Source organism: Apis laboriosa, unplaced genomic scaffold (genome assembly GCF_014066325.1).
Source record: "Apis laboriosa isolate Shangri-la unplaced genomic scaffold, ASM1406632v1 scaffold170_cov151, whole genome shotgun sequence".
NCBI classification, from domain to species: domain Eukaryota; kingdom Metazoa; phylum Arthropoda; class Insecta; order Hymenoptera; family Apidae; genus Apis; species Apis laboriosa.
Window position 1 is genome coordinate 783,204 of NW_025222134.1, and position 104,742 is coordinate 887,945.

General features: G+C 24.7%; 18 protein-coding genes across 29 annotated transcripts; 9 read left to right on the forward strand and 9 right to left on the reverse strand.

Moving 5' to 3' along the window:
* Positions 1–8,615: 8,615 nt before the first annotated feature.
* Positions 8,616–46,769, reverse strand: LOC122711424 (probable cationic amino acid transporter). 4 transcript variants are annotated; one of them, XM_043930187.1, is made up of 14 exons: positions 46,655–46,769; positions 27,519–27,670; positions 25,728–25,881; positions 22,449–22,679; positions 16,310–16,518; positions 11,465–11,636; positions 10,831–11,014; positions 10,587–10,711; positions 10,259–10,512; positions 9,941–10,183; positions 9,711–9,855; positions 9,497–9,590; positions 9,276–9,403; positions 8,616–9,058 (listed from the first exon to the last, which is right to left on the reverse strand). In XM_043930187.1, exons 1-14 carry the CDS (start codon positions 46,761–46,763, stop codon positions 8,733–8,735), a joined length of 2,526 nt encoding a protein of 841 aa, XP_043786122.1. In that variant the 5' UTR covers positions 46,764–46,769; the 3' UTR covers positions 8,616–8,732. The 4 variants fall into 4 exon arrangements, with proteins under 4 accessions (XP_043786122.1, XP_043786123.1, XP_043786124.1 ...); XM_043930188.1 differs by lacking the exon at positions 46,655–46,769 and adding an exon at positions 43,102–43,760; XM_043930189.1 differs by lacking the exon at positions 46,655–46,769 and adding an exon at positions 29,970–30,057.
* A 920-nt stretch (positions 46,770–47,689) lies between these two features.
* LOC122711508 (RPII140-upstream gene protein) lies at positions 47,690–49,112 on the forward strand. Its single transcript, XM_043930332.1, has 4 exons — positions 47,690–47,983; positions 48,075–48,326; positions 48,424–48,672; positions 48,758–49,112. The coding sequence occupies exons 1-4, from the start codon at positions 47,835–47,837 to the stop codon at positions 48,885–48,887; spliced, it is 780 nt and encodes a 259-aa protein (XP_043786267.1). The 5' UTR covers positions 47,690–47,834; the 3' UTR covers positions 48,888–49,112.
* A 236-nt stretch (positions 49,113–49,348) lies between these two features.
* Positions 49,349–54,308, reverse strand: LOC122711413 (twinfilin). 4 transcript variants are annotated; one of them, XM_043930171.1, is made up of 6 exons: positions 54,212–54,308; positions 53,990–54,038; positions 53,770–53,847; positions 53,031–53,690; positions 52,846–52,964; positions 49,349–49,649 (listed from the first exon to the last, which is right to left on the reverse strand). In XM_043930171.1, exons 2-6 carry the CDS (start codon positions 54,012–54,014, stop codon positions 49,479–49,481), a joined length of 1,053 nt encoding a protein of 350 aa, XP_043786106.1. In that variant the 5' UTR covers positions 54,015–54,038; positions 54,212–54,308; the 3' UTR covers positions 49,349–49,478. The 4 variants fall into 4 exon arrangements, with proteins under 4 accessions (XP_043786106.1, XP_043786105.1, XP_043786103.1 ...); XM_043930170.1 differs by having other exon boundaries at positions 53,990–54,142; positions 54,212–54,285; XM_043930168.1 differs by lacking the exon at positions 54,212–54,308 and having other exon boundaries at positions 53,990–54,205.
* A 383-nt stretch (positions 54,309–54,691) lies between these two features.
* On the forward strand, positions 54,692–56,641 carry LOC122711491 (toll-interacting protein A-like). Its single transcript, XM_043930305.1, has 6 exons — positions 54,692–54,869; positions 55,240–55,413; positions 55,541–55,674; positions 55,760–55,964; positions 56,101–56,271; positions 56,339–56,641. Exons 1-6 carry the CDS (start codon positions 54,822–54,824, stop codon positions 56,447–56,449), a joined length of 843 nt encoding a protein of 280 aa, XP_043786240.1. The 5' UTR covers positions 54,692–54,821; the 3' UTR covers positions 56,450–56,641.
* Positions 56,642–57,189: 548 nt separating this feature from the next.
* On the reverse strand, positions 57,190–58,551 carry LOC122711422 (peroxisomal membrane protein PEX16). Its single transcript, XM_043930185.1, has 5 exons — positions 58,384–58,551; positions 58,068–58,314; positions 57,727–57,997; positions 57,558–57,661; positions 57,190–57,477 (listed from the first exon to the last, which is right to left on the reverse strand). Exons 1-5 carry the CDS (start codon positions 58,511–58,513, stop codon positions 57,222–57,224), a joined length of 1,008 nt encoding a protein of 335 aa, XP_043786120.1. The 5' UTR covers positions 58,514–58,551; the 3' UTR covers positions 57,190–57,221.
* Positions 58,552–59,533: 982 nt separating this feature from the next.
* Positions 59,534–61,052, forward strand: LOC122711423 (thymidylate synthase). Its single transcript, XM_043930186.1, has 4 exons — positions 59,534–59,721; positions 59,896–60,159; positions 60,242–60,504; positions 60,587–61,052. Exons 1-4 carry the CDS (start codon positions 59,541–59,543, stop codon positions 60,794–60,796), a joined length of 918 nt encoding a protein of 305 aa, XP_043786121.1. The 5' UTR covers positions 59,534–59,540; the 3' UTR covers positions 60,797–61,052.
* A 113-nt stretch (positions 61,053–61,165) lies between these two features.
* On the reverse strand, positions 61,166–62,932 carry LOC122711483 (protein ILRUN). Its single transcript, XM_043930288.1, has 3 exons — positions 62,640–62,932; positions 61,822–62,180; positions 61,166–61,668 (listed from the first exon to the last, which is right to left on the reverse strand). Exons 1-3 carry the CDS (start codon positions 62,792–62,794, stop codon positions 61,562–61,564), a joined length of 621 nt encoding a protein of 206 aa, XP_043786223.1. The 5' UTR covers positions 62,795–62,932; the 3' UTR covers positions 61,166–61,561.
* Positions 62,933–63,911: 979 nt separating this feature from the next.
* LOC122711405 lies at positions 63,912–70,472 on the forward strand. The gene is made up of 7 exons (XM_043930156.1): positions 63,912–64,034; positions 64,248–64,362; positions 66,168–66,823; positions 67,060–67,309; positions 69,275–69,523; positions 69,602–69,843; positions 69,913–70,472. The coding sequence occupies exons 3-7, from the start codon at positions 66,169–66,171 to the stop codon at positions 70,116–70,118; spliced, it is 1,602 nt and encodes a 533-aa protein (XP_043786091.1). The 5' UTR covers positions 63,912–64,034; positions 64,248–64,362; position 66,168; the 3' UTR covers positions 70,119–70,472.
* Positions 70,473–70,608: 136 nt separating this feature from the next.
* Positions 70,609–71,603, reverse strand: LOC122711407 (inner centromere protein). The gene is made up of 2 exons (XM_043930157.1): positions 71,116–71,603; positions 70,609–71,044 (listed from the first exon to the last, which is right to left on the reverse strand). Exons 1-2 carry the CDS (start codon positions 71,562–71,564, stop codon positions 70,699–70,701), a joined length of 795 nt encoding a protein of 264 aa, XP_043786092.1. The 5' UTR covers positions 71,565–71,603; the 3' UTR covers positions 70,609–70,698.
* Positions 71,604–71,945: 342 nt separating this feature from the next.
* LOC122711402 (probable DNA-directed RNA polymerases I and III subunit RPAC2) lies at positions 71,946–72,636 on the forward strand. Its single transcript, XM_043930152.1, has 3 exons — positions 71,946–72,112; positions 72,208–72,305; positions 72,381–72,636. Exons 1-3 carry the CDS (start codon positions 72,095–72,097, stop codon positions 72,589–72,591), a joined length of 327 nt encoding a protein of 108 aa, XP_043786087.1. The 5' UTR covers positions 71,946–72,094; the 3' UTR covers positions 72,592–72,636.
* Positions 72,637–72,758: 122 nt separating this feature from the next.
* On the reverse strand, positions 72,759–73,705 carry LOC122711403 (40S ribosomal protein S2). The gene is made up of 2 exons (XM_043930153.1): positions 73,352–73,705; positions 72,759–73,276 (listed from the first exon to the last, which is right to left on the reverse strand). Exons 1-2 carry the CDS (start codon positions 73,697–73,699, stop codon positions 72,782–72,784), a joined length of 843 nt encoding a protein of 280 aa, XP_043786088.1. The 5' UTR covers positions 73,700–73,705; the 3' UTR covers positions 72,759–72,781.
* A 1,016-nt stretch (positions 73,706–74,721) lies between these two features.
* Positions 74,722–76,600, forward strand: LOC122711553 (testis-specific serine/threonine-protein kinase 3-like). The gene is made up of 5 exons (XM_043930439.1): positions 74,722–74,817; positions 75,019–75,322; positions 75,620–76,179; positions 76,313–76,402; positions 76,505–76,600. Exons 1-5 carry the CDS (start codon positions 74,722–74,724, stop codon positions 76,598–76,600), a joined length of 1,146 nt encoding a protein of 381 aa, XP_043786374.1.
* A 251-nt stretch (positions 76,601–76,851) lies between these two features.
* LOC122711554 lies at positions 76,852–83,202 on the reverse strand (the record flags this gene model as incomplete). The annotated part of the gene is made up of 13 exons (XM_043930440.1): positions 76,852–77,401; positions 77,966–78,253; positions 78,339–78,712; positions 78,809–79,043; positions 79,142–79,394; positions 79,540–79,886; positions 79,990–80,238; positions 80,420–80,682; positions 80,765–80,907; positions 81,003–81,445; positions 81,550–81,961; positions 82,017–82,964; positions 83,065–83,202. Coding segments are annotated over 13 exons (4,452 nt in total), but the record flags the coding sequence as incomplete, so codon positions are not given.
* A 129-nt stretch (positions 83,203–83,331) lies between these two features.
* LOC122711408 (RWD domain-containing protein 2A) lies at positions 83,332–84,555 on the forward strand. Its single transcript, XM_043930158.1, has 3 exons — positions 83,332–83,678; positions 83,756–84,202; positions 84,266–84,555. Exons 1-3 carry the CDS (start codon positions 83,466–83,468, stop codon positions 84,491–84,493), a joined length of 888 nt encoding a protein of 295 aa, XP_043786093.1. The 5' UTR covers positions 83,332–83,465; the 3' UTR covers positions 84,494–84,555.
* A 590-nt stretch (positions 84,556–85,145) lies between these two features.
* On the reverse strand, positions 85,146–86,002 carry LOC122711444 (anaphase-promoting complex subunit 10). The gene is made up of 3 exons (XM_043930241.1): positions 85,943–86,002; positions 85,612–85,864; positions 85,146–85,522 (listed from the first exon to the last, which is right to left on the reverse strand). The coding sequence occupies exons 1-3, from the start codon at positions 85,956–85,958 to the stop codon at positions 85,231–85,233; spliced, it is 561 nt and encodes a 186-aa protein (XP_043786176.1). The 5' UTR covers positions 85,959–86,002; the 3' UTR covers positions 85,146–85,230.
* Positions 86,003–86,292: 290 nt separating this feature from the next.
* On the forward strand, positions 86,293–89,762 carry LOC122711442 (myotubularin-related protein 6). 2 transcript variants are annotated; one of them, XM_043930233.1, is made up of 13 exons: positions 86,293–86,410; positions 86,721–86,834; positions 86,953–87,115; positions 87,173–87,330; positions 87,445–87,570; positions 87,632–87,766; positions 87,932–88,064; positions 88,142–88,368; positions 88,461–88,711; positions 88,815–88,955; positions 89,030–89,156; positions 89,223–89,486; positions 89,570–89,720. In XM_043930233.1, the coding sequence occupies exons 1-13, from the start codon at positions 86,387–86,389 to the stop codon at positions 89,711–89,713; spliced, it is 2,007 nt and encodes a 668-aa protein (XP_043786168.1). In that variant the 5' UTR covers positions 86,293–86,386; the 3' UTR covers positions 89,714–89,720. The 2 variants fall into 2 exon arrangements, with proteins under 2 accessions (XP_043786168.1, XP_043786167.1); XM_043930232.1 differs by having other exon boundaries at positions 89,223–89,762.
* LOC122711443 (calnexin-like) lies at positions 89,600–94,571 on the reverse strand. 5 transcript variants are annotated; one of them, XM_043930238.1, is made up of 10 exons: positions 94,042–94,571; positions 93,707–93,959; positions 93,330–93,625; positions 92,609–93,268; positions 92,378–92,518; positions 92,115–92,240; positions 91,674–91,796; positions 91,345–91,494; positions 91,170–91,271; positions 89,600–89,721 (listed from the first exon to the last, which is right to left on the reverse strand). In XM_043930238.1, exons 2-9 carry the CDS (start codon positions 93,948–93,950, stop codon positions 91,215–91,217), a joined length of 1,797 nt encoding a protein of 598 aa, XP_043786173.1. In that variant the 5' UTR covers positions 93,951–93,959; positions 94,042–94,571; the 3' UTR covers positions 89,600–89,721; positions 91,170–91,214. The 5 variants fall into 5 exon arrangements, with proteins under 5 accessions (XP_043786173.1, XP_043786170.1, XP_043786174.1 ...); XM_043930235.1 differs by lacking the exon at positions 89,600–89,721 and adding an exon at positions 90,550–90,994; XM_043930234.1 differs by lacking the exon at positions 89,600–89,721 and having other exon boundaries at positions 90,553–91,271; positions 94,042–94,570.
* Positions 94,572–95,231: 660 nt separating this feature from the next.
* LOC122711462 (brain tumor protein-like) lies at positions 95,232–99,793 on the forward strand. Its single transcript, XM_043930262.1, has 9 exons — positions 95,232–96,672; positions 96,885–97,216; positions 97,296–97,500; positions 97,569–98,064; positions 98,147–98,314; positions 98,385–98,635; positions 98,739–99,096; positions 99,180–99,412; positions 99,555–99,793. Exons 1-9 carry the CDS (start codon positions 95,992–95,994, stop codon positions 99,657–99,659), a joined length of 2,829 nt encoding a protein of 942 aa, XP_043786197.1. The 5' UTR covers positions 95,232–95,991; the 3' UTR covers positions 99,660–99,793.
* The last annotated feature ends 4,949 nt before the right edge of the window (positions 99,794–104,742 follow it).

The window sequence follows — 104,742 nt, forward strand, 5'->3', positions numbered from 1 at the left end:
TTTTTTCTTTTTTTTTTTTTTAGCTTTTTTTTTTTAGCTTTTTTTTTTTTTGATGAAGAATTACATTGAAAATATAATGAAGCACTCTTCGCGTTTTCTTTTATGATATTAGTATATTAGTGTTGCGAAATAGAAAAAAATTCCACTCACGGTTTGTTCGGGTTTACATTGAGTGGATAATTATTTTGGTAATCCTTCTGATTACCTTTTCGTCGTTTTTCTCTTTTCAGCATCCCCCTTATGTTAAGAGCATTTATTAAAAAATGTTAAAAAATATATTTTATTTTTTTTATCGATAAATATTTTTCATTTAAAATCATGAATTGCTTAATAACATAATTTGATTTTTTTTGAATTAATATTTTTTTCTATATTTCCTAGATGTAAATTATTTTTTAATTAATAATATATTAATAATTGAGTTTGTTACAGGTATGAATTGAAGAAAATAAACAAGAAAAAAAAATAGATACAAAATAATATGTGATTTGCTACAAACTAATTATTTTTATTATTGAGTTTATTTCTGTTATTTAATTCTGTTTTAAAATAGTTTGTTTCAGGAATCCTCAGAAATCCTTTTCAACTTTCAACGGAATGAATTAGATCAATAAATAAATTTCAAATAAAATCATTTCTTTCTATTCCTAGATGTAAATTATTTTTTAATTAATAATCCAATAATTGAGTTTGTTACAGGTATGAATTGAAGAAAATAAACAAGAAAAAATTGAGATGCAAAATAATGTGTGATTTGCTACAAATTAATTATTTTTATTATTGAATTTATTTCTGCTATTTAATTCTGGTTTATACTTTGTTTCAGGAATCCTCTTCAACTTTCAACAGAATGGATTACATCAACAAATAAATTTCAAATAAAATCAATAAATTTTCATTGTTATATTAGGATATATATAGAGGATAGAGTTGTTTAGGATAGGGATTAGAAGAAACTCTTAGCTCTTTTGGTAGATGGGATTTATAAACATTATAGATAGGATGTTTTGTTCTTCCTATTATTAAAAAAGGCAGTCTCGCCTTCCCTACTCTGATTCGTTTTCCAAACCAATATTTCCTATTTTTCAAGACAATATCTTAAACTTTGCCTTAATTCCTCAATTTCCTCACTATAAACAAGTATTTGATACTTGATAGCTATGTGATTTTGTTCACTAGCCATCATTGATATACCCTTTGTGATTTTCCTCTTGCCACATGTGGTTTACGTCGTATCATAAATTTTGTGATAATTGTGTGTCAGTGTGAATGTGATGAATATAGATATGAAGAGAATTTGTTAGATTTTCAATAGACAAAGTTATAAACAAAATGTTTAAATTATTTATATAGGTAGGAAAGAAGGAAACAAAATTTTAAAATAAGTAGAATATTATATTTATACTTTTAAATTTGTTTCAGGATTTTTTACAGGAATAGAAGATTGTATGATATTGATTAAAGAAAATATTTAGAAAATATTTAGAATTAAGTGTATGCACAATCAAGGGTATTAAATAAAATAATGTAGAAATTGTAGAAAAGTAGATATTGTAGATTTGTAGATGGTTAAAATAATGTAGCGCTTTCTGGGATGCTTATTTTGCTTATTTTGCTTATTTTGCTTATTTTTTTTCTTTTTTTTTTAAGCTTTTTTACTATCAATCATTTTTCATTTTCACATCGATGGAAGTGTAAAACATTGATAGAAAGTGTTTTAATTTTAATTTTATTTTCAGCTTTAGTCTTCCGCGCCGGTTTTCTTTACAACTCCGTGCTTTGGTGCTCGAATTGCACAACGATCAAAAGTTTGAACGTTTTGCAAACATGTACCATACAAAGGAGAATTATTTGTGAATAAATAAATTTTCGTATTAAAGGAGGGTGGATGGGACGTCGTGGTCAGGGTGGGTCTCCAATTCGCAGCAACCTCCAAGCGGTGAGACCTGGGAAATCATATTATTTAATATACAATATATAATTATATCATTGTATAGCTAATATTCGTAATATAATTATACATTTTATAAGAAATAATATGAGCTAATTGGCTGCGATTATATTTTTATTATATTATATTAAGGTGACGGATAATATTTCATTTCATACAAATAATAGATTTTTATTGCATATTTTTGATTTAATTTTACGTAATGTAAATCATTAGCATGATAAATAAGAAACATTCTAGTTCTTGAGATTGATATTTTGGAACATTTTAGAAAGAAAAGAAGACATGTCTCTCTTCTAATAAATACAAGTTTTTACTTGTAGTTTCTTTATTTAAATAATTAAATTTTTGTGCAATAACTCGTAAATAGAACAAATTTAATCAATTTATTCATTTAATCAATAGTGTCAGAGATAGAAATTTAAATTAAAATATTTTTGAATAGATGAGAAATTAGAAAATATTAAAAAGAAAATGAATTTGTCTTTACCTGGAATAACGTGTTCTGATTTCAATCTTGCAATAGTTATCTAAGTATTATTATATCTAAATATATATATATTAGTTTCAGTTTTAATATATATTTCATTTAGTTTCAGTTTAAATATATATTAGTTTCAGTAATCAGAAATAAATATAATTTCTACGTAAAGATATTTAAGAGACTATTATGAATTATCTTTTTTTTTCAGGGCATTATATTTTACTCTTCGAAAATAATATTAAAAATGTTTACTTTCTGAATAATCATTTTTATTTTTTATCCTTATCAATATTAAACAACGTAGTTATGTAAGGATATATATATTACATGGAAAATTCTGTCCTCCTAGTGTGCATATATCTTCCCAAGATACCACAATTTTTTCCAAAAGAAGAAAAAAAAAATTAATTTAGTAATTACATCGATTCATTACATTTCTTTCTCCTTATCTCTCTCATACTCATTCTCTCACTCCCTTGTTTCATCTATTACATGTTCCTTACTTTTTGTTCCACACTATAACATGACATTTTGTTGATGATTTATTTTCAAAAAGATTTTACTTCAGGAAAAAGAAATAGAATTTCAATTTTTAATCAAATTAATTTTCGAAAAAGTTTTACAAATGATATTTAAGACAAGTTTAGTATTGATATGTATTTCTGTATTCTTTTATCTATTTTTTTTCTTTTTTTGTTATTTTCTTCGTTTCTATGATCTTCAAAATATTTGGTCAATGACCCTCTATCGAAACAAATACATATAAACATCACAATGATATCAATTTAAAATCAATAAATGAAATCTTTTTTTTTTTTACAAATTTTGTCGATACATTACACGATATCACATTCGATAGAGGATAACACTAGGATCAGAAATCTGAAAAACGAATTTCTTTTAAAATTTCTTTTAGATTTCATATGAAATTTTAATAATTTTTCCAGTTTTTTATTCGATAACAAAAAAAGAAAAAAATCAAAGAGACAAACATAATCTATATAAAATAATTCAATAAAGATTGAATTAAACATATTTGCAAAGAAGATATCTGATTAGAATTCTACCTGAAAGAAGAAACCAAATAAGAAATAAAAAAAAAAAAAGATTTCCTGGTAATAACATTAGTAGTAACAAAAAAAGAGAACGTTTATTTAAATACACATATGGTTCCTCTCACTCATCAAATACGTTGGAAGATAATTCTCGCCGTAAATTGTATCTTTGAACACGTGACTAGTATCTTCTAATCCTTTTTCGATTTCTTTTCGGTGTTCGGGAGCAAATTACCGTGATTTCGAAGTACGCTTGTTCGAGCATGGCGCTGGATGAGCCTGAATAACTCAACAGCAGTGTTAATTCTGCTCCAAAGATTGTTTTCTTTCTTTCTTTCTTTTTTTGTTCTCGTATAATATAACAGGAGGACTAGAAGAAAGTTTTGAACGATATATGATTTATTTCATAAGTTATACTTTTTATGTTGGCAATACTTGTGCAGGTACACAAGAAAATGGCTATTCGTTTAAAAATATTAAATTAATTTGATGAGAATTTTGATAATTTTACTTTATTGGTTATGTCCTCGAAAATATGAGATTTTCTTTCCTAAGGAATTTTTTCTTAGTTTTGTTCACATTGGTAGGAAGATGTTCGAGGTTCATCGAGCAGCCATACGCGTTGTAGGCCATTTCCTCCTAGTTAAAAATTTGAAAGACTATCTAAAAAAAGCATAGAGCAAAGTGCCGCGTCAAGATTCCGCTTTTTCTTATCGATTTTTGTAATAAAAAAATTTTTTCTTCTCGCAAAATAAGAAAAAAAGAAAATATTTGATATATATATATATATATACACACATATTTTTCTTTTAAGATTCAAAGAAATTATTTCTAAGTCATCATGATAATGATAATGATAAGAGATTGTTGAGTGGATATGCAGGCACAGTTCTTTGACAAAATAAAATCATTCGTTTTTAAGCAGCTTTTGCTCCTGGCTTTTCCTTAGATTTTTCTGAGATTCTAATTCCTTCAATGGCTCGACGATTATATCTAAACGAGTATTAATGATTATTATATTCTTTTTTTTTTATCTTCAAAATTTCATCTACAGTTATGCTAGTAATAATCCCATAGGATTATTCAACTCAAACTGAAAAAATAACTTATAAATAATGTGGATTGAATTTTAACTTAAATTTTAATAATATTTTAATAATTTTATTAATGAATAAACTTTTCTTAAATTTGAATTTCGAAACTGAAGATGATTCAAAATCATCAATACTCGTTTAGAAATTATCACGTTAAAGAGTTCGTGGATTAGTGTTGAATAAACGGATATCCAGAACAACGATCACCGCTCGACTTAAATCGAAGAATACAGAGAATGAAGAAGATAGAGGATATCTTTCCCTAACAATTTCATATTAAAAACTTCGTAAGTTTTGCGAAAATTTTCAATTATCGTTCACGCAATATATCATTTATCATTTTTGTTTTAAATAAATTTCCTTAAAGAATTTTTAACTTAATCAAAAAAATCACAAAATCGATAATTTTCATTTAAAATTATAATATAATTGAAAAATATTATATTCCTCTTCATTCTCAATAAACTTATAATGGCGACAGGTGTCGGGACTGAGAACTAATTAAAAAAAATTCTAAGAGAGCAACTTCGATGGTGGTTCGATCGATCCAGTAGATCAATCGGCGCTTATAGAAAGTATATCTCATCATACATATCCACCCACTCACCCACATAAACGCACGCGCGCACACATACACATACACATACACACACATGTATACAGGATATTACAAAACATACGAGACACTTTCGAAAAATCAATTTTGAACACCAAATGAAGCACAAAAGTTGATGTGTCAAAAAAATATTGATTGGAGTTTATTTTGTTATTAACTATTTAATTTTTCATTACATGAAATGAGCTAGAATAAAACTCAGCTGATTATTTGAAATCGTAATTTGAAAAATAAATTTCAATTGATACTTTTCATATCATTTTTTATATTAACATTTTTTTTTCGTCTATAATCGATTCTATAAATGTGTCTCACATATTTTTTAATACTTTGTATGATACACACACATGATACACACACGCATTTATATATATATATATAATATAATATAATATAATATAATATAATATAATATATATATATTAGAAAATTTTTTTTAACAGACGCATTAATACTTAAAGATAAATATTTAGATCAATCTCTCCCATTCTTCCGCAACATTCTCTCCCATTCTTGCGCTCTCTTCTTCGATCATTCTTTCTACTATTGGAGTTTCACGGGTTTTTTTTTTACCTTCCTGACTGATATGTGAAAAGATCACTGATTGATATGTAGATCCGAGAATAGAATAAATGGAAAGATGTGAATTTCCCAGGCTGCCCCCTGTATTTGTCTTTGCATTTCGATTTCTTTCCTCCCTTTTTATAACCTATGTGTTCCCAATTTGTTTCTTGATTTTCTAACATTTCCCTTACTTATTTCTTCAATTTTTATATTTCTTCATTTTTCTGTTATATTATATTTTTTCCCATTTCTCAGCTTTTCCATTCTTCAATTTTCCATATTCTATTTACCATATTTTTTTCAATTGTTATTATTTCATTGTTAAGTTTCTCAATTTTTTTCATTTTTCCAACTTCCTAAATTTATTATATTCAATAATTATTTATTATTCAATAAAATTATTATATTCAATAATTTATTTTTTCAAAATTCCAAAATTTTTTTTGATCTCCATTTTTTTTCTCAGTATTTTTTCTTGTATTTTATTTATATAATATGTATCTATTATATTCTCTTGCTTCTTCTTTATTTTGTGTTTAATTTTTATTTTTCATATTCTTTTCTTTGCTGTTTGAATCAAAGTATAAGAATATGATTCTTATGTGGATATTTAAGACATTAACTTCAAAAATTAATAAAATCAAGACTCTCGATAATACATATATTCACTAGTAATAATTACAATTATATTCTACAAAACATAAATCTTTCAATACAAATAATAACAATTGAGTGGTCAACAGTCGTTGTAGGAACTTGTCATTATTAGAACTGGACATTCACTATTGAACAACATTTACAATTAAATAACATTAAATAACCAGTTTTTTAAATGATATTCCACATTAAACACAACAGAGTTGAGAATTTTTGTCATTTCAAAGTTTTAATTGCATGCAATCTTTCATTCTTATTTTTTTTTTTTTCAAGTAGTTAAGTAATTCCTTTTTATTCGCGCCAATAATAACTGCAATAAAATCCATTAATGGCATCTCAGCAGGGGGCCAACAATCTGAATTCGAATACAAACATTCGAATGGAAACACAACTTTCTGTCGTATTATAATAATAAGATAAGCTTAATTTAAATTTCTTTTCTTAGGATCGTAATTCTATTATGATCGTAATTCTAAATTTTTTTTCAAGACTGGGAAAAATTTAGGCAAGATTCAATATTTTTCCATATTTTTCCCCTTTTCTGCAGCTTTCCTCCTTTTCTTTGGTTTTATCCTTTTTCCTATATACTTATTTTAAGAACAAAGTTTTTTTGTTACACGTCACATTCTAGTTAGTTAATTCTTCTCTTTCTTTCTTATTTTCTCATTCTTCTCTCATTCTTCTTTCTCTCTTTTTCTCTCAATAGCAATATACGTTTACAATATTATCTTGTAGCAATTAAAATGCTTTCTTGGAAAACACAAGTGTTGCCTTATACTTAAGAATAATAATGGTCACTCCTTTTAATCTTAATTTTTCATCTTTTTCTTTTTCTTTTTCCTTTTTTTTTTTTTTTCTTCCTCTTGTTGATTCCGTTTCTGACAACTCTGCTTCCTATTCTCTTGCTCTCTCAGATTCGCACATTCTCTCTCTCTCTTTCTCTCTCTCTCTCGCTCGCTTTTATTTAATTAGAATAATAAATATTGCCCCGAAAATTATTTGCTACATTCGTCCCAAACAGTAGTCAACAAGTTCGCCCATCGGAGACCGCGGTTCCGTCAAATTCGATTCTTTTTTTTTTTTTATATATATATTGTTTCACCTTCAATTCTGGGCTTTACTTCAAATGATTGTTAAAAAGTGAATTAATGCTCGACAATTGATTAGGATGGATCTGGAAATTGACGTTTTTCAGTGTAGAGAAGTGAAATTAATAAAGGAAGCTCAGAATTTCGAAGCAACACCTCTTCCTGCTTAATTGTCGAGCATTTGTCGAGAAAGTTTCTTAATTCTTCATAGAAGAAGAAAAATAATCAAGTTGCTAAAATCTATTTCAAGAATGAAATAAGGGAATACTTTCAAAGGAAATACTAATCTATCGAAATATAAAAAAATAAAAGTTATATTTATCGATCGTGTTAATCACAAGATAATCTAAAAGAAAACACCTTTTTTTTAAAAACACAACTATCCAATTTCCCTTGTTCGTAGTTTTTCAATTATTCTAAACTAAAAAAATTTTCTAAAAAAAAAAAAAAAAAAGAACATCAGTAAAACACACAACCATCAATTTTGCATTGAGCACAACACACAACTTAATCATAAAGGAATGTTCTCGATGAACAGCTATTCAACATATATCTGTTAAAGATCCTCAAAACTTAACAAACCTGTCCTGTTCACTATAATATGCGCGCATGTGAAAAATACAGCATCAAAAATATAAAACCATCATTTCTGTCTATCCAATCACAAAGAGATCTTGGAAAAAAAACTAGTTAACATATTTGTGCCAATTTCAATAACCAACAAAACTATAAACAAATAATATAAGAACAATATCAATTTTTCGCTAATTATAATATAATTTAATCAAGAAATAATATTTAGAAAACTTTTTATCCAATTTATCTATATCAACCATTCTAAATTTTTGTGTTCAAAATTAACACATTCAATATTATAAAACCAATGAAATATTATTGGATATAATGTCCGCAACAAAAACACCTGATATCGGTCTAATCTAACCAAAAATCACAAACGTACTTTCGAGTACGTAATTCCATTATCGTGCACACCTTTCGTTACGCTACATAACCTGAAAATCTCCCTACATTGTCCATAAAGGCCATTGTCCACCGCGAGCTCCGAAAAGGTCGGTTTTTTTTTCTTTTTTCTTCTTTTTTTTTTTTTTTTTTTTTTTTTTTTTTTTACGCTGGTGAACGCTCTCAACGCCGGTCAGGCTCGTATAATAATTTATCTTGATATCATCAAATATATATATATTTATATCGACGCTTGTAGCCGTTCAATCATCCCAGGTGGGAAAACTCTCCTGGTCAATGAACAGCGACGATTGGCCAGAAATTACTGGCCTTTGGCTCGGTGTACCACCGAAGTTTGTGCTGCCAAACACAGGCTGCCCAAACGCATCAAGCTGCTGGCTCTCGTAGATACTACGATCGGTCGTCGTGTAAGACGGATGCATCTGCTGTTGCTGTTGTTGCTGTTTTTGCGTATCTGTCACCGTCAGCTCTATATTCCCGGCTGAAACAGTCTCTTCCAAGTTCTCTGAAGCGTTTCTTTCCTCCAGAGTGCTGTGTTTGATACCGTAGTAGAAGTACATGATGAAACCTGTGATCGGATTGATACTAGGTTAGGTTGATTTTATCGATCGATGATAAAGATTGTTCAAAATTGGAAGAGAAAGAAACATCGATAATTATTGATAATCAAAGAACTTCGACAATTTTGATGATCCAACAATCATGGTTGATTATTTAATAGATAGAAAGTTAATGAATTTATTATATTTTTGAGAATAATCACGATACAATTGAGTATATTTTACCGAGAATCATCCAGACGGTGAATCTGACGAGAGTTAGGATGCTCAGCTTGAAGATGAGGTATATATTCACGGTGACGGCAATCGCAGGTACGAATGGCAAACCTGGTGTCATGAACATCACACTGTTCCTGAAACAGGCAATTGAAAAATAAACGAGTAGATAAAGTTGATTGAGAGAAGAGATATCATCATCAAAATTTATCATCGTCTTCTAAATTTACCTATTCTGTGGTTTTCTACTAATGGCAAGCAATATCCCAATAATGGCAAAGAGAAAAGCGAACATTAACAATGTGGTAAATGTCCCCATATGTCCTAAAGTGAAAAATATTCGATATTACTACATCATTGAGTAATATTTCATTCGAAAGAAGAGAAAGATAAAAGATAAAACGTATCTTCTTTTACTAATTGTATCTATCCTCTGCAACTTACCCATGCCGCAAACTACGATTAAGTCGAAGATGACGATTAGCAAGTATAGTATTCCTACTAATTTCATGACATAACGACCTGATGCCTCCGTTGCTGGGCCCCTGTCCACCCAAGGGAAGATGGCGGGACAAAGATACTGTGCCGCCTGAAATAGTAAAAAAAAAATTCAATTAATAAAAGGAAAAAAAAGTACACTACACTGGTAATTTAATTAAACACAACTATTAAACCTGTAATCGACGTTGGAGATAATTCAAAGGTGGCCCTATTATTGGTGTATTTCCTGGGTATTGATGCGTACTGCCACAGCTAGATGCAGCTGCAGCTGCATGCACACTACCGTAGAATTTGTTCTCAGTTCTATCACTGACCAAATATTGATCATCTTTACCCAAACCAACTTCATCCTCCTCTGCACCATATGTGTCATCAGAGTCTGGTGAAGAGCTGTTGCACCTTCTTACACGTCTTACCTGAAAAATGAGAATATATACTTTTAATATTATTTAATTTCATTATTGTTGTTAAATTGTTGAACATTATCTTACCATGATACGTTGGCCACTGTTTGCTGCAGCAAGATCAGATTGTGCAGCCTGGACAGAATTTAGAGCAGTAGTCAGTTGATCGGGTCTCAGCTCCTTCCCATAATTTACCTGGCCATTTCCTTGGTTCTCCTTTGTTGGTGATCGACATGGTGTTCTTAAACTTTGCGGTAGCAATTCTACCAGATTGGTAGAATGGGGTTGGTAACGCAGAATCAATACACAAGTAGACACTAGAGTATAAGCCAGTAGGGTACCTGAAAGTACCAATATGAAAATTATATTGTCTAAAGTTAACAAGAAGAGAGATTGATTTTTTTAAAAAATTTACCAATAGACATCATCTCTACCAGCACCTCTAATTGAATGAGCAGTGCAGCCATGGCTGCACACACGCCAGAAGTCAGTGTTGCTATGGCTGGTGTACCTGTTATGGGCCATACTTGGCTCAGACTCCTAAATAATCATACAGAAAATTCGTTACTAAATTGACAATAATTCTTAATATGTGTGAAAAGAAAATTGAATTAAAATTTTGAAGTTAATTCAAAAAAGTAATTAAAAAGAAAAATTACTTGAATATAAGACCATCCTGGGCCATAGCATAGACTATCCTAGGCATGGGGAACATGCTACCAAACATGGAGACTGTCAATCCAGCCAATGCACCAACTGCCACAATATACTTGCACTTGTAAGCTCCAACTTGACCAAACATTTCCACCAGTGCTGAATCTTGATCCACTTCATCATATGGGACTGAAAGGAAGAGAATTTTATTCGTTCTCTATCTATTTTTACGACGACTTTTGCCTTAAAAGACTGAATGGATTGATTATATAAAAATTTATTATTTAAAAACATAACGAGCCATGTCTACGACAAGGGTAAGGGAAAAATCATAAGTGGAAGGGTGATCAAAGATGCATGAAGGGAGATGAAGGATGGCCAAAGGCCATTTATTCAACAGATGAAGCGAATAATTAGAGGAAGTGTCATCAATTGTCTTTTAATAATTCAATCATTGTTAAGGATTGAACTTAAAATTCCTTCAAACTTTTGGGTAACCGTATTCTGAAACACTTCACGTTTAGTCTTATATATCTCTCAAATTGGAAATGGAAACAATGAATGAATAATTTTCTAATTCATTCATCAACGAATATTTTTCATTGACAAATGAATACGAAGAATTGATAAATTACTCACCAATTAACGTTAGCATCATACTACTAGTGACATAGGCGGTGAGTATTATGATCAACGAGGAGACTATAGCGAGAGGAATGCTCCTCTTTGGGTTTGTCGCCTCTTCGCCAGTGGTTGCTATTATATCGAAGCCGATGAACGCGTAAAAACACGTCGCTGCACCGGTGAACACCTGGAACAAATGAAGTTTGATAAATTAATCAATGTTTTCTATTAATAGTTTCGTGTCCTTGAACTAGAGAAGAGAAATTACCCGCAAAATATTCTTTAAAAATTGTATCTTTTTAAGTTTGGAAAATCAGAATGAGCTAGCAAAATGTAATGTTAATCTCTTTCTACGAGTCTTTATACAACACGAATTAAAACATCCTAACGTTGAAGAAAATTATTAGACTTTGAAATTTATTTTACAACGAGTTCTGAGAAAGAGAGAATAATTTTATTCTCGAGAAAAGAAAAGTTAGAAGAATGAAATTGGATGGCCAGAGTAAATAAATTAGTTGGGAAATATCTAATATTTAGTTATTTCTAAGTAGCATTAAAATCCTTAAAATCTCGACAGAGATGATAATCGGCAAATTAGATTCTCGCCTTAATAAAAATGTTCTTTGAGTACTCCACGGAGATGTCTTTACCACCATTTAATTTTTCAAGGTCCCTTAACGTCGTTACGAATTTCTGATGTCGACGGCTTCAACGAGACGAGATAAAATTGAAAACTTGATTCAATCCCATTGGAAACGGTTGACAATCTTCATTTTTAAAGAAGTTGTAAATTCAAACAACGTTACAACCAACAATATGAGATTAAATCTGATTAAAAATATATTACTATCAACCAAATCTACCAGGAATTCTTCCTATATTATATTGAATCAAAATTTTTAACGATTTTCTCGAATCTACTTTTCTCAAGAATAATAGATAAGGAAAGAACGAAAGTAGACGAGATTCTTTATATTTTTCTTCTCGAAGTTATTAATTATCTATAAAAAATATCAATTCTCCCAAACTCTTATTCCATCATTTAAATTTTAATAATTAGAATTACAAACATTATGATATTTTTTCTAAATATTGACTTACTTAAAAAAGAATTATTTATAATTTATTAAAAATTAATTAAAATCATTAAATGTTACATACAGATGATTAAAGTTAAGATAATTGCGAAAATAATTAGATATAATATAATTATCTAAATTAAAATTAATATACTAATTTTGTTAAAAACATTTGTACAATTTTAATAATTGCAAGAGCAAAAAATCTATAGCTCAATTTGGTTTTGTAATTTTAGGGTTTAAAGCCTTTAATATTATTAGAGATTGAAAAAAAAAAATGATTAACGCGTGAATTCTATCTGACCTTAGGAGCTCGCGTGGGTTTTCCGTGGGTGGGTTCTGAAATCTTTAGTGATCTCATCCCTTCTCATACCTAGTTTTCCACCCCTGTTCTATAGAAATTTGCTCGAAAGGTCATGGAACAGCTCTCTTATCAACTTCACGATTAATATTAATGCATGGATTAAATTACTTCTCCTCATTATTATTATTCTATCCTTAAAACGTTCTCGTGTAGGGTTACCACTCTCTCCGGGCAATTTTTGATTAATTATATTTATGAAACAAGAATTTTCTCGTTGTTTCTTGTTACAAATTGCGACTTCATCCAAAGTGACTTATAGGAATGAAAGGGTTCGTTTTGGGTCAACGACCACTTCCATGAACCCGAAATAATTCCGATCCATCGTTTTTTAACCAGATGAAATTTTTTCTTTCGAGAAATTGTAAATCTTCATGATTTGACTGAAAGAAGTTAAAATGAATTATAAAAGTAGTTAGCAAATATTGAAAATAATTTACTAGAATATAGAAAGGTATTTTTAATGAACGAATTTCTTTCAAAAATTTATTAAATTTTATGTAATTAAATATTCGAATTAAGTTAAATTCTTTTCATATCAAAAAGCGATTAACAATGAAAATAATTATTACATTATATAATATATTTACAGTTTTGCTTTTAATTTTTCGGACTAAATTCATTTATATCGCGATTTTTTTTAAATATTAATAAAATTCATTAAAAATTATGCATTATATTGTTCTTGTTATATTTTTCTCATTATTCTTTTTTATTTTTATCAAATAAAATTAGATTCTAATTCCTAGTATCACGATTGAAACGTGGTAATCGATCTAATCTTTCAACCATTCTTTGTATAACCTCAAAATTTTCGCGTTCAATCGAAGTAACAAATTTCCCAGATAAAACGAGAGGGGCGAAAAATGACAAAGGTTAGGGAAAAATTATTGGAATGTTACGTTCGTTTCGATCCAGTTATCCATGTCTTTTTAACGAGTGGATGCGTTTTATACTCGGTGGTTTTGACTGCGTGGGCGGGGTATGGAAACACGGGGGCGTTAGTGAACCGCGGAGGCGAAATATTACAGGGTCAAACGACAATTTCAAACATTCATGAGATTTTTTTCTTTACCGACATGTCTTACTTCCTCGAAACTCGAGTCTTATTATTCAAATTCCTCCAGAAACATTTCTCAAAACAGGTCTACGTGTCAAACGAGGGAGACACGTAATCATTTTTTAAAATTTTTCTGCATCAAATTTCAAAAATTCATCAGAAATTTATCAATTCAATAACAATTATTTATTTTAAAAAAAAATTATTTCTTTAATCAATATTTAATATGAAGTCAAAATGATAATTTTATAAGAATTTCTTTTTAATTTCCTTACTATTAATAAAAAACGAATTTGCACTGTATTCCTCATTATATATAGTTATAGATTTTCGAATCGTTGACAAAAATCTGTCTGAAAATTCTTTGAAAATGCACTTTCGCTTTCGTGAAACCTATCGTATGAAAAAATGTTGAATCAATGGAAATTTCTTCATCATTACATTTTTTTCGAAATTTTAAATAAACGAGAAACGAAACAAATCGGGAAATCTCGTTTCCACGTAAACTAGGGATAGATACTAGATAATTTTTCCACAAGAATACGAATAGGAATTTTTTCGAAGAAAAGTAACGCAGCTTGGAAATATAAGGATGAAAAATTCATGTTTTTCAAGGGATACACAGTCTCGAAGGCACGGAAATATTCATCGCGTATCATCGATAAACACGCGATGGGGATCGATGAGGGGGTTGAAAAGGGAAAGTATCGCGTGCAGATAAATTCCGGGACACCGACGGTGAACTTTTATATTTTAATTAATAATTTACATCGACACTTTGGACCTGTAACGATTAGGAATAAATACAACTCGAACGTGTTTGAGCAAAGGGGATAAGAATCTCTATTTTCTCGAAAAACGAAGACGAGGCTAGTGGTCCTAAAAATGATAAAATTGAGAGCGTTGCTCTCGTCGATTTTCTTTCGTTTATTCTTCTCTTAGAGAAGATCTAAGATGAATATTCCAATATTTGTCAACCCTCCGTTTGAACAAATGTTTGCAGCCCTTTGTTCCAAAGAAACCATAGTGCATATCCATGGAATATATTTAATATCCCGAATATTTTTACTCCAAGTTTGCGTATTCAATTTTGTTTCCTCTGCAAATATTACTATTATTTCTCATCACTTTATCTCATCATCGTACAATAATATCATCCAAAAATTTATATAAAAAATATATAAAAATATAAAATTTATATAAAAATTTATATATTTTTTTGAATAGCCATTTTTCTTGCATTTCGAATGAAATTTTTTTTTTTTACAGAGGAATGTTTACAGAGGAATTATATTTATACGAATTAAAAGAATCAGATAAGGGAATAGTAAATGGGTGATTTAAAAAAAGAAGGGATAAGGAAAAAGTTGTATCTCGTAATCCAATTTAAATTTGATATAACTTACATAATTGAAACGAATGATCAAAATTCTAATCTAAATAATCGCACATAATGTTTAATTTCTTCCAAAAAGGAATCGTTCTGTGAATGTAATATTTTTCCCCTATACCTTATTCGTTATTTCAAAAAAGGCAAACGTAATCCAGGAAAGAGATACAATCTCGTTCAACTATTTGAACATCTCGCGTGGAAACAAAGAGAAAACCTCGATGGAAGGGTTGAAAAAAACTCTGCAAGCATGTCTTTGCAAGGGAGTCGATCCATTTCCGGCGGCATTTCGCTTGCGGTTCCGGGAACAATGGCAAACTTGTTGCGTCGAGCAGGGTTTCAACGGCAAAACCAAGAAGTGCATCAGGTGGACAACAGAGAAAAAGAATTTACATTCGTCGAAAGATGTGTGTGAATCGAATTTGGATTATCGCAATTTTTTTTCTTTTTATTCAAAAAGACTCGTGATCATCCTGCTTGTCACGCAAGCAATATGCATAAAGCCACCAATTTTCTCATTTTTTTCCATTACGTAACGTTAATTGATGTAATAAATAAATTAAATAATTGTAAACATACATAATAGTGCTGTGTACCAACGGTTCTCAATCTCTAAATAAATGCGTATTATTAAAATTTAAAAATTCCAGCATCAAGGTATCTCGTAGAAGTTTATTCATTTTTTTTAATCTAGGGAAAGAAATTCTCGGTGAAAGATTAATTCATCATCCTCTATACCGGTTAATTAAAAAAAAAATATGAGGAGAAGAAGACTCGATTTTTTTTAGTGTAATTATTTAGTGTAATTAGTGTAATTATTCGTAATTCGATATAATAAAATCTTTGTTAAAATTTAAAAAAATGAACATGAGACAAGCATGTTCCAATTATTGAGAACCGCTGCTCCTATATCACAGCCATATTCTCAATTCAGGCACAAGAGACATCGAATTATGTTCAAAGTACTTACACCACTCCAGTCATAAGGAAAGAAGCCCCCATGCTCGTTCCAATTATCAATATCCACGTAGTACATTCCCGCCGTCATGACGAACACCCAAATGGCGAGATTGATAGCGTTTAACACGTTATTGAACACCAGGGATTTCTTCACGCCCGCGGCCATTAGCAGCATCATCAGTATAGTAATGACGAACGCGAGGAAATCGGGCGGTCGACCTTTATCACAATTATTTTATTAATCGTCACTATTATATCCTTTTATATATATATATATTTTCTATATATTTTTTTAAAGATAAATTATTTTTTATATATTTATTTATACAATTGATTTGTATAGCAGTATTTTTCAACCTTATTAAATATTTGTTTTACGGGAATTTACTGTATATTATATAAATTAATAAAAATTTCTAATTTTACCATTAATAAAATGTATAGCTTAATTTTTTTTGGTTTATATCAGCTTATGCATTTCGAGGAATTTTTAACAGTGAAGATCTATCGTTCGAAATTGATAATGTAATATAATGATCTATAAGTTGAGAAATACTGCTATCTGCAAAAGTGAAAATAATTATTATTAAAATGGAAATCGATGTAGGCGAAGATAGAATCTTGTTTTCTTTATCTTTTATTATTTTTATCGGGACATATTGAGCAATTGAAAGATGCCATCTTAATTAACGAAACCCAATTTTTGCTATCGACTAACGAGACCCCCCCTTGGTTTTGTCAGGGATGCCGAATTTATGCTTTCCAGTTCGCTTCTTTCTCGCTACCATTTTCAAGTATATTTCGAAATATCATCTATTCATTCTTAAATCTGTATAATTAGAATTTCACTTATTATAAAGATTCATTTATGATTTTTCATTTATAAAAAGGAAGGATAATAAATTTTAAATAAATCCTTTGGTGATAAACAGAAATCACGGATGAACGGATTTTTTGGTTAAAAAATTAAATTTTAATGATAACAAGAATTCAAAATTACATGGTATTATAAAGAACAATTAAATATTTAAAAAATTTCTTTGAGGATCTAGAATCAAATGTTAAAAGACGATAACAAAAAACTTCGTATATCTCTTTCTTTTTTAAAACATTTTAATTAAACTAATAATAATTCTTAGATCGTAAATTATTTCGATTCAAAATATACCGTATGAACAATTTTGATTAAGCTTTGCTTCAACGTTAGCTTGCTAGTTTAATCTTTAATAACACGTGAAAACGTAAAGGGATGTTAATAAAAATACAATGTTCTATAGAATCAAGATACGATATTACACGGTAGTGATGAATCGGTGGGACCTCAATTTCCGGCGTGGCGACGTTAATACGAAATTATTTCCTTTACATATTCCTCGGCCAACGATTTCTCCTCGGAAATCAATTTCTGCGTTTCAACGATTTTAATTTTTTCATTCCCTACGGCGATTAACTATCTTTTTTCCGATGACTGAGTTTTATTTATCCATGTACCACGCACACCATCTTCTCTTGTGTTAGTTCTGCATCAGGATAAGCAAAGTTTATAGCGTCCCATTTCGCGTTCGTAGACATTCATTTCGATTCTATTTTTTTTCTCTCCTACTTTTTCGTTGTTTTCATTCTTCTTCTTCTTTTTTTTTTTTTTTCTGTTCTCCAAGCGATTGAAATGTTGCAACGGTGTATGAAAGAATGTGGTGTACTCATTTCGGTAGAATCGAACTGAAAAAGAATTTTTCTTTCCTGTTTTTTCTTCTTTTTTCGAATAAATACAATGGGCTCTTTGTATACATCGAGGAATAAATTATTTTTCGAAATATTAATCGTTCATTCAATTTGATTTGTCGTAATTAATTTATAATTTATAATCAAAATTAATTTTTGAGTCAAAAAAAAGAAATAGTTAAATTTAAAAACTTAAATTTTCGAGACTATTATCAAATTATGTTATTAGAAAGATTAATGCAATTTAATTTAAGTAGAAATTTATTATTATGATATCGTTGTTTGAAGTTGATTTTGATGAAGTTCTTGAAATAAATATAAATAAGATTTTTCTAAATCAAATCTAAAATAGAAATTTCGAACGATACTTAGTCAAACCCTCATTCATATCAATGGTTCCCAATCTATGGATCACGAATTATTCTTTTAACTATTCTTATTCATTTTTAGTTACCACTTTCAACATTTATTTATCTCTACATCGTTATATTCTATATAATATTAAAATTATCTTTCTCTTATTTAAACTTTTTATTTGGATAATATATAATAATATATAAGGATAATATATAAAATAATTTTTCAAATTCTTCTCAACATGTGTGAAAAATGAGGAGATGCTTCGAATTACTTGAATATTACGAAGAAGATCTTATAGATTCAAATTTAAATTAGTATATAATTTAAAACTATTACATTCAAATTATAGTGAATGACGCCGAAAATAATTTTTTAAGAGATACAAAATTTTGATGGCCAAACCTTAACATGACCTTTAACGATTTTTAATTATTAACATTTTATGGGAAAATCGGCGGCGAGTTACTTAAAATATGAGAAAAGAGGATCACTCGAGAAAGATTATAAAAAACATTGGCTCGTGTTATTCCATCCTTATTCACCATTTCTTTAAGACGCGTTCTCACAAATATTAAGTTGAGACAGCTCTTTACAAGTTGAGTACGTGAATCACGAATCACCCTGTGTATACTTGGTTGGGAAACGAAGGGGAAAATGTTATGAAGGGGATCGAGGGAAGAAGGGATTCTGGCGGATAACAAAAGAGGGTGCGAGAGAAGCGCTTGCGCGGCTCAAGTCTAGCACCTGTGGACCTCATCGATCCAAAACGAAACCGAGCATTTCGATGCCCTTTAACCTGCTCACCTGAACCCCATTTCCTCTATTCTTATTCTCTTCCTATGCCGTATTATTCGTTTTTCGTCGTTTTATCCCAAACCGACCCTTTGATCCCTCCAACTTTTCCTTCATACTTGATACTTAAACTCATTATATCTTTTTCGACTTTAAATATAATGATGTTAGGTTTATTGGAAACATCGTATGATGTTTGAATTAAATTATCTTACTATATATAGGTTAGATTCATGAATTTCAACTTTGCGGAAATTATTTCGTTTGTAATTATTCTTCTGAGTTAATAAATTTTATTTTTTTAACACTATAATATATGGAAACAATTTGTTTAATATTTTATAAAAAATTCTATTAATAATATTTAAGGAAATAAAAATATATTATAACATTTCACTATTTCAAATTTTTTTTTTTTTTTCTAGATTAGAAAAAGTAGATTTTTAGTATATTATTTCGATATATTTATTTGAAATTTTAAATTAGATTAAAATATAAAAATGATTCAGAAAACGTTTTCTTTCTTACGCAATAAATTCAAGGGGAGAGAAGATTAAAATTCTAGACTATGATCTCATAAAACTAAACTTATAGAAATACTCTAAAATGGCGGACAAGAAAGGGGAAATAAGTTGTCGCTTCTCCTTTTGTTTCCCAGTTGGTCTCTTGAGTAAAACTCAACTGCAAAGTGCATAGGAAGCAAAGTGTGCGTAGAACATTCGAATAATGGCACGCTTCACTGGAAAGAATGAAAAAAGGTTAGAAAACCCAACTGAGTCGTTATCATTTATTACGACGATGGAATGGCAAAGATAATGATGTTAACGAAAAATTTTCAAGGATCATCGAGTTAGAAAACTTTCACTATCCAAATGGAAAAGATATGTAAAAATGTTATGTTTCATATTTTTACTCCATTTTTATTCTATTTTTCTTTGCTTTGGTTAAAATAATTTTTTTTATCTTCAGAATTCAATATATGTTTGGTAATATTTGAGGAGAAGAAGTTGTAGAAAAATAAAATGATATTATTTTGGACAAACATAACCTAAAAATAAGATAGGTAATTTTAATTGATAAAAGATATTTTGAAAATATTTGGATATCAAGGAAAAAAGTTTCGATAAGAAATTGTGGAAAAGTTATAAAATAAGCTTATAAATAAATAAGCTTAAGATATAATCTAAAAGTTGAAATATTTGGAAATAAAGAAAGAATAAGATAAATATAGAAAAGAGAAAACAAAAAATTTGAAGAAACTCTTATTTTTAAATATATTTTTAAATTTTTCTTATTCTTATATTTTAATATTTTTAATTATAGATTAATTCTATAATTAAAAATATATCTTCAATTCAATTTTAAATTTCAATTTTTTGTTATTATAATTAATCTAACCTAACTTTTCGTCAAATTTTCCAATGCTCTTGTGATTTGACTAATAAAATTATTTTAATATTTTAACATAAAATTCAATTGAAAATTTACAACGATATACAAAATTTTACTAAGATTTGTATGTCTTCGACAATGAAAGCGAACTTTAACGATTAAAATGCAGCAGAGCGTGCTCTATCTGCAAATCGTATGTTCTCATAACTCGTTAAGCTTTTTGCATTGAAATGATGCAGGATAGCAAGGAAGAATTTTAATGTTTGCTACCTATTTTCAAGAATTAAAACTTTAATAATTATGAATAATATTTAAGAAGCGGCGTTACTTTTTTTTTGACTCTTTTTAATGAAATTATTTCATTATTATATTTATTAGAAAAATGTAATTTAAAAAATATAAAAGAATTATTAATTTTTTTTTTTTTACTTTTCAACATTGCAAGTAATATGATATATAATAGGTAGTTGTGAAAACAGAAAAAATAAATAAATTAATAAAATCAATTGAGAAAAGTTATTTTATCAGATTATTCTTCAAGAAAACTCGTGGTCGAAGAAACAATGAAAGTTATATGATTGATCGATATTGAAAATCGATTATTAATAATGTTTTATATTTAATAAAGAAAAGCATTAAAGCAATGATATAAAAACGGAAATTAAATATCGGATAAATACAATGATTAAGATATAAAACATAAAATAAAAAAATAAATAAATTAATCGAAGAAAATGGAAGAATGTTTATATATAAATATTTTGATCATTTCCACTATCTATACTACTATAAATAAATATTTAATAGAATATTTAATGAATTTTAACAATTTTACGAATATTTTTTGCTAATTTGTTGTTTCTTTTTTATTTTCTTTTCTTTTTTAATAAAATATGATTTATGAAAATTGATTTTTATAAATATATCATTAAAACTTTTTTCATAGTATTTAAATTTTTTATTCTGATTTTTTCTTTTTTTTTTTTTAATTTTTCTTTTCTTAAAATTCTTTTGTCATCTCGCAAGTAGAATAATCCGTTATTCATACATTCAAGTAGAATGATCCTTGCATACGATCGATACACCGTGAATAGAATGTTCCACTTTCATGCCTCGACAGTGGAATCATCGCGTGCATGATCAGACGTTAAGAACTTTAACTCACCAGCAGCGCAGAGATCGAATATCCGATTGTCCGGTTTATCTCGGTTACTTAATCAGCTCGTGAAATGAATCTCGTGTTTATACGGCGTAATAATCGGATGCAATTGAATAATCATTTCAGTACCAAAACTGAGTGATACGAGATGATACAACGATTCATTGTCCCATAATGGAGAGAAAATCTTTTTTATTATCTGATAATATTAATAAATTGGCAAGTAACGGATACAATAGTAATTTCAATATTATTTTAACATTCACAATTAACTTACAATTGTGTTTCCTCTCCTAAGATAAAAAATTTTAAAAATTAATGCAGTTTACCATGAAATGATCAGTGATTAAGAAGCGAGAGCATTAAGTTAAATATTAAAATTTCATCAATTAAAAATGATTCCTTTGTGATCATATATTGGAAACTATTGATATAGAACATGGAATCTCACCTAACTTGCAGATCTCGAAAGAATTAAAAAAATTACAAAGTGATTTTTGAGGATCATAGCGGGATCACAGATAAAAACGTACAGTTGTAATAATTACTTTCGTGATGGCACTTTCGTGATTATAATTATATTAAAATAAATCATTAATTATGAAAATAATTCCTAAGAAACATTTCACGATCTGTAGATTGGAAAACTAACGTGTTTTAGAAATTATAAGTAAACAATGGTATCGATAGATGGCATAATCAAAGCGTAACAAAAATGGCTTACCAAAAATGGTTCCCACGCTGTTTGCTATCGCCCCGGAAACAGCACCGTCTGTAAGGGCGTCCAAGCAGGCGCTAAGGGCGCAGGCACACGCGCTCGTACCTATAAGGTACTCCAATATCATGTTCCATCCTATAATGAATGCTATTAATTCGCCTACGGTCACGTAACTATACATGTAAGCGCTGCCAGTCGTGTGAGGCACTCGTACTCCAAACTCGGCGTAACATGCTCCTATAACATCAATGCGAAACGCCAATTTTTAGAAATTAAAGTTGAGACGCGAAATAAAGTAAAAGAAATAGTAAAAGAGTGTAAACTCGACTCAATAAATTTATCTTCAGAGATAAAAATTGATTTTTATGATCAATATCTGCTTTATCCAATAAAAATGTATAGCTGCGATAAAAAAATCGATACAAGAGGAATTTATATATAAGAGCAAGATTAATTGGAACGGAGAAATATTCGATCATCTGGAATCAAATTCCAGAGAATTTGATCAATATTTATCCTGATGATCCTATAAAAGATTTAAAGAAAATATAAATTGGAAAAATACTTTGAGGAAACATAAAAATTTCATTCGGATAGAAATAAGTGTTTGAATAATTTTTTCAAAAAAAAAATCGACGCGAATGATATGCGAATGAAGGGCAAGAAAGAAAAAGAGGAAGGGAGAGAGTAACATCAACTGGAATAATGAGGCAGCGGTGGCGATTAATGAAATGACGTGATAAATTAGCAATCAGCCCCAACCTACATCCGTTATCGACATTTTAATCCGTTCGTTGATTCGCCTCGACAATTGGCCACGTTCTGATGTAACTGATTAAAGCTTCACACGTTTAGAGATTGTTAATTGGCATCAAACACACAACCAAAGATTTAAATTAATTAACTTGGCGGCATTGACTTTCTTCCGATTTTTTTCTTTTTATTCCTCCTTCTTTCTTTTTTTTTTTTTTTTTTTTTTTTTTGCTTATATTTTATCGACCATGGCACATACTACATTGGAACAAATGACCAATTTGAATTTTATCATCAATAATCCGACGATGCATCGATGATGAATATATTTTGAAACACGTTAATTAATTATGCTTGTATTTATTTAGTTGTATATTTATGGAGAAGGATATTTGGTATCAATATAAAGTTTTTGAATTTTTTTTCTCGTAATTTTAATATTGAAAGTATTATAATATTGTTAAATTTATTATTTAAATATTATAGGAATTTAGGATTATGGAGAAAATTTCACATCGTAAATTATAATAAGATGATAAATAATAATACTTAATCTATCATAGTATCTTTATTTTTTTTTATTAACATTGTTCTTGGATTTTCATTTCTTCCATTTTCATCTTTTCAATGTTCTAAATATTCGAAAATTCTGAGAAAATTTAGAATTATTTATTTATTATCAAAATTTTGCTTTATTTTAGTTTATACACTTTATTTTAGTTTATACACTTTATTTAATTGATACACAATTGGAACATTCTATAGATTCATTTTTTGCTTTCTATAATGTGTATAATAACAATTTCAATGAATTTATTCGAGCAAGCATCTCAATAACACGGTACAAAAGAAAACGCCACATCTTTGTAATTTTCATAATCTCACGGATTTCCAGTTCTTTAATTCCTTCGATCCAATGGCCATCTAAAGTCTCTTTTTGCCTTTGCTTTGTATCATGAAAAAGAAATATCATATGACAAAGAAACATGACGCAAAGATCATGGTTCATCTATCTTTATAAAAATGGAAATTTGATTCTAATAGCAAGGTTACATTGTGTTTCGAATGTATATTAGAATAGGCTAAGCAATTGAATGCACGAAAAAAGAGTATGAAATAGAATTTTCATTAATACTGGATCTATATCTATCTTAACTCATTCAAATGAAATATAATTTTTATTTATTTAAATTTCATGATTAAAATTTTATTTATTGGAATTATAATAAAAATTATGGTACCTAAATTCCAGTTACAATTACTAAAATTCTATTTATCTAAACTTACTTTAAAGTATATTTATCCAAAGTATCCTTCCATGAGTTTAGCTAAAATGGAATTCTATTGTATGCTTCGTTGATGACTTGACCAAATGTGTCCTAGGAATATCTGCATAATTATACCTAGATAGAATAAAAGAGAACTAAAATATACCAATAAATCTATTGATTTTTAATAAATTATCAAAATCTTTTCAGAAATATTTCAAAGAACTTCGATAACATTCAATCGAAGTTGCAAAAAAATAATAATAATAAAATTTTTAAATGTATGTATCGAAATAGAATATTAATCGAGAATGATCGTATGAAAAATCGAAAATCGAGCGCACGGGGTCACTATGTAAATATTCAGGGAAATCTACAGGGTCTACGCGTCTTGGAACACGGAAGTATGGGTGACAGTGTAGCCTGTAAATCTGATCCAACGTTATTTTCCACTCGCCACATCGAACTATGACGCGTATCCTCTCCTATATCTGTCATCGGGCAAAAATATATTGGAAGGACGTGCATGGTGATCATGATCCGTACTCGTGACCAGTAGACTGATACGGGGAAAATAGGAAAATGCGCGTTTCGAATGCAGGAAAGGATATCGTGAGAAATTTGATGCTACAAGTGAAACGAGGAAAAGTGGAAAGTATAATTATGTGTTCCACATAATACTGAGAAATTTTAGTAGAAATTTTCGGAACGGTTGAAACATTTTAAAAATAAATTTTACGAGATAGAAAATTAAATGGTGTGTTAAAATGGTAATTGGCAAACTGGAATAAATTAATTTTAATATAACTTTTAATATATCTGTGCATTCTATTTTACTTTTAAATCGCGTCAAACTTTTTTTTTATTCTTTATTTCAAAAGTGAAAATTTAATTTTTCATTAATCCAACGATTATTATTTATAAATATATTCTACTCGATAAAACCTAGAGGTCAGATCAGGAAAGGTATATATGAAACTATATTCGTCCAGACGTTCTATAAGTAGAATCAGATTATATATGCTCAGATATAGGCAGATTTCATAAAATCTGACACAATTCCTAGGGAGAATATCTATAACCACCAACTGGAATAAAATTATTTCACGTGGTATTTAATTTCTAAGAAGTACATACATACTTCATATATGGATAAAATTCTGCATAAAACGATGAATCACCATTTTGTTAACTTTATATACGTTATATACGTTGTCAATAACGTTCTTTTTCTTTTTTTCTTTTTTTTTTTTTTTCCACTTACCGGAAAAAATGGAAGCAATAGCCGCAATTATGAACGAGATGACGACACCTGGACCGGCGACGCTGCGCGCCACCATCCCCGCGACTAGGTACATTCCTGTCCCAACGCAGGAGCCAACTCCCAAGGATGTCAAGTCCAGAGTCGTCAGGCACTTCTATAAAACAAAAAACTTCATTTTCATTCAAACTTTTATCATCAATCTATAATCATTATTATTTTCTTCCGCAATTTAATAGAAGAATGATGTTATGATTTCTAAAACGAAGGAAATTTGAATTAAATGTGTATATTATTTCATATTATTAATACACAAAGAAAAAAAAGAAAATTAAAATGAGAATCATTGATATATATTGGAAGTTTGTAAACAAAAGTTTATAGTCAATAGGAAAAATGAATCTCGTCTGCTCATCCGTGGCCTAGTTCCCGATAAAGTTATTCAAATATTGTACTGTGTTTCACAATGTCTTGTTGAAGCGCGAATTCTTCCGTGAAATTTCCACTAAACTTCCGAGAAACAATAGTGGCTGCCTAAGGAAAATGTTTCGAAATTAACTTTCTCGATAAATGAGTGATCAACATCGGTTGAAAACTTTACCCGTCTATTCTACTTTTAGAAGAAAAAATTCGTGGGAAATGCTTTAAGTCTGTACATTATGCAGAAAAGAAATAAAAAAAAAAAAAAAAAAAGAGAGAAATAACTTGTATATATTCCGAATTTTTATGTGGATATATAATAAAAAATTTCATAACACCAATTTTTCTATATTGTTATATTTGTAGAAAAAAAAATTATGAAAAGTTACTTGTTTCGTTACATCACGAAAATTTTTTTGAACGATTCTCTATCAAATTATTAAATTAATCAAAAATGAAACTATGAAGAACAACTTATTCGAATATTAAAAAGACGAATCAAAATTTAAAAAAAAAAAAGTTGAGAATCAAAATTGATTTAGGGAAAGGAAATTTTTAAGAAATTTTTAGAAATAAATTAAAAATCGATGTTGACTGTTAAAATTCATCAATATTCTCAAATAAAAACAATTTCGGAAAACGAGGAATATATTATTTTCTCTATTTTTATTTTCAAATTAAAAAAAATGAAATGTAAGAGGGAAAGTGTTTCATCTTGCAAAAAAAGAAATTAAGTCCCTATTGCCTGCGATGATTGATGGGCCAGGATAAGGGAATCTGAAGGGACGTAGGAGTTGAACGCAAGGGGTTGTAAAATCTTGTTAAAAATAGACGGAAATCGATACGCGCAGGTGGATACTATATACACATGGGACGTTTCTTTTCCTTAAAAATTTAGAATCTTAATGTCATTCTTCGTGGAAAGAAACTGTTCTGATAGATACGAGAAAACGATTTAAATTTGCTCGTGAGTCTATTGTATCGACTTGTTTATTGTCGAAACGTTCCATTTATGCAAAAACGATATTTATAATGTTTATAGACATAAATAAAGTTTCTAAATTATCAGGAAATTGTATCGAATTGCAAAAATGAGAATATTTATGAGAAATTGTAAATTTTTTGTACACAGATTTTTTGTAAACCATTCGAATTAGGTGTGAAAAGAATTTTATGGAGTAGAATTTTCAGTAAGATAAATTAATTGATTGATTATTTTTTCTTAAATTTTTAATGCAAATAATGTATTTACAAAAAATTAAAATTTATTCTTGTATTTTTTTTCTATATCCAATTATATATTATGTTTCTTTCAGTCTTTTGAGATCACATATGGATCGAAAAAAAATAATAAATTGTTAAGATAAAACTCACCTGTAATTTCTGCTTGGAATCGGTCGGATGCAGTGGCTCAGGTCCAGTTTTTTCTTGGTCATCCTGAAGACTCTCCACATTTTTCGTTCGTATAAATTTCCCAAAGAGCTCCAGGCCTTTCTCCTTATCCATCAGTTCGAGCTTCATTGTTCCTGAAAGCAGATAATATCAATTTTGGCATTGCCTAAAATTAAACTTGAAATAAGAATAATTTTTATTTTCGAAATAATCTTTTTTTCAAGAAATTAAAAATTTCTTCGAAATAATCCCTTAGATAGATTAATTTTAATTCAATCTACTTAGTTTCCGAGATAATTAAAATTTAGCTTATTTTCATAGTGACTAGTACTCTTTCATCTAGTAACATTTTGATGATATCTTTTTTAACCTTTGTCTGATCGATACATACTTGTATATTGATGTTTCTTTTTTATTTTTTGTTTTGAATTACAAAATCAGATTTATAATAAAAATGTAGAAAAAAAAGAAAAAAGAAGAAAGAAAAATTTCTAAAATTAAATAATTTGACGAATGAAAATTAAGTGAAAATTCGATATGGAAGTTCACAAGTGAACAAGTTTTTGAGAATCTTGGAAGATGCATTCTTAAATTATTGATTTATTATTAGTGACTTGGCATTAGTAATTTGGCAGATTATCTGCGCAATTTATGTTCTTTGTTCTTTTGAGCAGTATTTTCAAGTGGAAAAAACGAAATTAAAAAAGAAAATTACGTCTCGACATCTCAATCATTTTGATGAATCAATAATAATTTCTAGTAACTTTTTCCTTCACAAAATTTCTCTTCATATATAGAATATCTCTCTTTGATTTTTTTTAAACAAAAGAATATTATTTTCTTTCCAGAATAATAAAAAAAATTAATTGAAAAAATGACAAAAAATTTCGTGATATTTTGAAGAAGTAATAATTAAAGATTTAAAAGTCCAAAGTACAATTTTTGAAAAAGAAAATGTCAGTAAAAATATGTTGAAAGATATTGATATAATCCTAAAAAAAGAGAACGGATGCAGAAGAGAAAAAAAGGATTGTGTAAGGATGTCAACAGGAAGAATAATCGTTCAAAAAAAAAAGCGATGCATTCTATGAAAGGTACTCGCAGATAAATTATTCAAGTCACGCTTCAAAAATAACATCAACATCTATGAAACTGCCGCTTGAGTTTCATCGTACTAATGGAATTCCTGAACGTTGACCGATAGCTCAAAGAACTATATTGCTATCCAAATCTGGTTCATTTCGTTTCATTTTAAATTTTGCAACCATAAACCTTTTTCGTTTCCAGAATTATTTTAATTTATTTATTCGAAATAAATTACAATTGAATTGCTAAATCATGATCCAACTTATCCTAAAACCTAATGATAATCAGAGAAAATATATAATTGATTTACAGTGATTATTCTTAATTCTTGATAAATTGATAAATTTTCTTCGAGGGAAAAAAAAAGATGTCTTTCATTGAAATTTCTGAAAATCTTCAAATAAGTCAAAATAAAATTAAAATAAAAAATTCATTATTTAAAAAAATTTCGACCACATAAAAAAATAATTTAGATTAAATTTATGTCAGATTGACATAAATGAGGTTTAACTTTATATTTGAATTAAATTTGAATCAAGGTCAAGTTTAGATTGGGTTTCAATCTGACAATGAATCACAATCTCCAATAGTTATGTTAATAATTGCGAATAATATAAATACATATTCAATTTCTTGTCAAAAGGATTACGATCAAAAGCTCAAAATTACTTTAATGCTGATTTTATGATATTATAATGCTGAAAATTCATAATTTGTACTCTATTTCCTTTTGAAGGATACAAAAAATATATAAAGATCGCATAAAAAGAATATGTTATAAATATTTATCGCACAAAATATTAAATAAAGAATAAAATTACGAAATTTAATCTAAATAGATGTAGTAACTTTTAACAATACTAGTTATGAATTAATAAACTCTAAAATTGTGGCAAAATATATATTGCATAGGTTGACGTCATAAGAATACCTAACCTACTTAGTTAAGCAACAAAGATGGCGGCTACAATTAACAAGTGTTCATTATAGATTGATTCCCTTTGAAATTTCAGAAGTAAATAGACAATGGAAAAAGAAGAGGAACCATTAGCGTACACGTCAGTCTGCAATAAATAATCTTTCAAACAATCGTCAAAAAGACATGCAGGATTTAGATTACGTATTCCGGAAAAGAAATATGTCACGTCTCTGTCCGATATTTTTAGCTGAAATTACATTAATGAATATTTTAAAAGTTATTTTAAAACAAATATTTCCTAATCTATCATTTAAATACAGAAATAAAAATCAAATTTTTTTAAAAGAAAAATTGAAAAAAAGCCTTCAAAACACTTATCAAAACTTGACTCGAAACCTACATGTTTGTTATTGCGGAAAATAACTTACTTTATAGCAAATCATTTTTGAAACTTATTATCACGTAATCGGAAAATCGATTCATATTTGAACTGGTTAAAAGCCCGCAATGATTTCTTGCACGCTCGTGTGCATACTAGAACATCACCTGTGATATTACAAAACTTTCGCTATTCTATCATGGCGTCATCTGTTCAATTAGTATGTTCGTTTTGTTCACATTCATGGATACTTGCCAAAAATGAAAAGAAAACAATATTGAAAAAAGAGAAATAAGTATTTGATTCATATAAGAAATATTTATATAGAAATTTATGAAGCACAATACATTTATTTATTTATAGTTGTGCATTCATTTATAATAGTGCATTCACAATAAATGATAAATAACTGTTGACTATTAAAATGTTTCCTGCATAAAGAAATACAATATAACTTATATAACTTAGACATAGGCAAAATCTTGTCAAATTTTTCGTTTTTCCAAAGAAGCATAAATATCGTTCAAGGAACTGAAAGATTTTTTAATATAACATGACTTGTAATAAAAATTAACAAAGATATAACCAAATAAATGTAATCGATAAAGTTTTTATATTATTTTATATTATATCCAAGTTTTTATATTAATTCCTAACAAAGATCCAAGTACTTTCATACAAGAACAGATGTTCCCCAAGGAAGCTTCCAGAAAATTGCATCTCCTACCTTTTTTCCACTACTTTTTAATTCATAACTAAAGAAAAATTGCAATAATTTATCAAAAACTATATCCAACTATATATATATATAACTATATATATATAACCATATCCAACTATTTTTTTCCATTTCCAATTTCAGTGCAACAAAAATAGTTTAACCATAACTTTTAAATTTTCAAAATTAGAACAAAATTAGTCTCATAAAATTACTTTCAATTACATAGAGTAATTCAACAATGGTGATCTTATTTTCAAATTTCGAATTAGTTTTAATAAAAAATCGCCTACATAATTAAATTAATCATGATTAACCCTAACTTCAAACAATAATAGTTTAATTAATAAATAATCAAATGCAAAAATTACAAAGAGAAATAAAAGAGTTTGAAATTTATTATATAATGTCCTATGATCTGATGTAGGAATGAATCTCAATCAGAATCTATTTTTTAATTTCCTTTTTTGTTTTTTTTTTTTTAACTATATCCTTTTAATAACATCCTCTCAATTTTATTTTCTTATAATTTTTTATAAGAACAAAGACCTGAGGATTTCGTGAAACTCTTATTTCAGTACATTTAATACTCGTGAATACGTTCATTCAACATTTGTGAATAAAATTCTTTAGTAGAAAGTCTAGATCAATCAAAAGAAATGCTAACAATAGCATATGGTATTTCTTCGAGAAATTGAGCCATGTAGTGGCACTAATGCCAACCAATGGCGTAGAGAAGTTGCTCAGAGACAATTAACCAAGCAACACAGAAAAATATGAAAATTTTTTTTAAAGAAAGCAAGTACTTAGTTATCCGTGACCAATCCTAGCTTTCGCCTTCAAACACAACCGGGACAAAAGAAATTCGCTATTCGAATCTTTTCTCATAGCACCCATAAATCAGAATAATAGTGATTGTTGTTCCACTTCAGTTTCTTCCCTTTGTATGTTTAAGTAAATCGTAGCTCTTTCTTAAAGACAAATTTATGAAAGAGTCCTTAAAAGAATCCACAAAAAACTAGAAAAAACTAGTTCTAGAAATAACTAGAAAAAAATAAATAAGTAACTTTGTTTTGCATCCCTCTATTTATTCAATTATAAATTTCTCTAATAGATAAAAGTATATTAGTTATAGAAAATTAAATTTCATAATCAAATAGATCAATCAATGATACAATTTTATGTTTTCTTGCTAAATATGAATGAAATTTTATTCAATATTTAAATTTTCAATTTATAATATATATTTTCAAAATTCACAACATCCAATATGCATATAAATAATTTATAATCATATTTTATTCATAATCATATGAATTTTTATACAGATTTCTAATCCCAACGTTTGTATTAATTATTAATTATGTCAATGTATTATAAGAAGCTTAGTGAAAGAGTATTACAAATGCATTTCATCCAAAATGGTATAAACACAAGAAATTATATATAAAATCATAAATTTTAAAATTTATTAATACATAAAAATATTATTAAAATTTATAGAAACATTTGGATACAATTATTGTAAGAAAATAAAGTTTATATTACAGTATTTATCTTATATAATATTTGATAAATAATCCAAAATCTTTTTTAAATTTGTTGTAGTTTTCTTCAAATTAATAATTTATTTTAATATCACATTCAACAAAATATTTAAACTATCAATTTTTTTTAATCAAACAATTTAAAAAAAAATATAATACATTGGTAATAATCTTGAAAAAATTTTTTTTTTGCAGTTAAATTTTTTGATAACTGTTCAGTCAATTTTAAGATATTATTAATGATATTTCGAAAAAATCAGAACGTTTTTTTTTTTATTCGAAATATTTCTCATATATTGTTATTTGCGAAGTTGATCAACAAAAGTTGATCAAAACAGAATTTTGATTCAGTCCTTTAATCCGATGGCTATTATTTATTATCCATTACTGACTTAACGTCATCATCACGCAAAAATGATATTATACTGGTAATATATTATTATTTATTTACAATATATACTGATGTCTATTGCATTTTTTTTTTTTTTGATCTTCATTCCCTTGAATATGCAAAAAAAAACACAACTCTCTTTTTATTTATTAATTTTCTTTTTTCGAAAAATTTTTACTCAGTTCTTTTAAAAAAATATGTTTACATTGAAAAAGATTTGAAAGTCTTATAAAGATTGTAATTTATCATTTTGCATACATATATAATGCATACATATTAATATTTTGTTTCTAATTTTATAATAATAATAGTAAATATATTATTTACTATTATTAAATTAATAAACATATAAGAATAAAAAGAAGAATATACATAGAGGATCTTATTCGATTATATCAGACAGGGAATAAAAGAGACATGTATAGTGCACGGTTCATTTTGATGTCAGGAACAACTGAAAACGAAGCATTCTTGCCCGTGAATTTATTTCCCCTATGAAGATAGCTAGCATGCCGCTTGTTGGCTATTGGCCAACTCTTCTAGGGTCGACCTTCGCACAGAGACGACCAAAACCCAGGGACGTACTTATTGAGAGCGTTACCCAATTCTCTATTCACTTATTTCATCTTTACTACATTATTATTCATTGAATCTTACAAATATGGATTTATATGAGTACACAATATATTTATTATAAATATTTTTATAAACATTTTTACATATTATAAATTTTTACATAGATAAAAAATTTTATTAAATTTAATTTTACTAAAAAGTAAAAAGATTGAAGTAATATTTTTGTATTCGATAAAAAGAAATTGTTTTAGAAATTATAGATTCAAAATCGTGATTCAGACGGTAAGCAGTGAGAATCAATTTCGCTATTTCCGGGTCAAACATTCGCGAAAGAGCCTTTTTGCTTCTGCTTCTGACGCAGAAGCTCGTACGACCGTAAAATTTTGCATAAATTTATCAAAAATGGAACAGGGAATTTCTTAGTTAAAAAACTTTCTACTTCAAACTTCTGAAATGAAAAAAAAAATATTTATATATAAATAAAAAAATTTATATTTATTGGATTAATATTAAATATTTTAAATTTATTTATTGATCTTATTACATGTATTTTTTATTTACAAAAAATAATTGCAATCCTTAATTAAAATTTTAAAAAACATAGAACATAAAATAATTTATTAGAGACGAAAATTTTAACTTTAAACAATTTGATATGTTGAATAAATGAAATAACACATTTTTCATATGGCATATATATATATATATATATATTAAAGTTATACATTATATTTAAATATTTTTCATGCCAAGGATCAAGCATTACATGACCTAATTTTGTTACATCCTTTGATCTGATTTTTCTACATTTCGAGATATTTGATTCAACGAAAATAGTCTATCTTTAAACTATTTGATAAATAAATACATGTGTATATAAAGTAAAAAATTTGTTTTTTTATATCTAAATAGATCATATATTCGTTAAATAAAATAAAAAAAATTCTCTGTAATATAATAATTTAAAAAAACAACTGAAATGGAAGAAAAATGAAATCGATTATTTTTAATAAATTTCCAAATTGACAATATTATATTGAACATTATATATGTAATTCGATATTGGGAATTGTAAATTCAATGATTACGTTTATTAATACATTTAATACATGTAACCAATTTAATACATTTATAATACATTAATTCTTATTATATGAAAAGATAAAAAATTAATAATAGAATCAATTTTATCCATCGCAAGAAAGATCACTCAGTCGAAACAATTGAATTATATCATGCTACTAACCTTAATTCATTGATGTATTCCATGACCGAATCCTTCCTTCAACATACTACTTGTTTTTTTAATCGACCATGAATGTACAGAAAAAATAAAGGAAAAATATTGAAATGATATATCATCGATTTTAAATATGCATTTTGTGATAATAAGTAAAGTATAAGATTTAGATATATATCATCCACAATGCAATTAACAAGAAAATTATTTTATTAATCTAAACAAAAATATCAAAAAAATAATAATAGTAAATAATTATATAATAATTATATGAATATAGTAAATAATTATATGATCATTAACTTAAAAATTACCAAAAATTCATAATCTCATTCTATTTAATTTCATTAAATAATTAAATTCAATAATCTCATTCTATTTAACTTCTCAACAAGAGAAAAACTATAATGATCAAATTAATCATATCAATAATTAAGAATTTAAATTTTAAATTTTATTAAATTATATTTTTGAATAGTTTTATTTTTAATTTTATTTTGAATTATAATTAAAATAGTTTGAGATTAAAATTATAATTTATAATTATATATTTATAATTTATAATTATATATTTATAATTTATAATTAAAATTATAATTTATAATTATATATTTAATATTTATTAAAATGATTTAAAAAATTTTAATATTAAATTTGATAAATTTGATGATTAAGATAGTTTAAAAAAAATTAGTTTTGTCTTTGATTAAGATCCTCTTACAGATTTTAATTTCAATTATATTTATTTTTAAAATAATATCAATATAATTTTAATTGATTGAATTAAAAAATAATATATTAATGACATATTAATTAATTTTATCTTTTCAGTTGTACAACTTGGTAAAGGAAACAGATTGTTATATTCATGTTATATTCAACAATGAAACCAACAAGCTATCAATGCTATGAGTAATATTTCACTTGTCTGATTAAAATTGATTCATACCATTAGAATGATCACCATGATTTCTAGGAAACCAGTAAATAGAATTCAGTTATTAATTAAAAATTACTAAAGACAATAAAAATATATCGATATATCATAAATCAAAATGTAATCGAAAATAATGAACATTATAGGTTTTTAGTTAATTAATTTAATCCTTTCTAAAAAAAAATTCTTTTTTAACATTAACATTTTTTTAAAATAAAATTACAATTCATATAGACAAATATTATTATATATATTTATACAGAGAATTTTTACGATTATTAATTTAAAAAAATATTAAATTTCATGCATATAAATATATTTATTTTCGATGATAATTAACATTGACTTATTAATTGCCATTTATAAAACTAAAGGAACTAAAATAGAAAAATTAAATTCTGTATGAGCAATTGTATCATATAAAAAATTTTAAATGATTAATAAAGTTAAAACAGAATAAAGGTAATTAACAATTGATACTATAATTGACATAAAAGCTAAAAGATTCATTGTTATTTAATATGCATGTAAAATTATGTGATGTGATCGAAAATAACATTGTTCTTTACTAAGAAAAATTTAAAGAAAACTAGTTGCATTTTTCTTATTTATTATAAATACCAATGAAGCTTTAGGTGAATATTCTAGAATGAATATTATTGGACAATCAATCATGTTCCGCAGAAGAACATCAGATATTGAGAAAGGAAATTAAAAAAAAAGATGGAAACTGGTTTTGTTTCATAATTGAGTTATTAAGAAATAAAGATGAAAAATAAAGCTTTGAAATGAAATGAAGAATAAAAATTAATTCAATATATGGATATTAATAATATTACGTAATCTTTTACTTTTTATGCAATCAATTTATAATTATGAAATATAATTTAAAAGAATTGTTTCATTTTTTTTTTTCACTATTTCCTACAATTAAGAATTTTACAATTTCATGAAATTTAAACAAATGAAATGTTTTATAAGTACATAATATTTAAAATTAATTATTTTCCACATAAATATTATAGATATTATTATAGTTTCATTCATTCAATATTACGATATCGTATAGATAATTACGTATCACGATGAATTTCATTGTCTTAATATTCTTTAAATACAGATTTTATGAATTAATTTTTTCAAAGCACATAAAATAAGTATATAGAGAATCATTATATATATAAGAATAAAAAATATATAATATATATAGAAAATAATTTTACATTAAACATAATTCAGTAACTTTCAACATAAGCATTTTCTCTTTAAAAAAATTAAATTTTTATATATAATACATTGTATGTTGGAAGTCACCTAAAGTAAAACTACAGATAATTAGATCGTGGAAATTTTACAAAACTGTAAAATACAAAACTGTAGAAAAATTGCTTTACAACTTCTGGCTAGAATTTAAGCCACGCAAAAATTAATTCAATTGATAAATATTTTATTCAAATTGTTGGAAAAATTTTGTTCATTTTATTCATTCAATTAAAAAAGGAATTTAATATTCTAAAAATTACTAGATATTGATTTTTTAAAAATCCCTAGGAATTGTAATAAACCCAAAATTGAATAAAAAGAATTTTAATGCAAAAAGAAAATTCTAATAATATTGATCTCATAATATCGATGATGGAAAGAGAATAAAGAAACAATATATTTTTTATTGAATAAATAATTATATATATATATCGTTATAAATTGAGAATTCTTAAAAATGTAAAATAGAGTCCAATAAACAGTAAAGATCAATTTCGTAGGTATTTCTAATTTTCATGGGAAGAAATTAATGAATTAAAATAATAGTTTTTGATGAAATATCACTTCTCGTTGTTGATTAACGCGGCGCACGTGCGACTGCAGATTTGGTCGGCAACGAGGAGGCCTTACAACGTAACCCTGAACTCTGGTACATCGATCTACCGCAATGCAACGAACAGAAACAGCAAGAAACCTCCTCGTGCGAAAGAAGAATCTGGGAAAAAGAAATCTCTCTAGTGATTCAAATTAATGAAGATTTAAAAAGAAATATAAAATACAATTATCCCTCTATAGTGCCATGTCACTAGAGATTAGAAATTTATAATTTTATTATCTACTTATTGCTTTCTGGTTTTTTATTATTTTATCATTATTCTGATGAGAAATAGGTAATAATTAATAATTATTGTTAATTTTTATTTTAATCATTTTATTTTTATTTAAATCAAAAAAAAAATTATAGTCAATATAACTTTCAGTCTTATAAATATTGAAAATTTCACTTATTAAAATTATCTCGAAATATAAGAATCAATACTATATATATATATTAAGAATTTTAATATTCCTGATATGGAAATAAATATAAATATGTTAAAATAACATAAAAATAAATAAAAAAAGTAAAAGATTGAAACAAAACTTAAAAAATTAGATTTTAAGTTTTAAAAAAATAAGTTTTAAAAATGAGATAATGTAACGATTAAAAAAGTTTCATTCATTACAAGAAAAATAGCTTTTTTTACTTTTTTTTTTTTTTTTTTTTTTTTCCTCTGAACAAACTAATACCGAATCTAAAAAACTTCTATGCCCTGGTTTGGAACATGTTACGCGACGTTTTAATGGATTTATTCTTGAATACAAGAAAATTCAATTTTTCATTCAACTTCCGGTAAACTAGAGAAGAATTTTTGCAAGGAAATTGCTTCTTAATAATTCGGAAATAGCATAAATTCCTATTAAAAATATCTATGAGATAGATATCTAAACGATTGAAAATAATCAACTATATAATCTGATAATATAAATCTGTTCTATAATTCGTTATAAAAATATTCGTTAATTAATTGTAAGAAAAATAATAAATATTATAATTTTGCTAATAATTTAAAATATTGATTGATCATTTTTATCAAAAATTTTTCTACAAGAAATTGAAAAAATTACAATCGTCGATTCCTGAAACACTGAATTAATTATTAAGAATAAAAATCAAATTATTTATAATTATAATTTAGATTCTTTGAAATATATTATCATTTTGAACATTTCTTTTTTAATTTTATTTATCGTATTTAAATACCAAGATTTTAATTCAAATTAAATTTAAATTCATTGCTGATTGCTGCTAAAACTTAATTCATTATTAAACCTTATTTTCATGTATATCTAACATATATCAAACTAAATTTAATCTAAACATATCTCGAGCACAGTTCAAATCTAATTTAAACTTAATTCAAATCTATTTCAAATCTTTAATTTTCAAAAAAACAATACATTAGGATTCGCTTAGAATAATTTGCAAGTTAGCAAGAAAATAATTAGAAATTGTATCAAGAAATGAAAAAAGTATCAGCTGATATAGAAAATGGAAAGCACGTTTTTGCTTCATTGAGATAATGGTTATGCAATGTAGTGATGCAAAAGGAAAAATCCAATTGGAAGACAATTTCAAGAAGGTTATCCTTCCTACAATTTCGCAATCATCTGAACAATTGAAAAAAAAAAAAGAGAGTGAAACAATCAGGGAAAAAAAAAACGATTAAGCATTCTTCAACTTCTTATTATTTTAAAAATTCTTATTTTTAACAAGTTACCAAATATATTACAGCAAAAATAACAGCGAAAAAACGGTTTATTATATGTTTTTTTACTCTTATAAAAGGTGCTTCCTTTTCAAAATGAATTGCAAAGATGAAAATTGCTCCAGAGTACCCCAGATCTTATCAAACGCAAAACCACCCCTATATTCCTGTTAATTGGCTCGACTTCACAAGTTCCTATGATTATTCCCGCCGCTTCTTCGTTTCTTGTAATCCGTATCTGTCTTGTTTTCTTGAAAACTGAAGCTCTTCTCTCTTGTTAATTAATTATATTCACTATAATTATTATTTTACATTCTATGAATCGTTTATCTACTAAAAGGATAATCGTTAATTCTCTGCTATATCCAGAGAATTAATAGTAACAAACTATAAATTATATTATAATAAAATATTTGATAAATTTAAAACAATATAATATTTGAAAATGATTAATTGCATTCATTAATATTACAAAACAATATTTACTGAAAATATAAATGAAAATAATATTGTATTCAACACAAAAAATAGAAAAATAATGATATTTTTATTTTCGAATATACATTGGATTAAAGAACATATTTATTTATAAATTGAAAATAGCTCCAAATAAGTTTCAACATTTAATTTAAGAAGATTATTTAATTTAAAAATTGAAGATTAAAATAATAAATTTTAAGATTAAATGTTTAAAATATTGCAATATAATAAGTGATAATGATAAAAATCGAAAAAAGTTTTGAAACATGAAAATTAAAATAATTAAAATAAATATTTTCTAATTACAGATTAAGTGCAAAAATATATTAAAATTAATGTGGTAAAACATTATATATAAATGAGAAAGCAATTGAATAAGCGAAATTAAAAGATACGTTATTAGTCACTTGAATAAAATCACATCGAAATGGAATAAAACTTTTTCGTAAAACTCATTAAAATCTTTTAACGAGATTGTAGTGTATCTACGTGACTCTTTCAAATCGAACTTGTTACACGATTACGTAATTCGCGTGAATAAATTGTCCTTATAACGAGAAGAATGTGGAATAACTATATAAATAAATCCATATTGACTATAAATTCAAAAGATATTTGAATATATATATATACAATCTATATTATATATATATATATATATATATATATATAGCATAGAATGCACAAGGTATGTGTTGTTTATCATTATATTGAATAAATAGTATAGAATACATCGATCGACATATTGCATAGGACACAAACGGCGCATTGTTCTTTTAAACTACAGCATAACAATGAGATTACAAAAATTATTACACAAAATAAGAGAAATATATTTGGAATATTTGTATATGCATATTTCGAATACTGCTCTGAAAAATACATATGTTTCTTTTATTATTAATTTTATTTTTTATTATCGGTACAAATATCTTTTTTTTATTATTGAATAATTTCATGTTTCCAGTGTGTAACAAGTCAATTGATAAAAGGGAGCATCTTGTATAATCAATGGCAGCGTTTAAAAGCATGGAAAGAAAAAAAATAGCGAAACGTTCTTAGCAAAGAAACATGAATACCAATAAACGTATTGCGTGTCACATACTATTGGATAAAAATATGAGAGTGGAACTTATCAATAGTATGAGCATTAAAAATCAATTTACAAAATGGTAACAAAGCTATTTGAAATCATTTGCGATAAAATATATATTTTAATCATACCAATCAATTTTACATCTAAATAATTTAATATATTTTATTTTTAAGTTATGTTTTTTACATGTAAAATTGATTAAAGTATTTAAAAATAAAAAAATGGACTAAATATAATATAATAAAATAATATAATATTGAATATTGAATATTGATAAAATTGACATCATGTTTTTTGTAAATATTATAATATAATACAAGAAATAAAAATATAATTATATATATATATATATATATAACGATATTTTTTATATTAAAAAATATAACATAATTTTGAATCTGGGAACAATTTAATCGTATTCATTTTCTTATAAATCCACTTTGTTACTTCTAAGAACTTTAAAAATCATTCATCAGAAAATTATTTATTATTTATTTATTATTATATAATTATATATTTATTATCGTTTTATTTTTTTCATATGACATATTATATATTTGAAAAATTTTCGAATACATATAAATATAATGATATAACAGAAATATGGTTTAATCAAACAATTTTCATATTTTTTCTACTTTATTCTTTTTTTAATTTACTGTTTTAATTTATTCTTAATAAATCTTCTTATTTAGCTTTTACAAATTCGTATAAAAAAAATGAATTAGATATTCGTGAAAGATTTTCAATATAACATTTATCTTTTCAACTTAATATTTTTATTTATTCTCATATTTTCATGTTTTAAATTTTCCTTGCATTGCTTTCTATCTTTTTTTCTTCTAGAAATGGAAAAAAGAAAAACTTTAAAAATTTGAAATTTCATACGCATCTAAAATAAGTACACTTTAAATATTCAGAAGTTAAAATGTATCTAATTTATCTTTGATTTTATATTCCATATTATTTAAAAATCTTAATCCATATCAGCAAAACATTGAAGAATTTCAAATCACAGAAGATCAATAAATTAAACATCACAAAAATTATAATATATATATCTTATTTCTAACAATTTAAAAGAAAGAAAACTCTTTAAAAAATTTGTATTAAAAGTATCATATTTAAATCTTTAAAATCTTTCGACTACTATCTCTAACCTAACCTAACCTCAAATGAGTCATCATGAAAATTTCTATTGATAAGCATTATTTTTATATTCATGGAATGTTAAAAAGAAAAATTTTAAACTTAAAAACAGATCAGTTAATCATGTTGAAAAAGAGAAAATATAAAAAGAAAGCTACTTATGTACAGAAAATTATTTTTATCACAAATATACAAATGTTTATAATGAATGGATTAATTATTTGATTAATTGGCCATAAAAGTATGATAATCTGGACAGAACCATTTAATGTCACTGCAAAATATTATTGAAAACGAAAAAAACTTTTGCTGATATGAATACCAGGAAAATAAAAAAGAAAAAAATGCATCAATACATTAGTTATTTTGTTAGAATTAATATCAATTGAAATAATTATAACATTAATTCATATTGAAAATGTTAAAAGTCTTTTTAAAAGAAAGAATAAAATAATAGAATAAAATGGAAATCTTTTTAATTAAATAAAAATAAGATTAAAAGGTTTATTTTGACATTATAGAGACAAAAAAAAAATTATTAAATCTCAAATATTTTAATAATCTAACTATTTTAATAATCAGTACTAAATATTTTTACAAAAATAATTTCATCATTCAAATCATTTAAGAATTTATCAATAATAAATGTTCAAAATAAAAAAAATAATTATAATTATAATATATTAATTTCAATCATTTTTCATTTCAATCAATTTTCAGTATCAAATGCAAATATCTAATAAATAAATTATGATGACATTATTTTTACTTTCTTTTGAAAAAAAATTAAAAAATTTTTTTATTTTTAGGAGAGAAAAATGTGTGAATCTGATTTTTCAAATTCCTCCCTTTATCTATACTCTCTTTTCTTGAAAAAACTCTCAGTCTATTGCAATATGCTTTATTCTCTCGATGTTAAATAAAAAAAAAAAGGATCTCATCAACTGACCAAATGAACTTCGAAACGAACTTCTCTTAAATTATTCTTTTATTCTTTTTTATGAATCATGCAATCTGTGCAAACTATCAGAGCTTATTTTGTTTCGAAAACAATATATACTTTTTATTCTTTTGAAAGATAAGAAAGGTAAAGAAACATAAGCAAGAGAAATAGCTCTTTTCCAACTATTTATTGTTCTAAAATTAAATATTACCAAAAAAATCATAAATTGTCTTTTTTCTTAAAGTATGACGTCTATTGTTAATGTATCTTTAACAATTGATTGAATATTTTATATTTTTGTAAAAAATTAATAACAAACATTGAATAGAAATCCAAATATTCGATTTATCACGTTTTTTCTCAATTAATTTACGTTAAATTATTCTAAATTAGTCTAATTAGATAAAGATTTATAGAGCCTGTACATGTTTTTTTTTTCAGATAAATCTATTCCAAACTTAAGAGCTAATTTCGATTAACGCAAAATATAATATATCAATACGAGTAACAAAATGAACGATGCTTATCTTACCTCGTTTATCCCGTCACGATTACCCTGCTTTTCGTCCACGACACAAGGAATCACAATTCACAGTGGAGTGATGCGAAAGTACACTAATCCAGGATGGTCATCGGAGCTGACTGGGTGATCCCGTGTAACTTGCAGTTTTGTTTTTCACGTAACAAGGGAACGCGAATAAACGATTGTAACGATGGAATGACAAGGTACACTTTTTTTACTTCTACGCATACATATATACTCGATACGTCAGTCTACAATTCACATGACATGACTCGTTCTTCTGTTCGTTCACTAGATCCGCTGGCTCTTCTTTTTCTTCACCATTCAATCGAACATGCTCTAATCTAAACAAGTTTGGATCAGGTGATCCTCGATTATAAGAAAATGATATGTTTTTTTTTTTTTTTATAGTTCTTGCGAATCGCTCAAGAAGATATCCTCCCTTTTTTATAGAATGTTCCTACTCTTTCACTTTCTCTCCCTTTGATTTTTTTAAAATATCCGATAAACAGTATTGACTTATTGGCTTAGCTACAAAGTGAGAAAAAACGCAATTGCTTCCTAAACTAACGAAAATTCCGGCACACACAACTCTCTCTCGCTCTCGCGCTCGCGCTCACACGGCTCCCGGTGCTGCTAGCCAGAGTCACATTTTAGTGCGATACACACGGGTGGCGATGCTCCGTGGGGCTCGGCTTGATTCCCTCTCTGTTCGCCTTAGCTCTCTGTCCCACCCCTATACTCCTGATCCCACTATCTATCTCCCCACCCTTGAGTAACCCCTCGATGAAATACCCTGATCAGGGTGGTGGTGGTGAAGGTGATGTTGATAGTGATGGGTATGAGTTACATTAGTTTCTCTGGATTCATTGATCTATTGATAAGGATATTGATTCTAATGATCTTGATTTCAATCTGCTCCATTGATTTTAATTTTAATTTTTAATTTTGCTATTTTATTGTTTATTTAACTATTGGATTAATACAACAAGTTCCATTTATTGTGTTAATTTAACTGATTTGGCTGATTCAATTTCATGAATTTTTGAATCTTATTTCATTCAAAATTTTTTAATTTGAATTTAATTTGAATTAAATTGAATTTATCATTATTATAATTAAATATTTAATAAAATAAATATCATTATTATAATTAAATACTTAATAAAACAATACTTTAATATTTTAGTAGATTTAAGTTCTTCAAATTGGAAATAATTGTTTCGTAGCATTTTTTATTTAATTCCATTAGTAGTACCTTATAAAAACACCCTGTCAAATGTTACATCACTGATGCTTTACCATGTTTCTCCTTAGACCAATAAAGTCTGGTAGTGTACTATATGCGGGAGTGCCCTGTACCCTAAAATATTCTATAAATCTTTTCCATAAATAAATAGCAATCTGTGAAGATTAGAAATTATTCTTTTATCTTTCTAAGAAAATCAAAAATAAAGTTTATTCTATTATTCGTTCATAATAATATCTTTTAATTATCACTATTATTTATTATATAAAATTATTTATTATTAAATTTTCAATTACTTCATAACATAATACATAATTAATTCATAACATAACAAAACATAACAAAACATAATATTTTGCAACTTATAAATCATTTTATAAATAATTAATTAATAAACCTATTTTAGTAGAGAATCTTTGAAAGAAATAATTCCAAAAAAGTTTACAAAATTACTAAAATTAAAAAAAAATATTTTCATCATTTTAAAAAAATATATAATTAAGAACTAGCAAACAAATTAATATTTGTAATTTTCATTTTTTGAAAAAAAAATTTTAATTTAATTTTAAATATTAATACATATTATACATATATATAATTATATAATATAATTATTATATAATTATACATATATATATTATATAATATATATTATACATATATATTAATACAATATTATAAAAATATATTATAAAAATATATTATAAAAATCAATTATTCTGAACTATTTCATTAAAAATAATTTATACAAAATACAAGTAATATAATGATAACACAAAATTCAAAATACGACATGTTTTCGCTATATCCAAAAGAGGACAATTTATTCTTATTGAATAAGTTTCTCCTGTTATATCGTGGCTTCGAAAATATTTAATTTCATATAATATATACAATATAGAATACATACGTATAATCTAGATACTAATTACATATTTAAATTTATAAATTTATATATCTTTATTTAAATGTGTGTGTATAATTTTTTGATTTGATTTATTTTCGTAAAATTAATTAAAATTAATCGATACCACAAGAACTTTATAAAAGGATACCATGATTTTTTGGTAAAATTAGATATTTTTAAAATAAAACTGAAAACAAAAATATGAAACCATCTTGCAGCTTAAACAAATTCTATATTATCTAATTATACTTCGAAATATGTAATTTAAATGAATAAATAAAAAAAATTTTGACCACATTTTGAAACCAAATATTTCCTAAATATTTTGGATATCTTTATTTAGTTGCTTCGAATGAAAATATAAAAAGATTTTAAATTAATTTTTTCAAGATTCAGATTAAAATTTGTATTAATGAAATAACTAGAATTAAAATAACTATAATATAAAAATTACATTTTATTATTTTATTACGTTTTTGTAAAATTTTTTTTTCAAATGAAATTACATCAAAAGTTAAAATTGGATATAGTTGAGCTTAATTTTTATTAAATATATTCTTGTAAGTTTTTATAAAAAATTCTATTAAAAAAATTCTTCTAAAAATCCCTAGAAAACAGAATATGAAAGGAAAATGAAACATTACTTATCGATAGTTTTTAACGTAATAAATAAATTTATTTATTAAATTATTAAATTATTAGATTCCGAAATCGAATATTCTGAAAACTATACAAAATAAAACCAATTCATCTTTCATCTTTTAGCGTAACATTCTCAACAGTGTTGTAAAGAACAATAAATAAAATAAATAAAATAAAAAAATCATCTATTTTTAAAAAATTTTTTTATAAAATTAAAAAAAAAGAATATTATTCATAACTAATAAATTCATATTAAAAATTAAAAAAAAAATTAAATTTTTAAATATTTAAGAATATAAATTATTTAAATTCATTTTACTTCTAATAATAAATTTTTAATAAAAAATCAAAAAATATATTTAGAAATAAAAAAAATTTAATAATTGATTCTTATAGATTCATTTGAAAAATTTTTTTTTATTTTATACAAAATTATCCAAATTAATATATATCATGATACAATGATAGTGAATTAGAATAGAGTGCGAGCAATCGAATAAAAGAATTTTAAAGAAATAAATAATACTTATTAATTAGGAGATTTAGATTATAATAAAAGTAAATTTGCATAATTGCAAGTCGAACAAAAAAATTCTTATGAACATGATTATTGTTTATAAGTCATTTATGCGAATTTACATTCGTAGTAATTATAATTTCAAATGATATAAAAATAAAAAAGAAGTCGAAAAAATCTTATTAAATTATTCATAACTACGTCCCTGATTTTATCCCTAATACCCCTACGATTGTAATACCCCTACCTTCATCCATTCTCCCCACTACACAGCTAAAGGATTCTCCTATTGACGTTCCACCTCCTCCATGGCTTCCCTTCCACTCCTTGCGATCCTTTCCAACACACCCACGCATACTATCCCTTTTGCGTATTGTAAACCATGTTCTGACGTAATATTGTTACGTCAAAACGATATTGTACGCCGGCGCATGTAAGTAAATCTACCAATGTATTTGTCATATCATCTATTTTAAACACAAAATGTTTAAACACAAAAATGATTTTAAAAATTTTGTAATAAAAGCTTTATTGCTAATCAATATGAATAAAAGAATTCTTATTTGCATAATGACATTTGAAAATGTACTTCTTTGCGAACAATATCGATTTTACTGTCAAATCTGAAATTCAACATTCAATATTTTGCGAATTATAAAAAGGCGCGAAAAATGTTACTCATATGACGTGAATTTCATTGACTTGGAGGCGCCACTATCATCCATTTAAAAAAAGATTATTCTAATTTTCATGATATAAAAATAATTAAATTAATGATCGTACTTGATACAAACATTATATATTTATATTCATTTTTTTTAAATATATTTTCTATTATATTTATTCACAATGATATTTTATTTAATTATTATCTAATTATTATCTGAATTTATTTATTATGGTAAAAAATCTTTTTATTTTTTGTTTAATAATTGTTAAAAAGAAAAATTAATTATTATATAATAATTTATGAAAATATGAAATTTTAAATAATATATAATAATAAAATTTTTTTAAAATATGATACAAAATATGATAAGAAAAAATAAATATTGAAAAATATTTTTTAAAAACTAAAAAAATGTTATTTATATAAAACAGTAATTTAAAAAAATTTGAATACATTACTAATATCGATTTTTAAAAATGATGCGATGTCGTATACATCTCCGATCATTGATTCTCAAATTCTTAGAAATCGAATTTCTAAGTTCTTTATATTCTCAGTGTAAAATAATCATAATCATAATCCTGTTACATGTTATTTAAATGTATAATTTAATTTATAAAAATATTAATTTTATGAAGAATAAAATGAAAATATAGATTAATAATATATCTTAATAATATATTTATTAATTACATTTTTATTATTACAATTCATAAACAACATATAACAAAAATAGCAGTGAATATATATAAATAACATGTTACGTGCAATAATAAACAGAAGATTGATCTGCTCTGCGTTTTTTCCATTTAATTCTTCATCCAATAATGATTCTAATGAAAAATTAACAGAATTATTTAAAAGAAAAGCATTTATAGACAAATATAAAGGTTATTTTTTTGATGAGTAAGAATAATCATTTAATTCATATTTATTATTTCTTACTACTCTTATTTATTTTTTTTAATCAAATTACTATATTGTTTATTCTAAACAGAAAAGGATATCCAACCAAAGAACTACAATCTGTCTATAATGCAACATCCTTAGGTTTTATAACAGGATTCTTATTAGGTGGAATAAATAAAACAAAAGATATATCAGAAATTCACAAAAAAGAAAATCAAGCTACCTTATATAAACACAAATTTTATGCCTATCGAGATATACAAAATAAAATAAATTCTGCTTTAACAAAAGGGGGTATTTCGTTTGGCATAAAACTTGGATTCTTTTGTTTCTTGTTCTCGTAAGAATTATATTTACAATTTTTTCTACCTAAAATTTTTTCTTTTTAGTAATATTATAGATTTATAAATATAAATTAATATAATGTTCTTCATTAGGAGTGTATCAGCATTTTTATTTGTATATAGAGAAAGATTTGATGTGTTAAATACTATGTTTAGTGGTGCTGTAGCAGGTTTTATATATAAAATGAATATGGGTTTGAAAGGAGCATTTGCAGGAATACTATTAGGAACAATACTGGGTGCTATATATGGTTGTATCACATCATTCATTTTATTTGTAACTCAAACTGATATGAATAATCTTTATGAAGCAGGAACAAAACTGATGAATGCAAGACGAGAGTAAGTCTGCAATATAATAAATTTTAAATTAAAAAATTCTATTTGTTTCAAATATTAATAAATAAAATTAATTTCTATATTTTAGTAAAATAAAAGAAAATGCAAGGAATATAATACAGGAAGAAGAATTAAAACTAAAAGAACTGCATGAATATAATCAGAAAACACATATACTTGAAAAAGAACAACAAAAAGAGTCATTATTTCAAAAATAGAAATTTAGTAACAAATTAATATATTAGATTAATATATATATAAAATCTACTGATTACATCATAAATTATTATTTAATAATTCTTTATAATTCTAGACAATGATAAATAAACTCAAATTAGAATGATAAGAATAATTCTTTTTCATGAAAAAGAACAAACTTTTTAATTGCATTTCATATTGATAATATAAATTTATCTATTTTATCTAACTTATTATCTTGTAAAAAATATATAAAAATATCCTATAATATAATCAGTTATAATCATAAATAATTTTTTATTTACATTCTAATAATACTCTCAATTAAATTATAAGTGAATGAAATATTGAGTTACAGAATAGGCCTGATTAAATAAAGTAAATAAAATCTATTTGTTTTCTTTTAAAATTAAAAAAATTATATATAAATTTTTTAAATTATAAAACAAATAATACTATTTAATGAAAGAAAAAAGCAAGATAAAACACAACACATTCATTTTTTAATATATAAGAACACAATTTGTGTTTGCATTTATCTCTATATGTGTAATGCATATATGTTTTTAGCATAACTCAACAAATTTGAAATAATTTGAATATAATTTTTTTTAAATTTCTTGTTCTGAAGTTCCTAAATCTTGAACCTTGGTTAAACGTTTTGCGCCTCTGTTTGGTGGACCCTTAGGTTTCGCGAATTTTGGCTGATGTAAATTGATTTTTGGATGTAATTCCTCTTGTAAAAATCCTTCAGTTAGGTCTCTTCCATCATCTATTTCAAGCTATATAATCAAAATATTTTAAAACAATTATTATAACGTATTAAAAAATAAAAACATAATTCATTTTTTAATAAAAAAAAATGATAAAAAAAAATATGAAATAATGAAAAATAATAGTAGAAATAGAACTTTATAGGCCTATTCTGTAAGCTGAATGCCTTACATATATCATAAAATCTTAATTATAATTACATACCCATCCAATGACTGATTCACTGTGCACTCCTTAGAAACCTATTAAATTCTGTGCAAATAAATCATGATATATAAAAAAATATTGTTACTTTGTTAAAAATTAAAACACAACAAACTGTAAGATTAGATTGCATAATGCTTTATTATTTAGCGTGTTTAATATTGGCAAGATATACAATTTATTTCATCATAATGAATCTACAATTAAGCTAACAGTTGAAAATAAAATTATACTAAGAACTTACAGAATAGGCCTGGTACAATATTATAAATTGAAATATTCCCAGGCAATAATATGCATTATTTCTTAATATAGAACACGTGATTTATTAATAATTTTTTGAGCATTTTGCAAATTTTTCTTCTTTTTTTTTTTGTAAAACATAGAAATTATGCCAAATTCTGTATTTTTTTCTTCAACATGTAATAATAAAAAAATATTGAGAATAAATTTAAGTTGAAAAAATTTTTACATAGCTGTAAAAAACAATAATAAATTGTAGACATATCGATTTCGAGAACTTACTATTTCTAAAAAATTTTAATTTTTATATTAATGTAAATATATATATATCATTAATATAATATCAAATAAAAAAAAATTTAGTTTTTGAATTTAAGTATCAAAAATTTGATGTATTTTTGTATCATTATTCTCATTAAAATTAGGCCAAAATTTTTTGATAAGTTATACATTTGTATTTTGGACGAAAATTTTTATAAAATTTATAAAAAGCTACAAGAGTTAAAAAAATACAGATCACAAAAAATAGAATGCCTCTTGAATATTTTGTCTGTTTGCTATTAGTTTATAGTCCCATTTGCTATACATATATATTAAATTAAAGGAATGTTTTATAGAAAGAAATCTAAAAATATTTTAAAAGATAATAATAACTAATGTAAATCATATATACACATAATATTCATTAATTGATTTAAATTATTAATTTGAAAGTTACAAATAATATATATTTTTTTATTTTGAATATATTTTATTACACCTTACATCTTTTGTTTAAAATAAAAAATTAAAAATAATTTCAAGGTGTATATAAGATGTTTTAAAATATTTATCTATATAAACATTATCATTTTTTGTGATTGTACAACCAATGGGACATACCAAGATCAGTCTTTATACATATATTTGTGAAATCTAATATTTTGTATCATTTACAGTAGTATAGAACATGATATAATATATAATATGTGTATGTCTGTGTGTATATATATAATTATATATATATAATTTAATATGTATATAAAGTAATTAGTATTATCACTAGCTTGTGTTCAAAAATGATAATCATGTGCAAAGAAAATATATCCACAAGTTAATGCGGTAATTTGCACATTTATCATCTACTATACTCTCTCTCATCTACTATATCTTCTTATTTATATTTCACAGAGAAGTTAGGTGAGTGGCATCGGCTAACTAGAGCACATGGAATTTTCCCTAACTCTCTAATAATCACATAGTTATGCAAGTTTTACCACAGACATTTGTTTTAAACACTCTACCTCTATTATCACTAATTCTCATATGAGTTTGAATGAATTTGAAAGTCAAGCCTTCGAGTTTCACTTAATAAAATTAGTAATATATGAAAAATGACTTACTTAAAAATACAATATATCACTTTTTATTAGACTAGGAACTAATTTATACAGTCAACTCACTGGGTTTATTTTTCATATTTGTAATAGATATTAAAAATAGTATAAAAATTATATAAACTATAAAACAAGTAAATTAAAGGAACTATATGAAGAAAAAAAATAACTTTTCGAGACTTTTCATTAAATATTAGAATATAATTATAATAAAATATTGGGAAAAAATGTAAAAGTACAATAGAAGGCTTCACTTTCAATGTCAAGCAATTAAATCCTCACTTTATGATTTTTTTTCTTATGGTATTTTTTGTATGAATGAACAATTATCTATTATTCATTAACATTATTACAGTATTGGATCAACAAGAATTGCATTTCATGGAATCATATGCATTGCAAATTTTTCAGTTATCAAAAAGATATTTTGTTAAAATTTTAACATGACAATTTTGTTCTTTAAAATTTAGAAAAATACATTGTTTGGTCTACTCTGAATTGCTACATAAATATATGTATCACTTTGACCAATTATTACTAAATATTAATAAATATATCACTAATTAATAAAAGATTTATCTTTATAAAAATGCACACATTAAACTTCAGAATAATTATACTATATAACTATGTTGTGCTAATATTGAAGTTATTAGAAATCAATTACATCATTTTACATAATATATTCAATTAATTAATATCATATTATCACAAATTCAGAATTTATGAAGGAAAGTATTCAATGTTTAAAACATTTGAAATATTTCATAAACATTTAAGAAACATTAAAAAATGGCAAGCAAAGAATGTAGAATCGGTTAACTCAAGATACAAGATCTCTTCTGTTTTGACTTTTTCTCTGGTATAGATTGAGGAGAAGCATAGAGCGTTGATGGAGTTGCAGAAGTTATTGCAGCTGTTTCTTTTATGATTGGAGGGTCTTCCAACATGTCTGCCAATTCCTCACCACTATTTACTTCCAACTAGGATTCATTAAATTATTACAAAAAAAAAAAAAAAAAGAAAAGAAAATAAAAAAAAGAAAAAGAAAAATTTTAATCTTAACATTAATCCATATAAAAAGAGATAAAATCTAAAAGTAAAATAAATTATACAATGCAATTAAAAGAATAAAATATTTGTTAAAATTGATAGATATATATATATTTTTTAATTTAAGATAAAATATATTTTTTAATAATAATAAAAATGTAATATACAATTAAAAATTTATTTATTTAAAAAGCACAGATTCAGATTCTAATATAAATTACCAGTTTTAAATGATCCTGTTAAGACATTCATGCAAAAAAGAAACCAATAGAAAGAAAATAAATTGAAAGATATTATCTTTATTATGAAATTTTATCTATCTACTTACCTTTTTTGTTATAATCACTCCAAGTGATTGAATAAGTTCTAGAAGTGGTGCTTTACATGACGAATATAACATTCTTTCTTTAATACTGCAACTATATCCAGGCATGCTATATATAAATACTGTAACATCATAAATAAAAATATATTATTGATTGAGACACAAGTACTTTTATTTTTAAAACATACCTATACATTCCATGTAATCTCCTTCATGTGTGTGCTTAAAATTATAAAGATGATATCTAGCAGAATCAGATGGAACTTTGGTTGGTAGTTTATCCAATGAAACTTCACAAGCCATTACTAAATGTATCTTTTCCTCTTCTAAATCAATTTTTAACTGAACATATTCATGTATACCTTTACCAAGTTCTGTAATTGCTTGTTTTGCCTCATCTGTCACAGGGAAAGCAACTCCACTTAATGTTTGATGTCTTGTTTCTACACTGTAATCTGTAGTAACTGTATTTTTTCTAAGTTCTGCTAATTCTTCTTCTGCTGTAGTTAATGGTGCTGGTGCAGCATTATTTCTTTTATATTTATGATAACCTTCTAATGTTATATCTTCTGGTACTGTACCATGTAATTCTTCTTTTATAGAAGCAGTTCCAAATTCTTGTTTCAGAGTTGCTTTAGTTGATGCATATAACATCTTTTGTCTAACTGGTGCAGTATCAGGTGACCAAGAAATAAATAACCAATCATAACCAGAATCCGAAGACTTAGTATCTAGTCGATAAAGAATATATGCAGGTTGATTTTCAATGATTAGTGGCTTGATCATCTTATCATAATCATCTTGCCATTTGTTTATTGATTTCGAAAAAGCAGCAGGTATTAGTTCCTCTATGAAACAAAAAAATTTTTTTCATTTATTTTGTTCATATAATATCATATACTTTATGAATCTATACAAAAAACTTACCATTTTCGATAGAAACTTTCAAAACTCGTATTTTTCCATCTCGACATTTGGTAAATAACTTTTTAAGTGCATCGTTCGCTGAAATAGGCAAAGTTAATATATAAAAATAATATTTAAAAATATTGAGGTTAAAAACCTAAATTTATTTAACCTAATTATAAAAATTCCTATATTTCTTCCTATTTGCTATATAAAAATAATATTATATTACAATAAATACCTCTGATTCCTGTTTGATGTGACATGGTTTGTGGAAAAATCAATTTTCACTAAAAATATGGTAAAAAATTAGTTGTACTTCCTCTGAAATTAATTCCTTTTGAGATTAATTGCGAATGAAAATAGTACTAGCACAAACAGAGCGTATAAATGACTAGAATACGAAAAAAAAAAATTATATGATATCCGAAATCAAGAAAAATCACCAGCAAAATCTATTTACAGAAAAATTTTTCGGGAGGATCCTAGCAACAGACGATCGAATGTCACGCCAGTCCCAGTGGATGCTGACGAACGATCTGTCAAGAATGTTCTAAATGGAATTTTAGTTTATGATTCCCTTAAAAAAAAAAACCACAAATAATTACGTTTTAATTGTAAAATAATATTTATTATAATTATTAAAATAAACAAAAATTATCAGAATTACATAAATTTTTTATTCTTTATTTGCATAAATCTACTATATTCATTCCTTAATTCTATTTTCTAATTTTTCAATTTTAATTATATTAATTATTTATATCCAATTTATTTTGATTATTTCATTATTTTAAATATTCTAGCTAATAAAAAATATTTGTTTTAATTTTTCATATTATTTAATTTATTTTAAAATTGTTATTTTTATATATAATATCATTTATGTTTGAAATGTATATGTAATTCGTATGTTTCATGAGTAACTTAAGATGGCGTGCTATTACTGTATCAAATGTGTTGTGATTTTCCAAATGTATTAAAAAATACGTGTAGTTTGACAGGTTTCACTTATATCGAAGTTTATTACATTAAGAAAAAAATTTTAATACAGTGAAATTCTGATTATTGTTATGGAAACTGAAAGACGATCAGATTTATACGAAGAATGGAAAAGACGAGTAAATAATACAAATTTTAGCACAAATATTGCAATTCATTTTGAATAAAATAAAATTATATTATAATTATTATATATAATAATTATATAATATTAAAATTATATATTATATTATAATAATTAAATTTATTTCTTCCATTTAAAAAAATTCAATATAAAAATCAATATTTACAATATTAAAAATATTAAAAATAATTTTTTTTAATTATTATTAATTAAAATAAATAAAAAAAAAAGTAACTCATATTAATATTAATTTTCAATGATCCATTTATTAATTCCTTAAATAATATTAAATTTTTTCATTGTAATTCAATCTTAATAATTTAAATTTTTATAAGAATTTGAAATAATAATAAATAATGTTTTAGGCTTTTCTTGGTCCACTCCCTCAAGGATTTTTAAGATTGGAAGAGCGTAATGTACAATTACAACAAGAAGCAGCAGACCAGCAAGCTGCACTTGCACTTCATCAATTACAAATGCAGAATATGCCTACTATGCATGAACCTCATGTTGGCAGACTTAGTATAACAATTGTTCAGGTAATTTTATAATTTTCATGTACATTTTTAAGTTAATTTTTAATGTACATCTTTAAGTTTTACAAAGTAGTGATATATGTTTTATAATAACATTTTATTCGTAATTTCAAAAAGATACTTCCTATAGGCTAAACTTGTAAAAAATTATGGAATGACAAGAATGGATCCTTATGTGAGATTAAGAGTAGGTCATGCTGTATATGAAACACATACATGTTCAAATGGAGCAAAAAATCCACATTGGAACAAAGTTATTCAATGGTATTTCAAATAATTTATATATTAAAATTTATTATTATTAAAACTATTTACAAATAATTTATATCTATTTGTTATTATTATTTAGCTATTTGCCACCAGGAGTTTTACAAATCTATATAGAAATTTATGATGAATGTTCTTTTGTAATGGATGAATTAATTGCATGGGGTCACATAGATATTCCATCACAAGTTCTTCAAAAAGGAGAGACACATGAAGATTGGTATATGCTTAGTGGAAAGCAAGGAGACAATCAAGAGGGAATGATAAATTTAGTTTTTAGTTATACGGTAAAATGTTTTTAATTAATTAATTAAAAATGTAGTTTTTAGTTATACAGTGAATAATATATTAAAAAATATATTTTAATCATAATTAATATTTTTGATTAAAATTTTATTTTAATTTTTTAAAATATTTTAATAGACTAAGTGTCAGTCTTACATGAGTGCACCTCCGATTATGATGGTTCCTTCTTCAACAATGTTTGGTATGACACGATATGCACCAGTAAATGTTTACACAACACCAACTACAGCTACTGTATCACCTGTTATTCCCAGTTCTATGCCAAATGCTGAAGTTGAATTAAAACAGGTAATGTAAAAAAATTATTATTTACTTATTTCTTGCAATATAACAAATTAGTAATCATATAATATAGATTTCAGAGATGTTCCCAAATGTGGATAAAGAAGTAATTAAATCAGTCTATGATGCAAATAATGGAAAAAAGGATGTAACTATAAATTCATTACTTCAAATGTGTGAATAAGTAATTTTATATACAAATTGCTATTTAATTCCAAAAGTCATGTTTATATTTTCTGCTATGTTGTATTTCTTTTAAATTGTAATATATTTGCAAGTTATTTCCATGCATTTTATTGGTATATTAATGTTTAATATAAGAAAATCCATATGATATATTGGATAAGGAAATATATTTTTTAAAAATCTTTTAATCTTTTATACATTTATTGATTTTGTTTACATTTGTTGTTTTTGTTATACATAAAATTATTTTTTTGTATTTTATATACATAATATAGAAAAATTATATATATAGATATTTTTATTTTTATTAAAAAATTTATATTCATATCATATGACAATATGAATAAATAAAAACATGTAAATTTATATATTTTTATGTTTAGAAACATAAAAATATTATATTCATGCACATTTAAGCAGAATATATCGACAAATATAATCTAATTTTTATTAAAATGCAATATTCGCAAAAATGGAATGTCGATTTTCGGTTCTGCAATTAAAAATTTGTAATTTTTTTATAAAATGTAAAATATAATAATAAATCTATAAATTGTTATATGCTTCAATAAATTATTAAAATTACTTTATCCTCATATATAAAAATTTTATTTATATGATATATAATGATATAATTATATTATATTTGTAATAAAAATCATTTTCAACTTATGAAAATATTCATTTTTTTTTTTTATAATTCTTTTATCTTTGTTTTATAATAATATTATACACCAATAATTTTTTAAAATATTTATTAATTCTACAAATTAATTCGTCCATAAATAAAAATATGTACTTTGCCAATATGGTAAATACTTTTTTACTGGCTCTGTTACAAATCTTGCCAGAAGTATTTTATTAGAAAGTGCAGTTAAGATTGTATATATTCTAGTACGACTATATTTATCATAAAATGGAGATTTTAATATATAAAGAAGTAAAGCAAGTCTTCGCCTGAAGAATTCTTTTTCTTCTTCTTTACTAAATGATATATTTTTCATCTGATTATTAATTATTTTTAGACTGTAAAAAAAAATGAATTTTTATATTATAAAACAAATAAATTATTTTTAATAAATTTGATAATAAATATTACTTTGTACCTGATTAAATCAATAGCAAATGATAACAACCATGGAGGCCAATGTTTTTTTCCAGTAAAAGATATACATCCCAAATGTAATAATGGTTTAATAATATAAAGAGTCTAAAACAAAATACAAAACAGTCAATAAATATATTTTAAAGATTATATTTACTTGATATTTTTACCTCAGCTAACATTAAATTTTTTTCTGATGTAGAACATTTATTTAAATTATTATTGTTAACATTAGAAGATAAAGGCTCCCATGTACATATATGTAAAGAATTAGTACTTCTTATACTTCTAACAACAGTACCAGATCGTTTTAATACAAAGCTTTCTCTTGACTTTTCATTATATGAATCATTTATTTTTTCTCTATTAAGTGGCTGTATTGGAGGACTTTTTGTTATTCGTTCTTTATATAAATGAACTAATAGAAGTCTTAATACAGTTCTATAAATATTCATAATATGAATACAAATTTTCATAAAAATATTAATATATAAAATTTTAAATAACTTACTTAAATATTTGAATGATAGTTATTATAAACCATTTTCCAATTTGTCCCCATAACTTTTTCGCAGAAATTTCAAAAAGAGCTTCTGTGTATTCTACTACAGTCAGCCAAATTTTTATTTTCGATTCGAACTTAGAAAATTTTAAATGTATACATTTCTCACTACTCATTAATAAATCATTGAAAAATACTATTAAATTCGAAACTGAATACAGTAATTCCGATATAAAAGAAGAATTATTAAATTGACCTAGAAATAATTTATTTTATGAATAAATTCAGAGGAAAAACAATTGCTTTTTTATAAAATCTTTCTTACCAGCTGTGAAATAAGGCAAATATTGAATCGTATTTTCCATGTCAGATAGTAATTGAGGATTTTCTATAATCCATTTTCTGTATGGTTTAATGATTTTTAATGCAGAAGAATGTACAGTGTTTAACACCATTTTGATCTATTAAATAATGTAATAAAACATTTGCAAGTAATCACGATAATAATTTTCTACTATTAACATAGTCTATAGTTTATAATCTATAGTCAATAGTATATATCTATAGTATATATAATTTATAGTTTATCATTCATAATTTAAATTTTTTTTTCAATATAAATATCATTTTTTCAATGAATTTATTTTCCTTAATTTATTTTCTTATGATTTATTATTATAAATCTGTTTTTAAAAGAATATTCAAATGATCGATATATATTATCAATATTTTAAGATTCTTAACATTATGTAAAAGTGATCAATATATATTAACAATATAATCAATATTATTAATATTACTGAATATTTATGGAACAAATTGATGTATTATTAATGTTGAGAACTTTGAAATATTGATAATATATATTGCTTATTTGGACACTCTATTAAATATACAATATATAATATATAAAATATATTTATTAGAAATGTAAATATTTTATAGAGAATTATTAAAATTTATTTTTTATGTTAATAATAATAATTTTTATGTTAAAATTAATAATATAAAATTCTATAAAATTATTAGTATTCTTTCATATTTTAATAATTTTTAATCTATATTAAGTTCATTTATCATATAAAATATATGATCTATATGAAGTTCATTTATCATATAAAATAATAATTTTAATTTAATAATAATTTTACAAATAATTAAAAAAGTAATTTTTATTTTCAAAAAATTATAAAATTAATTTTTATTTTTATATATATTTACGAATTATTGATGAAGATAAAAAAAAATAAAACAAAATTTTTTATTTTTAATTAAATATTTAATTATAATATATAATATTCTTTAATAGTTTTTGAATTTGTTTTCTTTATAATGAATATAATTTGTTTAATTTAAGTTTAACTTATAATTTAATACTATAACTATAAATTACGTAGTCTAATTCCATTCTATAATAATTGTAGTTCATTAACTTTTTCATTCTACTAACATTGTATTTATATTTTAATATTTTTTTGAAACATGAATGAAAATGAAATAATTACAACACAAGAATGCTTTCAAAATGAAAAAAAACATGAAGAATATCAATATTTAAATTTGATCGAAAAAATCATTAAAGACGGAGCAAGAAAAGATGATCGTACTGGTGTGGGAACGTTATCCATTTTCGGAACCCAGATGAGATTTAATTTACGAAATAGTAAGAAAATTAAATCATTTAAAAATTTATAGCATACATAATTTTTTTCATATATTTTCTTTTATATTTTATAATTTTTATATATTTTTTCTTTTAATTTTTTTAAATTTTTCACAAAATAAATATCTAGAAATTAAATTAAACAACAATAAAATATTAATATAATTATTATAGATATATTTCCATTATTAACTACAAAACGCGTATTTTGGAAAGGTGTAGTGGAGGAATTGTTATGGTTTATTAAAGGATCCACAAATGCAAAGAAACTAAGCGAAAAAGATGTTCATATTTGGGATGCAAATAGTTCACGTGAGTTCTTAGATTCTTGTGGTTTTACAGATAGGGAAGAAGGAGATTTAGGTCCTATTTATGGATTTCAATGGAGACATTTTGGTGCAACATATAAAGATATGTACAAAGATTATAATGGAGAAGGTAAAATAATAATCTAATATTCCTAAATTTAATTATATAAATTTAATTATCTACAAATACATTGAAAGATTTATTTATACAGGTATTGATCAATTAAAAGAAGTTATAGATAAGATACGATATTCTCCCAATGATAGAAGAATTATAATGACAGCATGGAATCCAATCGATATTCCAAAAATGGCTTTACCTCCTTGTCATTGTTTCGTTCAATTTTATGTAAGCAATGAAGAATTATCATGCCAACTTTATCAAAGAAGTGCGGATATGGGTCTTGGTGTACCATTTAATATTGCATCTTATTCTTTGTTAATTTATATACTAGCACATATTACAAACTTGAAGGTAAATTTATAAGAAAAAAGTTACAAAATTTTTAACTTTTTTTTTTAAATTTTTAAGAAAATTGTATTTTTTTTTTTTTTAGCCAGGTGAATTTATACATACAATGGGCGATTGTCATGTATACCTTAATCATATATCCGCACTTGAGGAACAAATCAAACGTATACCAAAACCATTTCCATATTTAAAAATCATTAGAAACATTGAAGATATAAACGATTTTACAGCAAATGATTTTGAATTGATTGGATATGACCCACATGCAAAAATCTCTATGCCAATGGCCGTTTAAAAATGAAATTAATAAACAAAACGAATAACAAAACTGAATGATCTACTGACACAAATCTATATCTATAAACTTTTCATCTAGAAGTATTATTTCATCATTAAGAAAATACATGTTCAACTGACATTTAATCAGTGAATGAATATATAATTCATATACTATTATAATATATATTTTTTTTAATCATATATTTTATTTTCTAATAAAAAATTTTATTTCTTTTTTCTTTTTTAATAAACTTGTATCTTAATAATTATACTTAGACACACACGCACGCGCATGCACACACACACACACACACACACACACACACACACACACACGTGTATATGTATATGTATATATATTTATATATATATTTTTAATTATTTATATCAATTTTTTTCAGTACCAGTTTTAAAAATAGTCCATATATGTCTGTTACAATTTTAACAATTAAATTTTAGCACACTTTGAATTGCAAAAACAATTGAATAAAAGAAATTTTTTAATGTAACTGACAAATATGGACGGTAAAAGGCCTTATATAAGCAACTTTCAAAATTTAATAAAAGTATCTATACAATATATTAGTCCAGTACTTTCTTAAATCATGTATGTAAATATTGAAAATATTTTCTCGCGTAATTATAGCGGGAAATAAGAACATTTTTATGTATTTTAAAGTATTTAAAACAAATATGTTATTTTCAATTTACTTCATTAAAAATAATCGAAGACGTTTAAAAAAAGGAAAAATAATTAAGGAAAGTTTCTGGACATTAGGGGCTAGCACATCTTTGTATCATTAGATGATGAAGTACTTAATTGATGTAATTGCTGAGTAATGGCCAGAGTACCACTTTCACTTACTGTAATAGTTACCCAAATAACATCTAAATAAAAAAATAATTAATAATATTAAAAATTAATTTATAATTAAAATAATAATAATAATATATATTATTATACTATATTAATAAAATTATAATTAAAGTAATAATAATAATATCATAAATATGCAATAATAATAATATAAATGAATTCACCTCCAAAAAAGGTTTCTGTAGATTTTACCATCATCCTCCATTTACTTTTAAATGTACCACAATATGGAGGACTTTGAAGGTCCACACTTATTACTGTTATTTCTGCAGGACCTAAAGATGAAACTGGTACCCTTGTACATGCACCCATTTGTACTCCTCCAATATATTGTAAGCAAACTCCTTCAGGCCATGTTTCTGTACCACTATTTTGTATATGCCAAGATTTTTGAAAATTAGTGAGTGGTGGTATTGATTCTCCTTCACCAATAGTGCTATCACATATCAGTGTCATACAAGGAAATTTATTTTGAACTGGAGATTCAAAGTCAAAATAACTACATATAGCTGCTTGGAGATTCCTGTAATTGTATGTTATATATATGTAAATTTGTAACAATTATTTTATCTTAACAAAATATCTTCAGTAGTTTAACAAATATTCAAAACTCATTGCTTTTTCCTATTTTATTATTTAAAATTTATTATTATAATATATATATAATATATATTATATATTATATATTGTTATATATGATTTATATATTTTATTATAATTTTCCTAAATAAATAACATTCTAATTAAATAATTTTATTATAAAATACGCAGTTTCTACATCAATAATATATATACAATAATTTAAAAAAATCAAACAAAATATTATATCTGTAATATTATATCTGTAATTATGAGACATCAAGATAAATAAGTAACTTTCGACAAGATAGTACTACCTAGATTATAAATATGGCGATGGTAGGGTTAGGTTGCAAAATTAAATTTGATTAACACAAAACGAGTACGCGATAGTGTATCTCACCAATTATTCATATCCAGAAAGAACGCAGCAGTAGTTTCATTTAGCTGGCTACCAGCCAGCAACTTCTGCAGCTGTTTCACCAGATCGTCCTTGTCGGTGGTGCCTAGACAACTAAACTGGTGAATCAAATGCTGGTCCACGTTGTCCATGTTCATGATGCGTTTTCTCCCTCGTTCAATACTCCATGTAACACAACTGTCACACGTACGGAACCGTGAGACGCGTTCTGTTATCGTTTGATCTTTAACAGCAAATTTTAAATGTCATTCTTTATGACGTTCATCCGTGCGCAGTAGGTGCATGCATCTATACTGTACACTCTATACAAAAAATATAATAATTATGAATATATACACTTCGTAGATGGTAGAATTCGCGTCTAATAATTTTCGTCCCTTTATAATGCGATATTACCTTGACCTTGAACGCTACTAGTCAGCGAGTTTTTATAATAGATAAATAAATATGCAAAACGATTCTATTTTTCACGAAATCAGTCGTTCGTTATATAAATGCAATCTAGATTGCACGAATTTTAATTATTATTAATTTTTGATAATATATTTTAATTAAAATATAAAATATATTTTCTGTTTTTTCTAAAAAATGCATTCTACGCAATAAAATTATAGAATTATTTTAAATTAGAAGATTTAAAATTTTAATTTTTGTGAATAATTATATCAATAATTATCAGGAATTAAAATTTCGATAAATAATTATTGATTATTAACAGTTTAATATTTAAAAATAAAATAGATACGAAATAAAAAAATTTTTATCTTCTATGTTACACATACATATAGTAATTATAAAATAGAAACAAAAAATGCGGGAATTTTAAATTATATTTTCTTATTAAACAAATAATTTTCATAACACATTGAAAAAAAATAAAAACAAATTTATTATCAAAAAAAATTTTAAAAATAAATTTTATTGATTTTTAATATATTTATATTATCACTTCTATATTTATTAATATTATATTTCTATGTATTCAATATTTTTTTAATTTTATATTTTTTTAATTTACATATATATTCTTCACTGTTATGAATAATGAATAATAAAATCAAATTTATATTTTCTATATATATAAATAATCCTATTTCCTATATATAAGTAATCCTAATTGATATATAAATTATTTGAGATATTGCCACAGAATGATATAAAAATTTAATGTATAATAGAAATTTTCTGTTTCTTTTATGCAAGTGCTCTTGAGTACTTTTCTATTATCGCATCACGCATGCGTCCATGTCCCTTCCATTCCGATCAAAACTTGGAGATGCGCACGCATTACACCGCGTAACAGTTGAAATACGAAAGAGAAGACAGTCGTGGTCCGAAGTTGATCATGTAGATATTCCAAAAACGTCCGATCGCAAGGTGAATTTACGTACAAAGTGAACGAAAAGAAATCGGTGTCGATTGAAAACGAGAATGTGGTCTGCAATGAAACATCTTTGAATTGCGTAAACCAGTGGCTACATTCTTTAGTCGCGAGTTCTTTTACTAATAATCCAAAGTTCTTTTTTAAAGAAAAGCGAACTCAGACATCGATGAAACGTTCAAAATTCTTGAGAAATTATTTTTTTGTAGACATTAGGGCATCGTGATGAAAGTTGGAACTTATTGTACGATTAATAGTTCCGTTTCGGCGATCGTGGAATAATCGGTTTGAACTCGACGAAATCGAAACACTGAGAGAATTGAGGTATGTATATGAATTCTTATATATGACATTACAATCAATTGGAGCAAATTGATATTTGATATATTTGATATATTTCATATTATTTTTATATTTTCATAAATATTTATGAATATTGAAAAATAAAAATAAAAAAAATTTTTTAAAATTCATTATTCGAGTTTGAAATTATTTTCATTTATTTTATTATCGATTTATATTTTTTACTTTTTTTTTATTTGTATTTTTTCTTTATATTCTTTATATTTCATTTCTATTTTAGAAAATTTTAATTATATATTTTATGGTATTATTAATTATTTAATCTAAATGATAATTTACAACATTTTGAAAAAGATATTTTTTTATTTATTTCATTAAAATGTCTTTTTATTATTAATTATATTATTTTATTTATATTATTATATTATTGAAAAAAAATTATAAATTAAATATAAAAGAAATTAAAATAAAACAAAAATCTTAAGAATGAAATTTCACAATGAAATTTTAATATAGTTAATAAAATGGAAAATAAAATAAAATTGGGATTTATTATTTGCTAGTAGTTTATATTTATAATAATCTAGTAGTTTATATTTATATAAATATTCAAAATAAAAAGAAAAATGCAAACAAATAATTTTAAATACCCTTAGAATTTTAATAATATTATTTTATATAATTAATTATTTATATGATAATTATTTTATATAAAATGATTTTTCTCCATAATATGAATAAAAATGATCAAAATATTATTTTTAAAATTTATTAATTTTATAGATGTATTTATTAATAGAGAATATTGTTCTGTTAATTATTTTGTAAATTTTCATAGTATATATCTTGACGAATGCAATGAATCGATTTTAATTCGATCTTGTCTATGTGATTTTATAAATTCTTAAATGAATAAAAATTAGATCAAAGTTAAAAAATTATAAAATAATATAACTTTAAACGCATTTATATTATAATTAATTTTTTGTTATGAAATGAAATAAGAATGACGATATATATAGTATTGCATATGACAATGCTAAACAATTTTGAACCGATATAAAAACATATTCGATATCTTCCAAGTATTCAATTTTATAAAGATTTTCTTTATTGACTTTTGAAAAAAAAACTTGAAATGTATATAGTATATATATATGTAAATTAGGAAAAGAACAGTTTATATAATAGAAATTTTCTAATTTTTTCTTTGAGTATATATGATTTCTTGTTCTAATAATAAAAGTTTAGAGTTAAGTAGATTTAATTGACAAGATTTCAATTAATCGATCATTTTATTTCAATAGAATGAAGAAAAAGAACCTGTCGAGAGATAACCAGGTTCATAAACTGAAGTTGCTTATATAATAAAAGTCCTTTAATTTTTTCTTTTTGTTTATGATTTTTCGTTTTATTAATAAAATTTCGCATTAAGATTCCATTAAATATTTGTTCATAAATATATAGTAATATTTGAAACTATAGAAATTTAGTGGCTATAATAATTTTTAATATTCAATAAATAAATTATTTTATATCGAAGAAATGAATTTAAACAATCAATTTGTATTTCTAATTATATATATACATATATTACATTTTAAAAATATTAAGCAATATATTTAGATAATAGAAATACAACTTGAAAAAAATTAAATTTATAAAATCAAATTTTATTATAAATAAAGTTCAAATTAATTAAATTTTATAATACAAATATTAATATAACTTCTATGTTTTAATTAATATAATTAAATTAAATATTTAATTAATATTTAATTTATTTATATTTAATTATTAATAAAATAAAACTTCTTTTTTAATAGCATGATCGGGCCATCTGCTGGCATCGGTGATGTCCCAGAACACGAGTTATCAGATAATCAATCCCGTGGCGGAAAGAAGCGTATTTTCGAGGATTTGGATATCGAGAATTTTTGCGAAGAGGTTCAAAACGGTCATAAACGATATCAATATCAAGAAATCGAGACTCCAATGGAAATGGTTGCCTCCAATCAAGTGATAAACGACACTGCATCCTTATTCTCACCGTTATCGGCTCAAGAAGCTGTAGATGAGTGTTCAGTCGGTCGATTGGAAGTCCTTCTCGTGGATGGCACTAATTGTACCTGGACAACCGTCTCAGAATTGGAATCGCAGCAAAATATCGCTGATATTACGGCTTCACCATCTACATCTACTTCATCGTCGGAAAATAGACAAGAACAGGTGATACAGGAGGTTCAAATCGAAGAAACGAGTTATCCCATTGATTGTGATTATTGGGAACCAGTTGTCACAGTCCAATCATCCAATATACAACAAAATAAGCCCATGATGCCTTCTGGTAGTAATCAGCAGCAACAGTTTGATGATCAAGAAACTGGAAATCTTTCCTGGTTACTGGATTTTAAGTTGGATCCTTTTATCGAAGCCGCAGACGAGAAGTCCACTGTATCTTTATCCAAAGATATTCACAATGGTGCGAAGATGTTCAACAAGCTTTTTTAATGAGTCCTTTAATCATATTATTTTATTTTTTACAAAATTCTTAACAAAATAAAATTGATTCTTGATTTGAATTATTATAAAATATAGAATAAAGATATATGAACATTGAGAAAAAATGATATATGAACATTGAACACAAAAGATTAATTCTATTTCTAGAATTATTTACTATATGATTTTAAGAAATTGTTTACTTTTCTTATTTAGGAAACAAAGCAAGGATGAATGGACGTTCTTATGGATCTGCCTACATTAACGATGCTAAAAGAAGTTGCAACGAGAATGGATCGTTGCATCAGGAATCAAATCATAATTATTCTAGCCTCGACAATAGAAATTTCGCGTCTTCCCGGTGTAATGGCCCAAAGAAACCGCCTTTCACATATACAGAACTGATTGAACACGCTCTGCGAGAAAGGGGAGAGCTTACGGTATCAGCTATTTACCAGTGGATCTCGTAAGTACTTTAAAACAATGTTATGACGTGATTGTAGTACTTTATATTACAAATTTTTAAAATTTAATATGAGATTAAATTATATATTATGACATAAAAAAATATTAAGTTGATCATTGATATTTATTATTATCGAAATTTTTTTTTGATATCATGAATTTATTAAATTAATTATAAAATTCATTTAATTAATTTCGTTAGATTTTAAATGATACATTATATTAAATTTATGTTATACGTCAATTTATTATATATATACATTATATATACATTATTTTATATTAATATATATATTATATTATATTATTATATTATATTATAATAAATTCGTTGATGTAAAACACAAAATTCATTGGTAAAAAATTAAAAGACAGACATTCACATACTTGTCTAGCTTCAAAATAAAATTTAAAATAAGAAATTCATTTTCCAAATATTATCACTTTTTTTTTTATTTTATCCAATACAATAATTTGAAAAAATAATTTAAATATTTGAAAAATTGTAATCAATCACTATTTCGTTTTTAGCTAAATGAAATTCAACTCTAGAATATATTATAAAATATACTATAAAATATAAAGAATTGATTAATTAAAATAATAAATATTATTTAATTAAGTTAATTAAATTAAGAAAATAAATTAAAATGAAATGAAATGAAATGAATTAATAAATATTGTACTGCAAAATATCTGCAGAACTTAAATAACGATCTATTATAAATTTTAACTTTTTCTATAAATAATAAATTTTATAAATATTTTATTAAAACTAGATAGGGAATGGTACATATGATATATAGAAATTTCAAATAATTTTATAGATTCTATCGATATAATATAGAAAAAAATAAAATTTATTTAAAATATTTTAAGAAAAGCATTAAAAATAAGTTCAATTTCATTATCTGTATTTTATCTATATATATTTCACGAACCCACGATCGAACAGGTGAAAGCATGGAGGTAGTAAAGTGCGCACGTCGTGTTATTGGGAGAGGGAGAGGGTTGGAACAAATGAAAGAACCGGTACCAACTGGTACCATCATGTAGCGAGGGCAGCGGTGCCAAGGGGTACCATCTAAGAACACGAGTCTCCCCAATAGACCACCCCCGCATCAACATAAAATACAGTTCTCGTAAATTTATAGAAACGTTTCGTTTCGTACATTTTTTACGATTCTGAGAAAAACGATGTACAAAATATACGTTCCGATTAATTATTAAAAATTAGAATATTTAAATATTATTAATTCGCAAAGGAATTCGTATAAATTAAATATAATATAATATATAAAGTTCGCAAAATACGAATTTATTTGATTATTTTTGATATTTGAGCATATGTTTAGTAGTAATAGTATTTATTTATATAATTAAATATTTAATAATAATAGAAATAGAACATAAAAAAAAATTTAATATTTTCTCCTTTCTCTTTTCTCATCTTTTCTTTATATTATAATATATATCAAACAATTTATATTTATATAATTAAAAAAAATATTTGTCAACTATTATATTTTTTTAATTCCAAACTGAACAGTAATAAAAATGAATTAAAATTATGGAATTGAATGAATTATTTTTGTTACATGATTATTAGAACAGTTATTAGAACAGATAAAACTATTATTAAATTTATAAAGCGTTCCATTAATCTTTTTTTTTCCAAAAGCTGGAAAATTAATTAGAGGAGTAATACTTATGACGAATATATACAATGTTGTGATATCGCCGTAAATCGCAGGAAAAAAAAATTATTCTCGTGGGGATATAGACTTACCGATATTGAATAGATAGGAATTATTTAAACATTTTTTATTATTTAAATTTATTTATTATTCTAAGAGTAACTAATAAAATTATACTTTTTTTATAATCCATTAGCTTTCCCTGTCAATTTTTTTGTCTACTTATATCATAAAAAATTAATTAAATATAAATTTAAATATATTTTTAGAGAACATTTTCCGTACTACAAAAGTAATGACGATCGTTGGAAAAACTCTGTTCGACACAATCTATCCATAAATCCACACTTCAGGAAAGGATCAAAAGCACCACATGGAGCTGGACACTTATGGGCTATTGCAAACCGCTCTGGAGATTCCAGACCCAGACAAACCATTAATAATTCTATCATTAATTCTTCTACGAAACAAATAAGCAAGAACAATATAGAGATTGAAAATCTGAGGAAAAATGTCAGGTAGTCAATTGCTACTCTTATATTATTTGAAAAATTATTTTGTTATGTATGTTGTTATTTATATGAATATATTTTCAGTCAAATGAATCCAATAGATGAAGTAGAAGCAGCAACTGCTAGCATTACACAACAGTCTAATGAAGAAGAGACTGAGAACATAGTAAATTCTGTAACATTAGAGCATTGTGCTGAAGAAATTCTTAGTGGTATTAAAAAAGAAGTAGAAGTACAATATCTTGTTCCCATGATGGTGTCCAATAACGAATCAACCCATCCTAATCAACAAACGCAAGAGCTTCATTATCCTGTGAAAGAGAGTGGTAATCTAATTAATTAAATAAAAGATTAAAATTATATAACTAAATTCAACTTTTAATACATATTTTTAGATTTTCTCAATCCAGTATCAAAAGAAGTAGTCGCAGAAGAATGCGGACTAATAAGTGAAGGATATCTAGTTACAGACTTAAATCCTACTGCTTTAGGTCTAAACATGATTGAGCCAGAAATTATCACACCTGAAAATCTTTTTGGAGAGGAATTAAGTTTTCAGTTTTATGAATTATCATCTCCATCACAAATTCAATCTGCCTGACATATAGAGAAAAATAAACTGCGATTTATTGTTATTGACGAACTGCATGTGCAAAATATTCAGGATTGCAATCAAGTGGAAAACGAAGAAGACATTTACAGTGTTATTGATAAAAAAGAATTTCAAGAAGAATTTCAAGAGTCAATGGTCGAAAGCTGACTTTTCTAATAATGTTATGACAAGATTTATATAGAAACCAAAATAAAAAGGTTATTAAACTTTTTCAAGATTCTCAAAACATATACGTGAATAAAGCTGAATGAAAAGCTACATATTATTACTTCATTGTGCCTGGATATGTTTTAAGGAGTCATTTAATACTACGCATTAGTATAGTTTTCTTTTAGCCCTTACAAAATAATATGTACCGTTTTTTGTATTAGCAAAAGTAAATACAATATTTACTCTATGAGCTGTAAATATTATTATTCTTTTAAATTCCGATTACTTTGGAAGTTTTATATACTGAGAAGATTTAACTAACAATGAATGTTTGTAAAGCGTTCATTTTACTATGTAGAAATTATTTTACAATACAATACGTTTTCATCAAACTGTCTATTTCGTAAATTTTTAATTATTATTTTTTAGAATCAGCTTCATTTTTATTTTCAGCTTCAAGATCTTCATTTTGCTGTTGTGCTTGAATTAATTGTTCTGCTAATCTTTTTTGTCTTTCCAACATCTTTGCTTTCTTAAGTTCCTTCTTTTTCTTTTTCTCATCTTTCTCTGCTAAAGTTATTGCCTCTGTTAGTGAATGTTTGGAAATAGTTCCTTCAGCTATCAACTGACGTCTGATTTCTTCAATTTTACGTTCTTTTCGTTCTTTAGATTCTAATTCTGCTGCTTCTTTTTCAGCAATTTTTGTTTTTATTTGTGCTATCAATTTTTCCATACCTGACATTTTATTAGCTATTTGTATTTGTCTACAAACATATAAAATATAAATATACATTTAAATCTTTTATCAATCAATCTAACTATTTTATTAACATACCTAGCTTTTAAAATCTCTTCTTTCTTTTTCTTTTCCTCTTTAATCTTTTGTAATCTTTCTTGGATACTTAAAGGAAAAGCAATTTTTTCATATTCTTTTTGTTCTTCTACTTCTTCAAGTGTAGGCCATGCCAATCCTGCAGGTATTCCTAAAGCTGCCATTCCATATCTTCCTAATATTCGTTTCTTGTATTTAATTGTATTATGATACCATTCTATAGGTTCATTGTAAGGTTTTTGTTCAAACAATCTATTTCTATCAGCAAATGATAATCTTGATTTATTTCTTTTTTTTTCTAGCTCAGAATTATCTTTTGTTTCTTCTAAATAGATTGGCTTTTCTTCAGCGGATTCAAGAATCTTATTTGAACAATAATATCTTATATTCATATTTTGAAATTTTAAACTCGATATATTGAAGATTATTTTTTTTAAAGACATTTTCTGCATTTCCTTCTATTTATTCACAATATTTATATTTTTTTATAATTTTATATTTTTTTACAATAATGCAGAATTATTATTAGCTATTAAAAGTAAAAAGATGAAATATTAGGTTAATTATTATTTCACTAAATATTATATTATGCAAAATATAAAATATTTTTTCAATTTATTTAAATTATAAATTATAATATTTTTTTGAGAGATAATTAAAGACATTTCTATTTAATATTTTTTATTAAAATAAATAAGCCTACCTTAAATATAATTTACTACTAACTATATATAACATATAAATATAAAGTAAGGTTATGTATATACAATAATTACAATAGATTATAGTGTGACAAACGACATAAACATGTACACATGAGAACAAATTTAATAATTTGACATTATATAACGTAATAATAAATAAACATTTTAAATATTAAATAATAATAGTTTCTCTTAATATTAAATAATATTAAATAAAAAAAATTAATAAAATTTAATATTTTACTTTATAATAATTTGTTTAAAAAATAAACGATAAAATGGGTCGGTTAGCAGAGGTACAATATAATTCATTAATATAATTAATATAATAAAATTAAATCTTATATTTTGCAATGTAAGAAATAAAAGTTAAATAGAATTTTATTTACAGGTAGCTAGCGAACAATCATCCGAAAAATGTAAAACTTTTGTATTTATGGGTGAAGGTTATACTTTAGGAAATTCATTAGTCTCCGTAATTTCACAAAAGTATATTTATATATTAATTAAAACATAACTTTAGCAATATAAATTTTATATAATTACTAATTATTTTGTATATAGTCCTAATGTAGAATTTTGTGCTTGTTTCGTTAATCATCCAGCAGAAGGAAACATATACTTAAGAATTCAAGCAAAAAGAGGAAAAGCAATAGACATATTAAAGAAAGGATTAGAAGATTTTGAAAAAATTTGTGATCACACTTTAGAAAGTTTTAATAATGCTTATGATCAGTTTAAGACTTCCAAAAATACATCTATAGATAGCATATAGATAAATTATTTTGTTTAAATAAAAATAAAATAAATTATAGTACAATTGTGTTCGATTTATTACCTACAAAATACCTATTACCTATATGATATAATATCTAAATATACCTAAAATATTAATTAAAAAATGAGGAATAGGAAATAAAAGGGAAAATAATTACAATTAGATACTTTGCATGGAGGTTTATTGTTTAAACAACCTCAGCAGGTCTCTGTCCACCCACAACTCTGTGATTCTTAGATAAATAATCCGCAAATTCTTGATATGGCGCTTTTCTTAATGCTTGATCATGCCAGAGATCTGGTGTTAAATATGCATAAGTTTTGGCAATAGCTGCATAAGTAGCTTTAGCAAAATTGCCAAGAGTACATGTGGATCCTCTAGCCGAAGTATAACAATCCTCAATACCAGCCATTTGTAATAGTTTTTTAGGCACAGGAGCTGAAACAATACCTGTACCTCTTGGTGCTGGAATTAGACGCACCTGAACTGATCCACACTTGCCAGTAACTTTACAGGGCACTGTATGAGGATCACCAATTTTATTTCCCCAATAACCACGGCGTACTGGCACAACTGAAAGTTTAGCCAAAATGATAGCACCACGGATAGCAGTGGCTACTTCCTTAGAACATTTTACGCCTAAACCAATGTGACCTTTGTAGTCACCAATAGCTACAAAAGCCTATAAAATAAAAGTGAATTATTAGTTAAATTTTTATTTGATTAATAGTTTTATTAATCAAATATATAATGTTACTTTGAAACGTGTACGTTGACCAGCTCTAGTCTGTTTTTGTACAGGCATGATTTTTAATACTTCATCTTTCAATTCAACACCAAGAAATTTATCAATAATTTCATATTCTTTGATTGGTAAAGAAAAAAGATAAATATGTTCCAAGGATTCAATTTTTCCATCTCTAACAAGACGTCCAAGTTTAGTCACTGGAATCCATTCTTTACTGTCTTCTTTGCCACGTCCACGACCACGACCTCGTCCTCGACCTCCACGACCTCTACCTCTTGGACCTCCACGGTCACCTCCTCCACGAGAACCAAATCCTCCACGAAAACCTCCACGCGCGGCTGGAGCAGTGTCCGCCATTCTGATCAAAAGTAACAGAAAAAATTTCATATTTATTAAACAAAAAATTATAAAAAATTATAAAATTGTATTTAATAAAATTATTTTTCATTAATTTAATGTTTAAAAATACAATTTTTTTAAAGAAATAATTAATTATTTGATAGAAAAAAATATCTAACAGATATTTTTTAACCTCAAAACACGTGCCTTTGATATTTATTAGACATATTTAAACATTAAATAAAAAAATATAATTTTTATATATTTATTCAATAGATAAAATCTTAAATAATCATAAGAGCATATCAAATATACTTTATGAACATTTTAATAATGAAATTTTAAGAAATGACCATACTATACTTACGTTATTTCTTTCTTCTGATTATGATTACGGAAGAAAGATTGATCAATTCTCTCGAAGTTGGCATGTTAAATATGTCGATATATCTCGATTTAGTTTCACATCCGTTATTTAAACTTCAATTACATATTAATAAAACACGAACTATTAGTTTTTATTCAACTTATTCCCTAATTAACGTTTTACTTTCTTTTGCTCCTTTTTAATTCCTTAACAAATTATTTCACAAATGTTTAAAATAATATAAAGTAGGAATGGACATAAATTTTGTTATCATGCTTTATATTTAATGATATTTAATTAGATAAAATGATTAAATAATTGGTATTTTCATTGTCAAAACTCTATTTTATTACAATCTTGCTTGGTAAATAAAAGTAAGTGAAAAAAATAATTCTAAATTATGACAAAATATAACAATAGTTATAAAATATATTAATAATTTGAAAAAATTTTTTAATATTAATGTAATATTAATTTTTATTAATTTTAATCAGCAATTACCTAACCATTATGATATATATTATTAAATAATAAGATAAAATTATAGAAACGAAATAAGAAACATAAATTTAATAATAAAATAATAATATATTTTTTTTATGACAAAAAATGAAATAATTATAAGTTATGATAATAGAACCAGTAGGATGTCACTTGTGGATTGTGAAATCTCATGACGAGTTTGAGTCAGACTTCATCCGAGGAGGCAGTTTTATTCGCTCGCGGTTATAAATTCTTAAAAAAGCTGGGTGAAGGTGCTTACGCAAAGGTTAATTAACCATCTCATAAATCATATTATAAAATGATACGGTAACCAATTCATAAAAAAGATGATAAAATTCAAATTCTTTTTCATCTCAGTCGGTAAAGTCATTTTCTATATTTAAATTTGAATCCTATAATCAAATAAAATTCTTCAATTTTTCTTCAATTAATATTACATAAAATTCATCACGTTATTTAATCGTAGGTATATCTGGCAGAGTATAAACCGGAATCTGATCCAGACAAAAATAGTACCTTGGCATGTAAAGTTATAGATACAGGAGTAGCACCTAAGGATTTTGTACGAAAATTTCTTCCTCGAGAACTTGATATCTTAGTGAAATTGAATCACCCTCATGTAGTGCATGTTCATAGCATATTTCAAAGACGTACTAAATATTATATATTTATGCGTTATGCTGAAAACGGTGATCTCCTAGAATTCATTTTGAAGAATGGTGCGGTTGCAGAAGGACAAGCGCGCGTATGGTTTCGTCAACTTGCGCTTGGTACCATAATATATGACAATGAAAACTAAAATATATTTTTAAATATATTATAATGAAAATTATATTTATCAAATTTTATAATAATTTGATAAATATAAATATTTTCATGAAATTTTAATGATTCTTTATTTAAAAATATAATAATTTATTTCAATAAAAATAAATATGTAATATTATTTTATATACTGTTAGAAAATGTTATACTTCGAATTATATAAAATTATATATAATTTAATATTTTAATTTAATATAATTTAATAATAAAATTTTTACTGATGATTTTATTATTTTTTTCAGGTCTTCAATATTTACATGAAATGGAAATCGCTCACAGAGATATGAAATGCGAAAATGTTCTTCTAACATCGAATCTTAATGTAAAACTTGCTGATTTCGGATTTGCTCGTTACGTAATAGATAATCGAGGTAAGCGTGTTATGAGCGATACCTATTGCGGTTCTTTATCCTATGCCGCCCCGGAGATTCTTCGTGCATCTCCATATAATCCCAAGATCGCAGATCTTTGGTCTCTCGGAGTCATCTTGTATATTCTATTAAATAAATCGATGCCATTCGATGATACTGATATCAAACGATTATATGAGCAACAAACAAACCGTAAATGGAAGTTTCGCAGTAAGATTGCAGAAACTTTGAGCGATCAAGTGAAGAAATTAGTAGCTCGTCTCCTAGAACCTGATGTCTCAAAACGATGGAAGATGGATCAGGTCATCAACAGCGAGTGGATCGCTATGGATCCTAGACTTTTGATTCTTACACCCGCTGAACAAGCAGCTCTTAATAATGCAATACAAGAGAAGAAAAAGTTCGAAGAGAAATTTTCTGCGAAAGATCCAGTGAGAATATTAATAATAATAATATAAATATGAATTTGCACAAATTTCTAGTTTTAAATCAATAATTTTTAATCTTGTTTTTTTACTTAAAAAATTAAATTATGTAATATATTAAAAAATATTTATTTTATAGAAACTATTTAAAGTGGAAGAAAAGAAAAAGACAAATGCAGATCCCAAGGCAAAACCTGAAGATGTCACCGTAATTAAGAAAGCGGCAAGAGTTTGTATTTTAATTTAATGCTTTATTAATGCTTTTTAATTATTAATGCTTTTTTTTTAATATAAAAAATTATTTTAAAAATAATTTTTTTACTTTTCTCAGATGACGATATCTACCACTGTTGCTACTGGACCGTATTTTACTAATAAACGTAATAATAATAATAATAATAATAATAATAATAATACTAATAATTAGTTGAAGAATGTTTGAAAAACTATTTGGATTCTTTTATAAGCTTTTATAAAATTGAAATTATTGAAAATTTACTACAGTCAATATCTGATAAGTTAAAACAACATGTTACTGTTGTAAAAATTTTTCTACAATTACGGGATTTAATACTTTTATACAATTTTGAAAAATTCTATTTTATTACATTCTAGGCTAAATAATGATAATTATACATTAATTACTAAATATTAAACTTCCAAATTATTATTAAAATATCAAGAATTAACGAAATAACTTATCATATAACTTCTTTATATCACATAACGATAATTATACATCATTTACTATAGATATATTAAATATCAAAATCATCATTGAAACATTTAATAATTAACAATAAGTTTTCATTAAAATTTTTCAACTGTGTTTACAAAGTTATAATGAATTAATTTAACAATCTTTAATTTCATACATATCGAGCTTTCATCAAAGATGTTTCATTTTTTGAAATACACTTTACATAATAATTGAATCTATCAACAACAGTTTCTATTCTTCCTTTGAGGGGAATCTCAATGATATTACGAGGACTAGCTAATCCTTCAAGATCCCATATACCATTTGATAGTAGTAATAAAAGTTGATCATTCGGAGATTTATTTATTAAAAATACGTCCGTAACAGGCAAAATATATTGTTGTATATTCCCCCTTGGTTGATAAAGTAATACTAGAGTCTGTGAAGTCAATCGCAAGATAATCCATAATCCAAATCCATGCCACTTTTGTTCCACAAACGCATCCATTATGTTGGGAAAATATAAATCTGAAATTTTAATTAAATATATTACATTGTTATAATTTTTCATTATTTTTATTATTTTTAGATTATTAACAGCAATCTGTAAAGCATTTATATACTATGCACGTATTCAATTGTAATTTAAAATAATGTTATATTTATTTAGAGAGAATATTTTAAATTGTACATTTTTTGTATGTAAATGAATAAATTACACAATTTTCTTCTTTTTCTAAAAAACTAGTATTAATTTTAATGCAGTATTATTTGTGATATTTTACAACATTATTTTATTTTAAAAAATAAAAGCCTAAAATTTAAAGAAATTCAAATAAAAAACAATATTTATTTATTACCTATTGATTATATAAATTATTCTTTATATTTTTAAGAGTACTGATATAAAAATTAAATCAATATATTTTTCAATAATAAATCAAAAATTATAAATATTCAAAGATAATTCGGAGATAAAATTGATATTTAAATAATGATTCAATAATTCGATAATGATTCGAGTAAGAGTTAAAATTATTTTGACAAGATACACATTTTAAAGATAAATTAAAATTAAATAAGTATACAAACCTTTTAAATGAACAAAATTATTTCCTACGTTAATAAATGAATATATGGATATGGAATTAAATTTTACAAGGACAATGAATTCTTTTTCGTCTATCATTATTGATTGTAGCAATATAAAATTGCCGATATTTGTTTGAAAAATAAATTCTTTCGCATATTTACTGATACAATATGAAGAAAACTTTTTAGAATTACATTGTACTGCATTATAGTGAATAATCATAGATTTATTAAAAACATTGATAGTGTCATTTATAATCTCCAATTTATTTATATAAATTGCTCGATCTGTAATGACAACCAAATATTAAAATATTTATTTCAAAGATTTTTTTTTAATAAAAAAAAAAAAATAATGAAAATGAAAAAATACTTTGTAAAGCTATATTAATTATTTCTGCAGTCCTTATAAATTTTTTCATCCTTTTAATAATAGTTTGGGCATTTGAGTAATTTCTATCAAAAATTTTCATTTCTGATTTTTCATAAGCACCTTTGATTGTAAGATTTCCAATAATATTTAAGTTATTATGTAACTCAATTCCTGTTCTTATTGTTTGAAGAGAATTATTTTTTTTTAATTGATGATGTACTAGTTTAGTCAAATTTACATCATTTATTAAGCCATTAATAATAAACTCAGATGCACTGATAAAACCTTGAATTGTTTTTTGGCTATAGATTATTTGATTTGTAGATTTTCTTAATACCTTTTCTATAGCATAGCCCATTATAGTTCTAGACATTCTATATAATCAATATTAATTTTTATTAAATTAATTATTTTTTTTATTAAATTAATAATTAATGATAAGTTAATGATAAATTAAATTTATTCATTACTTTATATTGTTGAATGTAACGATACTAAATTTTTTTCGTCCTTCGATGATTATATCTTTTTTTGTTTGCATTAAAGCATTAGTTGTCCATTTATTAAAATTGTAACCATTTAAATTCTCAACTATCAAAGCTAAAACTTTTTTTTTTCCAGTTACAATATTTTCTTTGGAATTATATTTCATAATATCACTTTTAAGATATAGATTATTAATTGTTTGCTTTATATGCAAGTTTCCTGTATCTTATAAATATAAGATTTATTATAATTATTTAAAAATCAATAAAAGAAAGATATTTAATTTTTCTTTTATATAATTATATAATTATTATTACCTGAAATTTTTAATTTATTGAATATCCATTTTGTCTTCACTTCTTGATCTTTATTTTTTAGCAAAGAATTTTTAAGTATATTATTGAAATCTGATAATGAAGATATTATAGTTGAAATATTTGAACTTACAATGTTAGAAATTTTGATATCATTAAAAGATGCAGGAAATTCTATTTCCTGTAATTTTGTTTTACTTAAAATAGATTTCAAAATATTGTTCCACATTTTGAAGCTTAATGTATTTGTTAAATTCTAAAAATTGATCATTATTTTATTAATTTAATTTTATTATATTAAATTTAATAATTTAATATAAAATTATTAATTATATTAAATTTAAATATTTTATATTATTGTATTATTAAGATAAAATATACATATTAATTTTATTGCTTACATTTAAAGCAACATATTTTTTTATCATTATATCATGAAAATGCATATTTTTTCCATGAAGTATTGTTATAGTATTTGTTACCATCCAAATTTCTGAAGATAATTTTTTTAATTTGATATCATTTATATTTTTTATGATTGGTTCATAACAAAATTTTACAGATCCCATAATGCAAATATCAACTAGAGTTTTGTTTTCAATGATTTTAAAAACATATGGTAAATTTATTGCATTTACTTCTATGTTTCCAGAAATTCTTTTTTTATAAAGATTAAAATCTTTTTTTATATTTATTAAATTGAATGGAGGATGAGAAACATATATATCATTTGTACTGATACCATTACCTAAAATAGAATTATAATAACTAAATAACTAAAACAATAATAAATAATAAATATATAAAAATGAATATGAAATAATGAATAAAAAAGAAAGTTTATAACTTACGAAATGTTATATTTTGCATAGATACCATATCATTAAATTTTATAGTATTCAACAAGAAATTGCTGAAATTTATTCCATTAATGTTATTTACAAGAACATTTTGTTGAAATATTATATTTTTTATTATTTTAGGCATTTCTATATAAAATTGAAGAGGTGGTCGAAGAATATTTGTTATCAAGTTTATAGTATTTATTGAAGTATTAAGAAAATTAGGCTCAATCCATATATTTACAAGTCTTTTCAAATCTGTATAATTAAAAAATAAATTATTAGTATAAAAATATAATATATAATATTATAATAATAATCTATTGAATGATAATATTAAATTATAATATTGAACATAAAATATAATATTATATTTTATGTTTAATATATTTAATATAATAGTATATAAAAAATTATTTTTATTTTTTTTATTATTTACCTGTTAAATTTAAATTATTCAGCTGTAACGCAAATATATTTTTTGCAATGACATTATGACAGTATTTCTTTTCAGATAAAACAGGGTTGAAAGAAATTGTTGAATTATTAGTAGAATATAGACCTATATTTCCAAAAACGTGCGAACTGATTAATTTTTGTACAGTAATATTATTCCCTGTTAAAAATAAAGTTCTAATTTTTGGTGCAAAAATAAAAGTGGCACATAATTTTGAGTCCTTTAAGAATAAATAATTCTTATTCCTTTAAATAAGAGAATGTTACTTAAGTATATTTATTTTATATTATTAAATTTTTAATTATCATAAATATTAAATAAACATACAATGAAAATTTTAAATTGTCATAAGAAAACTTTGTTATCTGTATATTATGAAAAATATGCTTTTTTCCTGATATAATACTAATATTTTGAAAATTCACAGTAATCCATTTTTTAGGACTATGTAATGTAATATTGCTCCATTTCTAAATTAAAATTCAAATTATTTTTAATTATTATTATAAAAATATATTATAAAAATTATTAATAAAAATTTATATTATTTTTTTTTTTTTTTTACCATTTTTTCACTTGAAAGAATTAAAGATATTGGTACATTATCATATAAAGTTATTGCATTTGATAAAGTATTTTTGATTGATCCTGTTTTGGTAATTAAATCTATAGATTTCAAATTCTCAATTTTAACATTTTCTAAACTGAAATTATTATACAAATTCATGGATTTAGTAATATCTATTACAGGTCCTAATCTTATTGATCCTTTCCCAGTTTGTTTTCCTTTTAAAGAAATGTTATTCTTTATTTTTAATTGAGGTGTTTTGATGAAATTAATAACTGTTGTGGATAAACTATTTAATGGTAATAAAATTCCACCAGTTATTAAGTTTAATTGTTTAACTTTTATCTCTTTTAATCTTATTTCTTGATTTGTAAAATAAGTAGCAATATTTAATGGCATAGAAACATTTATTGCCTTCATATTAATAAAAATATGTTTTCCTAAAACATATATATCATAAATTATTTTTAACATATATCTCTTATTTTATAATTATTATAAAATATTTATAGTATTTTTTTAATTATTAAAAAAAATGTATTACCAAAGATTTCTTGATCATTAATTATTTTCAGAGCATTTTTTTGTAAATAATTTAAAGATATTCCATTAATCAACTTGTGAATAATAATATCTTTTATTGCAAAACTTAAAAGTGGACATTTCCAATTTTTTATTTCTTTGATATTTAATTCTTTAAAATCCGATAGTTGATTTTTATTTTTTGATATTATTAACTTGAATAGAAAATTATAATTTTCTTTTACATACAATCGATTGAATTTACAATTTGTTTTACATTTTATTTGAATTTTTTTTGCATGCAATGAAGAAACAATTAAATTTTTAGACTGCCACTTATTATTGATAATAATCTTTTGTGCTTGAAATTTATTGATCAATCTATTGTATAGTTTTGATGCATTTTTCAATATTTGTAAGTTATAATCATTTATCTGTAAATGAAAATATTAGATTGGCATTATTTTATTTAAGTTTAAATGATCTTACATTGCAAACTTGAAGTTGATCAATATGACCCTTCAAAATTTTAAAATTTAACTTAAAATTTGGAATTTCTTCTGTTATTTTTTGAAGTTTATTCTTGATATTGATATTCCATATTTTTATTTCTTCTCGTAAATTTTTGTAAGATTTTTTTTTAATCCAAAGTAATTGTTTTAATGTCCATTTATTATTTTTATTTTTAATTAATAATAATTCTTTTCCATATAATGTTACTAGATTATATTGAATAATTCCAAATAATTTTGTATTTATTTTTATAAATTTCCAACCATCATATTGATAAGCTATTATGGTGTTTTTATGTAAAGTTAAGATTATAATAGCTTTATTTGAAATAATTGGTACAATAATCTTGCTAAAAGAAATTTGTTGAAATGGTACAAAACGATTGTGTAATTCCTTATAAATAATAATGGAAGATTTCATTGATAAAATTAAAAAATATTCCATGAAATGTTGTTTATTTAATTGAAAATAAGAGACATCCTGACTTGGTGGTAATCTTTGTATGATTAAAAATTTATTAGATTTTAAAAAATATTTAAAAATCAATGTAATAGACCCAGTTACTGCTAAATACATGAATCCTTTATTTTGAAAAGGAATTATTTTTTTTGTACTAATATTAATGATCTGTATTAGATCAAAGTAATTATTAAACCAAGTATAAATTGAAATATTTGAATGAGAAACAATGGCTAAGTGTAATTGATTAATTCCATTCCATATCGATAAATGCGTTGTATTATTTAATTCAAAATCCTGAATTTGTTGCAGATAATATTTGTCTAAAATTTTAGTGAAACTTAAGATAAGTATTGGTCCATTTTGATTTTGAATTATAAAAAGGGCTCCATAAGTACAACTGTTTACAATTATTTGTGTTCCATTTTGTACAAAATAATCACTAATGTTGTAAAAACTTCCATTCTAAAATTAATTTAAATAATTTAAATAAGAATATTCGATATTTTCATTTTGATTTTATAAAAATAATAAAATTAATATATAATAATAATATAATAATTACATTTATTTGGTATAAAGATAATTTGGAAGTATCCAAAATTACAACAAACCATATTGTTTCAAATTCATATTGAAAAGAAAAAAAATTTATATCTTGAACATCTTCAAAATTTAATTTATTGATGTTTTGAAATCCATTAAATATATTAATACCATCTGTAAAGTTAATAATTTAAAATTAAATTCGATTTAATACAAATGATTATTATCGATTTAACAATTTAATAATCGATTTATTTGTTTACATACATGTGTTTGGTATCAGCTGATACCAATAACTTTAACCTTTTGAACCTATTTCATTTTTATTTTATTTTATTGTCGTAATAACACTAAATATTATGGTCAATTACTGTTCTTATTATTATTAATTTTTCTTTTAGATTATAAACTTCTACATATATGTTTCAACGTGCAATAATGTCCACGTATGAAGAAATAAGTGAAAATTTAACAGCTCAAGTTTACGAATTGGAAGCATTACAATCTGTTTATCCAAAAGAATTAGTAATTGGCGATCATGGAGTATTAGCTCATATTAATGAGTTCATTAAAAATCCTATGAACGAAGTGCCTCAAAAATTGGAATATTCAATTGAAATTTCATTAAATGATGTAAGATTAAAAAAATATTGTAATCAATGTAATATATCAATATCTGTATTAGAAATGAAGAATTTGCTCATTCATAGGGATCAATAGAATTATTAATTAGTTTATCATCTAACTATCCTAAAGAAAAACCAGAGATTTATGCAAGAAGTTCCTTTCTCAATCGAAGTCAACAGTTGCTTTTGAATCAATCATTAAACGATATTCTTAAGCAGCAAAAGGAGAATGAACCTTGCATTTATATGTTAATATCATGGCTGCAGGATAATGGTGAAAATTATCTTACAGAATCTAATAAAAATAAAGATAAAAAACTTAATAATAAAAACAAGAACAAAGAATATGAGAAACCTACAAATTTTTCCAGATATTGGATTTATAGTCATCATATATATAGTAAATTTAAAAGAAAGAAAGTAATTGATTTAGCACAAGAAAATTGCCTTACAGGTTTTTGTTTGGCAGGAAAACCTGGAGTAATTTGTTTGGAAGGTGCTCTAGAAGATTGTGTTTATTGTTGGCAAAAGGTATCAATTTTTTTAATTTAATAAATTTTTCATTTCATATTTTCATAATTTCAAAAATTTTAGATAAAATCAATGAATTGGCAGAAAATATTATTACAATTAGAAGAGAGAGAGGAAGATTGTAAAAATATTGATGAAATGCGTAAATTCAGCAATTTTCAAGAGATATCATTTAATAGTTCAGGACGTCATAATGATATGGGTCAATTATTAAAATATTTAATGGAACATACATTGCAATATGCATTTAAAGAATTGTTTGGTATTAGTGGTAAATCTACTCAACTATAAGATTAATAAATAAATATTATCATGTAAATAAATATTTATAAAAGAAAATACACATACTTGTTATTTCTAAAACTAAAATTATTTTTAAATGTATATGCTTACCTCTTTCAGAATTTTCATATAATTCTCTTTTATGACGAAAAGAAATTTTTGATGCATTTTTAATGTATTCCATAATTTTTTTATTAATTTTAGACAATGTATTATTATTAAAATCTTTTGATGCTAAAAATGAAATTTTTAAATATAATAGAATAACATTTATAGAAATAACATTTTAACTTTATATTATTATTAAAAAATTTATACCATAGTTTAACTTCAATTTTTCAAAGAAATTAGAAGTATATTTAAATGCAGTATTTACAAAATAATTTTTTTTTGTATATATATCACATGTTGTAATATTAATTAATATTAAAATAAACAAAAATTTCAACATCATATTCAAATTCTTATTACTTAGAGTATTGATTCATAACTAGAAATCATGGATAAAAGGAAAGTCTTTAAGTATACATAAAGATAAACATTGTATGTTTATATTTTTTTCATTCTTGATAATAGAATTTGAATTTAAATATATGTATAGATATATAATATACAATTTTATATAGATTTTTACTCATCTAATTTTTAATGAATATTTTATTAATATTCAAGAAATAAAATAACAATATGAGATGATAATTAAAAATCAAATTTGTAATAGTAAGAAATTAATAATATTTATTTTTTTATCTAACTGTAGCATAACGCAAAAATTCATTTGTAAGAAATTGACCTGCAATATAGGAAGCAGGTGGTCCAAGAATATCTTGTGTTGGACTATAAACATTAATTTGCCTCATATGTGTATCTCGCCCGTTTTGATGGTTACTTATTACAGCTATTTGTATCATAAATGTTCTAATAGGTCTGTCATTTATATCTTTTATAGGAATAATAACCCAGCCACTTGGTTCATTTAGATCCATGACTTCTATTTCTTGAAGATCATTGAAGTTTGTGCCTGCTCTGATGCTTATTCTAAAAATATAATATATATTTTACTGATAACAGTAATAATTAAGTAAAAATTTATTATTTCCAGCTAATAAGAGATATAAATTTCCTACCTACTAGGAGTATAACTTTCATCTAGCTTGTAATCTGTATATATACATATATCACAAATTGTTGTTTTTCTTTTGAACTGAATGTTTACCAAATGTGGAAGTTGTCCATCAGATTGCCAATAAGTTTCTGTGATATCATCGCGTAATTGATCTACACCAAAACCAGGTTTACAACTAGATAAACTCCAAATTGCATGATTTCCAACTTCACGTACACGACCTGCTAATTCTTTTTGTATAGGATCTATTTCTCCTATAAAAATAAAATTATTACAACAAATAGTTTTTTTAAAGATAATTATATTATATGAAAATCATTAATTTATATTACCAGTTTTGTTGCTCATTATTAATTTTAAAATTTAGATAATTAATTATAAAAAGTTTTAATCTAAAATTAAATTAAATAATTTTTTATTAAAGTAAATATTAAAATACATAAATATATTAATATTTATTTCGAAACTTATAAAATAATCTTTAAAAATATAATGTTTTTTCCTTTGCTGCCATCTATGATCAATACATAAAAAATTTTAAATATAAAAAAATGTTAATAATATAATTAATATTAATATTAATATTATTTTTTTATATAAAACATATAATAACTTTCATAATCTTTGACTAAATTGTATTAATGTCAAAAGAAGTATTTTGTTTTATATTGTCTAATGAAAACGCATTGAGAAACACTGCAATAATAGATCAGTGGTACCCAATTTATAATTCATCAAATGGTTAGGAATAAACAATTGAAAAAGAACGAAACGAAATGGATCAAATAAAGATTCCAAAGGTATCAAAATAAATATCTGTCTTATGTATAGCAAAGTTGTTTCATGAATAAATTTTAAATCATAATTTCGAACATCTATTAATATATTATTCACCAATATGTTTTATTAGCCGCTACATTGATATCAATGAAAAAAAAATTGTTTATATAATTATATAAAAATAATTAAAAAATTTTTTATATTTATTTCTAATAAATAAAATTCATAAAATATATATTTATTGATAGCTTTGAAAGATAATTAATATTATAACAATATATAATGCTATTATGACATCTGTCATTATAAGTGCAAATTTTATGATTTTAGGTAGAAAACGTCAGAATTTTAGATAAATATAGTAACAATCATTCTATTGGTACTCTTTACTTAACAGTAACACATCTTATATTTACAGAACGAAATGGGAAGAAAAAAATTTGGGTATGATAATAAATAAGTTATATTAAATTTTAACTATATTTAATATAATTACATATTTATTTTTTTTTTCATTTTCATTTTCAATTAATGTAAATATTCTTAACATTTTTTATTTTAGATATTATATACTCATATTGCAAATATAGAAAAACAACCATTAACTACAACAGGTTGTCCATTGTGCATTAAATGCAAACATTTTTATATTGTAACATTTGTCATTCCAAAAGAACGAGATTGCCATGATATATATCTTACCTTATCAAAATTATCTTGTCCAGGTAATATATATTTTTATAGTTAAAAAATTTATTTAATATCATATGTTTTTTTTTCAGTAAGTATAGAAGATCTTTATTGTTTTCATTATCAGCCAATTAAGGACACCTTACCACAGCACGCAGGATGGAATTTTTTTAATGTGCAAAGTGAATTTCAAAGACAAGGTGTTCCAAATGAAGAATGGTCTCTAACATATTTAAATATAAATTATGAGGTATTAATGTCTATAGTTAATTATATATATTTAATATATAATATAATGTTATATATTTAATATATATATAAGATTTATAAATATATTTTATATATTTATTTATTTAATTTTTAGCTCTGCGATACTTATCCAAAATATTTATATGTACCTAGCACATGTGCCAATAGCATCTTAATAGGTAGTGCAAAGTTTAGAAGTAGAGGAAGATTACCAGTTTTAACATATTTACATTCCAATAAGGTATATATTAAATGAAAACTCTTGAAAAAAATTAACAGATTATAAATGATATATTTTATAGGCTGCTATTTGTCGATGTAGCCAACCTTTATCAGGATTCAGTGCACGATGTCCTGAGGATGAACAAATAATGTATAATATTTTGCGTACAAATAATAGTTCTAAATACATGTATGTTGTAGATACACGACCACGAGTGAGTTGTTAAATTCATTAAAATATTTTTATAATTAAAATTTATTTTTATAATAAAAATTATTTCAATAAGCTATCATAAAATTTGTTTCTGTTATTCAATTTTTTAAATTTCTATTGAAAATAGAATCTAAAGAAAAGTTAATTTTTTATTTTATCTATTTAGATCAATGCCTTTGCTAATAGAGCTACGGGAAAAGGATATGAAAATGAGAACTTTTATGATAATATAAAATTTCACTTTTTTGGTATTGAAAACATTCATGTAATGAGAACGAGCTTAAATAAATTAATAGATTGTAAGCATATAAATGTTTCAAAATTTCTATGCAAATTATAATTTTTTATTATTTTGATATTTTTAATTATTATTTAGTACAAAGAATGACATCAATGACTACATTTTTAAATAATTTGGAAAGCAGTGGATGGTTAAAACATATACGATCTATTTTAGAAACTGCTTGGTTTATTGCTAGGGCAGTTTCAAACGGAGTTAGTGTGGTAGTACATTGCAGTGATGGCTGGGATCGCACTGCTCAAGTATGTTCATTAAGTGCTCTATTATTAGATCCATATTATAGGACAATTCAAGGTTTCCAAGTAAGATATGAATCATTGATTTAATTATAAATTTATAGTATATATAATTTAATTTCTTAAATATAGAAATATATATTTTATTTTATTTCTAGGCTTTAATAGAAAAAGATTGGTTGGCTTTTGGACATAAATTTAGTGATCGTTGTGGTCATATTAACTGTGATAATAAAGAATTAGCACCAATTTTTACACAATTTATTGATGCAACTTATCAATTATTGTTGCAATATCCTCATAAATTTCAATTCAATGAATTTTTCTTAATAACTCTCCATGATCATGTACATAGTTGTCAACATGGTACTTTTATAGCAAACTCAGAAAAAGAAAGACAAATTTTAAGGTATTATTTTTAATAATTTAATATAATAATTTATATAAATTAAAATAATAATTTATAATAATTTATTTATTATATCATTTAATTTCTATTTAATTATTTTTAGACTATCTGAAAGAACGTACTCTTTATGGGGATATATAGCAAATAATATGCATGAATATATAAATCCTTTATACAAATGTAATCGATTCAATGAAGATACTAGTTCTGTTCTTCAACCTAAATTAGCACCACAATGCATCATGTAATATATAATTTTATTATGTTTACATATTTAGGTATCATAAATTAAAATTCCATAAAAAAGTAATTTTTCAGTTTATGGCGAGGATTATACTTCAGATTTGAGAATGGTATTCATCCAAGAGAAACATACGAAGATTATCTTTTAATAATGCATGATCATACTAATTGTTTAGAAGATCATGTTAAACTTCTTTTGAAGGTATAAAGTTAGTTATTTTTATTTTTTTTATTAAATTTCTAATATTACTATCACAATATTAAATAGAGAGTCAATTCCTTAAATTCATTGAATTTAAATAACATCCAAAAAAGGGAGATACAAGCGAAATTAAAATTCGATAATAAATATATGAAAGATCCATTATCTGAAACTATCATAGAGAATACAAATCATGAAGAAAGATCAATGTGTAAGTTAAAAATTAATCAATTACAAAATGAACTAAAAACAGTTGCTTTAGACTGGAAGTTATTTAGAAATATGGAAGAATGTACATGCTCTACAACATTTGATGCATTTAACAAAAAGGTGAACTTAAATATATATTTAAATATATACTTAAGAATTTTATTTAGAATTAATAATTTATATTTTCTTCTTTCTTTCTTTAGCATCACTGTTGGTCATGTGGAGAAGTATTATGTACAAGATGCATGGGTGCACATAGTATTCTTGCTGGACACCATTCACAACGCGCAGTACCTACTTGTAAGTCATGTACGCAGAATTCTAATATTCCTTCCACTAGTCCTTAAATTGATTCCTTTAAACATTTATTTAAATTTATAATCTGTACCTAAAATGTATATTATATATGACAATTAAATGATGTAATATGAAAATAGGAATAAGCAAATAGTAACATTAATTATAAAATCACTCTGATGGAAATTGTGCATTGTGTATATCAGAAAATTGTATATCACATATTTTCATTTTATATAATTATTTAGTATTAATTATATAATTATTTAGATAATATTAGTATAATAATTTAATATGAAATAAAATATATTCATTTTAAACAAAAAAAATATACATATAAGAAATTATAATTTTATTTTAATGATTCAACACAGATTGTATCATAATAACTATTCTTCTAAAAATGTATTATTTTTTTAAGTAGTGTTTTTAAAATTAGAGATAAAAATAAAAAACTTTTTAAAATTAAAATTAAAAGTAAAAAATTAAAATTTAACTTAATATTTTATATTTATTTATGTTAATTTTCTATGTTAATTTTTAATAATTTTTTAATAAAAAAAATTTATTGAAATTTGAATAAAAGAAAAAAAATTGAATAAAAGAAAAGAAAAATTTTTATAATTTATTCATTATTTTTAAATAATTCCAAACTTAATAATAATTGTAATATAATACAATATGATATAATACATCAAATTATTTCATTCATATTATACAGTTTATTAACGTAATAGTAAAGGAATGAAACATTCTTTAAGAAAAATTGTTACATTGAATAATATTATAAATTTCTATGAAAAACAGTAATTGATAATATTAATAAAATCTTATGGATTACATGTTAAAAATTCTTAAACATGGCACAATTCATGTACTTTCTTAACTAACTTTTAACTGACATTATGAAGTTATTAAGAGCTAGTAGACAGTTAATAAGAATTAGGCTATTTAATTTTAAAGTATTCAATATAATTTTGTATTTTATATTTTATGATAAATATCACCAATAATTTTTATTATATGAAGAGCAAAATTAAAATTTAAAATTAAGTATATTATTGTTGTTATCTATAACTGAATGATATCAAAAGAAGGTTAAGAAAGAATACATGATCTGCTCTTTTATTATTATACAGAAATTATTAATAAATGTATTCTATTATTTCATTTTTTTAATGTACAATAACAAAAATTACATTGCTACACATTATAATGGCATAAATTACATCAAACATCATTCTTACAAATTTTTGCTTATTTTTTTTTTTTTTTAAGTATTTATATCATTCATACGCGTGAGTAACATGCTTCAATGTGATAATTATTTGCTAAAAAAATATGACTTAATAAAAAATTATACACATGAGAATCAAAAAAATATCTAATTAATTTTTAGATAAAAATCTGAATTCTAGTGAATTGTATTATATGTAATTAGATACTGAAAAAATTCTAATGTTCACGATGGCAAGTTCAAGTGGAATGTAAGTGTTACATAAATACCTTAGTAATACGAATTTTTTTTATTTCATTTAATTTCAATTCATTCTATTCTTTATTTGGTTTTCTTCGCCGTGGTCCATCACTACCTATTTCTGGTTTATCCTGAAAGCAATTCAAAATTAAAATAAATTTCTTAAATTATTATTATCATAATAAAAAAGAAAATTTAACTAACATTTTCTTCACTTTCTATAATTTCTTCATTTTCATTCAGTTTTTCAATTTCTTCAGTACTAGGTGGCAGATTTTCTGTTTCTTCTTGTTTTACTACTTGTTCATTTGTTACTAAAGATTGTTTATCATCATCTTTTAAATCATATTTATCCTAAAAAAATTAATTTTTTATATTTTATAAAAATATGAAAATATATTTAAAAAAATTATTTTTTAATATTTTCAAAAAATAAAAAATAAATTTTACTAAACTTCTAATTAGCATAATATGATTGTTTTATATAGTTACTATGGATATATATAGTTTGAAAACTAATGATTTTTTTATACCTGAGAAGCAAAGCAGCAACAATATATTACTAGCAATATGGGCAAGCCAGGAGCTATTATATATATACCCCATATCCAAGGATGTTCTGCAGTAAATGTACCAATCTGACGCCATACACTCCACTATATAAAATAATTATAAAATTACAAATTATATGTAAGATTCATAAACAAATTCTATCCAAGTATCATATTTACAAATTGATTTTTTAAAAATTAATCAATTTTTAAATATTTTTTTTTTAATTTTTCATACTATATGCTACTTTGTGTAATTTATAACTAACATAATTTATAACATATATAATTTTAATACTATGAAAAAAATTCATATGGATATGTTATGAGAAGGATAGCGCATTATAAAAGGTATCATATTACACTTTCATTCCAATCTTACAAAAAGTGAATGATGTGTAAATCTGAAATCACAAAATATACCTCACGGATTCGCTTTAGTAGATACCAAATATATAATATAACTGGTATTGCACAATATATAAAATACAATGCCCACCAGCCTGGTTTATAATTTGTTGCTTTCAATATTCGACCCCATAAAGTTACCTGTATAGTATAGCGTACATGTATCGCATTTCATAAAAATAATAATTTTTTTAATTTCATTATCAGTTCTTGATAAACTTAAGTTGTAAAATTAAATTAATAAATAATTTGATTAACTAAAAAAAAAAATCACTTACACTTTCCTCTGCAATTTGGGCGCGACGAACTTCAAAGGTATTATCAGCCCAATATTTTGCTACTTCTTCATCATGAGTAATAACAATATTATCAAAGAGGATGTCTGTAGACATTGACCAAAGTTCAAAGCCTACAGCAAACTATAAATTTAATATATTTATATTTAATACATAATATTTTCTATATTTAAAATTATTTGAAATATTATATGGAAATATATGAAAACATACAATAGGCATCATTTGGAATGGATGTTCATCATTAAAATAATTAGGATTATGTATTAATTTTGGCTTCCATTTGCCTTTATAATTTGGATTATTAATCAAAGGTGGTGACCATTTGCCTTTATAGCGAGGATTTTTTTTCATTTTTTGCTTATATAATCCACATCCAGGTGCATTAGTACACTTTGGATTTGGAATTTCTGGAGGTTCCCATTCTCCATCCATTTCAATATCCCAATCATCAGGTTTTACAGAATCAGGATTAGGTATCATTGGTGGTTCATCTTCAAGCCATCCTTCAGGCATAATATCGTCTTCATCAACAATTTGTGCTGGAGCATCTTCATCCCAATCATCTGGTTTAATAGCTGATAGATCAGGAATTTTTTCTTTGTCATCCCAGTCTTCTGGTTGAACATCAGTTGGATCTTCTATTTCCAAAGGTGGATTGACTGGTGGAGTAAAATCATCCAGCAAAGATCCAGAATTTACTATTTTATTATCAATCTTGATTTCAAAATTATTATCTGGCCGAATGATCAAAGTATATAGATGAGGTTGCTTATCTTTGAAAAAATCTTCCAAACGCTCCCTTGGTTTCTTGCAATGCTTCTCTTCTATTGAACCATTCAAAGGATTTTTGTGTCGAAAGATAAAATGTAGCTAAATTAAAAAAAAACAATTTAGAATGCTTTTATAAAAATAAATATCTTTTATTTATTACCTTGTGATCATTTCCACATTTATCAGGGCCAAACATTATGGTATAAGGAGTTTTATCATGGAATTTTTTTAAATCTTGATGTTCTGGATGTAAAGTAAGCAATTTTAAATAAGCTCCTCCACATTCTTGACTATCTTGAAAATTCACTTCATATTGTACAATTAAAGGTTTATCATTGAAATAAAATGGTGTAAATAATTTAGTAGATATAGCAGCATGTCTGGCTTTACTTTTAAGAACTAATCCTAGATCTCCCTCTTGGGCATGCTTTTTAGGTTCTTCTATAGACCAAATTCCTACCCAAATAACATTTATTATAATTTTGACAAAATATAAATATAAATATATACAATTAAAGCCATAAATAAAAAATTAACCATCATATTTTGCTATATCCTCATCTATAGAATCCTTCTTAGCTTCAGATAGAATCCAATGTTCTTTAAACTTTTCTTCATCATCGAATGTTTCTATTAAATATGCAAAACCAGAGATTTCAGGTCTCTTATATACTACTTTTGATGCTACATTTTCATCATTATTATCATTACTTTCATTAGCATTAATACTACTACACAACAGACATAAATAAATAATTAAATTCGCTACAAGTCTGGCCATCTCATATTCCTAAAAATAAAAAATGCGGAAATTGATGTTGAATGAAAATTATTGATTGTAAAATAAAGCTGAATAAAATTAATTTTCTTACCGAATTTAGACAACGAGCATCGATTCTTTAGTGAACCATACGAAAAGAAAAATTACAATATCTCGTAGATGACTTAATTAAATAATAAATAATAATTAAATTATATGACAAGAATGTTTGTGGCTATGCGTTCCAAAAAGCAGCAACAATGCCAAAAACAAGGCGGACAATAGAAAATAGTTCCACCTAATATAATTAATTAAATTATCAAATAAAATCTTGTAGCTAATAGTCCATAAAATAATGAAATAAAATGGTGAGTCAATTAAGCTCTTTTTTAAAATTAAATTTAATTAAATTTCTTATGAATTTTTTTTCACTTGGAGAAAAATTAATCGACTTTTAAGAAAATTTTTTCATTCGTATATCCTCTGACGTGTGATTATCCATGTAATATATGGTTTCTCTTGAACATCGTACTGTAAAATTTCGTTACAGTGATTCGCATTATAAAATATGAAATTTTCTAGAATAGAAAAAATTCTAACACTAATAAACAATAATTTATATTTCTATAAATTGCTTTAAGAAGACTATAAAATTTAAAGATAAAAAAGTTTATTATTTATTAATTCAATATTTGAATACTATGATTTTTTAAATAATTTTTTACATATATAAAAAAAATTAATAGAATATTAAATAACGTTGAGTGAAAACCACTGTTAAGAATCCCACCTATAATATACATGAATATATATACATGAATATATCATGAAATATTATATCGAATTCAATGTTATATAATTTATATGAAATAATTATTTAATTATTCGAAAAATGATGATTACATTTTGTTGTATAAGAATAAATAATTTTTAATATTTTAAATTATGATTTAAAATTATAACAAAATAATAATCTTTATATACATTACTCATGAAAACGTAGCATAAAATTTTAAAAATATTATTTATATATTTCTTCAATTAAATGATAAAGAAAGATTTAATATAAATATAATTTTTTTTTTTTATTATAAACTCGAGAAAAAGATATTATTATTCAAAATTTTCAACATTTTTAATTCATGACATAATTGTAAGATGTCTCTCGGTTTACTATATCAACAAAATTTGAGAGTTTCTAAGCCTATATCGTTTGTAAGTACACCTATCATTATATTAATTGTTTGCAGGGCTCCTGCATTGGGGTCAACTCTTCCCGATTCGAATGATTTATTTCTTCGCTCTACATATGAAAAAGTCCGAAATATTTGCGGTTGAGACATCGTATAACAATTGAAATACAAATATAATCGTAAACGACTCGGAGATTCGTGTGATTGATAAAAATGTTTATTAGTACACTTTGTGTACAAGATAAAATGTCGATCGTATTCAAAACGAAAATTTAATACGAATCCAGTGAACAAGTATTTCGAGGCCAGTGTTTCAAATGTAAATAAAAAAAAATTAGCCAAACTAAACAAGAAACGAAAAGAAAAAAAATTAACTACGTGTGATCACGAAATAGATTTCAAGAAATTTTTTATCTCAAGACACGAAACGAAAAAAGAAAGAAATAAAAAAAAAGAAAATATTAAAACTGAAATGCTACATGACGGAAATTCGTCCATCATAGTGAACATTGTATATTGATTCTATTTTTTTCTTTTTTTGGTCAATGGACGCCACAAAAAGCATTATTTTATGTATACAATAATAAAAATTCCAGTTGGTGGAGACCAAGTATGACACAGTGTTTTGTTTCGTGATTAAACGATCGATGCTACGATGTCTTGGTCCTCGTGTTTCGCAATCTGAAAAGAAGTTTGTGGCTTTTCTTTTTTTTTTTTTTTGTAGATGTTCATCATCTTTTTTGTTAGAGTGAAACGTTAAAATAACGTTTAACGTTAGATCTTGCAATTATCTCGCAATAAGTCTGTAAAAAGTAAAAGTTATTCGTAATAACACACATATTTGCACGTAAACAAGAAAGAATTACAAGATGGCATCATCCATGGTTGCTGTTCCCTCTGGAACAGCATCAGTCCCAGCTGGAACTGGTATTTCACAAAATGAAGATGTGGAGAATGGGAATGTGTTTAGTGAACGGAATATAAATACTGTTAATGGATGTAACGAAACCTCCAATCCTGGTGATGCTTTGGAAGAAATAAATTGTGGTACTGGAGAAACTGGTGATCAAGAATGCGCTATTTGCATGAGTAAACTTTGTTCCCCACGAGTGCTTTCTTGTCTTCATGTATTTTGTGAAGCTTGTTTAGACAAACTTCTGATGGATGAGGCAGGTGATTCAAAGGTTAGCTCAGTTCTAATCTGTCCTCTCTGTCAACAAGAAACTTCCATTAGTTCTAAGGGTGCCGCATCATTGACATGTGACTATGTTCTAACGAATATACTCGACATGTCTGCAATTGAAAATATGGCTGTACTTTGTACCTCGTGTAAAGCCAAAGAGAGTGCAGTTGCACGTTGCTCTGATTGTGCCAACTTCTTGTGTCCGAATTGCAACACTGCACATCAATTTATGCGTTGTTTTGAAAGTCACAAGGTAGTGGCATTTGAAGATTTAAAACAATCCAACGAAGCTATACCAATACATAAACCTATTTTTTGCGAATATCATCCTGCTGAGAATATGAAGTTTTACTGTTATACTTGCCAGGTAATTAAAATTTTTAATTTCTTTATTTTATATTTTAATAATTTTATAATAATTTATTAGAAATTTCTGTGAGCCCATACAAAGTATGGATTATAAATAGATTTCATCTTATTACTAATATAATGTTTGATTAGTAATGATTAGTAATAATTGGATATTATAAATTTATAAATGATTAGATGTAACAAATAAATATTATTTGTTCAATTTAGGAACCTATATGTAATGAGTGTTTGCTTATTGAACATAAAGCTCCAGACCATCAATATGAACGATTAGTAGATGCAGAACCACGTCAAAAAGAAGAATTAATAAAACTTATGAATGAGAGTAAAGCTAGAATTGCAGATTGTGACCAAATGTCTGCGCAATTAGAAAATGCACTTAGTGAATTACAAGCACAACATGATCAAGCTAAAGATTTAATTGTAGAGACATTTCAGAGTTATAAAGCTGTCTTAGAAAAATGTCGAGACAATGCTTTAGTTGAACTTGAAAAATTACATTCAGATAGGGAATTAGAAATAATGGATACATTTCATAGGTTGGAAGAATATCTTTGTAATGAATATTATTTATATATATTTAAAAAAATTTTATTAAATTATTGATCACTTTTGCAGTGTTGAAAAAACGGTAGAAAAAATAGAAGATGCTTGTCGTTTTACTTCCCGACTTCTTGAGCATGGTGACGCTGTTGAGATACTTGCGCTTCGTCGTATTGTAGGAACACAGTTATTGAATTTAATAAAAAATACACCAAAGCCAAATGTTTCTTTTTCGATTCAATTTCAAACCGATTACAATCAGTTTGAAAAAACAGTGAAGGTTGGTATATATTATATTTTTAATATATATAGAAGAAATTTTAAACAAAGATATAAACAAAATTATAGGAAGTCTTTGGTAAATTTCATACTGAGAGCACACCAGTATCAAAATCTACTTCAGAACCAATTACAACCATATCTGGTGTTTCTGCAAACCAACAAATTGTTCATACTTCAATGGGCTGTCCACGTTCTATTAGTACAAGGTCTCCCATTTCTCTTCCCACATCAATGCAATCCTCCTTTGAAGGTGAACCTTCGTTTGTTATACCTCCAACATCCAGTCCTCAAAACATTCAACCTCCACCTCCTGTATCCCTTCCTCCAGGTCCTATCCATGGACTTACTAGTATTCAAGAGTATAATCTACAGCAGTTAGCTAGTTTGGCAGAAAAAGTTGAAATGGTTGGAGACACGAATGTAGTTGGTCCTAGTTCAAATCCTAGTCCAACACCACCTTTCACTTTAGCAGATTTATTTGCTGGTGATTTGAGTTCTACCAGTCATGCAATTAATAATTTGCAAGCTCTTGCAAAATTAGGAAATACACTTGGTAATCAAGGTATAAAACGAAAGATATTACTATTTATTTCTCTTATATAATAAAATAATGTAATAATTTTGTAAAATTTGTTTATTTTCAGATCTTGGCAATCCTACTATTAATGGTGGTAGTGGATTAGTACTTGGTAGAGGCCCTTCGCCAGCTATTGTAGATACACCAAACCTAAGTTTAGCTGCTAATAGTCTTTTAAATGGAGGATTTCAATCATTGTCCTCGTCTACTTCCCCAATACTTTCACAGGGTGCTGGTAAGATTTTTTAAATTATTTTAAATAGATATTAATATATTTTAAATTAATTGAAATAACACAATTACAGACGATTTAAGAGGAGATTCTATGCATAACATGCCTGTAGTAGTAGGAAATACAGTTGGCAACGTAACAGGTTCTGGATCTGGAAATTATGCCCATCCACGTTCGAATAACACGAAATTAACTCCTATGCACATTAGATGTAAATTTGGGCAGTTAGGTCCCAGTAAAGGTCAATTTAGTTCACCTCATGGATTCTGTTTAAGTGCTGACGAAGACATTATTGTTGCTGATACTAATAATCACAGAATTCAAGTATATAATTGTTTTGACATTTAAAATATTTAATTTGATATTTAATTTAAAAAATTAATTAATTTAAAATCTTTATTCACTTTAATATGAAATTTGTTTTCAGATATTTGAAAAAACTGGTATTTTCAAATTCCAATTCGGTGTTCCTGGTAAAGAAGAAGGACAATTATGGTATCCTAGAAAAGTCGCTGTGATGAGAAATAGTGGGAAGTTCGTTGTTTGTGATCGAGGAAACGAACGATCGAGAATGCAGATATTTACAAAAAGTGGTCACTTTATTAAAAAAATTGCAATTCGTTACATTGATATTGTAGCTGGTTTAGCTGTGACAAGCGAGGGTCATATTTTGGCTGTTGATAGTGTATCACCAACAGTGTTTGTAATCAGTGATACAGGAGATTTATTAAGGTGGTTTGATTGTAGTGAATATATGAGAGAACCAAGTGATATTGCAATTAGTGGTAAATAATTTTTAAATTTTTATAAATTTATATTATAATACATACATTATAAATTTATAAAAAATTTTCTTTTTTATTTACAGGTAAAGAATATTTTGTTTGTGACTTCAAGGGGCATTGTGTTGTAGTATTTAATGAGGAAGGTAAATTTTTGCGTCGCATTGGCTGTGACAATGTAACAAATTTCCCAAATGGGATCGATATTAGCGATGCAGGAGATATATTAATAGGAGATTCGCATGGAAATCGTTTTCATGTAGCTGTTTTTTCAAGAGATGGTTCTTTAATTTCTGAATTCGAATGTCCATATGTCAAGGTAAAACTTTTAATAAATGTTTCTTCAAATGGATTTATAATATCATTTTATTGATATTAAGTTGTATATTTTATATGAATATTAAAATACATAATTATATATTTATATAAATATTATTATATAATTGACGGAATTTTTTCAGGTCTCTCGATGTTGTGGCTTGAAAATAACTTCAGAAGGATATATTGTAACTTTGGCTAAAAATAATCATCATGTCCTTGTATTAAACACTCTTTACATATCATGAAGTGAAGAAGTAGATCAAATAAGTATGTAACTTTCTTCGACAAATGGAATTTCCTTGATGAATATTGTTCCAACAAAGAAAAAATTGATTATAAAAAGAAAGAAGAAAATATCTAATATATCCATGGCATCGAACTCTTTGAGATTTGGGCCTATCCAAGTAATAGAATTATAAACAAATGCAGCATGCAGCTTTAATAGTTTATATATATATATATATATACATATATATATATATATAAACAAAAAAAAACAAAAGAAAAATGGAAAAACGAGTATAAATGCGTCCCTGTTTTATGAAAGTAATAATGTTCGAACGAAGAAACAAACAGAAAAGGTAAACGTACGTCTCCGACCAAAAAACAGTATAAATAGTAATATAGTAAAGTTGCATTTGGTAAACTGCCAAGATAAATTAATATGGAGAAAAAAAAAAAAAAAGAAAAAAAAAGAAAAAGAAAAAAAAGAAACGAAGTTAAGCAAAGGGAAATAGAGAAAGAAGAATTGGATTGTTTTGACCGGAAATAGAAGAAAAGGAACAAGAAAAGCTGCAAGAAGTGAAAGGAAGTTGCAGAACAATAGCTTTCCATCACAATCGGTTGCATCATGTACGACTTCGTCAGTATTTTAGGTATGTTTACAAATCAAATTATTCTAGTCTCTAATGAGCACTGTTTTACATGCCGATTTTTCAATTTGTGCTCGAAGCAACGTGTATCTCTAATCTATTTCATCATGAAACCAAAATATTGTATGTGTATAACGACATGTATAATGACATGGAAAAAGAAAGGAGAAATTGAAAAGATTTTTTCTTCCGTACGTTACTTCGAGACCTACTCGTAGATACACTAAGTTTCTAAGATTTCATTAAGAAGCATTAAGTAATCCAATAAGCATATTGAGAAACGAAAAGTTATGATTATTAAAAAAAAAGTAATGATAATATACATAATACAAATTCCTGTGCTCGATGCGGGAAAAATTAAAATGTTGCATGCTGCGACACATGGTAGTACTTCCTGCTCTTATCATATCATATCTCTATTTAAAAAAAAAAAAGAAGAAAAAAAGACGAACAAAAACACACACTATACTCCTCGTTACCGTAATACGAAGCTTAAACAAAAAGAAAAAGAACAAAAAATTTAAAAAAAAAGGAAAAAAATATGAACTACATTCCTGGTAATTTTTTCCTGCGCGTTTGAAAATTAGTAGTTCCAAAAGAGTAAAAAAGAAAAAAAAAGAATTTTATGGGGTAAAATTAATATGGGAAAAATTAAAATTACAAATACGTTAAAAATCAAACATTTAATGTCTTTTAAAACGAGGAATGGAATACAATATATTATTATATTTGAGAAAAAAATTGAAAACGATTAATCTAGATTTGCCACTGATAATAGATCCCATTTGTGCATTATTAAAAGAAACAAAAAAAAAAAAAAAAGGTAATAGATAAAGCACATAATGGTTACAATATTTATATACTCAGGATGCTTTATTATGGTCCACCACATATGCGTGTGTGAATTATTCGTGGTGCTAGTGAATAAAAATATATCCATACCATGTAAATGTATTTGTTATAAAAATTACAAAATCGTTCCGACATTTAATGATGCTGTGGAACGATCATGTAATATATTATACAAGATTCGTAACTAAAAATTATACCACCGGAATCATAGGAACAATATCTTTATCTATGTATAAAAAGATTTAAAAAAATATGGGAAGAACATCATACAGTTTGCTAAACAACTTCTATTTATGTATATAATTAATATGATCCGTAAAGAAAGATAAAAATCCATGTAAAACACATTCATATATATATATAAATACACATATTTTTTAGGGTTGTTTACATGATCAGCCTTAAGACTTAATTAATAAAATAAAAATAAATGAAATGTGTATGCAATATATATATATATATATACATATACATACATACATACATATATATATATATATATACATATATATATATATATATATATTATATAAAATATTAAGTAAATCACTATATACTGTTGTAATTACCTACAATAACAATTAAATGTAAATAATAATCTTGCCATACCAAATATTAAAAAGCACATCCATATATATGTATATATATTAATATATATTTATATATATATTGATATACATTGATATATATATATATATTTAAATATATATATATATATTTCTATTTGGATAGCTTGGACGAATTTTTTGGTTTTTTTTTTTTTTTNTTTTTTTTTTTTTTTTTTTTTTTTTTTTTTTTTTTTTTTTTTTTTTTTTTTTTTTTTTTTTTGCAAAAAAATTGGTTATGCTAAATAGAATTGATTTAAGGAAATGAATGGCTATTTAATAAGGAAATGGGAGATATGTCTAAAAACACAGAATGATGCAGAACCGCAAGAACGATAATAGAAAGTTACTCAAAACAAAACAAGACAAAAAAAATAAATTTGCGCATAACATTTGTAGTAAATTGCACGAAGCCTACGTACGTACACCTAAGCTAATCAGTCGTAATCATCTTTTATTACTAGAAGTTTTAATTTTATATATATTAAGAAAAAAAGATGTAATTCTGAAGTATTTAATAGTCATGGTTAGCAGAGTTATATAAATAATGCCTGTGATAATAGTATCGTCAGGATAAGTTGTGTCCTTACAGAGTCTCTGATGTTGTTGCTAGGTAAATATAATTAGAGATACCAAAACAAAATACTGTTAGCAAGACGCGTTGTGGAAGGTGTATTTTTGTTTGATGCACAATAACACCTGATACAAAGCTATCAAATGGTCTCTAATGGTATGTTGAATATAAGAAAGAAAAAAATAATAATATTGAGAGAGAATGAGAGGGAGAAAAGAAATATTGCAAACATTTTTGCCAGTCGTATTTAAAGACAAAGAAGAAAAAAAAATGAACTTATAGTATAATGAATGGATGACCATTAATGAGAGGGTCTTTTACCTCACAAAATTATTATATTACGCTCACCTTATATATACTTGAATATTTTAGTATAGATTTACTCTATTTACATATTTTTATCTGTGGAAGACTACTTGGCTAATTTAGGCCACTGTTGAAATTCACCCCTTATTTGCCTTGATGTTTAAATTACAATAATAATATAAAAGAAAAAAAAATGAAACGAGAATTACTTGTTACGTAAATGGTAATTGTGATAGATTTTTTGATGATTTTTACAATCTCAAAAGTCTTATTATCCTAATATGTATAGAATTATGATAGTCATTCTCTACATTACATAAAGAAACTCTGCTTACTTGTTAAAAAAATAATTAATAATTATTAAATAACAAAAAAATAATGAATATATCATCTTATTGTAAGCAGTTTACAAGAAACAAAAGAAATATATACTATCAGTCTATTAAAATAAACGTATTTAAATATGTTCTACGTATTATACTTTTAACTAAACTAATGTTTTTATCGCTATTAAAAAATATATATATATAAAGTTTCCAAGGCCTTTTTAGGTGCCACCTAAAAAAAAAAAAGAACTTTAATATAATTTCGGTTTTTCTAATTGTTCTTTGTATTCGTTTACGACGTGCTATCTGTGAGCAACTTAAAATAAAAAAATAGAAAAAAAGAAATTCATGAAAACATGTCCATCCATGTTTTTATATTTTATTTTGTAGCAATAATGACCAAATTTATTTAATTTAATGAACGATGAAAATTTCTAATAAAGAATATCTATCCAATTATGTTTGCATAATTGGCGGAATTATTTATCAATGGAGGAAATATTTTTATGCGAAGAATAGTTTCGCAATTCAAAAATAGCGCTAGAAGTGTGCTTTAAAATTTTTTAATGACGAAAATATTATTTAGTAATCAATTTTATTTTGTTGATTTTGAATTTTTGATATTGCAGTTTTCGGTGTATTATTTAATAATATGTTGATATTACATGAAAATAATATAAAATTTTTCGAATATGTTGCTGCAATTATAAGATCGTATCGCGAACATGTACAAAGTAATGCCAGCTGTAAAAGATGACGAAGAACAAAAAAATTGTATCATATAACTGTCACAATTAAAAGAAAAAAATTTTACAAAGAAATAAAGAAGGAAGTAACTGACACGAAAATAATATATAAAATATGTTCCTGATTTTGAAGATCGCATCACATTTAAACAATACAATAAAAATAACTCGCGTGCTTTTTGCGGATATTGCAAAAGGGGGGCATCTATGCATACATAATGTATAATATATACATATATACATTAATAATAAGATTTAAAATGAAAAAATAAAAATGTAATATTAATTGAATTTTAGCCTACGGTTAATCATAGTCTTCCTAGAGTTCTGGAAAAAAAGAAAGAAAAAGAAAAGTTTTCTTTTTTGCGATATTTAATTTTTTTTTCTATTTACGGTCATGGCTATTTGAAAGTTAAGCTATAGTTTATTACTATAGCTATAAAAGAGCGTAATAAAATGAAAATTATTATCCCCCACGGTATTTAATGCTAATAAGAATTGGCACATAGATCTGCTAAAATATTTTATCAAACATGACTTACATGTATTGCAAAAATTAATTTCAAAAAATAGATAGAAAATAGAAAAAAAAAGGAATAAAGAATCGTACATGCGTATATATATTTTTTTTTGAAATATTGTTATTTGGCATATATTTGTATAAAAATTTAAATATGATAGATATTAAAAGAAAAAAAGAGAGAGAGATAAAATATAGGAGCCAAGTTCAAAATAAAAAAAAAACCATATTTTATTATTATAGTTTATTACGTAAAACAAACTGCGTTTCTTTATTGTTTTTTTTCTCTTTATTTTTCTTTTTTTTTAAATAACTTTTTTTTCATTGCTTTACTCATTTCTTGTAGATCGTTTTTTTTTTATCTCAGTCGAGGCATTAATATGTGTTTTTTTGTCTGTTTGTTAAAGAACATATTTATATGTATATACCTATATCGAGTCGCGTTGATTTTTTCTCTTTATTCAAATTTTGGGTGCGTGCGTTTTACCATTTCATATAATAATAATAATTATAATAATAATAATAAT

Excerpts from the sequence above, each read along its gene's own strand:
- LOC122711407 (XM_043930157.1), bottom strand. The coding sequence starts at position 71,564 with ATGCAGAAAATGTCTTTAAAAAAAATAATCTTCAATATATCGAGTTTA. Across the intron at positions 71,045-71,115 it reads GAAGAGATTTTAAAAGCTAG|ACAAATACAAATAGCTAATA; the intron begins GTATGTTAATAA and ends ATATGTTTGTAG.
- LOC122711442 (XM_043930232.1), top strand. The coding sequence starts at position 86,387 with ATGGATCAAATAAAGATTCCAAAG. Across the intron at positions 86,835-86,952 it reads ATGGGAAGAAAAAAATTTGG|ATATTATATACTCATATTGC; the intron begins GTATGATAATAA and ends TTTTTATTTTAG. Across the intron at positions 87,331-87,444 it reads ATTTAAATATAAATTATGAG|CTCTGCGATACTTATCCAAA; the intron begins GTATTAATGTCT and ends TTTAATTTTTAG.
- LOC122711405 (XM_043930156.1), top strand. The coding sequence starts at position 66,169 with ATGATCGGGCCATCTGCTGGCATCGGTGATGTCCCAGAACACGAGTTA. Across the intron at positions 67,310-69,274 it reads GCTATTTACCAGTGGATCTC|AGAACATTTTCCGTACTACA; the intron begins GTAAGTACTTTA and ends ATATATTTTTAG. Across the intron at positions 69,524-69,601 it reads AATCTGAGGAAAAATGTCAG|TCAAATGAATCCAATAGATG; the intron begins GTAGTCAATTGC and ends ATATATTTTCAG.
- LOC122711483 (XM_043930288.1), bottom strand. The coding sequence starts at position 62,794 with ATGAACATGGACAACGTGGACCAGCATTTGATTCACCAGTTTAGTTGT. Across the intron at positions 62,181-62,639 it reads TTTCTGGATATGAATAATTG|GAATCTCCAAGCAGCTATAT; the intron begins GTGAGATACACT and ends ATACAATTACAG. Across the intron at positions 61,669-61,821 it reads TACAGAAACCTTTTTTGGAG|ATGTTATTTGGGTAACTATT; the intron begins GTGAATTCATTT and ends TTTTTTATTTAG.
- LOC122711491 (XM_043930305.1), top strand. The coding sequence starts at position 54,822 with ATGGAAACTGAAAGACGATCAGATTTATACGAAGAATGGAAAAGACGA. Across the intron at positions 54,870-55,239 it reads ACGAAGAATGGAAAAGACGA|GCTTTTCTTGGTCCACTCCC; the intron begins GTAAATAATACA and ends ATAATGTTTTAG. Across the intron at positions 55,414-55,540 it reads TTAGTATAACAATTGTTCAG|GCTAAACTTGTAAAAAATTA; the intron begins GTAATTTTATAA and ends TACTTCCTATAG.
- LOC122711424 (XM_043930187.1), bottom strand. The coding sequence starts at position 46,763 with ATGCGTGGGTGTGTTGGAAAGGATCGCAAGGAGTGGAAGGGAAGCCAT. Across the intron at positions 10,712-10,830 it reads CAGGATGGTCTTATATTCAA|GAGTCTGAGCCAAGTATGGC; the intron begins GTAATTTTTCTT and ends ATGATTATTTAG. Across the intron at positions 10,184-10,258 it reads ACAGTGGCCAACGTATCATG|GTAAGACGTGTAAGAAGGTG; the intron begins GTAAGATAATGT and ends CTCATTTTTCAG.
- LOC122711408 (XM_043930158.1), top strand. The coding sequence starts at position 83,466 with ATGTTTCAACGTGCAATAATGTCCACGTATGAAGAAATAAGTGAAAAT. Across the intron at positions 83,679-83,755 it reads TTGAAATTTCATTAAATGAT|GGATCAATAGAATTATTAAT; the intron begins GTAAGATTAAAA and ends GCTCATTCATAG. Across the intron at positions 84,203-84,265 it reads GTGTTTATTGTTGGCAAAAG|ATAAAATCAATGAATTGGCA; the intron begins GTATCAATTTTT and ends CAAAAATTTTAG.
- LOC122711402 (XM_043930152.1), top strand. Across the intron at positions 72,306-72,380 it reads GTCTCCGTAATTTCACAAAA|TCCTAATGTAGAATTTTGTG; the intron begins GTATATTTATAT and ends TTTTGTATATAG.
- LOC122711444 (XM_043930241.1), bottom strand. Across the intron at positions 85,523-85,611 it reads GAAAGTTATACTCCTAGTAG|AATAAGCATCAGAGCAGGCA; the intron begins GTAGGAAATTTA and ends TTATATTTTTAG.
- LOC122711443 (XM_043930238.1), bottom strand. The coding sequence starts at position 93,950 with ATGGCCAGACTTGTAGCGAATTTAATTATTTATTTATGTCTGTTGTGT. Across the intron at positions 91,495-91,673 it reads GTTGCTGCTTTGCTTCTCAG|GATAAATATGATTTAAAAGA; the intron begins GTATAAAAAAAT and ends TAATTTTTTTAG. Across the intron at positions 91,272-91,344 it reads TTATAGAAAGTGAAGAAAAT|GATAAACCAGAAATAGGTAG; the intron begins GTTAGTTAAATT and ends AATTGCTTTCAG.
- LOC122711422 (XM_043930185.1), bottom strand. The coding sequence starts at position 58,513 with ATGGTGTTAAACACTGTACATTCTTCTGCATTAAAAATCATTAAACCA. Across the intron at positions 58,315-58,383 it reads TTTGCCTTATTTCACAGCTG|GTCAATTTAATAATTCTTCT; the intron begins GTAAGAAAGATT and ends AATTATTTCTAG. Across the intron at positions 57,478-57,557 it reads TTTGCTATTGATTTAATCAG|TCTAAAAATAATTAATAATC; the intron begins GTACAAAGTAAT and ends TTTTTTTTACAG.
- LOC122711553 (XM_043930439.1), top strand. The coding sequence starts at position 74,722 with ATGACGAGTTTGAGTCAGACTTCATCCGAGGAGGCAGTTTTATTCGCT. Across the intron at positions 75,323-75,619 it reads GTTTCGTCAACTTGCGCTTG|GTCTTCAATATTTACATGAA; the intron begins GTACCATAATAT and ends TATTTTTTTCAG. Across the intron at positions 76,403-76,504 it reads TAATTAAGAAAGCGGCAAGA|ATGACGATATCTACCACTGT; the intron begins GTTTGTATTTTA and ends TACTTTTCTCAG.
- LOC122711403 (XM_043930153.1), bottom strand. The coding sequence starts at position 73,699 with ATGGCGGACACTGCTCCAGCCGCGCGTGGAGGTTTTCGTGGAGGATTT. Across the intron at positions 73,277-73,351 it reads GTCAACGTACACGTTTCAAA|GCTTTTGTAGCTATTGGTGA; the intron begins GTAACATTATAT and ends TTTATTTTATAG.
- LOC122711413 (XM_043930171.1), bottom strand. The coding sequence starts at position 54,014 with ATGTCACATCAAACAGGAATCAGAG. Across the intron at positions 53,848-53,989 it reads ACATCAAACAGGAATCAGAG|CGAACGATGCACTTAAAAAG; the intron begins GTATTTATTGTA and ends TGCCTATTTCAG. Across the intron at positions 53,691-53,769 it reads GAAAGTTTCTATCGAAAATG|AGGAACTAATACCTGCTGCT; the intron begins GTAAGTTTTTTG and ends TTTGTTTCATAG.
- LOC122711423 (XM_043930186.1), top strand. The coding sequence starts at position 59,541 with ATGAATGAAAATGAAATAATTACAACACAAGAATGCTTTCAAAATGAA. Across the intron at positions 59,722-59,895 it reads GAGATTTAATTTACGAAATA|ATATATTTCCATTATTAACT; the intron begins GTAAGAAAATTA and ends TAATTATTATAG. Across the intron at positions 60,160-60,241 it reads CAAAGATTATAATGGAGAAG|GTATTGATCAATTAAAAGAA; the intron begins GTAAAATAATAA and ends TTATTTATACAG.
- LOC122711462 (XM_043930262.1), top strand. The coding sequence starts at position 95,992 with ATGGCATCATCCATGGTTGCTGTTCCCTCTGGAACAGCATCAGTCCCA. Across the intron at positions 97,217-97,295 it reads ATAATGGATACATTTCATAG|TGTTGAAAAAACGGTAGAAA; the intron begins GTTGGAAGAATA and ends TCACTTTTGCAG. Across the intron at positions 98,065-98,146 it reads AAATACACTTGGTAATCAAG|ATCTTGGCAATCCTACTATT; the intron begins GTATAAAACGAA and ends GTTTATTTTCAG.
- LOC122711508 (XM_043930332.1), top strand. The coding sequence starts at position 47,835 with ATGTTACGTGCAATAATAAACAGAAGATTGATCTGCTCTGCGTTTTTT. Across the intron at positions 48,327-48,423 it reads TTCTTTTGTTTCTTGTTCTC|GAGTGTATCAGCATTTTTAT; the intron begins GTAAGAATTATA and ends GTTCTTCATTAG. Across the intron at positions 48,673-48,757 it reads CTGATGAATGCAAGACGAGA|TAAAATAAAAGAAAATGCAA; the intron begins GTAAGTCTGCAA and ends TCTATATTTTAG.